The sequence below is a fragment of the Salvelinus namaycush genome, chromosome 33, assembly GCF_016432855.1.
Source record: "Salvelinus namaycush isolate Seneca chromosome 33, SaNama_1.0, whole genome shotgun sequence".
Classification (NCBI taxonomy): domain Eukaryota; kingdom Metazoa; phylum Chordata; class Actinopteri; order Salmoniformes; family Salmonidae; genus Salvelinus; species Salvelinus namaycush.
The window spans coordinates 25,468,500-25,599,923 of NC_052339.1; the positions used below are offsets into that span (position 1 = coordinate 25,468,500).

Below are 131,424 nucleotides of genomic sequence, written 5' to 3' on the forward strand. Positions count from 1 at the left end.
TTATTCCAGTGTGAAGTCATTGGTAGCTTGGTAAACTATATTTTTCTTAAGGGGAGCTTTAGGCTAGCTTAACTTCTTCCAGTGTGAAGTAATTGGTAGCTTGGTAAACTATATTTTCAGAGTAGCTTACCCAGCACTGCAAGTAACCCAATAACCAGTGTAGTTCTCAGAATCAGAATAATATTGTGTGTATTATGTAATATGCACATATGTAATAATATTGTGTTATGTACTGTATCTGAAAAATGAGTCGGGTTTGACATTAACCCATTATTACTGTAACAATATTACAATCTCACAATAACATTACATGAATATAACTACAGACTTATTCTGGTTCTGTAATTTAACTATTTGTACTCATATGAAGACAACATGAGTGTTTGGAACACAGATATTTTAATACCACAAACGACATCACTAAACACATTTTCACAGCTCATGCAATATACAGAATCTACAATCAAATATGTTTACAACTATTTCATTAACAATAATACAAACAACATCAGAACATCAAAAACGACAAATTATATATAAAAACATTTAAATTAGTACCTAGTGGGTAAAAGTGTTCCATCCCCGGAATGGTATATTGAAAAGTAACCAAAACAAACTGTACACATCAGCTTATACCTCATTTATAGAAAACTGCATTTGGTATATCGTTGAATTTTGTAAAAACAAAACATAAACAAAGAAGTAAAATGTACTGAGAGAAAGTCACTAAAGCTGAAGCTAGGTGTCCAAGGTTTGTGTGCCTAAAGCTACCACCACCATCACCTTGCAAACAATGGATGATCAGATAAAAATAGCTGTCCTTTTTCTGCCCGTTGAAAAAAATTATAATGCAGCAGTCTGACAAAAAAGCAGCAATAGCTGCATATGTCCATAGGGGAGAGAAAAATAAGGCCCCATTATAAAAAAAAAATATAAATGTCCATTCAAAATAAAGGAGGCACAAAACAACAGATATCAAAATGCGATCCATGAGGTGCAATCCAAAATGCATTAAAATAAAAAAATAACAAACAGCTACATCATCCTGGATGAAGTCCCAGAGGGAAAATGTCCCAGAGGGAAAATGTCCCAGAGGGAAAATGTCCCAGAGGGAAAATGTCCAAGGTGTTGCGTTTATCTTCGTCCCCTCTGGTTTTTGGGACACCTCCTATTTTAAAAAGGGAAAAAATGAATAAAAACAAACTCTACATTTTGACTGCCCCTCAAAGTACAGCATTCTGAACTGTAGAACTTAAAGACATATGGAATGAATTACAAAATTAGCATAGTATGTATGAATACACTTTTGTCAAGTGACACACATTTGGCGTAGCATCTTCCAAAAGACTTGCAAAATCCTGCTACTGTATGGTGTTTACGAAAATGACATAAGCAGATTACATGTTTCTGTCTTTTATAAGCCTATCAGAAATGTGCTAATAAGATCACATAGGTCACTTTGGAGAACACACCCACCTTGTGAAACACATGACAACGGCGACGATGATGGCGATCTGTACGGCTCCGATGATGGCCGCTATGAGAACGTAGTGGAGTTTCTGTCCACTGGGAACCACGTACAGGATGTTGAAGTCTTGGATCTCCTCACACTGCTGGCCAGTGTAGCCTGAATCACACCTGAGAAGTCAACCAACCAGGTAGCACTTAATTTCATGATACAGAAATTACCAGGTGTTCACTAAGAAATGACACACACACAGTAATTACGTGTGAATTAAGGAAAAAAGACACACAGAGCACATCGTTGCTGTCAGATGAAAACATCATCTTCAAAACAGAAAAAACAGTCATATTTTCCCATTAACAAACATACAATTATGAAACATAAGACACTATTTTGAATAAATGTTTACATTTGTAAAAATTTAGTTACAAGGTTTTCATTCGACAGCGACGATATGCAGGTAAGTAAAAAAAAAAAAGGACACCACATTATCTTACCGGCATGTGGGGATGCTATACTTGATTTCACATTGGCCGTGTTCACAGAAGTTGGCGTAGTCCTCTGTGCAGGGGGTGGGGATCTCTCCATAAGCTCTATCCTCCCCTATGTCTGCCGTGTCTTTAAAGGTATAAAGAAAATCGCGGTCATTGATATTGTTTATATACATTTTAATGAGTGAGCTAGGCCTTGTCATCATTTGCAAATCAAATATAACTGAAATGTATCGTCGAGCAGAAATATTATTTGTAGTGATGTAACAGCATAACATCACTATTCCCATATAGACAACATGAACCATGGTCTGAGAGATAAATCAACTACCATAACAACATTATAACAGAGTGTGGTAAATGGGAGCAACCTTACCAAAAAGATCAGTCTTGCTTTTGCTACCATCGTCTTTGTCTTTTTTCTGCCCTTTTTCTGAAAACAAGACACATATTTGTGAGTGCAACACAGACATTGCCCAGTATTGCAACAAGGCCCTTTATCTACTTCCCCTTTAAGGGATAGCAGCATTTTAAATGTGAAATAATTCATTAGGCTACCTTAAAAATAATTTTTCTACTGTAAGAAGTTGAAGAGAAATTGAATTGGAGTGACTCAGGGAATCAGTGTTCCAGCTCTATGTTCTTGGAGTTGGAGAACCGTAATCATAAGGATTATACGACTGATCATAAGAGGCCTGAAAACTGCCCCCACATTATTTTTATGGTCTCATCCCATTACTCAGTGCTGGCTTGATAGAGATAGTAATTTACATACATTTCAGCTCCACCTCAAGAATAGAATATAAATACTATTTTGACTCTAATATAGTACATGTCCAACATTTGCAGTTGCAGTAAGCTAGCATCATCATAAAAATACATTTGGTTGATCAACAAACCAGTTATATGATGTGGATTTTGTACAAGTAAGATACCTACCATTTCTATAACAAACTAATAACCTACAGTACTGTTTAGGATGCTCATTGACAATAAGACGACCATAGACACAATGTGAGGGGTATGGCGGGTTTCTATTTTGGCCAGTTGCCGTAGGAGGCTGCTGGTAACTCTGACAGACAGTTATTGTAATGCATGGAATCATTTGCAATGCTCATTTGCATTACCAAATGAAACAAATGACAGATAAGTGGTGAGTGGCTGGGTTTAACTTGAGGGGAATTTGGCCTGTTGAGATGTAGGGTGACACGGGCATGTTTCAGCTTCACTGCATTTAATGGCCTTCCTGCAACAATTGGCCAACTGCACCATCAGCAGAAATGCCTCGCAACTGATTTAAGAAGAGATAGACACGTACTGTACATAGGGGTCACATGACAAATGTTGTTAAAACACATATCAGGCTATGCACAACAATTACTATCTGGGAATGAATGTAATAACACCATGGTTGCCAATAATATCACCATGGTTGCCAATAATATCACCATGGTTGTATACAATGTGAAATCCCACTATAGGAATACTATAGGAATATTGGAACAGCCATAACTAGTTATTAGGTTTCCACGGTGGGATGCATTCTATTCAAGTTTAGATTCATTCCATATGTGGGACAAAACAGTTCATTAGATCTAGATTTTGGGACAAATTTCAAATAGGGCCATTTTTTGTTTGGTATGGCATCGCACTCAGATAAAGAACTACATTGGAAAAATGGCTTTAAACTGATTTTCTAATAAGAATGGAGAATTTTTTTTGTAGTTCTCTGACCAGCTGGTTGCCCAATGTCCCTGGGTCATAATTATGTGCCCCAAATCCCAACTGTGTGAGATTGGGGTCATGTTCGCATTGTAACATTAGTGTACAGAAGAAAGAACAATCTCAGGTCTTTTGATTTGAATCTCAAGCATTGTATAAAGCTGTTATAAGTAGGGGTGAACCTAATAGACTTAGCTATCACCATGTATAAAGCTGTTATAAGTAAGGGTGAACCTAATAGACTTAGCTATCGCCATGTATAAAGCTGTTATAAGTAGGGGTGAACCTAATAGACTTAGCTATCACCATGTATAAAGCTGGTGTAAGTAGGGGTGAACCTAATAGACTAAGTAGGGGTGAACCTAATAGACTTAGCTATCACCATGTATAAAGCTGTTATAAGTAGGGATGAACTGTCGTGTAAATTCTAATTAATGAAGAGAGACCTTGTTATTTCTTCAAACAATCAACCTTTATTTTTGTTAAGAATTGCAATAATGGAGCTGGTCGACCCTACACTCTGAGGTGGAAGGTGAGAGCTCAAATGACACAAGAAGTGCAGGAACCTTATATAATCAGGCTGTCTTATGCAAGCATATACAAAACACGTGATCTGTGTGTACATGTGTGGAGAAAAAGGAAATCACTCTAGACATAGTTCCTCATAAATAAGCCAGCAAGCACCTTTTGTTGTCTGCCCAGATGATAGATGGTTTCACACATACACACCTACACATACACAAGCATGAACCTTTCGCTCAGCAACAGGCTAATACCAGGACAACAGCTTTATCAATGGTGTGCGGGATACAACACTTTGCTCTGCTTTCAGAGATTAAGAGGAACCAGTTCATTCTCTTCTGACTAATAGGAAACCATAGGTCACGCCGGTCAGCTCTTGGCTGTGCACACAGAACGAACCATAGGGACCTACTTCCCTAGTCAGGTTCCTATACTGAACACACAAGACAGGGTGAAACAGGCCGATATTAGTGCACACACATTTCTATCTTATGTGATCAAGTTTCTTTAACAATCTCAACCTTAATGCCTTAAGCAATTCAGTTTAAGGAAAGATCTTTGAGTATACAAGCATCAGCAAGGTTTAACAGAAATTTCCCTCCCAGAACCTAATAGACTTAGCTATCCCCATGTGTAAAGCTGTTGTAAGTAGGGGTGAACCTAATAGACTTAGCTATCCCCATGTACAAAGCTGTTGTAAGTAGGGGTGAACCTAATAGACTTAGCCATCACCGTATACTGTAGTATAGCATAGTGCACGGTCATAGTGAGAATCGATCAAATAATTGGAGTGGGGATCATATTTGAATTGCCCTTCCTGTGTTCACAACAGAGGCATCAGAGTTTGACATTAACTAGCCATCATATAGTTCACTGGCTGTGTAGAGTGATGCAGGGGAAAGTCCTGACTTGGAAGGAGGGATGTTTATATTAACACAGTACGCATCAGGAATATCAGGACTGGCAACAGAAACACAGGGGAGGATATCTAGGACATTGTATTCAACATGAAGGCATTATATCATCTACACAAAAAATTGTGATTTGTTCTCTTTCCTTGAGACTGTGAAAAATAAATGAAATCCATCGAAAGCCCAATGTTTTTCCCCCCTGAAATAATCCTCTTTATAACACAATACAATATAATAATGCAATGCAATGCAGGGTAAATGCAGTATATTGGACATAAAATTACATGTTTCTAAATTATATTTTAAGATGAAAATGTGGCATTACCTGGACATCTCCCCAGATGCTTCACGTCAATCTTCACCTGCTTCAAGCACGATGCCTCTCTTACGTGACAGGGGGCACTGTAGGAGTTTCCGTCTGTTCCACACACCGGGTTGTCATTATGGCCACTGCAGTCAATGTTGCACATGCACCTGGGTGTCGAAGAAAACATTTATATAAACATCTGTTTAATGAACACTGTATGAACACTGTATTAACACTGCATTAACACTGTATCAACACTGTATCAACACTGTATCAACACTGTATCAACACTGTATCAACACTGTATCAACACTGTATCAACACTGTATTAACACTGTATCAACACTGTATTAACACTGTATCAACACTGTATCAACACTGTATCAACACTGTATCAACACTGTATCAACACTGTATCAACACTGTATTAACACTGTATCAACACTGTATCAACACTGTATTAACACTGTATCAACACTGCAACATTAAAAGCTCTAAACATACACCATCAATCAAACGGAATGGAATGTGACAACCCAGGACCCCAGTATATGGAGAAAATAACAGAAGATTTGAAAGGAGGACTAGCGGTCGCTAAGGATTCAGATAATTGGGACCCAAATAAAGAAGTCCCCCTTTCAGAAACTACTGGTTTCACAATAACATACCTTTAAAACCAATACGTTTTTCCAACAACTTTAGCATCCCACCAACTTTTTTCCACCTTTACTTTATATCTGAACAGTGTTGCCGGTATCAAAGCCAAAACTTTTATTTCCGCAAACCGACCTAGCCATGATTGCGATAATGTTCTGCCTATGGCTTAGTATGAAATGTAGCCGTAATGCTGAGGCGGCATTGGCGCGCACTATGCTCTGGTTGCTAGGCAGCGCCCGTTACTATTATCCTCCTGGCAGTTGTAAACTTTGCGAGGCATGTGACCACACACACTGTTTTCTTAACCACAACTGGATGGATCCATAAATAATTACTGTGGGAATAAATATTACTGAATGACGAAAATACTGGAATAAAGTAGGCTAATGCAATTGAAGGCATCAAATTATTGGTTACTGAAACTCCAAAAGTCATCTAATTGTTATAATACATTTGAAGCAATAGCAACTATTTCAGCAGCGTTTTGTGCTGCTTTGAGACAAGTGTGGAGATCAATCAATGTCATAATATTCTCCGTTTGGATATTAGTTAGGCAACAATTAGGCTGTGGAAATGTTAGCTGAGTTGAGGTGAGTGCTGCTCATGATCACCTTGTCTAGTTGGTTCATTCATTAGCACTGGTCAGAACATTTTGCCAGCATGTTATGTAACTTAACAAGTGGATCATTTTTCTCTTCACTCACAGTCGCTTAGTGGCCTAGGCCTTCTCCTGACCAAAATCCTGTGACTTGTCTAAATCAATCAATGTGATTTTGCTTCACTGAATATCCATCCGTCTGTATATTTGGTTAATTCTCTGGCTGGGTAGATAAGTGGAGGTGGTACAGCTCATCTATCACTGATCAGAAACATTTAGCATGCTGTAATGTAGCCTAAATCAACTGTAGGTCTATCACTGATCAGAAACACTTAGCATGCTGTAATGTAGCCTAAATCAACTGTAGGTCTATCACTGATCAGAAACACTTAGCATGCTGTAATGTAGCCTAAATCAACTGTAGGTCTATCACTGATCAGAAACATTTAGCATGCTGTAATGTAGCCTAAATCAACTGTAGGTCTATCACTGATCAGAAACATTTAGCATGCTGTAATGTAGCCTAAATCAACTGTAGGTCTATCACTGATCAGAAACATTTAGCATGCTGTAATGTAGCCTAAATCAACTGTAGGTCTATCACTGATCAGAAACATTTAGCATGCTGTAATGTAGCCTAAATCAACTGTAGGTCTATCACTGATCAGAAACACTTAGCATGCTGTAATGTAGCCTAAATCAACTGTAGGTCTATCACTGACAGAAACATTTAGCATGCTGTAATGTAGCCTAAATCAACTGTAGGTCTATCACTGATCAGAAACACTTAGCATGCTGTAATGTAGCCTAAATCAACTGTAGGTCTATCACTGATCAGAAACACTTAGCATGCTGTAATGTAGCCTAAATCAACTGTAGGTCTATCACTGATCAGAAACACTTAGCATGCTGTAATGTAGCCTAAATCAACTGTAGGTCTATCACTGACAGAAACATTTAGCATGCTGTAATGTAGCCTAAATCAACTGTAGGTCTATCACTGACAGAAACATTTAGCATGCTGTAATGTAGCCTAAATCAACTGTAGGTCTATCACTGATCAGAAACATTTAGCATGCTGTAATGTAGCCTAAATCAACTGTAGGTCTATCACTGATCAGAAACACTTAGCATGCTGTAATGTAGCCTAAATCAACTGTAGGTCTATCACTGATCAGAAACATTTAGCATGCTGTAATGTAGCCTAAATCAACTGTAGGTCTATCACTGATCAGAAACATTTAGCATGCTGTAATGTAGCCTAAATCAACTGTAGGTCTATCACTGATCAGAAACATTTAGCATGCTGTAATGTAGCCTAAATCAACTGTAGGTCTATCACTGACAGAAACACTTAGCATGCTGTAATGTAGCCTAAATCAACTGTAGGTCTATCACTGACAGAAACATTTAGCATGCTGTAATGTAGCCTAAATCAACTGTAGGTCTATCACTGATCAGAAACATTTAGCATGCTGTAATGTAGCCTAAATCAACTGTAGGTCTATCACTGATCAGAAACACTTAGCATGCTGTAATGTAGCCTAAATCAACTGTAGGTCTATCACTGATCAGAAACATTTAGCATGCTGTAATGTAGCCTAAATCAACTGTAGGTCTATCACTGATCAGAAACACTTAGCATGCTGTAATGTAGCCTAAATCAACTGTAGGTCTATCACTGATCAGAAACACTTAGCATGCTGTAATGTAGCCTAAATCAACTGTAGGTCTATCACTGATCAGAAACACTTAGCATGCTGTAATGTAGCCTAAATCAACTGTAGGTCTATCACTGATCAGAAACACTTAGCATGCTGTAATGTAGCCTAAATCAACTGTAGGTCTATCACTGATCAGAAACATTTAGCATGCTGTAATGTAGCCTAAATCAACCGTAGGTCTATCACTGATCAGAAACACTTAGCATGCTGTAATGTAGCCTAAATCAACTGTAGGTCTATCACTGATCAGAAACACTTAGCATGCTGTAATGTAGCCTAAATCAACTGTAGGTCTATCACTGATCAGAAACACTTAGCATGCTGTAATGTAGCCTAAATCAACTGTAGGTCTATTATTTTGCTCCAGCAACTCCAAAAGCCTGCAGAGTTTGTGAAATATAAACATGAAATTCACATGCTTTTGAAAATATACAATAGATAGATATTATTTTGGTATGGTGATGAAGATACTCTCAATGTAAGACACTACACCTGCTCCCTAACAAAGCGGAGTGAGGTCAGGAAAAATACAAAACGTGGATAATAAAAGCATGGGTTCAGTTTCAAAAGATCACCTTTTTTTATTTGACAGCAGTTCCACACGCTGCCGTTGTGTGATGCAAGTTGTATGGGGAAAGTATTATTTGTATTTTATTCTGTTATATTTCATTATATTCTTAGCCTACTGTAAAATATATGTGTGTTTACTGTGATCAGGGTAGTCTTGTCTGTTGACTGAACTAAATAACTTGATTTCATGTGCATGGCACAGCCATGTATCCTATAGGATGCACAGGCCAGTATTATAATTCAACTCAAAATATGCCATTCTAATCTTATAAAAATACATTTTATTAGTCTTATAATGTTTCTTAGGACCTGCCTAAAACATAATGGATTTCTTTGTGATGGTGAAAGCTTTTCCTGGAAAGGATGTGGCAAAAATGGACCTGTATGAATTAGGTTCTAAAAAACATAGCCTGATTTATTTTATAGGCAACATACCGTGAAGTCTTTCTGTAAAGGGTATAATTCCAGAAGAAAGTACTCACAAGATATCCTCAGAGTCCACATCGCATTCTGCTCCAAACTTGCAGGTGCCACATTTTGTAGGCTTTTTCCCTCTGCCTGTGCCTGATCCTTCATCATCTGTAGGAAAGGAGTATAACAAAAATGTGCTGTTAGCTGTCAACAAAGTTAATATTGTTCCATTAGTGTTTGGATTTGCAAAGCTTTTCTTTTAGCAAGCTCTTTCTGTAACATTGTAACATGGGTTGGCAAGTCCAACTTATTAAAGTGAAGCAAGACCAAGTTACAGCACTATACCTCCGTCACCCGATCCGGAACTGCCATCTGTGAGTTAGAGCATAGAAAATGAGTTAGTTTCAGCTTAATCTAAATGAGTAATAAGGCAATGACTAGGGACAGTTTAGAGAGAGGAAAAAGTGACCGGTCTGCTGCATCCTGACACTCACCTGTAGAGCAGGCCCCTTCAGAGACCTGAGATATGGACTTCTGCTGCTTGCACGCTGCTCTCCTCATGAAGCACTCATTCTGGAAGGTGTCTCCGTTGGACCCACAAACAGAGATGTACTTCTTAGAGCACTGGAACACAACGGGTAATGGTAGGATTTTAGAGTTACTGAACCATCGTAGCCTAGACCTAACCATTTCTGAGGACAGGAACCTGAAAGCGCATATAACATTATTAATGCCTATAGACTTCAGAAATAATTTATAAGCAAATGCCATGCTAACGGATGGCTAAGGGTTGTGCCACATTTGGATAAACCATTCCTGCTTGCTTTCTTGCTCATAGTGATGGCAGTCTTATTTCACAACAGAGAACATGATAACATTTTTCCCACTGTGTTACTTACATGGAACTGGCAGACACATTTCAGGTCAGCCCCGTTCTCTCGACAGGTTCCCCCGTAACGACATGTTGCAGCATCACACACTCTCAGGTCACTCTTCTTCTCAGATGCATCTGTAAAACATAAAGGTGTTCTTATCAGCAAGGCAGTGAAATACCATTGTTTTACAAAGAAATTAAGTAGAGATATATTTTCCAGTTTACAATAAAACCATCTAAATATTTTCGACAATGTATCTAGTGTAGGCTACTAGTATCCATGTGATATAGCTTTTCTATCTTTGAGAATAACATATGAATAATTGAGCCTAAGCTCTATTTTTACTAAGAGTATATGAAATAGTGTGAAACCCTGTATAGCTATGCTTGTATAATTCATGTTCCAAAACACACCCTCAACTTTCCACTCAAATTTGTACACAAACACAGTATTTTCCCTCATTTGTATCTTACCTTAAATACAGTTAGCCTGGAATCCAAATCAATATGCTTTGTTTCACCATGAAACGGAGTAAATCAGTTAGGATTCCAGGCTAAAATCCAGTATGAACCAAAGTTAATTAACTCCTGGCAACTCAAGAGTTCACGGACACTCCTTCCAGTAATGACTTTCATCACTTGTATAAGCTCCAAAGCCAATAACAAGCTTCCTCTTTAGCCAGAAATACACTTGAACATCTCTCATACTGGACAGTATTTATCAGAGGAAGAAGCAAAAATCAATGGCACTAAAAGAGCGAAGATGCGGGTCGCTAGCAGCACGTAGCCACCGGACTGCTTCACCACAACACATCAATAGTAGTAATCTCATCACTTCGTCAATGGGTCTACTAATGAGAGATCTGGTACAGAGAGAGCTTAGCTACACATTGAGAAAGACAGTGCAATGTGCATTGTGCTACTGTCTCTGCCCAGTATAACTGGACTGAGAAATTTAGCCACTAGTCATTCGGACCATTCGGCCTTCATTTACAAATGCCTTGGCATTACATGATCACGGGAGTCCAAAGCCAAGTACGATCAACAGGGACCTAGATAGTTGACCAGAAATGATTGGAGGAGAAGGCAATGTGAGAATCTTTCATCAGGAGCTGAAGCACATTATGTGTAAGAAGCATCACTGATAGGATTGATGAGGATTTCAGGTAGCCACGGTAGGCTTACCAGCACAGAGCCAGGTATGCCATCACAATGTGTACGGAATTATGTGTTATGTAATCCTGATATTTAGTGAAAACAAAGCCAGTGCTGTACAACCCGTAGGCTTTCAGTAAACTGTTTAATTCCCCCTGTTGACATGCAGTTGCAGTATATTTCGTTTTTTCCCTAGCTTTGATAACTACAGCAGGAGTGGGAAATGATTGTTGTACTAGAACAACTCTAGGTTCATGGACACCCTGAGGGAGAGTGTTTGACTCCGGAGGAAAGGTAAACACAGAGTTGTAATGGAGGAGTGAGAAGGCCTTCCCAGCCTTCCAGGCAGGTTGGACTGCAGCCATTTACATCCTCCTGGGGTCAACAGCGTTATCTCCTAGCCTTCCTATCAACTAGCAGCACATTGGAAAAAACCCTGGCCTGTGAGATTTAGAGGGTGGTGGGGGGGAGACGGAGGGAGGGAGAGAGATGCGGAGAGAGAGAGGAAGAGAAACATAGGAGAGAGGGAAAGAAAGAGAGAGAAAATGAGAGGTGATGGGAATGGAGGAATCATACTGCACTGAGGTTTGACCTGAAGTTCCCTTCTGTTCTCGTTGCCAGTCCCCATGAGAGAGAACCATTTTCAACACACATGATCTGCAATAGGAGCTTTATGTTATCTTATTCCCAAGAGTCTTATTCCCAAGACCTTCTCTGTTAGAGAAGGTCTAAAAACAGGAAGGCAATAGTATGCTGCTAATCCAATAGCTTGAGACAGGTAAACGCGCCACAGGGGCTAATAACCCAACCTTTGAACAAATGGGAGGCAAAGTAGTTCCAGGCCAAAGATTATCATCAGCCATTCCTAACAATTAGCTCCTCTTCTCAATAGACCAGTCTGTTACTGATAGGCAGTCCTGTGTAGCTCAGTTGGTAGACTATGTCACTTGCAACTACAGGGTTGTGGGGGACCAGTACAAAGAAAGTATGAAAATGTATGCTCTTACTACTAGAGGTCGATCGATTATGATTTTTTAACGCCGATACCGATACCGATTATTGGAGGACCAAAAAAAGCCGTTACCGATTAATCGGCCGATTTTTAACATTTATTTGTAATAATGACAATTACAACAATACTGAATGAACACTTATTTTAACTTAATATAATACATCAATAAAATCTATTTAGCCTCAAATAAATAATGAAACATGTTAAATTTGGTTTAAATAATGCAAAAACAAAGTGTTGGAGAAGAAAGTAAAAGTGCAATATGTGCCATGTAAGAAAGCTAACGTTTAAGTTCCTTGCTCAGAACATGAGAACATATGAAAGCTGGTGGTTCCTTTTAACACGAGTCTTCAATATTCCCAGGTAAGAAGTTTTAGGTTGTAGTTATTATAGGAATTATAGGACTATTTCTCTCTATACGATATGTATTTCATATACCTTTGACTATTAGATGTTCTTATAGGCACTTTAGTATTGCCAGTGTAACAGTATAGCTTCCGTCCCTCTCCTCGCTCCAACCTGGGCTCGAACCAGGAACACATCGACAACAGCCACCCTCGAAGCAGCGTTACCCATGCAGAGCAAGGGGAACAACTACTCCAAGTCTCAGAGCGAGTGACGTTTGAAACGCTATTAGCGTGCACCCCGCTAACTAGCTAGCCATTTCACATCAGTTACACCAGCCTAATCTCGGGAGTTGATAGGCTTGAAGTCATAAACAGCGCAATGCTTGAAGCATTGCGAAGAGCTGCTGGCAAAACGCACAAAAGTGCTGTTTGAATGAATGCTTACGATCGTGCTGGTGCCTACCAGACTGCTCTATCAAATCATAGACTTAATTATAACATAATAACACACAGAAATACGATCCATAGGTCATTAATATGGTCGAATCCGGAAACTATCATCTCGAAAACAAAACATTTATTCTTTCAGTGAAATACGGAACCGTTCCGTATTTTATCTAACGGGTGGCATCCATAAGTCTAAATATTCCTGTTACATTGCACAACCTTCAATGTTATGTCATAATTACGTTAAATTCTGGCAAATTAGTTCGCAACGAGCCAGGCGGCCCAAACTGTTGCATATACCCTGACTCTGCGTGCAATGAATGCAAGAGAAGTGACACAATTTCACCTGGTTAATATTGCCTGCTAACCTGGGTTTCTTTAGCTAAATATGCAGGTTAAAAAATATATACTTCTGTGTATTGATTTTAAGAAAGGCATTGATGTTTATGGTTAGGTACAGTCGTGCAACGATTGTGCTTTTTTCGCAAATGCGCTTTTGTTAAATCATCCCCCGTTTGGCGAAGTTGGCTGTCTTTGTTAGGAAGAAATAGTCTTCACACAGTTCGCAACGAGCCAGGCAGCCCAAACTGCTGCATATACCCTGACTCTGTTGCAAGAGAAGTGACACAATTTCCATAGTTTAAAGAAATTCATGTTAGCAGGCAATATTAACTAAATATGCAGGTTTAAAAATATATACTTGTGTATTGATTTTAAGAAAGGCATTGATGTTTATGGTTAGGTACACGTTGGAGCAACGACAGTCCTTTTTCGCGAATGCGCACCGCATCGATTATATGCAACGCAGGACACGCTAGATAAACTAGTAATATCATCAACCATGTGTAGTTAACTAGTGATTATGATTGATTGATTGATTTTTATAAGATAAGTTTAATGCTAGCTAGCAACTTACCTTGGCTTCTTACTGCATTCGCATAACAGGCAGGCTCCTCGTGGAGTGCAATGTAATCAGGTGGTTAGAGTATTGGACTAGTTAACCGTAAGGTTGCAAGATTGAATCCCCGAGCTGACAAGGTAAAAATCTGTCGTTCTGCCCCTGAACAAGGCAGTTAACCCACTGTTCCTAGGCCGTATTTGAAAATAAGAATGTGTTCTTAACTGACTTGCCTAGTTAAATAAAGGTTAAAAAACATTTTAAAAATACAAAAACAAAAATGTTGAAATCGGCCCTAATTAATCGGCCATTCCGATTAATCGGTCGACCTCTACTCACTACTGTAAAATGCTCTGGATAAGAGCGTCTGCTAAATTACTCAAATGTAAAAATGTTACTCAACCAATGGTCCCAGTCTCTGTTATAAAGGCAGCTATCCCCCATCTCAGTCACCCTGTACATAAAGGACTATTGACCAAACAGCTAATTTCCTCATTAAAGTCACGCCCTGGGGGTCCTGAAGCTAGACGCTTTAAATACGGGTCCTGACCTAAAACTCCTCTGTAATCAAGAAATAGCACCACTGTATAGGATCAGACGTCTTCAAAACACTGTAGTAGTCAGAGAGCATTTACAAGCATTTCACCACACCCGCAATAACATCTGCTACACACGTGTATGTGACCAATAACATCTTGTTTTATTTGAGCAGGACCAGGCCTAGAATTCAGTCAAACAATATTGATCCTGACCAGCACTATAGAAGAATTAGTAATGTAAGTATGGTAATTATTGCTGTTTTACCAATATTTGTTCTTCAGAGACATTTTAGTCATTTAGCAGATGCTCTTATCCAGAGCGACTTACAGTAGTGAGTGCATACCTTTTATTTTCACTGGTCCCCTGTGGGAATCAAACGGACAACCCTGCTGTTGCAAGCACCATGCTCTACCAACCCGGCTACAGCAGAGCAGCAGTGCAGGTTCACAACAACCATGCTTCCACTGAATTCAACCCAATCAATGCATGCTTTGACAAATAAAATCTGTGTTTCTCAGTGAAAGTGGGGAAATGCCACAGTATTTAAAGGGACAGTTAACTCCAAAATGTAAATTTTGCCAGATATTTTTTTAGAAGTAGTCTAATGTCAGGTCAAGCTTAATCCACGTCCCACATTATCAGTTGTGTGACCTAGATCCAGCTAAATGCCTCAACCTGAAAACCATGGAAAAGATAAACACACCGGCAGGAAATATGGTGCTTGTATTTTCCATTCAATTCTGAAAGGAATTTTACCCTTTTATATCTGGGAGATTTATGGTTGCTAAGGTCACATCTGCTATGGGGTTTTCTGAGCCTGATCAGCACCCAATTATAGGTTGTTTTCATGAGCAGTGAAGAACAACCAGTACCACGGGGAAAAGGAATGGCTCTGTTTATTGAAGGAAGTGAATCGGTGAGTAGCGAAAGTAAACAAATAGCTTAACACGAGGAAAACAACGACTATTGGTTTTATCAGGAAAGCTATGCCGACATGCTCTTCTTTATAAATCGGAATGCTTTGAAATGAAAAGTAAAACCCTAGGTTACTTAACGAATACCATACATATAGGCCTCCTTTTAAAACAGATGCTATGGGAACACTCAGGGCAATTGGGATTAGGTAGAGGGTGGAAATATATCCACATTGTGTTTCCATTCATCTCTAATGTCATCAAGCATAGGCCAAATCATAGGTCAAATCTGGTTCCTCTCTAGATTTCTTCCTAGGCCACTTTAATAAATGGAACACTAGTCACTTTAATAATGCCACTTGAATAATGTTTACATATCTTGCATTACTCATCTCATTATATACTGTATTTTGTACCATATATTGCATTTTAGCCTATGCCGCTCTGTCATTGCTCATCTATGTATTTATATATTCTTATTCCATTCCTTTACTTAGATTTGTGTGTATTAGGTATCTGTTGTGGAATTGTTAGATATTACTTGTTAGATATTGCTGCACTGTCGGAACTAGAAGCACAAGCATTTCGCTACACTCCCAATAACATGTGCTAACCATGTGTATGTGACCAATAACATTTGATTTGATTTTGATTTGATTTAGGTTCCTGGATTTTCTAGGGAGTTTTTCCTAGCCACCATGCTTCTACATCTGCATTGCTTGCTGTCTGGGGTTTTAGGCTGGGTTTCTGTATAAGCACTTTGTGACATCTGATGATGTAAAAAGAGCTTTATAAATAAATGTGATTGATTGAAAGTCACACTGAATGTTGTCTTCCATCCAGATCATCCTGATGGTGGAACCCCACCCCCCAATTTGACCAATGATGACACTGTATACAAACAAAAGTCATTACTCCTAACCAGGAAACTGAGCACTGGCAGTTTCCATTTAATAATGAAACACAACCAAAGAGAGCAGGACAATCCAGGGTGGGGTTCACAGATGGAAATTATTTCCCTGCATGCACCTCACCAGAGGGGACGGATCGAGGCATCCCCCAAATACACATAGGCCTATCCAATCTAATTTCTCAAAAAACATGCATTGATCCACAGTGATTCCGCTTATGAAGCAGGGCCACTCAGTGCCGTATTTCCGACTAATTCAGACTAAGTGAGCATGATGTTCTTTGTCTGCTGGTCAAGGATGCCCAATTACCGAGCAGCGTTAATTCAGCAAGGAGGATAACCTACCTCCAGGGTCCTATGTAGCAAAAACACAAAGTGTTTGATAAACCCAAATGATTTCCCTATAAGAACTTGCTTTGTCAAAGTGAACTGATAAAGTAAATGTGTTGATACTCACCTAGGCAGCCCTTGCCTTTTCCTGAGACACATTCGCTGCTCTGAGAGTATGAAGCTTGTGCTCCATGCAGTGTAGAGACGGCCAAAAGGCAGAGGACCAAGGAGAGAAAACGGCCTGCGGAGGGTCCGTGAGATGAGAGGGGATATCCTCTGGACATGATGCTTACAATGCTGTGTAGAATGGACACACTGTAGTTTCCTATGTGTCCTAACCTATGCTTTTTTCAAATTGCAGAAATATTCCAACGAATCCACCAGATGTGTATGGACACCCAACGAACAAAACGCGATGTTATTTGCAAACGGTTTCACCCACGGCTAAAAAAAGGTTTCATCTCCAACGCAGAAAGGGGATTTTCTCCCAGGATAGCCATAGAAGAAACACCATTATCTCGGACTTTAGCACACAAATTGCATAAACCAAATGTCGGGTTGACTCTACTGGTCGCTCGACTGACCGTCGTACAGATAGGGTGTGCGATCATGGGCTATTTTGACTATCGCCTTTACCTTTGACGTGCCTGCTTTTCTCTATTTTATCCCAGCGGAAAATATCCTTGGTTAAAATGTCCCTCCTTCATCAACACAATCCCAGCAAAGGCGAAAATATATTGTGTTGTTGTAGCAATTTACCCAGACAATGTCCTAGTGAGGTTTTGTGTATCACCATCAACAAAGGACTTCGGTGAAGCTTGGGATCACATGACGCGAGACCACCCCCATCATTGAAGCACGCTTTGCGATGGAGGGGCAATATAACCCCTTATAAATAAAATATGTGTGGGGAGGGGATTCCGATTGTACCCTGGTAGGACACGTTATAACGCGACAGTTACTAATCCTGTATAAAGCCTACCACCTATGAGACCAGGCGGAGGTTACAGCCTAAATCTAAACTGTATTTTGTAACATGGAAATTAAGACAATTAAGCCTAAAGAAATTAGAATTATTACAATTATTTTTTCTTAAAAAAAAAAAAATCTTCAGATGCAGGCCTTATGTGCTCTTTTACACAGATCAGAAAATAAGGGGTAGCCTATATCTGGCAGATGGAGAATACAGATATAGATTTTACCAATCCATGTTCAATTGATTATTTCCAAGTCATGTTATTCTTAACAAATTATATCCCAGATTCACAATTATACCATTTCTAAAAAGCTTTACATTCTAAACACTGATTATTATGACACTGTCTTTATATTCTAAACACTGATTATTATGACACTGTCTTTATATTAAAAACACTGATTATTATGGCACTGTCTTTATATTCTAAACACTGATTATTATGGTACTGTCTTTATATTAAAAACACTGATTATTATGGCACTGTCTTTATATTAAAAACACGGATTATTATGGCACTGTCTTTCAGTAGCAGTTTGCCTCAAGAGTAGCCTCACTAGAGGCTTATAACATGATTTTGATCATGGTTTATAACATGGCTTATAACATAGTTTATAACATGGCTTATAACATGGCTTATAACATGGCTTATAACATGGTTTATAACATGGCTTATAACATGGTTTATAACATGGTTATAACATGGTTTATAACATGGTTTATAACATGGCTTATAACATGGTTTATAACATGGCTTATAACATGGTTTATAACATGGTTTATAACGTGGTTTATAACATGGCTTACTTGTTCAATGGCTTATTAAATGGCTAATCTCTATGGCTCACTCAGCCCTTATACGGCACAGTATATCATGTGGTGTTGGTGAGTACCACAGTCATTATTGATCCTGATGACACAACCACTCTTTCCATTTCATGTTTGGGCTGCCCTTCAAAAGACACATTGAAGGGTAGTCTAGCCTGTATCAGAAATGTGATGTGCTTGCTGTGAATGTTCTTATTCCAAGAGCACAACACATGGTTTTGTTATAGGATTACCTAAGGCAAATCAGGACACGTTTGACTAAAATATGGATTCCTTTTTTCGGAGTGAAGAGATGTGTCTTGTCCAGCTGTTTTTCCAAACTGAGTCAGCTCACAACTGCATCAATGAGCTAGGGCATCTAGGACTGGTGCAATTTAAAGATGTGAGTAAAAACAACCACGTTTCCAGGGAAACTTATGGAAATGTGGTACATACTATAGTAACTAAACTATGTTAACGGAAAGTTCTTTACATTTGAGGCTACTCGTCTAACCCTTTTATAGTATGACTTTTTCAATATTTTTCAAGTATTGGGTATTAGTAGAAGTTAACAAAATAAACACAGACCTTTGTAGTTGAAATAGCCCGTATTAAACCGAGCACAGTATGGCTAATGATATGAAGGTCAAATCCATTTAACTGCATGCCAGTCTAATACATATTGATTCCACCATCTACACTGGCTTAATATTGACACGTTGCTGTAAGTTGACATAATATAGAGTCATTAACACTGTTAGTTGAAATAATATAGAGTCATTAACACTGTAAGTTGAAATAATATAGAGTCATTAACACTGTTAGTTGAAATAATATAGAGTCATTAACACCTGTAAGTTGACATAATATAGAGTCATTAACACTGTAAGTTGACATAATATAGAGTCATTAACACCTGTAAGTTGACATAATATAAACTCATTAACACTGTAAGTTGACATAATATAGAGTCATTAACACTGTTAGTTAACATAATATAGAGTCATTAACACTGTAAGTTGACATAATATAGAGTCATTAACACTGTAAGTGAAATAATATAGAGTCATTAACACTGTAAGTTGAAATAATAGAGTGATTAACACTGTAAGTTGACATAATATAGAGTCATTAACACTGTAAGTTGACATAATATAGAGTCATTAACACTGTAAGTTGAAATAATATAGAGTCATTAACACTGTAAGTTGTAATAATATAGAGTCATTAACACTGTAAGTTGAAATAATATTAAAGGAAATTAAAGGAAAAAGTTGAACCTATCCAAATTCTTGTGCATTCTAATGACAAATAACATGTGAAACGTGGAGATACTGTGTTTTACATGTGTAGGTCTATTGATTCCCCTCTCACATTAAGGTTAATATATTTTGCCTGTAAAAAGCCTTCCCAAAAATATTTCATTATGTTTGTGCACAAACCAACAATTACACATTCACCATGCAAAAACAAACGGTTACTTTTACGCATACTTACTTTAATGCAATTACATAACTGATCGTATTAGAACGCGATTGATAATTTATGTGGTGGGAGGGGAAGCTGAGTTTAGATCTGTAGATGAGAACTTCAACCCAGAGCAATTCAGTTTGGTTACAGTACTTAGTTCAGTGTGAGTTTTTGTTTTCTATTGAAGGTAAACACTTCACACAGAATATGAGAAAATAGTTTACACTGAAATCATTATGTGAACTGCAACCGAGGCTACTAACACCTAACACATGTCAACCAATTTAAGTATATATTTTAATATGTTTTAGCTAAATCCTGGAACAGTCGCCTTTCAGCGCAGATTTGTGAAGGAGGTGAAGAAATGTGAGGAGATGGAGAGAATTCTTCGTAAGTATGTGGTTTTTAAAGGAAGATTTAAATAGGAGTCTGGACAAATGCCCCTTCTAAATAAATACCTAGAAAATCCCCTCTCTAAACATTGGGCTCATTTCTACTAGGGTTCTTGGAAAATGAGGTTGTCAAATCAAACATCCCCATCCCAGCAGACTTTACCAGTGAGACAATACCTTTTCCACGAGATGTTCTGGATTTAGAGGTAAGACGCTTGCTCTCATAGTTGGTCGGCTTCTTTCCCAGCTGTGTCATCATTAGTTTGATGTAACTTGTTTATACCAAGTTAGGCCAATGACAACCATTTAATACAATAAACTCATTTTGCAATCCCCCTTTCTCCATGTATGTTAAAGTCTAGCTTAATTCGTGTTATGATATGGGTGGAAGGTTAGTGTTAGGACATAGACAAACACACTACCAGGATGCACTTCCACACTCCATCCCCAGGTGGCAGCAGCAACCAGGTCACGGTCTGTGCTCTACCAGGAAGCCTTGATAAGCACTACAGGTGGTGCCAATCAGGATTGATTGGCAATGCGTGACGAGAGGCCTCTCGGCTTGTTTGGAGTTGTTTTGTGTTGGTTCACCTCTTTAGTTTAGGCATGCCTCTTTGTAGTTTTCTTTTTGTATATATTTACTTTGGGTCACCACTTTGAACGGATATTAATCTGGTTGGACTGGCCAGTGATGGGAGTCATGGCTGAGCTGGCCCTGGACCTCAGGTAAGGTGACTGTCTTCTGGGCACAAGCACTGAACACCTGGTTGCGTATGCTTATGTCTCACATTTATGCACACATCAAATCAGGTTACAGACCATGTAGCTAGGCCTAAGACCCCTAGACATAATGAGTGCAGCAAACCCAGTAGGCTAGTTATGTTAATGTAACTGGTTTATACCAAGTTAGTCCAATGACTACCGTTTAATACAATAAACTCATGTTGGGATCCCCTTTTTCTCCATGTATGTTACAGTCTAGCTTTGATAAACTGGAACAGGAGCTGAAGGAGATCAACTCAAACCGAGACACCCTCAGGCAGAACTTCACTCAACTAATGGAGATCAACCATCTCCTGCAGATGACTGATGACTTTTTTGAGGAGGTAAATGACTGACTGCATTTGACTTATGTCCTCCTAACAAATACCGGGATGGAAAGAAGAATGTTATAAAGAATGATAGCATAAACAGTCCTGTTTCTTCTCATGTTGTGCCTATAGGCTGAGTCCCAGCTTTCCATCTCTGAGCTTCCTTCTGAAGACTCGGTGTACTCTTCCAGGGTGACAAGCCGACGCACCAGTTACACCAGCACCAACGGACCCCTGAAACTTGGGTGAATTCTTAGCCTAATGTTACTAGTTAGGCTAACCACAAAAAAAAACACTGGAATTGGTTTAAAGTAGGGGCCACCACCATTTTCAGGTTGCTATCAGGTTGTAGAGACATCAGATAACCAAGTAAAGTATTTGATGCCTTCCTCTTCTATCCCCATGGCAGGTTTGTTGCAGGAGTCATCAAGCATGAACGTTTCCCTGCCTTCGAAAAGATCCTGTGGCGACTGTTTCATGGAAACTTTGTCCTCCGCCATGCTGAAATCAAGCCCCATGAGGAGGAGAACATGGCTGTAAGGAAATGGTTCACTATAAAGCACATGTTCAAACATAAGGATCTCCTCTATTTAAAGGCAAACAACCATTAAACAAAAAGGTTGTTCATTAGCTTATAATTGCAGATGCGTGTTGAGTAAACAAACATTGTTTTATGCTCACAGGAGGATCCAGTGAAGAAGGATGTGTTTGTAGTATTTGTCCAAGGAGACCAGATCAGAGGAAAGATCAGAAAGCTATGTGATGGGTGAGTGAAAAGATCCCTTGAGTATGTCAAAAGCCTTGAAAATAAGTAAATTAGCAAAAAATATTAATATAATGTTCTACTTCAGGTTTCATGCCAGCATGTATCCATGTCCCAACAATGCGTACGCAAGAAAGGAAATGAGAACAAACGCCAACACACGCATTGAAGACCTTCGATTGGTAAAAGTTCATTATAGAATCCTTTGACAATGAAGCTGCTCCCGAGCGGCACAGCGGTCTAAGATATCACTACAGACCCTGGTTCGATTCCAGGCTGTATCACAACCGGCCGTGATTGGGAGTACCATAGGGCAGCACACAATTGGCCCAGCGTCGTCCGGGTTAGGGTTTGGCCGGGGTAGGCCATCATTGTAAATAAAAATGTGTTCTTAACTGACTTGCCTAGTTAAATAAAGGTATGCATGCGAATACATACAGTTGAAGTGGGAAGTTTACATACACTTAGGTTGGAGTCATTAAAACTCGCTTTTCAACCACTCCACAAATTTCTTATTAACAAACTATAGTTTTGGCAAGTCGGTTAGGACATCTACTTAGTGCATGACACAAGTAATGTTTCCAACATTTGTTTACAGACAGATTATTTCACTTAAAATTCACAGTATCACAATTCCAGTGGGTCAGGAGTTTACATACCCTAAGTTGACTGTGCCTTTGAACAGCTTGGAAAAATCCAGAAAATGACATCATGGCTTTAGAAGCTAATTGACATCATTTGAGTCAATTGGAAGTGTACCTGTGGATGTATTTCAAGGCCTACCTTCAAACTCAGTGTCTATTTGCTTGACATCATGGGAAAATCAAACCAAGACCTCAGATAAAAAATTGTAGACCTCCACAAGTCTGGTTCATCCTTGGGAGCAATTTCTAAACGCCTCAATGTACCACGTTCATCTGTACAAACAATAGTATGCAAGTATAAACACCATGGGACTACGCAGCCGTCAAAAGTTCTGTCTCCTAGAGATTAACGTACTTTGGTGCGAAAAGTGCAAATCAATCCTAGAACAACAGCAAGTACCTTGTGAAGATGCTGGAGGAAACGGGTACAAAAGTATCTATATCCACAGTAAAACAAGCCCTATATCGACATAACCTGAAAGGCCGCTCAGCAAGGAAGAAGCCACTGCTCCAAAACTGCCATTAAAAAAAGCCAGACTACAGTTTGCAACTGCACATGGGGACAACGATCATACTTTTTGGAGAAATGTCCACTGGTCTGATGAAACAAAAATAGAACTGTTTGGCCATAATGACCATCGTTATGTTTGGAGGAAAAAGGGGGAGGCTTGTGAGCTGAAGAACCCCATCCCAACCGTGAAGCACGGGCGTGGCAGCATCATGTTGTGGGGGTGCTTTTCTGCAGGAGGGACAGGTGCACTTCACAAAATAGATGGCATCATGAGAGAGGAAAATTATGAGGATATATTGAAGCAACATCTCAAGACATCAGTTAGGAAGTTAAAGCTTGGTCGCAAATGGGTCTTCCAAATGGACAATGACCCCAAGCATACTTCCAAAGTTGTGGCAAAATGGCTTAAGGGAAACAAAGTCAAGGTATTGGAGTGGCCATCACAAAGCCCTGACCTCAATCCTATGGAAAATTTGTGGGCAGAACTGAAAAAACTTGTGCGAGCAAGGAGGCCTACAAACTTGACTCAGTTACACCAGCTCTGTCCGGAGGAATGTGCCAAAATTAACCCAACTTATTGTGGAAGGCTACCCGAAACGTTTGACCCAAGTTAAACAATTTAAAGGCCAAGCTACCAAGTACTAATTGAGTGTATGTAAACTTCCACTGGGAATGTGATGAAAGAAATAAAGCTGAAATAAATCATTCTCTCTACTATTATTCTGACATTTCACATTCTTAAAATAAAGTGGTGATCCTAACTGACCTAAGACAGGGAATTTTTACACGGATTAAATGTCAGGAATTGTGGAAAAACTGAGTTTAAATGTATTTGGATAAGGTGTATGTAAACTTTCGACTTCAACTGTACATTAAATGTCAGTAATATGTCAGGACTTTCTCTATCCTGCTTTAATTAGTCCTAATGTAATGTCACAGATGGAAGTAGAACAATATTTTAAGAGGTTAGAGGGATGGAAGAAAACAAAACACTTTTCTTTCTTTCTGGTCATTAATCTTCTGTCAGGTCCTGAAGAGGACAGAGGAGTTCCGTGCGACTGTCCTGACTGCAGCAGCAGCCAACCTCCAGGAGTGGACCACTAAAGTAAAGAAGATGAAGGCCATCTATTACACATTGAACCTGTGTAACATAGACATCACACAGAAGCTGATTGTTGCTGAGATTTGGTGTCCAGTGTCTGACCTAAACTCTGTGCACACTGCACTGATACATGGATCAGTAAGTCTCCCAAACTTGCTTAAATGACTCAGCATTCAGGGTGTACATGCAGATTTTTTTAAATGAACTGTGTGTGTTTATCTTTCTGTGTGTTGGTGCTCTTTTAACATTAGGAGCAGAGCGGCTCCAGTCTTAGCCCCGTCGTGAACAGAATCCAAACCCAGCAGACACCCCCAACATTCAACAGGGTTAACTCCTTTACCTCAGGTTTCCAGAGCATCATTGATGCCTATGGGGTCGGCAACTATCAGGAAATAAACCCAGGTAACAACACCACTATCTCCTGTGTGCGCTTGATTTACATTGGAGTGTGCACTTTGGGGACTTCCATTTGATCACCCTGTTGCAGGAGAACATTCCTGCAATGCAGGAACTGTAAAACTTGTAGTGTATTTGAGGATTAAAAGGCTTCTGAAGTTTGTAATTTCCACATATAAATTTCAGACTTGATTTTCCTTCTTGAAAAATGTATCTACCTCTACAAACATTTTCATTCGTTACAATCCACATTTCCTGTTGCTGCAGGATTATTTTCCTGCTGTAGCAAACTGGTTCAAATTAAGATCCTACGTATGTATTTAGAAGTATTTTACTTTTTTTTTTAAATTAGGCAAGTCGGTTAAGAACAAATTCTTATTTACAATGACGGCCTACCCAGGCCAAACCCTCCACTAACCCGGACGACGCTGGGCGAATTGTGCGCCGCCCTATGGGACTCCCGATCACGGCCGGTTGTGATACAGCCTGGGATTGAACCCGGTCTGTAGTGATGCCTCTAGCACTGTAATACAGTGCCTTAGACCGCTGCGCCACTCAGGATCCCTTAATGACATAATGTGACTGACCCAGATCTGATTAGCCTTTGTTTGTTTCCTTTTTTAGCTGTTGGTAATATTGTAAAGAATAAGAGAAGTCCCTCCAAAGTCGTTTTGGCAGAGATCACAACTATTGAAATCCTGTTCGAATGTGATATCTTTTCAGCTCCATACACCATGGTGACCTTCCCCTTCCTGTTTGCGGTCATGTTTGGAGACTGTGGTCACGGTCTCGTCATGACTCTGCTCGCTTTATGGCTGATCCTACACCAAGAACACTTCAGGAAGCTGAAGAACGAGGTATGAAAAGCACTCTGTCAGAGGATGGTCTGAGCCCTGAGGATGAATAGTATATGTCAAGTCAATTGTGTTGTTTAAGTGCCACTAGTGAAAAGTCAATTTTTGAAGCTGTAAAAGTGATGTTGTACAAAATGTTAGTGGAAACATTTTTTTTTTTTTTTTAAATGAGGGTGTTACAACTACACTAACATTGAAAGACAATGCGGTGTATTGTTTTGACTGTAACGTTAGTTACTCGTCCCTGCAGCTGATTGACATGCTGGTGGATGGACGCTACATTATATTCCTGATGGGCCTCTTCTCCATATACACTGGCCTCATCTACAACGACTGCTTCTCCAAGTCCTTCAACGTCTTTGGATCCTCGTGGAGCGTCCGACCCATGTTCCATCCACACGGACCGTGGACGTGAGTTTCCTCCTTTATTAAAGCTGTAATAGTATTGTAACAAATGAGATGGAATAAGAATGTAAATTGTTTGTTTTGTTCTTTCTCCCCAGTAATGACACGTTGCATGACTCTGGCCATCTTCATCTGGACCCCCTGGTGTCTGGAGTCTACTCTGGCAATCCCTACCCATTTGGTGTTGACCCGGTTAGTGTGTGCAAACTCTTCTAACCCCACATAGATTTGAGGGCAAAGTGTCAAATATATTTATCTCTATTTGCAGTTGTGAAAAAAAGTGAACAGCATTGTGTTACTGTTCATATCATGTCATGAAAAGTGCTTTTCTCTGCTACTCAGTAAGGTGGGCTTTCCTTCAGTGTATTTTATTCTGGGTTTTGTTTCTTTCGTGCATTTTATTTTATTGTGTATTATAAATGCTTGAGTATTAAGTTATTAACCAGCTGGGATGCAGTTACTTAACTTTTTTAATTAAAGATGATCTTATATACAATGTAACCTGATCCAACTTTTTCTATTTCAAACTGATGTCTGATACAGATTTGGAATATTGCATCGAATAAGCTGTCGTTCCTGAACTCTTACAAGATGAAGATGTCTGTTATCATGGGTGTGGCCCACATGCTCTTTGGAGTCACTCTGAGTCTGGTGAACTACATGTAAGTAAAGTGCTTTCCAGACAGGAAGCTAAACTCCCCAAGTTCGCCAAAATAGAGCAGATTCCTATTTTCTCCGCCTTCGCCAGGTGGCTTTCACGAGCACCGCCGACTACTCCTCCTGGATATAATTCCACCCCCCGCCTAGCTCCTTATAAAGTGAATAGGAAACTCTGTCGCCGCTTCCTGTTTGGCAAGCCCTTAATACTAACACAGAGGCAGGAATATCACTGTGATAATTACATGTAAGAGTAACAGGGTAATAAAGAAAAGTACATGTATTTTTGCCAGGAGAACTACAGTACTTACAAAAACACTGTACAGCACTGTTAAAGATAAACCAGTACACTGTCACTTAAAATGTAGTGCCAACTGATTGCCTCCAACTGTATCGTTTCATTGCAGATTCTTCAGAAACTTAAAGGATGTTGCGTTGCAGTTCATTCCAGAGGTGATTTTCATGCTCTCTCTGTTTGGATACCTGATCTTCCTCATCCTCTACAAGTGGTGTGTAGTGATGAAGTCTGAATCTGCTCCTAGCATCCTGCTCCTCTTCATCAACATGATACTCTTTGACTACAGCTCTGAGGGCACTGTACTTTACAGAACACAGGTACAATGGGTTTCTTCAACCTAAAATGTCATGGGTTCTTAAAATATAATTTGCCGGTTCATTTCCCAGATTGGAACACATATACATACTCAAATGTATGCACTCACTGTGCTTTAAGACCTTTGGATAGAATACTCTGCTAAGTGACATAATGTAATCATGTTTTTCATCCAAGGAAACCACAGAAATTGTTTCAATTTAACGTATGCATTTGGACACAAAATAATGATAGATGCCCAGACGCAACATAAACCTGGCTATGCATTAAGTTCTAAGCAAAAACTGTAATTTTCTCATTTTTAAACATTTTATTATACAGAGACCTGTGCAAATATTTCTGGTGGTTGTTGCTGTGCTTATGGTGCCTTGGCTACTGTTTGCCAAGCCCCTGCTCTTGTATAGAAAACACAAGCTATCAAAGCTGGTAAGTCAACTAGATTAGAATAATGCATTTTATAAGTAGACGTTTGTGATCAAAAGTATTGGATTGACAAGGCTGTTTTTTTTATGTCAATGTGTACTCTGTAAGTGACTGTTCTTGCCTATATAACTGCATTAAAATACATATTTTTATGAAAATTAATATAATAATGATTCCAACAGAAGCCCTCAACAAACAAGCTTCCCATGCAGGTTTTTGGGATCTCCAACCAAGAGGCTTCAGATAGCAGGAAAGAGAAGGTAAGTCACTTCTAAAACAAGTGTTTATAAATAAATATACATGGTCAGAAAATATGTTCTGTAATTTATCATAGTTATGTGTTTTGCAAATGCCATTAAATGTTAAAAATATAACTTTATTGTATTAAATGGCAATAATAAGAAATATTGTAAAAAATAAATAGAAAAAGAGCCAGAATCTCAATTGGTGGGAACGAAATGGAGCAAGTCACATCCACTAGAGTTCTAAGTGATGAAAAGGTATCCTGGAAAGATCATATTCAATTTGTCTGCAGCAAAGTGATGAAAACTGTAGGTATCATCAGAAAGATTAGTGATTTGGTTAATCAGGCTTGCTTCCTAACTCTATACTATAGCTTAATTTACCCATATCTCATTTCCTGTAATATTAGGCCAGTACATATGCCTCCTACCCAGACAAATTACTCATCATGCAAAATACAAGACTAGCCGCCTCCTCTAGTTTCCTGGCTCCATCTGCACCTTTGTTAAATAAACTCGATATCGTGTCTATTTACAACATTAATGTACACCAGTTATTAACTTTCATCTACAACTACTCATACCTTCCAGACAGTTTACCTTTCAATGGATTCTTCCAGGTTCATTCTGAAATCCATCTATATAACACAAGACACTGCGATAACCTTCACCTTCCCTACTGCTACATCTCCAATAGTCAGTTATCTATCAGATACAGAGGTACCATACTCAAGCAAAGAAAGGGGGTCAGCCTGATGAACCAAACTACCCAATAATCCCCTCTGTAGCCTAACTCTCTCACTGTCTCTCTCTCTCTCTCACACACACACACACACACACACACACACACACACACACACACACGCACAGTGTTTCTTGTATACTGACTACATTATGTATAATTAATATGCTGTTTAACTAATTTCAAGAAACGTTTGTTTTTGTACTTATATTTGTGGTGTGGTTTTCATATCAGCACTTGTGGGCTTCCAACCTCACCTGCACACTATTTTTACCAGGTTTTTATCTCTACTGTTTTGTCATTCACTTTTCTTTGGTGTGAAAAAAGCCTTTTCTCATTGCAGGTCAGTATGGCTGACATTTTCGTGTACCAGGGCATCCACACCATCGAGTACTGCCTGGGCTGCATCTCCAACACAGCCTCCTACCTCCGCCTGTGGGCTCTCAGTCTAGCTCATGCTGGTAGTGTATTATTCTGCACAACACAATAAAAGCTATATCCATGTGGCTGTTATGGCTATGACCTTGCCTCCGCTTGACTTTCTGATCCCCATAGTGAAAAGGATGACATAAGATGGTGTATAGAGTAAACTTCAATAGCAATCATTCCAGGATTTAAAATAAATAAATAGTTACATTTAAGTCATTCAGCAGATGCTCTTAAGTGCCCTGCTCAAGGGCCATTAACAGGCTATTCAACTAATCGGTTCTGGGATTCAAACCAGTGACCTTTCGGTTACTGGCCCAACGCTCCGAACTGCTAGGCTACCTGCCGTCACCTGTTATGTTCAAATTCATTTAACTGTATTCTATGTTCCTGTGTAGAGCTGTCTGAGGTGCTGTGGAAGATGGTTCTGCAGGTGGCTCTGAGGGTCACCTCGGGGATGGGTTCTGTTCTGCTGGCAGTGACCTTTGCTGCCTTCGCTGTCCTCACAGTCACCATTCTCCTGGTCATGGAGGGTCTCTCTGCCTTCCTCCACGCCCTACGGCTGCACTGGTAGGGACAAGCGATACAAACACACATGCATCTGCAAGCGCAAATGCGCACAATCACACATACACACCTGATATTGCCTTTGGATTCTGCAGCACTCTATCCACGTACAGACCTTGAGCTTATTGACACAACTGAAGCAGCAATGATGTAAAGAATATAACAAGTGAATTACACGAGTGATATTTCCAAAGGTTATGTTTTTCTGTCTCATTTGTCTTTTACAGGGTTGAATTCCAAAACAAGTTCTACAAAGGATCTGGGTACAAGTTCACACCGCTTTCCTTCGACAGGATGAGAGACATGCAGTGATTTCAGATAGAGAAACGTGTTATTGCTACGAGTCCGTTCTCATATTCATTTATTGTTTATGTTGATATGTCTTTGTGTTAGTCATTGATCACATTAAGTTGTTTTCGGTATGTAGATCGTACTCTATAACTGTCGCCATGGAATGAAAAATCTGTGCAAGCAAGGTGCAGCATTTGTCACAAGATGGCAGCACACAATTATTAGTCAGTCATGGTTCTAAAAGTAGGCTACATTCAGCAACATAAGAATTGCCAAAAGAACACATACAAGGAGATTTAGATGAGCATCTACTTCCGGAAATGTCTTAAGAGTTGAATTAGATTAAAAAACAATGAACAGCATTTAGATCCAACAATAGTGTACAAAACATTAAGGACACCTTTCTAATATTGAGTTGCACCCTGCCCCTTTTCGTCGGGGCATGGACTATACAAGGCCTCAAAAGCATTCCACAGGGATGCTGGCCCATGTTGACTCCACTGCTTCCCACAGTTGTGTCAAGTTGGATGGATGTCCTCTGGGTGGTGGACCATTCTTGATACACATGGGGAAACTGATGAGTGTGAAACCCAGCAGCGTTATAGTTCTTGACACAAACCGGTGAGCCTGGCACTTACTACCATACGCCATTCAAAGGCACTTCAATATTTCTTCTTTCCCATTCACCCTCTGAATGGCACACATACACAATCCATGTCTCAATTGTCTCAAGGCTTAAAAATCATTCTTTAACCTGTCTCATCTACACTGATTAAAGTGGAATTAACAAGTGACATCAATAAGGGATCATAGCTTTCACATGGATTTACCTGGTCAGTCTATGTCATTGGAAAGAGCAGGTGTTCTTAATGTTTTGTACGCTCAGTTTATATCTGTGAAATGTCTTGGGATAGAGCAGGGAAATGTTATTCTGTTGTGATTGTCTGTAGGGATTCTTCTTGTACATGCTTAGTGCATTGAAATTCAAATCCCAAACCAATCAGTGTATCTGTTGCCTTGCAAGAGGTTTCATATTAAGAGTGTAATAATAGTGTATATCTTTGGGTTCAAGGGAAGTTGAACCCAATCCCTTCAGCTAAATAAATACTTTCTTGTATAAACTAATTGGTCCTAATAGGCCAAAGATTAAATTAGAGAGAGTAGATTTATCTATAGATTTGGTGGATAGATTAGTTAGTTGTGGATGTGCTACATTTGATCAATATCTTGTCCACCGTGCTTCTACACCTGCATTGCTTGCTGTTTGGGGTGTTAGGCTGGGTTTCTGTACAGCACTTCGAGATATTAGCTGATGTACGAAGGGCTATATAAAATAAACTTGATTTGATTTGAAGAAAGAACTGCATCATTACCTAAACATCAACATTAGAATGCTCCCTTGAAGGAACCACCATGGAATGCAGGCTAAATCTGCAGAGATATTTAGGCTAGTTGTTAAAGTAAAAACATTCAGTGTGAAAAGCAGTGTAAAAAAAACACCTTTTGCAGTGAAGAGAAACACATACGGTTTCAGCTCACTTCATTGCCTTTCAACCGCTTCAGGAAAGGCGATTCCCTGGTTACCTTGAAGAATAACAGTTGACCTACATGGCCACTGAGATTGCCAATAACAATCGTCAGCTACATAAAACATTTTAAAGAATCAAGTAGCACATTCATATTCATAGCTCAAAAAGGATGGTCACAACAAATACATTAACGACCATCTAAAGGCGGACCAAGTGCATTCAGCTATCAGTGACCAAGTCTATAACACAGCTGTGAAACCATACTGGACACAGTGGGTATCCTGGCCCTTTCCCATCCTTATGTATGCCACAGTTTATTCTAAGCATTGCAGTATATGGCTGTGTTCCTTTGTCTTTGCAAAAAAGAGGAGGGTTGTGATTATGACGGTGATCTCAGAGACTGACTGCACAAGCGCTTCAGATGTTTTAGACATTTATAAATCGTATTTTATTTCTATGGTACCAGGTGATCTTGTGCCAATACCTAGGAGTTCTGTCAACATGACTATAACACACAGCTTATTATTATTACTACACAACATTAAGTGTTGAGGTCAGTTCCATCCATTTACAAGCAATGTTCCCTCTACTTTTTTTTGGCCACTGAGCGAATGTCAGGTCTGCTGAGCGCAAACTTCAACATTGTGAAAATTCTGTGCAACTTCCGGCTCTCGTTTACTGTGAACACTGAGGCTGTAGCTGCTTTAAGTTAGTTTTACTGTGAACACTGAGGCTGTACCCGCTTTAAGTTACAGTTTTACTGTGAACACTGAGGCTGTACCCGCTTTAAGTTACAGTTTTACTGTGAACACTGAGGCTGTACCCGCTTTAAGTTACAGTTTTACTGTGAACACTGAGGCTGTAGCTGCTTTAAGTTAGTTTTACTGTGAACATTGAGGCTGTACCCGCTTTAAGTTACAGTTTTACTGTGAACACTGAGGCTGTAGCTGCTTTAAGTTAGTTTTACTGTGAACACTGAGGCTGTACCAGCTTTAAGTTACAGTTTTAAAAGTGGCCAAGTAGGCTATTTTGTCTATTTGATCATAATGCAGATCTACCAGAGTGGCCTACAATAAAAAAACAATGGAGAAAAACTAATCTCATAACATTTTAACATGGAAATAGCTGTTCTATCATTCAGCCTACAGTAGCAGCCAATGTGTGGTGTTCAATGTAGGCCTACATTCCATGAGACTTTTGAGAGAAAAAAACATGCAGGGTTTGACATGAACCTGTTTATCCACTCGTCCTTCAGACAAGGTGACTGAAAATGTTTGATGCAAGAAACCACTTTATAAAATGTATTATTATTCCCATACCATTATTACAGAGAATCAGACAAATTATGCTATGCTCTGCCTATTGGCTACTTAGCGTATTCAAGACCGTCTCAAAATACCATACTGCCCCTTTAAGACAAAAAAAGCTCTTTACCTGTAACCAGACTGGCTTTTCAAAGATGTCTAGAAATGTACATGTTTTGTAAATGGCACAGATCCATATATGGCAATGGTCTATTTGCATATAGGCCTACTGCAGCTCTGATTGGTTATGGTGCACTGGTCTGTGTAGAATATGGGACTTAAGTCGTGCCTGTCAATGCAATAGTATTCTACTTCAATGTGCTCTGCTTACAAGAAAATCTCAGCACGCAGTTTAGAGGGAACATTGTTTACAAGTATTCAATGTAATACCAATATACGTATAATATTTTGTTTTATCTTTATGGAGTATGCCATGGCCTGCCAGTTCTGGGTGTTTACTTAGCTCTGTCAAAACTGGAGAATAGATGACTGCCGGCTTTACCAACAACAACAAAAAATTGTGCATTTGCCGTAAGTGCAAGTAGTGAGATGCAGGTGAAAGCAGGTTAATTGAATTGGGCTTTACAAATAGTGTATTGAGTGTGAGAGCATGTGCCAACTCTTGGCCCTCATTCTTTATTCTCCTCCACTTTTCCCACTTACTTTTCCCACTTGTGATTCATGCATGATCAAATCTCACTGAGGGGTCTCAACTTGAATGTTTTTGCACAGGTTTGAGTGAGTGAGTGAGTGAGTGAGTGTGTGTGCGTGCGTGCATGCACACACACCAACGCCAGCGTGTCAGTACCCTTACATGTTACTCGTTATTCTTTTTTTTTAAATAAAGAGCATGTACTCAGCCCTATAAGTGTGGATCAAGCTGATGTGCCTCAGAACCAGTTTATGTACTCAGCCCTATAGGTGTGGATCAATCTGATGTGCCTCAGAACCAGTTTATGTACTCAGCCCTATAGGTGTGGATCAATCTGATGTGTCTCAGAACCAGTTTATGTACTCAGCCCTATAGGTGTGGATCAATCTGATGTGCCTCAGAACCAGTTTATGTACTCAGCCCTATAGGTGTGGATCAATCTGATGTGTCTCAGAACCAGTTTATGTACTCAGCCCTATAGGTGTGGATCAATCTGATGTGCCTCAGAACCAGTTTATGTACTCAGCCCTATAGGTGTGGATCAATCTGATGTGCCTCAGAACCAGTTTATGTACTCAGCCCTATAGGTGTGGATCAATCTGATGTGCCTCAGAACCAGTTTATATACTCAGCCCTATAGGTGTGGATCAATCTGATGTGCCTCAGAACCAGTTTATGTACTCAGCCCTATAGGTGTGGATCAATCTGATGTGCCTCAGAACCAGTTTATGTACTCAGCCCTATAAGTGTGGATCAAGCTGATGTGCCTCAGAACCAGTTTATGTACTCAGCCCTATAGGTGTGGATCAAGCTGATGTGCCTCAGAACCAGTTTATGTACTCAGCCCTATAAGTGTGGATCAATCTGATGTGCTTCAGAACCAGTTTATGTACTCAGCCCTATAGGTGTGGATCAATCTGATGTGCCTCAGAACCAGTTTATGTACTCAGCCCTATAGGTGTGGATCAAGCTGATGTGCCTCAGAACCAGTTTATGTACTCAGCCCTATAGGTGTGGATCAATCTGATGTGCCTCAGAACCAGTTTATGTACTCAGCCCTATAGGTGTGGATCAAGCTGATGTGCCTCAGAACCAGTTTATGTACTCAGCCCTATAGGTGTGGATCAATCTGATGTGCCTCAGAACCAGTTCATGTACTCAGCCCTATAGGTGTGGATCAATCTGATGTGCCTCAGAACCAGTTTATGTACTCAGCCCTATAAGTGTGGATCAAGCTGATGTGCCTCAGAACCAGTTCATGTACTCAGCCCTATAGGTGTGGATCAAGCTGATGTGCCTCAGAACCAGTTTATGTACTCAGCCGGGTTTGGGTTAATTCCACAAATTCAATTCTAATTAAATTCCCTCTCCCTGTAAATTCCATTTAATTCAATTCAAATTCCAGGTCAGTCTTTGAATTCAGAGATAATTCAACTTCTCAACTCTAATGTTAGGTAAATTCCAAGAATGTAACTCGTAATTAAATATTATCCCTTACAATTCCACAAATTCCAATTCGAATTTAACTCCCTCAGGCTTTCCGACTGATCATGTCACTGTTCAGATAGCCTAGCTACAGTATCCTGGAAATATAGAAATACAAGTTGAAATGATACTAGGTGTATTAATTCCATTAACTGAGACATTTACAATTCCAATTCCATAACTTCAAGAATGTTGAAAATAGAATGGAATTCAATGTAAATTCTCCACTTCATGAATAAATTGAAGAATTGTATTTGAAATGAATATGGAATTGACCCCCAACCCTGGCATTCAGCCCTGTAGGTGTGGATTCATCTGATGTGTGAAAGAGGTCTTGAAGACAAACTCGTCTTCCAGCATTGACCCAGTGTTTGCTCTGACTGACAGGATATTTCCAGGTGAATACCATGATTCACTCATTCCCTGAAAAAAGATTAACTGTCATTTTCTGTTGTAAAGTGTTAAGTACAGAGGCATGTTTGGGCACTGCTTTGTGAGTTTCTAAAGGAAAAAGTGTATTTAAGGACAAATGTTGTTTCGCAATGTCCATAAGAAGAAGAACTTCTGAGATGTGTTGTATGGTGTATCATATTACAGCAGGTCACATACTGCAACACATTTTGAACAAACAGGTCATCCCAACTGGTCAACTGGGGACTTTATTTTCCACTGGACTTCTCTTACCTTATCATACACTGCAGGTTGTGATTTGAACAAAACAATTGCATGAAAACATTCCGACAGAGTAGTTCATTAATTTTGCTCTTAGGCATCCCGTTGGATACTCACACTGGTTAGAACATGTGGTAAACCTGTTAGCATTATGATTCAGATGACCTTGGTTGGACAGTTTTTGTTTCTTAGCAATGTGGGATTATGTGTCCTTTACTACAGCCATTTCCCAGCAACTATAAGACAAGTAAATAAAATGTAAGACAGAGATATTTAAATAAGTTATCTGCACATTTCTTGGACATATTCTGTTTTAAATTGTCAATAAAGTGGATATTTCAGCCCAGATTTTCCGTCTGCAGGTCTTGAGTTTTTGCTTCCGCTCAGTGGTTAAGAAGGCACTTCCAAATTAATTTAATTCACTGTCACCTAAATGTACGAAAATAAGAAAGGTAACCCATTTGCCATAATGCTTTGTGTACTCAGAAATGCATAGTTCGCAAAGTAATTTGTCGCATATTGAAAGCTTTTTTAAACTCGAACAAACATAGTTTAATAATGCATTGTGCTTTGAAGGTCCAGTGAGTGCATCATGTTTACAACACAGTAGACCTCAAACTATATTTTATGTAAAGTCTGATTTATGAATAGTTTGTGATAACAGAGTGGCTTTTACATCAAATTATATTTCTCCCCACTACGTGGATGAAGAGAAATTGTGTAAGAGAAATATGAGCTTCAAGTTCCTTATCACTAAGGAATTAACATGGTCCACACACACCCGCACAGTCGTGAAAATGGCACGGCAGCGCCTCTTCTCCCTCAGGAGTCTGAAAAGATTTGGCATGGGCCCTCGGATCCTCAAAAAGTTCTCCAGCTGCACCATCAAGAGCAACTTGACTGGCTGCATCACCGCTTGGTATGGCAAATGCACCACCCTCGACCACAAAATGCTACAGAGGGTGGTGCGGACAGCCCAGTACATCACTGGGACCGAGCTCCCTGCCATCCAGGACCTCTATATCAGGCGGTGTCAGAGGAAGGCCTGAAAAATTGCCAAAGACTTCTGCTACAATCCAGCAAACAAACATACGCAAACACACACACATACTTTCATACTTATCATTGGCTGATGCTACTCGGTTCTTTATTTTACTATTATTATTATTATCTATCCTGATGCCAAATCAAGTTACCCTGCCTTTATGTACAATAATCAAAAATATAAATGCAAAATGTAAAGTGTTGGCCCCATGTTTCATGAGCTGAAATAGAAGATCCCAGAAATGTTACATAAGCACAAAACGCTGATTTATCTCAAATATTGAGCACAAATTTGTTTGATAGTGATTTCTCCTTTGACAAGATAATCCATCAACCTGACAGGTGGGGCTTGTCCTGAAGCTGATTAAACAGCCTGGTTATTACACAGGTGCGCCTTGTGCTGGAGACTGTAAAGGGCTACTCTAAAATGTGCCCCACGGTGGCAGTGGGGTTATGGTATGGGCAGGCATAAGCTACAGACAATGAACACAATTGTATTTTATCGACAGCAATTTGAATGCACAGAGATACCGTGACGAGATCCTGATGCCCATTGTCATGCCATTCATCTGCCGTCATCACCTCATGTTTCAGCATGATAATGCACGGCCCCATGCCGCAAGGATCTTCTGTACAAATTTCCTGGAAGCTGAAAATGTCCCAGTTCTTCCATGGCCTGCATACTCACCAGACATGTCACCCATTGAGCATGTTTGTGATATTCTGGATTGACTTGTAAGACAGCGTGTTCCAGTTCCCGCCAATTTGCAGCAACTTCACACGGCCATTGAAGAGGAGTGGGACAACATTCCACAGGCCACAATCAACAGCCTGATCAACTCTTGCAAAGGAGATGTATCACGCAGCATGAGGCAAATCGTGGCCACACAAGATACCGAATGGTTTTCTGATCCACACCCTTACCTTTTTTTTAAGGTATCTGTGACCAACAGATGCATATCTGTATTCCCAGTCATGTGAAATCCATAGATTAGGGCCTAATTAATTTATTTCAATGGACTGATTTCCTCATATGAACTGTAACTTTAAAATTGTTGCATTTCTATTTTTGTTCAGAATACATAGTATATTTACCTCAAATACCTGGTACCCATGGACAGAGATATGGTACTGGAACTCTGTGTATATAGCTTCATTATTGTGTATTTTATTACTCTTGCGTTATTTATATATTTGTAATAATTGTGTTATCATTGGGAAGGGCTCATAAGCAATAATTTCACAGTAAAGTCTAAACCTGTTGTATTCAGTGAATGTGACAAATAAAATATGATTTGATATGATTTCAAAAAACATAAAACACTATCAAATCTAAAATCTTGCCTTTACACAAGTTTCAAGGAAAAGTGACAAGACCGGATGTGAATCACTGCTATACTCATAAATCTTAAAGTTCTAACTGTGCTGTACAGTAACTCGATTCAACAAGGGCCCTTTACCATTGTAGCGCTAATACCTACTGGGAGGAGATTAGGTAATTTGCTTTGGCTGAGAATCACGTCCCACTTGTTTTTGTGACAACACTAAACTACAATGTGTTCAGACCTGTATAACCATAATCAAATGCATGATCGACAATAAACGTATATAATCCCCTAGTAGGGATTATGTTGCCACAATGTTATTTTTTAATTTATGTAATGTTTTTAATCACTGTGTTGCATTTAGGGCCTTGTATATACTTGCTCTGTGGTTGCACCATCAGCCTGCCATTTCCTGAATCTCAAACAAATTGTCCAGAACAAGAGAATAGTATGCCCAACTGTTTTCATAACATTTGTCATTGATGTGCAATCTGAGTACAGTATTCAATGGTATGTCTGATACATCCGATTTGTTGTGTCATCCAAATCAAGTGATCCCTTGATTGAGGAAATTGTTTCATGGAGACTGGTGCTGTGTGGGTTTATATCAAAACTGCCATTCTATTGCTCTGCCATTTAAAATCCTGGTTCACACCTACCAAGCTATGCACAGACAGTACCTGTCTGACCTCATCCTACCCTCCTGCCCCACACGCACCCATCACTCCTCCAGGTCAGTCTCCCTTCAGCAGACTCACAGCAAACTAAAAACTATGGGTGACAGGGCTTTGAGATGTGTGGCTCCTCGGCTGTGGAACGCACTTATAGCCACTGTCAGGGCTGCAGAGTCTCTGGCCTCGTTTAAGACATAAGCTAAAGACAAAGCTGTTCAGAAACGCTTTCAAGGTCCTATGTTAATTTTGTTCTCCTGTCCACCGGATCTGACAACACCTGTATATAGCTTTGATTGTTGTCTATTTACAATGTTCTGTGTTTTGGATTGTTCTTATTATTATAATTGTCTTTCTGATTTTCTTCAGAACCTTGGGTGTGAGCGAATTTCTTTACAAATGAAATGTGTTATTATTATTATTATTAGTTTAGAATAATACTTAGAGATGTATGATCTTAATTTGAACCAGTTTCCTACAGCAGGAAAATAATCCTGCAGCAACAGGAAATGTGGATTATGTGAATTATAATTAATGGACATTTTTTGTAGGGGTTGATACATTTTTTGTTAGGGCAAATCATGTCTGACATTTTAAAGTGGAAATTACAAACTGTAGATGCCTTTTTAAACCTCGTTTCCTGACGTGCAGGAAAATTCTCAGCAATTTGACAGGGAGAGTACAGATGTGCGAAGGTAGACTACAGTAGCTGAGAGGAGAATTTAAACTAATCCTACCTGCCTGGAGCAGGAGGAGGGTGGCACTTGTGGTTTATTTGAAGTTACCTGCAGCATTTGTGATTCATGATGGCTTGTCAAATCTAGAGGTCTTCACCAGGTTTGCCTTGTCAGGATCTTATTATTTTACCATATGCAAATGAACAACCTGGTCTCAGAGCATTTTGAAGGATTCTGTACGTAAATCAGAGACACTCCATTTAGTATTATATGCTACGTTTCATATGGTATGTATTCATTTGTGGATGTCCATCGCACGAATTACAATTCGTATTATATGTTACGAATTTGCCAAATGTAGAATATATTAAACATTTGCAAAAAGTACAATATGTTAAGAATTCTGCCTAGGTGGCTAACATTAGCTATGTAGCTTGCTAATGTTAGCTAGGCTAGCGGTTAAGGTTAGGGCTAAGTTTAGGAGTTAAATTGAAGGGTTAAGGGTAGGGTTTGGGTAAGGGTTAGCTAAAAAGGCTATGGTTAGGGGAAGGGTTAGCTAACATGTTAAGTAGTTGCAAAGTAGCTAAAATGTAGTAAGTAGTTGAAAAGTTGCTAAAATGCTACAGTTGTCCGTGATGAGAGTCGAACGCGCAACCTTTGGGATGCTAGATCTTCACGTTATATCCCATCACTTAAGTTACCATCTATCGTATGTAACCATACCAAACAGTATCATACTAATTTAAGTGTCCCGGATTTACATTTACTATGTTACATCTAGTCTATGAGACCAGGCTGAAATGAAATACAGAGTTCGTTGACCTGCTCAACAACAGATCCTGCCACTCACCATAGAAGGGCATGTTGTGATAGCCTGAGTCTGCATTTCACATCTGATCACCTGACGATGCACATTTTAAGGAATAAGACGGTGTTTACTGACATTCCATTGTGAGTGAGCTGAAATGTCATAATAACATAATAACAACAACAAACATCTTCAACAAACAAACTGGTGTCTTATACAATAGCTTGCATTAAAGTAGCCTGGGCATACCTAGTCTACTTTACAATACGAACATAAACAACCGAAACAACGTGTTATTTGAAGGTTTAAATATTTGAGGCAAAGCCTATGACTGTGAAAGGCAATGCTTGAAATAACTATCGACTTACCTGCATTGCTGTCGAACGATCCTCCTTCCGAATGACGTCAAAACAGTTGAAAGTTGCTCCGACTGCTATTCTAGAGAAAAAAGAGAGGACCCTTCGCCGGGAAAAGAGAGAGTGCCAGCGCAACTAAGTCCCACCCAAACAGGCTACACCTATTACCTCCCCCTGGACGTAAAACGGGGTTAGATACATCACACAAACTTAGTATTGTTCGCCCAAGACTATGGACAAGTTTCTCCTGCAATTTCATTGAATATAACACATTTTGGAAACAATGCGACCTGGAACTGGAATAGTTATTGCTGCCTTGTTCAGCCTGGGCTGCAGCATGACACTGACAGCGGACAAGAAAGGTAAGTGTGAGACCGACTTTATCACGTATATGCTTGTGGGGAATTTGGTAAAAATGGGAAATTAGTAGGGAATAGTAGGCTAGTCTAGGCTAATTACTTGAACGAAATGATGGACAACTATGAATGACAATTCTTGTGGATATAACACAGTATAACATATACATTTTTTAGGAGACATCGACAGCATGTTGCCTAATACTGAAGAAGTTTCACATGATTTCAAAAGCAACTCTCTCTATGGATCAGTAGAAAAGGGTACACAGTAGTATGTATGGCTGATACACTTAAATAAATTGCATTTAAAAAAAAACTTTTTTATATGAATAGTATAGTATTGACATATGCAAGCTATTTAGCCTACCTTTCTGAACACCTTTCAGATATTTACATAGAGCTCTACAATGTTGTTCCTGTCACTGCATTACTGTCTTAAAGTAATTGTCCAGTGTTTCCAGATTTTTATTAAATATGACCTATAATTAATAAGAATATGAGTGAAATAGTTTTCCTTCCCCAAAAATGCAATTAAGTATGTTAAAAAGCATGTTTTCTGATGTTGGAATGGTGTGGGCGTATACGTCATTAAAAATATGTATGCAAGTAGACTGCTGATTGGCCAGCTCGTCCTCCTCAGGAGGATGACATCATCCTCTATCAGGAAATAGCAAGCATTTTTAAATAGTCTGTTTGAGATACAAGTTTGAGGTGGGTTTTTTGAATGGTTTTTCTCTCCAATTTATGATGAGTCAACAACATTATTAGTTAACAAAATATGAACTTTTTAGATTTTCACTGGACAGTTAATTTAAGTCCATTTCTAAGCAAAATAATAATTGTCATTTTCTGAACAGAAACACAATAAATTAAGCAAAAGTTGCATCACACAGTGGTAAAATGCTTCACTCCTTACACGTCAAACATTACACCTCAAACTTCAAATTAAAATGCAACAGTCATCTTTATTTATTTTTTACCCAGCGGCAGATAGCCTAGCGGTTAAGAGTGTTGGGCCAGTAACCAAAAAGTAGACTTAGAGCCGACAAGGTGAAAAATCTGTCGATGAGCCCTTGAGCAAAGCACTTAACCCTATTTTCTCCTGTAAGTCGCTCTGTATAAGAGTGTCTGCTAAATGACTAAAATGTAAATGTAAAAATGGACATAAGTAACCCACAAGGAGTTGCAAAGCTGCTGTGAGACTGTCCAACCCTGCTCCTTGTCTAAACTGTCTTGGCACATTAGCCACCCCTGGGAAAGAGGAGACAAAATCTGGTACGGTGTTGTGCCAAAGTTTGTCTCCAGTCCAGATGGTGGTGATGACAGACGGCTGTCCCCTATGGAGCAGGGACTGCCCCATGTCCCCCTGGCTCCCCTGTGGACCTCCACTTGCAGTAGGAGACCCTCTAATCTGGCCATAGTGTTAGCTGTCTGTCAAAACACAGCAGATTGTTTGCTAGCAGGTTGTGGATATGTGTGATCTGGTTGGGTTTTTGTTTGGGGGTGTTGGGCAAAAGGCAGTGACACATTTCCATTCTAAACAAAATGGATGGAACATGTTAGTATATATTCTATTCTATTTTACATTTCTCGATTTAATGTGCTGTCATACAGATAGTGTTAAAAGACCACTGGTTAAAAATAGCAACATTAGACATATTTAGCAGTCATTTATAAACTGTGATATAGAAGAAAGAACATATTCTGCCGGGAAGAATTCACAGTTGTGTTTGATGGAAATGTAGGGACTTGGAAATTCTACAGTGAGCCATTATAAAGTCTGATTTATTTAATAATCTATTGAGCACCAGGGAAGAAAGATTTTCCTTTTTAGTTACTAAAATGGATGCAAATTGAGCTATACAATGCTGACATGATTTTCTTATATGTTTCTGTAATTAAAAGACCTCTCATCATGAAAGAAAATAATTGAGTTATTGTTCTTCTTTGAGTCAGAATAGCTGACTGTTCCTTTTCTTTGTCTGGCCTGACACAACAGCTTCAACAAAAGGTATATCTTGGAAGGACCCTTGCTTAATGCCCACACCCAAATTATCCTGGTTGGTTTGTTTGTGTGTGTGTGTGTGTGTGTGTGTGTGTGTGTGTGTGTGTGTGTGTGTGTGTGTGTGTGTGTGTGTGTGTGTGTGTGTGTGTGTGTGTGTGTGTGTGTGTGTGTGTGTGTGTGTGTGTGTGTGTGTATGCCAATTAGTGTTAATCTTCAGTACATTGTCTAGATTTATAAGACTGTTCCTGTGTCATAAACTTGACTCCTTAGGAATGTTCCCTCTGTTTCCACTATAACACAGACTTTTAAGAAAACATGTACAGAATTAGCATTGTTAATAATAAGGATCATTGGTACAGTATGTCAGTGTAATTGTGGTCCGTTCTCAATATCTTTTAAGAATTCAATAACTGAGTGATAATAGCAATGTAACAATGTCCTTGATAAAATGAACACAGTTATTTAATGCAAGTAAATAGATGGAAGGGAAATGTGCATAGAGTTGATTGGAAGACCCATCTCAAATTGATGTAAGAATGTCTTGTTCATATGACACTGGTTCAGTTTATACCAGAGATGCTGAAGTAACATTTGCTGTTGTTTTGATTCAATGAATGTTATTGTTCTCTAAATCTCTTGCCAGACTCTCAATGGCAGCTGTCTGCATTTAATCGTAATTTTATTGTGATAAGGGATGTCATGGGTTTTGTTTTGTTACGCCACTCCGCCTGTGGCCTCGAACAGTTTTAAATACAGTCAAAGCAGCCAGCCATACAGAGCTCATCAGACCTATACACATTAGAATTACAGTCCTGCAAAGCTGTAGGAGGTCTTTAATGAGTCACACAGTCAATGTACCAGCTTTTAATCCATTGACAGAACTTCCAAGCAGTCGCAAACATTCCAGGTCTTTAAGAACCCTGCAGAGCATATTGTAATGGTGTGGTGTTATGGCTCACCAAAGGTCTCACCTATTGTACAGGGGAAGAGTTAAAACAGCACACCAGATAGGGCACACAACTGATTTTGAATGATTTTATAGAATGAGAAGGTAAGGTGGAACTCGTTCCGACAGTTTGTGACGTCAGTAATTGGGTTTAAAATGGCCTTCAAGTGGACATCCTCTATATATCCTGTCTGTATGTCAAGTCTTTGTGTCTGGTTCGGGTGTTCATAAAAACACCTACAGTATCAAGTATCTCAGTTTGAAATGCAATGCTAAGACACTAAACTCTTGCCTTAATTGTGACCTTGCCTACTTGCGTATCAACAACACAAAGTTCTCACAAAACATTTGAACGAAAGCACTCCATTTGAGAAAAATAAACATTTCTTTCTTTCTTCCTCAAGATTAGAAAATCAGTTAAAGGAAAACTCCAAAAGATAGTTTTTGGGTGGAGTTTTCCTTTAAGTTCGTCTGCCTCACCTGTTCCAAAAACATGTGGCGTCATGTTCTGGACTGCATTTCCCTAGGCTCCATTTATGACAGTATTTCTACCCATCAAACTGTGCACTCTAACCCTACCTGGAATGCTTGTAACGCCTCTGTTTCAAATCATGAAAGTATGGGCTCTATTCAATCTGGATTGCTGAAGTGTAATAGAAATGTGAAGGTGTTTTCTGATTGAGCCGAGATGTGCGTTTACCATGAATGCAGTCTCCGCTAAAAAAAACATTGCCTTTAAATTTCAATCATGCTGTAACGTTGTACTTCAGTGATACAGACTGAATCGAGGCCTAAGTATCGAAGTACATTGAAAGGTTTGAAAGGAATTTCAATCAACTTTTGTTTTTTTAAAAGCTCGATGAGTGAAAGATTTTGATTGGTATGAATGTCATTGACATTTTCTTTTATATGTTCTTTAGACCCCTATCTAAAGGACACCTTATCAGTTCGACTGGAGGAACCTTAATGCTAGAATCCTTAAACAATAACAAAGCGCCTCTGTTAACGTAAAAAGCTGAGGGACGGGCCTGGTGAAAATGTAACCACTCTCAAATTAAGACAGAGCTATGGATGCAAGGACTGACCATCCATGATATCAAAATTATAGTTTTAACCATGTTTGGATGCTATGCAGTGTTTGTTAACATTTACATTGTTTACAACCATTGGAGTAAACAAGCTTATATTTTGAGTTCTCATGGGCTTCGACCATTGAACTAAGCAAATGAGGCATCTATAAGTTATATTCTTCAAGAATCAATAGGTATACAGTGTATAATTCATTTCCAAGACTACGAGTGGATATAGCAAGATTGTAGCTTTACACCTCCCTCCACAAAGAGTTACAGAAAGAGGTCCCAGATATACGACACTATATGACAGTAAATTGAACAGCATCCAAGCTGGTCAACAAATAACTTAAATATTAGTTTTTCTTCTTCCATGACTTGGCTTTTATTGTTTTAGTGTTGTTTAGCATCGATTTCAATAATCTGCCTAAATACTTCAGTGTCAACAGCATTAGTTCTAATCAGCTATGTCTATGGCACAACAAGGGCACTGTCCAGCATTGGCATTTGGCTCTAGGGTCTGTCAAAATACTGTCTTCTCAAGCATACGTCGGCTATTCCCAGAACTACAAGTCCTCTCCAACCCAGAAGCCAAGCTTTCTCATTGACGTTTTCACAAGACTAAATCGACCTTTTGAGATAATTCACGTAAATCACTATTTACTGGAAATTGATTAGAAATCAATCCAAACACTAACATTTAACATTTGATGCCACATACAATTTCAAGAACAATGTAAATACAGAACGTGTTAGCCATTTAGGCATCATTACATTTTACATCATTACATTTAAGTCATTTAGCAGACGCTCTTGTCCAGAGCGACTTACAAATTGGTGTATTCACCTTATGATATCCAGTGGAACAGCCACTTTACAATAGTGCATCTAAATCTTTTAAGGGGGGGGGGGGGGGGGGGTTAGAAGGATTACTTTATCCTATCCTAGGTATTCCTTAAAGAGGTGGGGTTTCAGGTGTCTCCGGAAGGTGGTGATTGACTCCGCTGACCTGGCGTCGTGAGGGAGTTTGTTCCACCATTGGGGTGCCAGAGCAGCGAACAGTTTTGACTGGGCTGAGCGGGAACTGTACTTCCTCAGAGGTAGGGAGGCGAGCAGGCCAGAGGTGGATGAACGCAGTGCCCTTGTTTGGGTGTAGGGCCTGATCAGAGCCTGAAGGTACGGATGTGCCGTTCCCCTCACAGCTCCGTAGGCAAGCACCATGGTCTTGTAGCGGATGCGAGCTTCAACTGGAAGCCAGTGGAGAGAGCGGAGGAGCGGGGTGACGTGAGAGAACTTGGGAAGGTTGAACACCAGACGGGCTGCGGCGTTCTGGATGAGTTGTAGGGGTTTAATGGCACAGGCAGGGAGCCCAGCCAACAGCGAGTTGCAGTAATCCAGACGGGAGATGACAAGTGCCTGGATTAGGACCTGCGCCGCTTCCTGTGTGAGGCAGGGTCGTACTCTGCGAATGTTGTAGAGCATGAACCTACAGGAACGGGCCACCGCCTTGATGTTAGTTGAGAACGACAGGGTGTTGTCCAGGATCACGCCAAGGTTCTTAGCGCTCTGGGAGGAGGACACAATGGAGTTGTCAACCGTGATGGCGAGATCATGGAACGGGCAGTCCTTCCCCGGGAGGAAGAGCAGCTCCGTCTTGCCGAGGTTCAGCTTGAGGTGGTGATCCGTCATCCACACTGATATGTCTGCCAGACATGCAGAGATGCGATTCGCCACCTGGTTATCAGAAGGGGGAAAGGAGAAGATTCATTGTGTGTCGTCTGCATAGCAATGATAGGAGAGACCATGTGAGGTTATGACAGAGCCAAGTGACTTGGTGTATAGCGAGAATAGGAGAGGGCCTAGAACAGAGCCCTGGGGGACACCAGTGGTGAGAGCACGTGGTGAGGAGACAGATTCTCGCCACGCCACCTGGTAGGAGCGACCTGTCAGGTAGGACGCAATCCAAGCGTGGGCCGCGCCGGAGATGCCCAACTCGGAGAGGGTGGAGAGGAGGATCTGATGGTTCACAGTATCAAAGGCAGCCGATAGGTCTAGAAGGATGAGAGCAGAGGAGAGAGAGTTAGCTTTAGCAGTGCGGAGCGCCTCCGTGACACAGAGAAGAGCAGTCTCAGTTGAATGACTAGTCTTGAAACCTGACTGATTTGGATCAAGAAGGTCATTCTGAGAGAGATAGCAGGAGAGCTGGCCAAGGACGGCACGTTCAAGAGTTTTGGAGAGAAAAGAAAGAAGGGATACTGGTCTGTAGTTGTTGACATCGGAGGGATCGAGTGTAGGTTTTTTCAGAAGGGGTGCAACTCTCGCTCTCTTGAAGACGGAAGGGACGTAGCCAGCGGTCAAGGATGAGTTGATGAGCGAGGTGAGGTAAGGGAGAAGGTCTCCGGAAATGGTCTGGAGAAGAGAGGAGGGGATAGGGTCAAGCGGGCAGGTTGTTGGGCGGCCGGCCGTCACAAGACGCGAGATTTCATCTGGGGAGAGAGGGGAGAAAGAGGTCAAAGCACAGGGTAGGGCAGTGTGAGCAGAACCAGCGGTGTCGTTTGACTTAGCAAACGAGGATCGGATGTCGTCAACCTTCTTTTCAAAATGGTTGACGAAGTCATCCGCAGAGAGGGAGGAGGGGGGGGGGGGGGGGAGGAGGATTCAGGAGGGAGGAGAAGGTGGCAAAGAGCTTCCTAGGGTTAGAGGCAGATGCTTGGAATTTAGAGTGGTAGAAAGTGGCTTTAGCAGCAGAGACAGAAGAGGAAAATGTAGAGAGGAGGGAGTGAAAGGATGCCAGGTCCGCAGGGAGGCGAGTTCTCCTCCATTTCCGCTCGGCTGCCCGGAGCCCTGTTCTGTGAGCTCGCAATGAGTCGTCGAGCCACGGAGCAGGAGGGGAGGACCGAGCCGGCCTGGAGGATAGGGGACATAGAGAGTCAAAGGATGCAGAAAGGGAGGAGAGGAGGGTTGAGGAGGCAGAATCAGGAGATAGGTTGGAGAAGGTTTGAGCAGAGGGAAGAGATGATAGGATGGAAGAGGAGAGAGTAGCGGGGGAGAGAGAGCGAAGGTTGGGACGGCGCGATACCATCCGAGTAGGGGCAGAGTGGGAAGTGTTGGATGAGAGCGAGAGGGAAAAGGATACAAGGTAGTGGTCGGAGACTTGGAGGGGAGTTGCAATGAGATTAGTGGAAGAACAGCATCTAGTAAAGATGAGGTCAAGCGTATTGCCTGCCTTGTGAGTAGGGGGGGAAGGTGAGAGGGTGAGGTCAAAAGAGGAGAGGAGTGGAAAGAGGGAGGCAGAGAGGAATGAGTCAAAGGTAGACGTGGGGAGGTTAAAGTCACCCAGAACTGTGAGAGGTGAGCCATCCTCAGGGAAGGAACTTATCAAGGCGTCAAGCTCATTGATGAACTCTCCAAGGGAACCTGGAGGGCGATAAATGATAAGGATGTTAAGCTTGAAAGGGCTGGTAACTGTGACAGCATGGAATTCAAAGGAGGCGATAGACAGATGGGTCAGGGGAGAAAGAGAGAATGTCCACTTGGGAGAGATGAGGATCCCAGTGCCACCACCCCGCTGACCAGAAGCTCTCGGGGTGTGCGAGAACACGTGGGCAGATGAGGAGAGAGCAGTAGGAGTAGCAGTGTTATCTGTGGTAATCCATGTTTCCGTCAGTGCCAAGAAGTCGAGGGACTGGAGGGAAGCATAGGCTGAGATGAACTCTGCCTTGTTGGCCGCAGATCGGCAGTTCCAGAGGCTGCCGGAGACCTGGAACTCCACGTGGGTCGTGCGCGCTGGGACCACCAGGTTAGGGTGGCAGCGGCCACGCGGTGTGAAGCGTTTGTATGGTCTGTGCAGAGAGGAGAGAACAGGGATAGACAGACACATAGTTGACAGGCTACAGAAGAGGCTACGCTAATGCAAAGGAGATTGGAATGACAAGTGGACTACACGTCTCGAATGTTCAGAAAGTGAAGCTTACGTTGCAAAAATCTTATTGACTAAAATGATTAAAATGATGCAGTACTGCTGGCTGGTGAAGTAGGCTAGCTAGCAGTGGCTGCGTTGTTGACTTTGTTTGAAAGTGTTGCTAGGTAGCCTCGATAACTGGCTAGGTAACCTCGATAACTGGCTAGATAATTACTCTAAACTACACAATTATCTTAGATACAAAGACAGCAAAGACAACTATGTAGCTAGCTAACACTACACTAATCAAATCGTTCCGTTGTACTGTTTCGGTAGAAGTTGGCTAGCTGGCTAGCTAGCAGTGTTGACAACGTTAGGACAGCTAAAATAGCTGGCTAGCTGACTTTGTTTGAAAGTGGAGCTGGCTAGGTAACCTCGATAACTGGCTAGATAATTACTCTAAACTACACAATTATCTTAGATACAAAGACAGCAAAGACAACTATGTAGCTAGCTTACACTAATCAAATCGTTCCGTTGTAATGATTCGGTAGAAGTTGGCTAGCTGGCTAGCTAGCAGTGTTGACAACGTTAGAAGATTCGATAATTCGATAATAATCTAAACTACACAATTATCTTTGATACAAAGACGGCTATGTAGCTAGCTAAGAAAAAAGTGCTAAGATCAAACAAATCTGTCATCTGTTATTGAGTGTGTGGAGAGTGAACAATGTTCCATTGATTTCAAGCCTGATTATCCAAATGTATCACCCAGGGGGAAGTCACTTGGGAGTTTGTAAATGAGGGAAATTAATCAGAGAATTTAAAAAAAAGTTGTACATTCAGATCAGAACAAAATTATACAATAAAGATGAAATTATGTTTACTGTAAAATTAAGAGTTTTATCATTTAGATTTTTTTTAAATGTGTTTTATACCCAACTGAAGAAAAAAAACAAGTGCGAACTCTGCACCTGGTGCAAACACTTCTAGATATAGGTCTATCTATTTGTACATTAGCAGACATACATTTTTGTGTTGTCCCCTGTGCTTGATCTCATTATTTTAATTTGGCACATCATCAGAAAAGTAATTTATGGGACAGATCATGCTGCATTAGTTTTGTTTGGGAAAATACCACCCATTTCCCAGGAGAAGTACCGTATCCATTAATAAACCAATGTCTCTGTTTAAAAAGATCATGGTCAGGCTAATATTTAACACGTTTGTTGATGTTGTACTTATGTCCAGAAATAACTACAGACATTGGTGTGTTAAAGTAGAACAGGAGTGTTCAACCCTCCTCCTGGAGAGCTGCTGGGTCTGCAGGCTTTTCCCCCAGTCCTGCTTTACACTCAGGAAAGGCTTTTTCCCCAGTCCTGCTTTACACTCTGGAAAGGCTTTTTCCCCAGTCCTGCTTTACACTCAGGAAAGGCTTTTTCCCCAGTCCTGCTTTACACTCTGGAAAGGCTTTTTCCCCAGTCCTGCTTTACACTCAGGAAAGGCTTTTTCCCCAGTCCTGCTTTACACTCAGGAAAGGCTTTTCCCCCAGTCCTGCTTTACACTCTGGAAAGGCTTTTTCCCCAGTCCTGCTTTACACTCAGGAAAGGCTTTTTCCCCAGTCCTGCTTTATACTCAGGAAAGGCTTTTTCCCCAGTCCTGCTTTATACTCAGGAAAGGCTTTTTCCCCAGTCCTGCTTTATACTCAGGAAAGGCTTTTTCCCCAGTCCTGCTTTACACTCAGGAAAGGCTTTTTCCCCAGTCCTGCTTTATACTCAGGAAAGGCTTTTTCCCCAGTCCTGCTTTACACTCTGGAAAGGCTTTTCCCCCAGTAATGCTTTACACTCTGGAATTTTACTAATCAAGATACGAAGCTGATACTGGTGTGTTAGGACAGGGCTGGAGCAAAAACCTGCCTATCCAGTAGTTCTCCAGGAAGAGTGTTGGCCGCCCCTGGAGTAGAGATTCTCACTTGGCTTGAGTTTCAAGTATACTGTCATAACTTTGGTGTTATATAGTTGTTTTCTTCAAATTGTCTGAATCCTGTCAGTATCAAAACAGGTTTAACTAAAATATACACCGTGTACACTGTGAATGTATGGTCCTTTTTGAGATGTAATATGAATTTTAGAAAACACTTCTGTAGTAACAAATAAACCATTATGCTATCTTATTTAATCTGAAAGGTGTTTCTGTACATGTATGTTCCACCTCCTTGTTAACTGCACTATTTAATTTAAAGCAGTCTTAATGTCATTTTCAAAGAAAAAGAATATAAAGCTGCAGGTACACCTTTCTGTCTCTGTTGGCAACATTTACTTAAAGGGGAACTTCTTTGTACTTAAAGTGGAACTGCTCAGTGAATAATATTCTTGTCTCTCGCTACGTACTCTGTGAGAGACAGGGAGACATCTAAAGCCTGATCTCAAAATCTCGAGTCCAAAGTGTTGTGAAATACTGGCTTGCGGGGGGAAAACAAAAATCCTGTCGCTGGGTTGATTCTTCTTATGTGGTGTTGTTTTCATATGTAAATTATTCAGACCAGTCAGTCATGGTGATTAAATGTGAGACATTCACCCAGGAGAGAACAGATTTTGTGTTCCTATTGAGATAAGAAGCTACAAAGCCCTTCTATTCGTTAAGAGAGTGACATACCCCTCTTGCTGTTTCAGCACAGGTGTCAGAAAGCAGATTACAGGTTTTTTTGTGAAAGACTCAATTTAGACCCAATTCTTAGAATGAATCTGGATCTAAGATTACTATTGCGTAGTGAAACACACCTTATTTTTCACAAAAGACAGGAAATTAATCCAAAATAAAGTCAGAAGGGAGACAGCATGGATTATATGACAGTGAGTCTGTGAAGGAGTGAATGCATTTGTGACTTACTGGATGTGTGACAGAGTAAGCTAATATGTTTGAAGATCTAATTAATTATGTTTCCTCAAACCAATTCCCTGCCATTTTACTCGTATGTTTGTTTCCTCCCATTTAAATCTTCCTTCCTGCTTTGACAAACAAGGCCTGTTTTTTTAATCCTCGTTGTCATGCCATGTTGAAACATCAGGGTCACCTGCCTCTGCCTCAGTTCAGTGTTGACTTTGACAGATTTCACCTTCCAGTCTTCACTGAGGTAATTTCCAGCAAAACCCAAATCAAACATCCCTGAACTGCCATAGCACGGGTGGGTCAAAGAACATGTACTGTACATAACAAGTGATAGATGGGTCACTTGACTCCTGTGCTTGATGTGGGAGGAGGAGAAAAACACTTTAGAATTTCTGCTCTGCTCTAGATCAGAATCAATAACGTTCTTGTGATGCTAAGTGGTAGGCTTCAATGTAAATTGTAAATAACATACTGTAAATCGTATTGATTTGTCCCCCCCCCCCCCCCCCCCCAAAGGGTTTGTTTGACCGATGTTGGACTTCACGAAAGTAATGTTCTGTATTTTAAAGTGATTTGCCAGGTTGCTAATATACATGTGTCATCAATTGTAGGGTCTGACTAGGGCATAGACACCAGACTGCAGCTTTGTTATTTTTACACTGATCCGAATGGTTGTGAATTGATGACCCACACTTGAGGTGAGGGATGTGCCAACAAGTGAAAAGTTGCCTTTTCTTGCAGGAAACGACCGATTCATTTGTGTTTATGTATGCATTGTGCATTGGTACAATAGTCATGCAACTTTACAGCATCAGTATTTCGACGTTCATTCCCGTTACAGAGATAATCTGGAATTGGTACATCCATTTCTGGCTTTAGGGGAATGCAGTTAAATGGTAGAGGAACAGGTTATAGATTATGCCTTAAAACTGATTATTGTAATCAAGTCAAATTAGCGTCACAGGAAAATGATTTCTCCTGATTATTTAATTTAGAGCAATAGTAGCGTGCTATGTAGGCCTATGCATACTAACATGTTAACTTTGGTATTACTTGGATGCTTGCCAGGCACTAGCCAGGGCACTTGACTCTTTCTGCATTCAACAAAGTTAGCCATATCAATGCCTTGCCAATGCAAGACAACAACTAGTTAGCTAAAGCCAAAACAGACTGGCACCCAAGCTAGCCAAACACACCCCTATAATTCAACAGATGGTAAAAAACTCTAAAAAGACATTCGGAATTGGTACCACCCTCTATTCTTGCTGATACCACGTTCCCATAATAGACACAGAGAGAGTGATATATAAAGACCATGGTGAAAGAAAAAGAGTGTTAAAGATAAAACCAAGGATTGAACGGCCAAACACAGAAAACGGGGTCGACAGCCTTTTGAATGAGGGTAAACAACAGAAAGTCCAAGTTCTCTGGCCTTGACAGGAGAACACAGGGGATAAATCTGTTGGCCAATTAACTGAGCCGTGTGCTGCTACTTCAAATGCAGTCCACTGCCTGCCACTGAGATTTACACGCTTTTCATCTGCGGGCTTTAGGGGAGAAAGAGTTCGATTTTAATCAGTCCACAGCATATTTATATTAGTGCCTCGTGGGATTGTTTATGCAAAATAAAAAAATAAACAGATCCTTTCAACACCTTTCATGCACTGTCAACACAGCACCGGACCTGGGTTCTAGTAGTGTAAAAAATATTTAAATACTTTTAGCTGTGCTTGACTGAGCATACCTGGCACAACTGAACCAATGGAATAGCCCCAAAAGTGCCAACACAACCCATCATGCTCTCAAGGCAGGTTCAAGCAAACACTCAAAAGATTTGAAAGATTTTAAGCACTATTTGAATCCAGGTCTGTTGTGCATACTCACTCAGCACGGTGGTTTCCCATAACGTTATTATACCAGAGATAGGCAGGCTATCGGCCCATTCTCCTTAGAAGACCCACCGATTAAACTACAGTAAAAATAGCACTTGAGGAGTGATTAAATTGTGTTCAGCTGTTGAATGCGGAATGAGGCAGCCGTCAGTTTGTTGTTTTATAAAGTTTTGAAAGTGTCTGAAAAAGTGTTGTATTGTAAAAGTTTGGTTACTAGCTAGCTACCTTTTGATTTGGATCCCGTGACGCGGTTGGCATCAGTTGCTGGGACTGCTGCTATCTGTCCAGGGATCCTGCTGACCGAGGGTCTTTTGATGAGCTGCTATCAAGCTAGCGGGGTTTCCTTGAGGGCTTGAACGCAGCCCGCGATGTGGTTAGCCCTTGTGGCTGGAACCGTGGATTGTCCTGTGCTTGGGGCTGTCTACATCCCTACAGTTTGTTGCTGTTTCCATCTTCCCTGTGACCTGCCCTGTCCGGAATTGCGGGGAGTAACAGCATAGCCTACGTTGCTACCATTATAAAAAACAAATCCAGTGGGAGTATCGTTGAGGACAGTGGGGTCTCTCTATCACAGGTGAAAGATCTTTTAAACAAACTAAAAGAGTTCTACAAGCAGTTGTTACAGCAATAAGAAAATAGCTTGTTGTGTTGTGTCCAAATACTGGTAGAGTCAACTAATAAAAGGATGGACGACCTGACCAGAGAGGTCCAGGACCTGAAGAACAGTTTGCAGTTCTCCCAGGGTCAGCTCCATGAGTTTAAACAGGAGAACGAAGTTGACAGCAATCTGTAAGTCATTGAGTGAGGAGATTAGTTCTGTATGTGAATTCACGATATAGTTTCATATAAATTCCAAATAGTTTGCATAGTCAACTTACGCACAGCTCTAACACACACACTTACCCCACCAGACATGCCACCAGGGGTCTTTTCATAGTCCCCAAATCCAGAACAAATTCAAGAAAGCGTACAGTATTATATAGAGACATTATTGCATGGAACTCCATTCCATCTCATATTGCTCAAATGAACAGCAAACCTGGTTTAAAAAATAGATAAAGCAACACCTCTCCCCTATTTGACCTAGATATTTTGAGTGTATGTATCCTTTATCTAACTAGGCAAGTCAGTTAAGAACAAATTATTATTTACAATGACAGCCTACCCCAGACAACACTGGGCCAATTGTGCACTGCCCTATGGGACTCCAAGTCACAGCCAGATGTGATACAGCCTGGACTTGAACCAAGGACGGTAGTGACACCTCTTTCACTGAGATGCAGTGCCTTTAGACCACTGCACCACTCAGGAGCCTGAGTGATATGTAGGCTATGTGTACCGTTTTTAAATGTATATAGTTCTGCCCTTGAGCTGTTCTTGTCTATAAATGCTCTGTATTATGTAATGTTTCATGTTCTGTGGCTTTCACAAAAGCTAATGGGGATCCTAATAAAATACCCCAAAAAACGGTCACGGTCAGTAACACCCCAAGGACCGGGTGTTACTATAACAGGGTTAAAAACAAGAATTTTGCAGGAATTGAATGCACCGTAACTGTATTATTGAGTCAATGAGGGGTGGCTAATGGCTTTCATGCACTTTCCTTCGAATAAATGTATAACACCAATAGAATGGATTCACCTCAATACCACATACATTTGCATCAGCAATTGCTCCATAACCAGTCATCCAGGTTCACAGTGGAAGTGATCAAGAGTCTTTTAAATCTCTCTGTAACCAACCTTGGGAAGGTAAACGCTGATTATGGTGAGCACGTCATGTATCTGCCCCATTTCTAATGCCCACTCTGTTAAGTCAACATAGCGTTTATTTACTCAGATTGCCCTAGACCTAAACACTGATTTTATGGTCTGCATGATGTGAAATGATGCAACATCTAGTCATCTATAACTGTAAAAGTGAATGTAGAAACCCATGCCTCTAAAGAATGTGAGGGAAACCGCAGGGGAAGCGGCTTGTTCAGTCAGATCCCGCTGCTCAGGTATCATTTTTGTAGGTTCAAACATTCAGATAGGCAAGTACATGCACTCAGGCCAGGGTGGAGCAGGCTTTTGCTCCAACCAAACAGTCACACAGCTGATTCAGCTAATTCACTTTCTTTCACTAACTATTTAACAGATTTGTTGTATCAGGTGTGTTACTGCTTTGACTAGAGCGAAAGCCTGCAGCCATACCGGCCCTCTGCGGATAAGAGTTTTGGGACTATTCCATTGGTTCCATTGCGCCAGGCAAGCTCAATCAAGCTCAGCTAAAGTATTTGAAAGATTTGCTTGATTTGAACCCAGGTCGAAATTAAATTAACTCGACACAGATTAGGCCATTAGTATTAACGTAATTCGGTGGATGCCGATAAGACCTTCACTAGTGCTGTAAGTCAGTAGGTGCAAATTCTAGACTCTTAATGTAATTCTTAAGGCAGGCTGTCCAGAGTCGCAGCAGGGCAATTGAGGCTATTTTTATTAGATTACGTTAGGGGGATACTGTGGCAGGAGATGGGGTCAAGCATTCGCTATTATTAAATGAGATAGTTTGGTGCAGTAAGGCAGCCCCAGCCAACTGGGGTGGCAGGTAGCCTAGTGGTTGGAGTGTTGGGCCAGTAACCGAAAGGTTACTGGATCGAATCCCGAGCTGACAAAGTAATAATCTGTTGCTCTGCCCCTGAACAAGGCAGTTAACCCACTGTTCCCCGGTAGACCGTCATTGGAAATAATAATTTGTTCTTAACTGACTTGCCAAGTTAAAAAAAAAAAAATTATTAAAAGCTGGAGGATATGAGAATAGACTTAACACCATGGAGCTGAAGGGCAGACTGTATCATACACTATGACCACTGTTACTGTAATATACAGCCTACTTGCATCTTTAACTTAGGACCACCAAAGCTATCCAACCACCAGGTTCATGGTACAACACAAGAAGAAGTGTTATCGTCAATGTCCTACTGTCATTCTCTTAGGGCCCGATTCAGAGTTGCAATATACATGTGCAACTCAGACTTATTGTCAATTGGAAGACATAATTTAAGATGCCCTTAGATTGATACATGCCACACGTGTGGGCATGTTGTGGTATGTATCAAGTATGGTGGTTGTGTTGTTTTTGTGGTGTGTCTGTTTATTTCACTTTCATTTCTGCTTTGTTGTTTGTACTTACATAAAAGATTAAAATAGAGATGTTCAAGATGCCCTTAGCCATTTAGACAGCAGGACTGAGGGAAATTCAGCAAGATAGGACATTTTCAGCAGGAGCAATGAATGAAACAGGAAGGGACATTACTTTCCTTCTTTCTCCTCCCTCCTTCAGCCAGCAGTCTGAGAGACTGTTTAAAGAGACATCAGTGGTGAGTGGGCAGGCCAACCCATTTTATGTGTGAATTGAATGACTACGTGTTTCTGCAAGAGAGAGTGTCCATCAGTGTCCTCTCACTCCTCGTTCCCCCCATCCCTCCCGCTCTACCATTGCGCAGAGGATACATGGCACAGACTCAGGAAATTCCACACTTCTCTGTGAGGAGGGAGGGGAGAGGCAGGAGCACAGGAGTGGGCAGAGGAGAACTCTGGAGGAGGAGAGAGGTCATCTGTGGACTGTATACGAATGGAAAGTATGACTTATAGTTTGTCTTGGTTCCCACTCTGCTACCCATAGTAGCACAGAACTTGTATGACAGTCACGTGTTGCTCAGATTTCTATTGAGGCTATTCAAGTAGAAATATATAGACAAATATTTTGTTTCAAATGTTTTGCAGCCTTACATTGCAACACATATTCTCACACAGAGGACTTCTTCCGGCAGTGAATATACAGTCTACAGTCTACACCCCCCACCCCCCACCCCTCACATTGTATAGTGTTACAAAGTGGGATTCAAACTTTTTTTGTCAACGATCTACACAAAATACCTCGGTCAAAGTGGAAGAAAAAGTATATATATATTTTTTAAAGATAATACACCTAATATACCTTGTTAAGATAAGTATTCACCCCCCTGAATCAATACATGTTAGAATCACCTTTGGCAGCGATTACAGCTGTGAGTCTTCTTGGCTACATCTCATAAGAGCTTTGCCCACCTGTATTGTGCAATATTTGCCCATTATTCTTTTTAAAAATCTTCAAGCTCTTTCAAGGTGTTGGGGATCATGCCTAGACAACAATTTTCAGGTCTTGCCATAGATTTTCACGCAGACTTAAACTGCCTTGTTGCGTACTGTACATATGCATATTTTGGAATATTTTGTTGATCCATCCTCAGCTTTCTTTGCACTTAGTGAGACTCTCATCTGTTTTTCAACAGGACAATGACCCAAAACACACTTCCAGGCTGTGTAAGGAGAGTGATGGAGTGCTGCATCAGATGACCTGGCCTCCACAATCACCCGACCTCAACCCAATTGAGATGGTTTGGGATGAGTTGGACCGCAAAGTGAAGAAAAAGCAGCCAAAAAGTGCTCAACATGTGGGAACTCCTTCAAGACTGTTGGAAAAGCATTCCTCATGAAGCTGGTTGAGAGATTGCTAAGAGTGTGCAAAGCTGTCATCAAGGCAAAGGGTGGCTACTTTGAAGAACGGAAAATATAAAATATATTTTGATTTGTTTACTTTTTTGGTGACTACATGATTCCATATGTGTTTTTTCATATTGTTGATGTCTTCACTATAATTATACAATGTGGAAAATAGTAAAAAAATAAAGAAAATCCCTTGAATGAGTAGGTGTGTCCAAACTTTTGACTGGTACTGTATACACTTTTACAGTATTTTGTGTAGATCAATGACCAAAAATTACAATTAAATCTATTTCAATCCCACTTTTTAATGCACCAAAATGTTAAAACAGTTCAAGGGGGTGTAGACATTCTATAGGCACTGTATGTGATGGGTCCCATAGCACTTGAACAGAAGGAAACTTGCTCACTCTCGAAACTATTCTAGTGTCTCATTTGGCCTTTCAGAGTCATCCAGCTGCAGCCTGTAACATATCATATTTGGAAATTGAATATAAACTCTAGTTCTATATTTCCAGCTAAGACAAATTAACTGCAATGCCTCATACAGCAAACATTGAACTTGCAATGTCAGCTAAATGAACTCATACGGTGGGTGTACAGAAGAAATAAAACGATTGAGATTGCAAAATCTCTCTCATATAGACCCCACCCAGTACAACACACACAGGAACTTCTTCCTATGCAGTCTGGCATGGCCTTGCAGTGGAGGCTTTCCAAGTCAAACAATCAACTAAAACCTGTTCTTCAGAAACAAAGCAGGAGGATCATAGAGAGCTAAACCAGAGAGGATAGCACGCTTTACATCACTGGAATCCAAAGTAATATTAGCAGTCTAATTTATCTTCTCATGCCCCATCTCTTTCACTTAAGGTTTTTAACTAATTGCTCTAATAGTCAACTGTGAACTACAGTCATTGAAAAAAATAGCCCTTGCACACCTACTTTGTGTATGTTTGAAAAAGAAGAAACCAGCATACTGGTGTTCTTGAATACTTCACAATTTTATTCAAATTGGAGCATATAAGATGGCCAGTGTGCTACGAGCAGCAGCAGAGTGCAGGGGAGAGTTTTTGAGGAAGGGAGGATGAGTTCAACACACTGGTGTGATTGAAGGAGTGGGAAGGGAGGATGAGTTCAGTGGTGTAAACTACTTAAGTAAAAATACTTTAAAGTACTACTTAAGTAGTTTTTTGGGGTGTCTGTACTTTACCTTACTATTTATATTTTACTTCACTACATTCCTAAAGAAAATAATGTACTTTTTACTCCATACATTTTCCCTGACACCCAAAAATACTCGTTACATTTTGAATGCTTAACAGGACAGGAAAATGGTCCAATTCACACACTTATCAAGAGGACATCCCTGTCATCTCTATTACCTCTGATCTGGTGGACTCACTAAACACAAATGCTTTGTTTGTAAATTATGTCTGAGTGTCTAAGACTATCAGTAAAATAAATAAAAAATGAAAATAGTGCCATCTGCTTTGCCTAATTCAAGGAATTTGAAAGGATTTATATGTTTACTTTTGATACTTAAGTATATTTTTGAAATTACATTTACTTTTGATCCTTAAGTATATTTAAAATCAAATACTTTTAGACTTTTAGTCAAGTAGTATATTACTGGGTGACTTTCACTTTTACAGGAGGGAGGGTACTGGAACAGGAGGGAGGGTACTGGAACGGGGCGGTGGGTACTGGAACAGGAGAGGGGGGGATACAGAGCAGGAGGGGGTGAGATACTGGAACAGGAGGGGGGGTACTGGAAACGGAGAGGGGGGATACAGAACAGGAGGGGGTGAGATACTGGAACAGGAGGGAGGGTACTGGAACGGGAGAGGGGGGATACAGAACAGGAGGGGGTGAGATACTGGAACAGAGGGGGAACTGGAAAGGGGGTGATACTGGAACAGGAGAGGGGGGATACGGAACAGGAGGGGGGGAAACTGGAAGGGGGGGAGGTACTGGAACAGGAGGGGGGGCATGGAACAGGAGGGGAGGTACTGAAACAGGAATGGGGGGTACTGGAACAGGAATGGGGGGTACTGGAAAAGGAATGGGGGGGGGGGGGGTACGGAACGGTAGAGGGGAGGTACTCGAACAGGAGGTGGGGTACGGAACATGAGAGGGTGGGTACTGGAACAGGAGGGGGGAGGTACTGGAACAGGAGGGGGGGTACTGGAACAGGAGGGGGGGTACGGAACAGGAGGGAGGGTACTGGAACAGGAGAGGGGGGTTTCGGAACAGGAGAGCGGGGGGGGTACTGGAACAGGAGAGCGGGGATACGGAACAGGAGGGGGGGTACTGGAACAGGAGGGGGGATACTGGAACAGGAAGGGGGATATTGGAACGGGAGGGGGGATACTGGAAGAGAAGGAGGGGATACAGGAACAGGAGAGGGGGGATACGGAACAGGAGGGGGGATACGGAACAGGGGGGTACGGACCAGGAGGGGGGGTACGGAACAGGGGGGGGGGATACTGGAACAGGAGGGGGAGATATACTGGAACAGTAGGGGTGAGGCTATACTGGAACAGTAGGGGGATGGATACTGGAACAGTAGGGGGATGGATACTGGAACAGGAGGGCGGGGTACTGGAACAGTAGGGGGATGGATACTGGAACAGGAGGGGAGGTACTGGAACAGGAGGGGGGGTACTGGAACAGGAGGGGATACTGAAACAGGAGGGGGAGATATACTAGAACAGTAGGGGGAGGGATACTGGACCAGTAGGGGTGAGGGATACTAGACCAGTAGGAGTGAGGGATATTGGAACAGTAGGAGTGAGGGATACTAGACCAGTAGGAGTGAGGGATACTGGACCAGTAGGGGTGAGGTATACTAGACCAGTAGGAGTGAGGGATACTGGAACAGTAGGAGTGAGGGATACTGGAACAGTAGGGGGATGGATACTGGAACAGTAGGGGGAGGGATACTGGACCAGTAGGCGGAGGGATACTGGAACAGTAGGGGGAGGGATACTGGAACAGTAGGGGGAGGGATACTGGACCAGTAGGGGGAGGGATACTGGAACAGTAGGGGGAGGGATACTGGAACAGTAGGGGGAGGGATACTGGAACAGTAGGAGGAGGGATACTGGAACAGGAAGGGGAGGGTACTGGAACAGAAAGGGGGATGGATACTGGACCAGTAGGGGGAGGGATACTGGAACAGTAGGGGGAGGGATACTGGAACAGTAGGGGGAGGGATACTGGACCAGTAGGGGGAGGGATACTGGAACAGTAGGGGGAGGGATACTGGAACAGTAGGGGGAGGGATACTAGACCAGTAGGAGTGAGGGATACTGGAACAGTAGGAGTGAGGGATACTAGACCAGTAGGAGTGAGGGATACTGGACCAGTAGGGGTGAGGTATACTAGACCAGTAGGAGTGAGGGATACTGGAACAGTAGGAGTGAGGGATACTGGAACAGTAGGGGGAGGGATACTGGAACAGTAGGCGGAGGGATACTGGACCAGTAGGCGGAGGGATACTGGAACAGTAGGGGGAGGGATACTGGAACAGTAGGGGGAGGGATACTGGACCAGTAGGGGGAGGGATACTGGAACAGTAGGGGGAGGGATACTGGAACAGTAGGAGGAGGGATACTGGAACAGGAAGGGGAGGGTACTGTAACAGAAAGGGGGATGGATACTGGACCAGTAGGGGGACGATACTGGAACAGTAGGGGGAGGGATACTGGAACAGTAGGGGGAGGGATACTGGACCAGTAGGGGGAGGGATACTGGAACAATAGGGGGAGGGATACTGGAACAGTAGGGGGAGGGATACTGGAACAGTAGGGGGAGGGATACTGGAACAGGAAGGGGAGGGTACTGTAACAGAAAGGGGGGGTGTACTGTAACAGTAGGGGGGTACTGGAACAGTAGGGGGGTACTTAGTGGTTAGGGTGAGGGAGCCATACATACACACTCGTATGTTGATTTAGTCAAGAAGCGAGGATGGTCTACGATTTTACTTATAATGTTATAATGTTTGTTCTAAGCCTAGGGGCTTGTAATTTTTTTAAGTTAAAAGCAGTTTCTTGAAGAAGAACTTGCCTGTCTACCGCAAACCACAGCATGACTCACTGAAAAGCTTTCTCACAAGCTGCGTAAACAGCTAATATGAACCACAAGTATATCAGACTTATTAAATGATTTGTTTGGCTACATCCCCATGATCATGCTGTGAGCCCTGTTGTCTTATCCCAAGATAAATTACACAGGAACTGGCTATTCCCTAACCTGCTGCTTCACCTCCCACTGACGACAGCATCTGTCTCTAAAACTGTGCGTGTGTGTATCTGTGTGTGTCTGTGTATGTGCGTGTGTGTCTTCATTCAACTCATGATATCCTAGTACATGCTGCCTAACTCTACGTACCAGCGACAACCACTCCCCAAAGCACACACTACTATCTGAGAGACCTATGGATTGGTGAACATTTCCCCTTGGTTGTTGTGTAGCCTGCAGCTGTGTAAAGGTTAATGATGTGTCAACCTTTCATCTCTTCAGAACCTGTCCAACCTGTTGTGGAGATGTTCATATCTCACTTACACTGAGCGTACAAAACATTAATGACACCTGCTCTTTCCATGACATAAACTGACCAGGTGAATCCAGGTGAAAACTATGATCGGTTATTGATGTCACTTGTTAAATCCACTTCAATCAGTGTAGATGAAGGGCAGGAGACAGGTTAAAGAAGGATTTACAAGCCTTGAGACAATTGAGACATGGATTGTGTATGTGTGCCATGCAGAGGGTGAATGGGAAAGACAAAAGATTTAAGTGCCTTTGAACAGGGTATGGTAGTAAGTGCCAGGTGCAACGGTTTGTGTCAAGAACTGTAACGCTGATGTGTTTTTTACGCTCAGCAGTTTCCCGTGTGTATCAAGAATGGTCCATCACCCAAAGGACATCCATCCAACTTGACACAAATGTGGGAAGCATTGGAGTCAACATGGGCCAGCAGTCCTGTGGAACGCTTTCAACACCTTGTAGATGAATGTTTGTACACTCAGTGTATATCAGAGCTGACAGTCAGTCACCTGCACCTCAACACGATTAACTATGCCCACAGTAGGTTGGGTTTCCATGTTAATGTTCAGTGGGAACCTGTTTGGAATGTACGGTTCCCACTGAATGATGTCTCTCGTCCAGAAGTGAAACTCTGTTTCGTTCATTATGTAAATGACTCACTCATACAGCCAACATTCAAGCCAAAATTGGACGTAAACGATGAGCAACTAAACTTTCATAGTGAAATACATTTTCCCTTTAGCTGTGTCGTCCTGTGGTTTCAGTGTGTCAGGGGATCAGCAACAGGTTGACGCTGCTGGGGACTGTAGACGACCACTACAACAACCTGGTGAGGATGTACAGCAACTGTACCGTGGTCCTGGAGAACCTAGAGCTCACCTACATCCAGGACTACCACGACCTGTCCTTCCTCAAGGTGAGGAGATGGAGGGTTCAATTATAACACATTGTTTGCAGTGGCTTCCTATCCACCATTCTTATGTCCTAGCTCCTCTCCCCCTCGCAGATCTAAAATGATGAGAGAAAATTGTGCATCAGCCATTTCAGTCCCTTTCTTGCTGTGGCATCTAGCTCCTAGTTGAATGCACTGGCTGTAAATAACTCCGGATAAGAGTCTGCTAAATGACTACAATGTCAATGTAATGGTCCGAATAAAGCTTTTCTCTCATTTGTGCCTTTACTAACACCAACTGAACAATGATGGTATTGCAAACCTGGCATTACCTTCAGGGGCAACATGTATTCTGGAGATGGCTGCACTACTACTAGACCAAACTTTAACATCCTGTTAGCAATTATTTTCATTATTTCTATGGTGTTTTGCCCTCCAGTCCATTCAGGAGGTTGGGGGCTATGTTCTGATCGCCGTCAACAAGGCAGCCATCATCCCACTGGAGAACCTGCGTCTGATCCGAGGACACTCCCTCTACGACAACAAGTATGCCCTGGCTGTCATGTCCAACTACGAGAAGAACCACTCCTCTGTGACCCTTAACTACACACGGGGCCTGAGGGAGCTGATGCTGAGAGGACTGACAGGTTAGTGGGTGACTAGGGGGTCCACTTCAGTGACTGTATCCAGGATTCTGTCCACATCTGAGTGGGTCAAATACATTATATCATGTTATTTAAAGTACTTTGAAGTATTTGAGGTGCGCGTGATTTAGTGTGGAGTTAGAACTTTTGGGTCTATCCCATTGGTTCCATTGCACAGGCCAGAAAAATATAGCTCCAGTGCCTTTAGAAATTATTCACAGTCATGACTTTTTCTACATTTTGCTGTGTAACAGCCTGAATTTAAAATATATTTTTTGTCACTGGCAAAAAAATGAAAAGCTGAAATGTCTTGAGTCAATAAGTATTCAACACCTTTGTTATGACAAACCTAAATAAGTCCAGGAGTAGAAATGTGCTTAACATGTCATATAATAAGTTGCATTTAACATGATTTTTGAATGACAACCTCATCTCTGTACTCCACACATACAATTATTGGTAACACTTTACTTGACAACCAGTATCATAACACGTTACCCCACACATCAAGCAGTCCTAAAGTCGAGCAGTAAATTTCAACCACAGATTCAACCACAAAGACCAGGGATGTTGTTCAATGCCTCACAAAGAAGGGCACCTATTGGTAGATGAGTAAAAATAAAAGCAGACATTGAATATCCCTTTGACCATGGTGGTTATTAATGACATTTTGGATGGTGTATCAATACATCCAGTAACTACAAAGATACAAGCGTCTTTCCTCTTCTAAGTTGCTAGAGAGGAAGGAAACTGCTCAGGGATTTCACCATGAGGCCAATGATGACTTTAAAACAGTTACAGAGTTTCATGTGATAGGAGAAAACTGATGATGGATCAACAACATTGTAGTTACTTCACAATACTAACCTAATTGACAGGATGAAAAGGAAGCCTGTACAGAATAAAAATATTCCAAAACATACATCCTGTTTGCAACAAGGCACTAAAGTAACACTGCAAAAAAAAAAAAAAATGTTTTTGTCCTAAATACAAAGTGTTATGTTTGGGGCAAATCCAATACAACACATTACTGAGTACCACTTTCCATATTTTCAAGAATAGTGCTGGCTGCATCATGTTTATGGGTATGCTTGTAATCGTTAAGGACTACGGAGTTTTCAGGATAAAAAAAAAACAAATGGAGCAAAGCACAGGCAAAATCCTAGAGGAAAACTTTCCACCAGACACTGGGTGACAAATTAACCTTTCATCAGGACCATAACCTAAACCACAAGGCCAAATCTACATTTGGGTTGCTTACCAAGAAGGCAGTGGATGTTCCTGAGAGGCCGAGTTAAAATACTGACTTAAATCTACTTCAAAATCTATGGCAAGACCTGAAAATTGTTGTGTAGCAATGATCAACAACCAATTTGACAGAGCTTGAAGAATCTTTTAAAGAATAATGGCCAAAAGTTGCACAATCCAGATGTGGAAAGCTCTTAGAGTCTTGCCCAGAAAGACTCACAGCTGTAATCGCTGCCAAAGGTGTTTCTACAAAGTATTAATTCAGGGGTGTGAATACTTATTCAAATTAGATATTTCTGTATTTCATTTGAAATAAATTGAAGAAAAAAATCTAAAAACATGTTTTCACTTTGTTGTTATGGGGTATTGTGTGTAGATGGGTGAGACAAAAAAAATCTGTTTTAAATTCAGGCTGTAACACAACAAAATGTGGAATAAATCAAAGGTTATGAATACTTTCTGAAGGCACCGGATCTGTCCTTCTATTTTGCACAGACATTCTCAAGGGAGGGGTGAAAATTGCCCACAATCCTTTGCTGTGTAATGTGGAGACCATCCAATGGTGGGACATGGTAAACAAGGCCGGCAACCCCAGTATGGAGTTCAAACTGGAGAGCTATGGCCGTTACTGTAAGTATGCTAGCTTAATATAAAAACAGAAACACTGTAAAGTAATGAATCCTTTTCTCAGTTGTGTTCAGTGGAATAATTTAGGGTTGTTGTTTTTCATTTGAAGCTTCTGTAATATGGATGTACAGTATGTTGCACAACTACTATGATTATTCCATATGATACAGATTTCGGGTTTGCATGGACAGGTTTTGCCATGTGTTACACTTGAGCAATAAGGCCCAATGGGGTGTGGTATATGGCCAATATACCACGGCTAAGTGATGTTCTTAGCCACGATGCAACGTGGAGTGCCTGGACACAGCCCTTAGCCGTGGTATATTGACCATATATCACAACCCCGAGGTGCCTTATTGCTATTATAAACTGGTTACCAACATAAATAGAACAGTAAACAAGTGTTTGTGCATCATACCCGTGGTATATTGTCTGATATACACACGGCTGAAATGCCGTTTCATTCAATCAGCTTCCAGGATCCAAACTACCTGGTTAATAATAGTTTTCTATGAATGAGATCATTCAGAAGTTAAGCAGTGTTTTTCCCACCTGACAGGTGGCAAGTGTGACCCTGGATGCTACAATGGATCATGCTGGACACCAGGACCAGAGAACTGTCAAACATGTAAGAATACACTCTTCTCTACCTGAAATTAGCATGAGAGTAGTCACACAAAAACCTCACATGCTATTTCTCAACATTTTGTTGATGTTGAAAGTATTTTGTTGGTTGCTCATTTTCTCCCACAGACCCTTGCTCTCAGTGAAGGGTGTGTTCTGTTGACTGACTGGTCCTTATCTCTCTGTCTTCATCTCTCTGTCTATCCTCAGTTACCAAGCTGAAGTGTGCAGAGCAGTGCTCTGGAAGGTGTAGGGGTCCTAAACCAAGTGACTGCTGTAACGAACACTGTGCTGCAGGCTGCACCGGCCCTAGGCCTACAGAGTGCCTGGTGAGGGACACTTCTGACTCCAATTAATTGATCCTTTGCAAAAGTTATAATCACATAGGAAACACATCTAAAAGACAACAGGCAGACGACCCACTCCTGGGCTGCTCCACATTAGAAAACAGATATGGTTGACAATATTGCACACTTATTGTGATCCTAGTCTTTCATTCTTGTATTCAAAGGCCTGCAGAGACTTCCAGGATGATGGCACATGTAAGGATGCCTGCCCTCCTACCATGATCTACAATCCCAACACCCACCAGCTGGCTTCCAACCCTAACGCCAAGTACACGTTCGGGGCCACTTGTGTGAAGACCTGCCCACGTAAGGCCAATAGTGTCCATCTGTATGATCCATTATTAATACAGATGCACTCAGGGGTCTGCTCAGAAAGGTGCAATGTTACTGATCGCCCAGATAGAAATGTAAAGAACAGATGCTTGTCTGTCAGGTAGAATTGGAAATTGTGCTAGATTTGTTACTTTCCTTTCTGCAATTTTCAGAACGTTTCACCTCACTTAATACAGCCCAGTTATCTAGACAACTCCACTGTACCTACATAGTGAAGAGACTTTTGCCTATAATTGGTTGGAGTGGTGAAGGTGTCTTTGGGTGACCCCTGACCTGTCCTGTGATTGGTTGTCTCTTGCAGATAACTATGTGGTGACGGACCACGGGGCATGTGTCCGAACATGCAGTGGCAACACACACGAGGTGGAGGAGAATGGTGTCAGGAGGTGCAAGAAGTGTGACGGAATCTGTCCAAAAGGTGAAGGGGGAGTGGTGACCAGTCAAACTGGGCAGTTTTGAGGCCCACCTGTTTAGCTAAAACCAAATTTTTTGTTGTTGCCTGTTTTGCATGTTATTTTGGCATTAATACGTGTCAAATATCAGTTTGCAAACATTGTAAAAACAAAACAAACAAAAAACACAATTGAGTTAATAAAGCCGCATACAAACTTGGTCTCTTTTTTGCTTTCTTGAGTAAGGCAGCTTCAAAATGCAGGTGTTTCAGCCTAGCTCAATGCTTTGTCTGTGGTGGTGGGGCAGCCAGCGGAAAATACGGAGCATAGGTGTTGGTAATGCTCTTTAGTTGCGTCGTGATTGGCTGTGTTCTGTCACTCATGGGGACACTACGTCCCTGCGAAATCTACGGCTTGAGCTTGAAAATTCAAGCCCCTTGGGTGCTACAATAGAATTACATTAGAAGTGCTCATCCAAGAAGGCTCAAGGTCATTGGCCACAGATAAAATGACGTCAAATCACGTTGTATCTACAGTAGCTTTGATTGGATCTTAGGTAGCAAGCTAGCAGTCATCATCATGAATCAAGTCGACAATCTACTGGCAAATTATTTTCAAGCCTTGTGATATGAAGAGAAATAATGAAGAGAAATTATAGATAAAACGTATCGGTGCTCATTAGCCATTGGACATAAACATTACACAGCAAGTTGGAAATCTCAAATTTAACAACGAGTGGTTTGAAAGGAATCAGTGGCTAGCTGCAAGCATTGCAAAGCAATCACTAGCCTGCTATTCAGTGGAGTGGGTGTGTGGTCCAAGTCTGGGTTTAAGGGTCTCTTTTCCAAGCTTAAAAGGATAAACATTCAACATTAGCCATGTTGTCAATCCAGCATGACTTCTGCCGCGCTCAAAACAACTGGAAACTCGGAACTGGGAAATCTCAGACTTCAGTGAGTTCAAGACAACTGGGAACTCGGAAAAAAATTTGCTCCGACTGGGATTTTTTTTTTTGAACGGTCATCCAACTCAGAATTGCAAGTCGGGAACTCTGACCTCTTTCTAGAGCTCCAACCTGAAGATCACTGACATCATCATGATTCGACCTTGTTTTTTTCCCGAGGCTCCAGTTGTCTTGAAAGCACTATAAATCCAGAGAATGCCAGACTTCGATGACAAAGTTTGATGACAAAATTTGTCCAGGAAGGACGGCCGCGCTACCTGCCTGTTCAAGTGAGCACAAGGTGAGTCCAAAAATGTTGTGTATGCTGCTGCATAAATTATGTAATATGCCAGGAAGATATGTATACTGTAGCTAAGAAAGTAAAACTAAGTGTATGTTATGTAGTAAGCTGTTAGTAGCCCATGTGCCTCACCCTACTAATTTGGTCAATTTTTCCCCTCATAATTTAGCCTACTGTTCTGACTTGGTGGTGCACATGTAGCCTATAGCCTGTTTTAGAGAAATGTCATCATCGAATATTGTAAGAGCTTTCATTGTCTGCTTATATGCCCCCTTTATTTATCTGACTTGCTGTATAGGGAGAATACTGTAAGAATGGCTCATGTTCTGAATTCTGTCGCTGTACATTTCAAAGTGCTGAACAAATAGTTATACTGACTACGTCCGTCCTAGCTCACGCATTAATGTCTTAATCGAAATTACGGATTGCATATTATCCGCTCGTCGTTCCCTTATGCCATAGTTTGCACATCTCAATTGTCAGTAGAAACCACATTTGTTTAAGCAAGTCAGCCATATCAGCTATGTTTTTTTAAAGGCAGTAAATGAGGCTGAATGAACTGTTTCGCTGCCAGGCAAGGCTCCGCTGATAGCCAGGTGTAGTAGTGGTAAGGTGTTGGGACTGCTGTTGGGACTCTGTTGTTGGGACAGCTTTATGTAGGCCCTAACAGTTTGTGGGCACCGTTTGTCACTGTTATAGTGCAATCAATGTATTGTTTAGAGTTGTGTTGTGTAGTGGCTTTGCTAGCATGCATTAAAAAAAATGGTGGGAAGTTTGCTCCACCAAGATTTACATGCTAAAATTGCCCCTGTAAAGGGGTCTGAATATTGCAAATGTAACTCTTTGTCCGTGGTAAGCTGGACAACATAATTGTACATTCTTTTCAACTTTGCTAGCCGTGTGGTTTTTAAACCTCATAATGTTGCATTAGATCGTCAATGATTTTAATGTTTTGGTGTTCTTCTCGTCTAGTGTGCAATGGACTTGGAATGGGGCCGCTTACTGCCGTCTTGTCAATCAACGCCTCTAACATTGATTCTTTCAAAAACTGCACCAAAATCAATGGCGATGTTTCAATAATTGGAACCTCTTTGAATGGGTAAGGAATAACAATAGCATTGTACAGCGTCCATGGGCTGTCCTAATATGGACACTGTAGCACTGAAACAAAATGCAATTTGCCATGTGTTCATTCAAATTAATTCAACTTTAAATTAGTGTTTGAACTACTTGTCTAAGATATGTGTCTTTGTAATTGCTTCTCTCAGTGATAGGTACACATCAACACCAAAAATGGACCCTGCCAAACTGGATTATTTCAGAACTGTGAAGGAAATTTCAGGTAGAACAAAGTTTAACTTATCTTCAATTGCTATGTAATTCAGCTGAGGGTAACCAAAGCAAAGATAATGCTTGATTAAATGTATTTTTGTTACTTCCCTAAAGGGTTTCTGCTCATACAAGCTTGGCCAAAGCACCTTGATTCTCTCAGTGCATTTGAAAACCTGGAGATTATCAGGGGAAGGACCAAACAGTTGTAAGTGTATCTCTGTCTAACGCTCTGCTATTGTAATGACTATGAAACATGGTTTTTGGTGTGTTTTGTCAGTGGAGTACCGTTCATGACAGAAAGTAAATACTCAATAACCTAGGAGGTCAACCCTGGGCTGGGTTGAGAAACTCTGCTGTATGATATTATAGCAATGTCACAGAAACATTGTTCAATGTTACGTATGGGCTAGCTACAGTAGCAGTAAGCTAACATTACCTTCCCTCTTCCCATAGTGGTCAGGTGAGTTTTGCTGCCCTCAACGTGGCCCATCTGAAGTATCTAGGCCTCCGCTCCCTACGAGAGATCAGCGATGGCAACATTGTGGTGAAGAACAACCCCCACCTCTGCTACACCAACGGAGGCCACTGGAATGGCCTGTTCAGACTGGACAAACAGTTCGCAAGGGTGGACAACAACGCCAACATCAGCACATGTGGTAAGCAAGGACAAGCATCAAGTATAAACTCTGATCAACGCCTTTGCAAACACTGCTTTTCAATGGCCAAATGCTAACATTCATCCCAACAGCCATATACACATAGGCCACAGGTAGTTGCAGTTAGCTTAGCTACCTAACATTGCCATTATTGGATATAAGCAATGTGGTTGTGGCTCTACTTCCACCCTCTGGTAGGTTAGATAGATTTTGAGCACTACAGCTTAGACCTATCATATCCATTCAGATTTAACCTAGCCTAGTGGGTTGGGTCTAGGACAGGACTGTTTAATTCCGGTCCTGGAGGGCCAAAGCGAAACACTTCAGTTTTTTGTTTCTACCTGGCAGTTAATTGCACTCACCTGATGTCCCAGGTCTGGAGAGGATATAAACCAGAAGTGTTTCGTCCCTCGAGGACCGACATTGAACAGTCCTGGTCTAGGAGTTGTTTCTGGATGGAGCCTATAGTCTTCCCCTCTCTTCCCTACAGCCCAGCTGAACAGTACCTGTGATGACATGTGCACTAAGGAGGGCTGCTGGGGGCCCGGTCCAACCATGTGTTTAACCTGCCTGTACTACGCCCGTAGGGGCCGCTGTGTGGGGGCCTGTCACGTACTGGAGGGGTGAGTTAACCCAACGACACCAAGGGCAATACTACTGATACTGCTCATATGTTGACTATATCTACTCGAGATGGAGGGTTGTGCTGTGTCAATGTTTTGATCGTTTTTCCTCGCCTTTCTCTTGCCTTTTCAGGGCGCCAAGAGAGTATGTGTTGAACAACATGTGCCTAGAGTGTGACCGAGAGTGTATGGTGAAGAATGGAACCGGAAGCTGCTTTGGATCTGTATGCTCCTTTAACTTTATATTCATCTGAATTGTCTCATCTAATTTAATTATTTTGACATTCAGGTGTGATAGCTATTGAGTTGTGTAACAAATTCTGAAAATTTGATGAGAATTCTGTGTGATTTGGCAAATATTGCAAAGTCAGCTGTATTTTCACTCAAGACAACAATTAGATCAACAATTCTAACCTCTGACCCTCCACTCTGAAGGGCCCTGACAAGTGTGTGGAGTGCACCCACGTCAAAGATGGCCCCCACTGTGTCTATCGGTGCCCACGTGGCGTTCTCGGGGACGTGGACAGGCCCATCTGGAAATACGCTGACAAGAACAGAGAATGTCAGCTCTGCCATGAGAACTGCACCGACGGGTAAGGCACAGTCTACACAGCGATCTCTAACTCCTCGTTGTAAAGGCAATGTCAGCCCTTTTTGAATGATTGTCTATTCAGAAACTATGATGAGTGTTTACCATGGTCAGGATTGTGTGAAGTAGTCACTCTGAGAATAGTATTCCCTCCTTTCTTTCTATAGATGCTCTGGACCTGGACTGAATGGCTGCAATGCCAGAGGGTGAGCGAGATCTTTCAAATAAAACAACATGAAACCAGTTCGATTACAGATCTGTTTGTGCTGTTTGGTGTGACAATGACTATAGTAATAAACACAAACACATCTGGGATCAGGTTAACGCCGAAACCATATCATAGTGAAAGATCAAGATAGATCAAGTGCTAAGTGATCTAGGTTGATGTAACCTTATATAAGTCCAGTATAGGCAACAGAAGAAAGATCAATCAATCAACCAATCAAATGTATTTTATGAAGCCTTTTATACATCAGCAGTTGTCACAAAGTGTTTGATATCAGATGTTTTTATTAAGAAGCTAGCAGGAAACTCACCTCTTGTGTTGTTGCTGCTTTCCCAGTGGTCCCGTGCCGTCGGCGGTGGCTGCCAGTGTGGTGGGAGGCCTCCTGGTGTTTGTGGTCCTGGCCTTGGGTGTGTTCGTGCTAGTCCGCAGACGTCACATCGTCAGGAAGAGGACGCTGCGCCGCCTGCTGCAGGAAAGAGAGGTAACAGACAGAGACCACACTGCCAGAGGGAGGACACAAACTGTACTGTTCACAAACTGTATACTTGGGCATGCATCAGACATGGACACATATAGACTCAGTCACAGACGTGACACGCTCATGTTGATCATTCAACAAGAGGGGCCAACATACACGTTAACACCTTTACAGGGCCGCAATGACGTACAGTAGGTAGATAATTACACTTGCTTGTTGTTGGTCCCATAGTTGGTTGAACCCCTGACCCCAAGTGGAGAGGCACCCAACCAGGCCCTGCTCCGCATTCTGAAGGAGACCGAGTTTAAGAAGATCAAAGTGTTGGGATCAGGGGCCTTTGGAACTGTCTTTAAGGTAAGCAGAGTGATCAATGCTTTTTTAATGGAGGTGGTTCAGACCGTGAATGAGTAATCTTACATGAGACCTGAAGACTTGCATTCGCTCTCAACATGGTTGGGCTCAATTCAGAATTGAATTGAGAATGCCTCATAATTTCCAATTCAGTTCTTGAACTTGAATTGAAGTAGTAAACAGGATACAGAATTGTAATTCAAATTTGTATTAAAGGAAATATAATTTAATTCAGTGAATTTAAATTAAATGTAAATGCCTCTTCTATTCTATATGATGTGTAGTCTATACAAATATACAAACAATTGTATATAAAACATCAAATGTCATTATACACAGTACCAGTCAAAAGTTTGGACACACCTACTCATTCAAGGGTTTTTCTTTATTTTTACTATTTTCTTCATTGTAGAATAACTAAAAAAAAGTGTTAACAAAATCAAAATATATTTTATATTTGAGATTATTCAAAGTAGCCACCCTTTGCCTTGACGACAGCTTTGCACACGCTTGGCATTCTCTCAACCAGCTTCATAAGGTAGTCAACTGGAATTTATTTCAATTAACAGGTGTGCCTTGTTAAAAGTTAATTTGTGGAGTTTAATTCCATCTTAATGCGTTTGAGCCAATCAGTTGTGTTGTGACAAGGTAGGGGTGGTATACAGAAGATAGCCATATTTGATAAAAGACCAAGTCCATATTATGGCAAGAACAGCTCAAATAAGCAAAAAGAAATGACAGTCCATCATTACTTTACGACATGAAGGTCAGTCAATCCAAAAATTTCAAGAACTTTTAAAGTTTCTTTAAGTGCAGTTGCAAAAACCATCAAGCGCTATGATAAAACTGGCTCTCATGAGGACCACCACAGGAAAGGAAGACCCAGAGTTACCTCTGCTGCAGAGGATAAGTTCATTAAAGGTAACTGCACCTCAGATTGCAGACCAAATAAATGCTTCACAGAGTTCAAGTAACAGACACATCTCAAAATCAACTGTTCAGAGGAGACTGCGTGAATCAGGTCTTCATGGTTGAATTGCTGCAAAGAAACCACTACTAAAGGACACCAGTAATAAGAAGATACTTGCTTGGGCCAAGAAACACAAGCAATGGACATTAGAACGGTTGAAATCTGTCCTTTGGTCTGATGAGTGGAAATTTGAGATTTGTGGTTCCTCTGTGGAGATGGAAGAACATTCAAGAAGGACAATCATCTCTGCAGCACTCCACCAATCAGGCCTTTATAGTAGAGTGGCCAGATGGAAGCCATTCCTCATTAGGCACATGACAGCCCGCTTGGAGTTTGCCAAAAGGCACCTAAAGACTCTCAAACCATGAGAAACAAGATTCTCTGGTCTGATGAAACCAAGACTGAACTCTTTGGCCTGAATTCCAAGCATCACGTCTGAAGGAAACCTGGCCCCATCCCTACGGTGAAGCATGGTGGTGGCAGCATGTGGGGATGTTTTTCAGAGGCAGGGACTGGGAGACTAGTCAGGATCGAGGGAAAGATGAACAGAGCAAAGTACAGAGATATCCTTGATGAACACCTGCTCCAGAGCGCTCAGGACCTCAGGCTGGGGTGAAGATTCACCTTCCAACAGGACAACGACCCTAAGCACAAAGCCAATACAATGCAGGAGTGGCTTCGATTCAAGTCTCTGAACGTCCTTGAGTGGCCCAGTCAGAGCCCGGACTTGAACCCAATCGAACATCTCTGGAAAGACCTGAAAATAGCTGTGTAGCGACACTTCATCCTACCTGACAAAGCTTGAGAGGATCTGCAGGAAATAATTGGAGAAATTCTCCAAATACAGGTGTGCCAAGCTTGTAGCATCCTACCCAAGAAGACTCGAGGCTGTAATCGCTGCCAAAGATGCTTCAACAAAGTACTGAGTAAACGGTCAGAATACTTATGTAAATGTAATATTTCAGTTTTTTATTTGTATAAATTAGCAAAATGTCTAAACCTGTTTTTGCTTTGTCATTATGGGGTATTGTGTATAGATTGATGAAGATTATTATTATTTTTAGAATAAGGCTGGAACGTTACAAAATGTGGAAAAAGGGGACTGAATACTTTCCGAATGCACTGTACATATAAAATATTGTTGAAACCATTTATTTACAGGAAAAACTCTTCAATGAATGATCAAGGAAAACAAAACCTGGATGTGAATATTCTACGTTATTATATTTCATTAATCACTTAAAATTGGTTAAATATTGGGAAAATACAACATTCCCAGAATGCATTAGTTTAATCCTCAAATTGATCCAGAGGCTTAGAAAAGGAGCCAAACAAATGAAATGGTTCGTGGAAATATAATTGGCTATTCTATACGCTAAGGTTAAAAGAGTATACTGTATATGAACATTGTTTCCAGAGAAAAGTATCGCGATACTCATTAGTATCGTGGCAAGGAAACAAAACATGAAGTGGATTTAACTTCTTTAGGAGAACAGCCCTAATTATTATTAAACCTTTATTTCAACAAGGACCAGGAACAAGGAACAGACCAAGGTCTCTTTTACAGCTGGGCCCTGCGTATACATGTTTACACATACACTTTAGGTACAATGATTAAAAAACTACACAAGTCAAACAAAACGATCACAGATAACACAAAAAAATACAGCAACAGATTACATTTACACATAGGTTATTAATGTTGGAAACAAACATCATTATGTTGTCATCCAGAGTCACATTTCTTTTCCAAGCTAGAGCACACAATATTTTCCATACAGCAGATTCTTAAAGGAACAAAGAGTTTGGTCTGCTTTGTGATTACATTTTTGGCATGGAAAAAATATTGCGCTACTGGTATCGTTCCAGACCTAATAAACGTGTGTTTTTTTCTCCCCAGGGCGTGTGGATTCCTGAGGGAGAAAACGTGAAGATCCCTGTTGCCATTAAGGTTTTGAGAGAGGCCACATCTCCCAAAGCCAACAAGGAGATTCTAGACGTGAGTCAATTGTTTGTATAGTAGATATCCTGAATGAAGCCCAAGCGGTCAATGTTCCCTTTTAACTGCAGTTGGGCTGCGCTTTTCAGCAGATTGCCATATCATATTAATGTGGTTCCTTCCTGAGATGTTAAACACTTCTTCAGGCGTTGTGAGATCTGAAGATGACCCCCCTTCCCCATGTTTTCTGTCTTCAGGAGGCCTATGTGATGGCCAGTGTGGAGCACCCCCACGTATGTCGTCTGCTGGGCATCTGCCTGACGTCCACGGTGCAGCTCATCACCCAGATCATGCCCTATGGCTGCCTGCTGGACTATGTCAAGGAGAACAAGGACCTCATCGGCTCCCAGTGCCTACTCAACTGGTGTGTACAGATCGCAAAGGTGAGCAAACAGGAAATAACTGCTGTGTTAACTTACATTTGTGTCTTATTTCTGTATACAAGTATACTGTACCCATTACTTCTGGGGAAACAGAACCTTCTAACAAATCATTAGCAAGCCTCTGTCAAAGATGTAGCTACATTGTCAGTCAGTCTGGATCTGACTAACGCGACAAGTTGTTTGTAACTTTTTTTTTAACATATTTTGTACATAATGTTGCTGCTACCGTCTCTTATGATCGAAAATAACTCCTGGACATCAGAACTGGGATTATTCACCACGGACTGGAAGAAGCTTTTTCCTTTAACGAGTCCGACAAGAAAGATATACTGCTCTCCCAGGAACAGACCCAGATCCCCGTCACTAGGCTACCTGGAGCGGCAGATTATTATATATATACAGTATATATATATTTATTTTTTACCTTGTCAGCTCAGGGATTCGATCTTGCAGCCTTTCGGTTACTAGTCCAACGCTCTAACCACTAGGCTACCTGGGGCTGCAGGTAGCTAGTAACTGGAAGGTTGCAAGATCGAATCCCCGAGCTGACGAGGTTTAAAAAATAATAATTTAAATAAAAAATAATCTCTCATCTTTTTATTTTTTTATTTTTAATAATTTTTATCCCATTTTCTCCCCAATTTTCGTGGTATCCAATCGCTAGTAATTACTATCTTGTCTCATCGCTACAACTCCCGCACGGGCTCGGGAGAGACGAAGGTTGAAAGCCATGCGTCCTCCGAAGCACAACCCAACCAAGCCGCACTGCTTCTTAACACAGCGCGCCTCCAACCCGGAAGCCAGCCGCACCAATGTGTCGGAGGAAACACCGTGTACCTGGCCCCCTTGGTTAGCGCGCACTGCGCCCGGCCCGCCACAGGAGTCGCTGGAGCGCGATGAGACAAGGATATCCCTACCGGCCAAACCCTCCCTAACCCGGACGACGCTATGCCAATTGTGCGTCGCCCCACGGACCTCCCGGTCGCGGCCGGCTGCGACAGAGCCTGGGCGCGAACCCAGAGACTCTGGTGGCGCAGTTAGCACTGCGATGCAGTGCCCTAGACCACTGCGCCACCCGGGAGGCCCTTCTCTCATCTTTTTAAGTGGGAGAACTTGCACAATTGGTGGCTGACTAAATACTTTTTTGCCCCACTGTATATAATAATAATCTGTCTTTCTGCCCCTGAACAAGGCAGTTAACCTACTGTTCCTAGGCCATCATTGAAAATAAGAATTTGTTCATAACTGACTTGCCTAGTTAAATAAAGGTTAAAAAAAATGTATTGCATGAAGAAAAGACGGAGGAAAAGAGGACGCAGATCAGGCTGCCTTTTGAGAATCCATAGGCGAGCGTGTAAACTCTCATTGCCATCAATTCTACTTGCTAACATGCAATAATTGGAAAATAAAATGGAAGACCTACGATTACGATTATCCTACCAACGGGACATTAAGAACTGTAATATCCTATGTTTCACCGAGTTGTGGCTGAACGACGACACGGACAATATAGAGCTGGAGGGATTTTCATTGCACCGGCAGAACAGAGAAGCTACGTCTGGTAAGACGAGGGGTGGGGGTGTGTGTCTTTTTGTCAGTAACAGCTGGTGCGCGATGTCTAATATTAAAGAAGTCTCGAGGTATTTCTCGCCTGAGGTAGAGTACCTTATGATAAGCTGTAGACCACACTATCTACCAAGAGTTCTCATCTATATTATTTACCACCACAGACCGATGCTGGCACTAAGAGCGCACTCAATCAACTCTATAAGGCCATAAGCAAACAAGAAAATGGGCTCCTAGTGGCCGGGGACTTTAAAACAAGCAAACTTAAATACGTTTGACCAAATATGTGCAACCAGAGGGAAAAAGAACTCTAGACCGCCTTTACTCCACACAAAGAGATGCATACAAAGCTCTCCCCCGCCCTCCATTTGGCAAATCCAACCATAATTCTATCCTCCTGATTCCTGCTTACAAGCAAAAACTAAAGCAGGAAGTACCAGTGATTCGCTTAATACGGAAGTGGTCAGATGGCGCGGATGCTACGCTACAGGACTGTTTTGCTAGCACAGACTGGGATATGTTCCGGGATTCATCCAATGGCTTTGAGGAGTATACCACCTCAGTCATCGGCTTCATCAATAAGTGCATCAACGACGTCATCCCCACAGTGACCGTACGTACATATCCCAACCAGAAGCCATGGATTACAGGCAACATCCACATCGAGCTAAAGGCTAGAGCTGCCGCTTTCAAGGAGCAGGACACTAATCCGGACGCCTATAAGAAATCCCGCTATGCCCTCAGACAAACCATCAAACAAGCAAAGCATCAATACAGGATTAAGATTGAATCCTACTACACCGGCTCTGACACTCATCGGATGTGGCAGGGCTTGAAAACTATTACGGACTACAAAGGGAAACCCAGACGCAAGCTGCCCAGTGACGCGAGACTACCAAACGAGCTAAATGCCTTTTATGCTCGCTTCGAGGCAAGCAACACTGAAGCATGCACAAGAGCACCAGCTCTGGATGACTGTGTGATAACGCTCTCCGCAGCCGATGTGAGCAAGACCTTTAAATAGGTCAACATTCACAAAGCTGCGGGGCCAGATGGATTACCAGGACGTGTACTCAAAGCATGTGTGGACCAACTGGCAAATCTCTTCACTGACATTTTCAACATGTCCCTGACTGAGTCTTTAATACCTACATGTTTCAAGCAGACCACCATAGTCCCTGTGCCCAAAGAAGCGAAGGTAACCTGCCTAAATGATTACCGCCCCGCAGCACTCACGTCGGTAGCGATGAAGTGCTTTGAAAGGCTGGTCATGGCTCACATTAACAGCATCCTCCCGGATACCCTAGACCCACTCCAATTCGCATACCGCCCCCAACAGATCCACAGATGACGCAATCTCAATCACACTCCATACTGCCCTTTCCCACCTGGACAAAAGGAACACCTATGTTCAACACCATAGTGCCCACGAAGCTCATCACTAAGCTAAGGACACTGTGACTAAACACCTCCCTCTGCAACTGGATCCTGGACTTACTGACGGGCTGCCCCCAGGTGGTAAGGTTAGGCAACAACACGTCTGCCACACTGATCCTCAACACTGGGGCCCCTCATGGGTGTGTACTTAGTCCCCTCCTGTACTCCCTGTTCACCCACGACTGCGTGGCCAAACACAACTCCAACACCATCATTAAGTTTGCTGACGACACAACAGTGGTAGGCCTGATCACCGACAACGATGAGACAGCCTATAGGGAGGAGGTCAGAGAACTGGCAGTGTGGTGCCAGGACAACAAACTCCCTCAATGTGAGCAAGACAAAGGAGCTGTTCGTGGACTACAGGAAAAGGAGGGCCGAACAGGTCCCCATTAACATCAACAGGGCTGTAGTGGAGCGGTTCGAGAGTTTCAAGTTCCATGATATTCACATCACCAACAATCTATCATGGTCCAAACACACCAAGACAGTCATGAAGAGGGCATGACAAAACCCTTTCCCCCTCAAGAGACTGAAAAGATTTGGCATTGGTTCGCAGATCCTCAAAAAGTTCTACAGCTGCACCATCGAGAGCATCCTGACCGGTAGCATCACTGCCTGGTATGGCAACTGCTCGGCATCTGACCGTAAGGCGCTACAGAGGGTAGTGCGTACGGCCCAGCACATCACTGGGGCCAAGCTGCCTGCAATCCAGGACCTATATAATAGGTGGTGTCAGAGGAAAGCCCATAGAATTGTCAGAAACTCCAGACACTCAAGTCTTAGACCCCCCCCTCCCAATTTGTTTTGTACACTGCTGCTATTCGCTGTTTATTATCTATGCATAGTCACTTCATACCTACCTACATGTACAAATTACCTGAAATTGCAAAATCTGGACCCCTACAAATCAGCCGGGCAAGACAATCTGGACCCTCTCTTTCTAAAATTATCTGCTGAAATTGTTGCAACCCCTATTACTAGCCTGTTCAACCTCTTTTTCGTATCATCTGAGATTCCCAAAGATTGGAAAGCTGCCGCGGTCAACCCCCTCCTCAAAGGGGGAGACACTCTAGACCCAAACTGCTTCTCTGATAGAGTTCAGTGTGTCAAATCGGGGGGGGGGGGGGGGTGGCCTGTTGTCCGGACCTCTGGCAGTCTCTATGGGGGTGCCACAGGGTTCAATTCTCGGGCCGACTCACTTCTCTGTATACATCAATGATGTCGCTCTTGCTGCTGGTGATTCTCTGATCCACCTCTATGCAGACGACACCATTCTGTATACTTCTGGCCCTTCTTTGGACACTAACCTCCAGACGAGCTTCAATGCCATTCAACTCTCCTTCCGGGGCCTCCAACTGCTCTTAAATGCAAGTAAAACTAAATGCAACCGAACCGAACTTCAACCGATCGCTGCCCGCACCTGCCCGCCCGTCCGTCCAGCATCCCTACTATGGCCGGTTCTGACTAAGAATATGTGGACAACTACAAATACCTAGGTGTCTGGTTAGATTGTAAACTCTCCTTCCAGACCCACATTAAGCATCTCCAATCCAAAATTAAATCTAGAATCGGCTTCCTATTTCGCAACAAAGCATCCTTCACTCATGCTGCCAAACATACCCTCGTAAAACTGACCATCCTACCGATCCTCGACGATGTCATTTACAAAATAGCCTCCAACACTCTACTCAACAAATTGGATGCAGTCTATCACAGTGCCATCCATTTTGTCACCAAAGCCCGCTTCATACTCATCGCCATACCCACTGGCTCCAGGTAATCTACAAGTCTCTGCTAGGTAAAACCCGCCTTATCTCAGCTCACTGGTCACCATAGCAGCATCCACCCGTAGCACACGCTCCAGCAGGTATATCTCACTGGTCACTCCCAAAGCCAATTCTTCATTTGGCCGCCTTTCCTTCCAGTTCTCTGCTGCCAATGACTGGAACGAACTGCAAAAATCACTGAAGCTGGAGACTCAAATCTCCCTCACTAGCTTTAAGCACCAGCTGTCAGAGCAGCTCACAGATCACTGCACCTGTGCATAGCCCATCTGTAAATAGCCCATCCAACTACCTCATCCCCATACTGTATTTATTTTTTTATCTTGCTCCTTTGCACCCCAGTATCTCTACTTGCACATTGATCTTCTGCACATCTACCATTCCAGTGTTTAATTGCTATATTGTAATTACTTTGCCACCATGGCCTATTTATTGCCTTACATCCCTTATCCTACCTCATTTTCACACACTGTATACAGACTTTTTCTTTTTCTACTGTATTATTGACGGTATGTTTGTTTATTCCATGTGTAACTGTGTTGTTGTATGTGTCGAACTGCTTTGCTTCATCTGGTCAGGTCGCAGTTGTAAATGAGAACTTGTTCTCAACTATCCTACCTGGTTAAATAAAGGTGAAATAAAAAAATAAATATAAAAACCTCTAACCTGTACACCCCGCACACTGACTCGGTACCGGTACCCTCTGTAAATAGCCTCATTATTGTTATTTTATTGTGTTACTTTTTATTATTTTTTACTTTAGTTTATTTGGTAAATATTTTCTTAACTCTTCTGGAACTGCACTGTTGGTTAAGGGCTTGTAAGTAAGCATTTCACGGTAAGGTCTGCCCTTGTTGTATTCGGCACATGTGACAAATAAAGTTTGATTTGATTTGATAGATTATTACAAATGGGAGCAAACTTTGCTTTCTTTGATACTCGCTCTGCCTTCCCACTATTTCAGGTGTAGTTAGGAATGGATGTTTAATCTGAAAGATTAGCTTAACCTCCCCCCACACACACACCCATCAACCTCCCAGGCCTGAGCAGCAGTCTCTTCCCAGCCTTAGTTGGGACCTTGCCTCTAGCTATACTTAGTCTATTTGTACAGTAAGCCTGCTGAGGGCTAATTATTGAATACACAGAGGTGTCTATCTGTTCACAGCTTGTCTTATTGATTCTATGGAAATATGGCTCAAAGCAGGCATAAAAAGCTATAAAGGCTGTATTTGATAAATATTAGTGAATTAGGCATCTGAAGCTGTTTATTCCCCCCTCAAAGTAGACCTCCATGGAAGGTTACGTGTTGGGAGGTTATATGTTAAAGTTCCTGGTCAAAAGGGCTTTGTTTGTACAAATGCTTACCTCTGGATAAAAACTAATTTGCCTCATTTTGATAATGATAACCAGCGGTGGAATTTGGGGTGAAATACACTATATATACAAAAGTATGTGAACACCCCTTCAAATTAATGGATTTGGCTATTTCAGCCAAACCCGTTGCTGACAGGTATATAAAATCAAGCATACAGCCATGCAATCTCCATAAACAAACATTGGCAGTAGAATGGCCTTACTGAAGAGCTCAGTGACTTTCAACGTGGCACTGTCATAGGATGCCACCTTTCCAACAAGTCAGTTCGTCAAATTTCTGCCCTGCTAGAGCTTCCCTGGTCAACTGAAAGTGCTGTTATTGTGAATGGTGAAACGTCTAGGAGCAACAATGGCTCAGTCGCAAAATGGTACACGACACAGGCTCACAGAATGGGACCGCTGAGTGCTGAAGCGCTTAGCACGTAAAAATAATTTGTCCTCGGTTGCAACACTCACTACAGAGTTCCAAACTGCCTCTGGAAGCAACGTCAGCACAAGAACGGTTCGTCGGGAGCTTCATGAAATGGCTTTTGCATGGCCGAGCAGCCGCACATAAGCCTAAGAACACCATGTGCAATGCCAAGCGTTGGCTGGAGTGGTGTAAAGCTGGCCGCCATTGGACTCTGGAGCAGTGGAAACGCATTCTCTGTTGTGATGAATCACTCTTCCCCATCTGGCAGTCCGACGGACAAATCTGGGTTTGGCGGATGGCAGGAGAATGGTACCTGCCCCAATTCATAGTGCCAACTGAAAAGTTTGAAGGAGGAATAATGGCCTGGGGCCCTTAGTTCCAGAGAAGGAAAATCTTAACGCTACAGCATACAATGACATTCTGTGCTTCCAACTTTGTGGCAACAGTTTGGGGAAGGCCCTTTCCTGTTTCAGCATGACAATGCCCCCATGCACAAATCGAGGTCCACACAGAAATGCTTTGTTCGAGATCGGTGTGGAAGAACTTGACTGGCCTGCACAGAGCCCTGACCTCAACCCCATTGAACACCTTTGGGATGAATTGGAATGGCGATTGAGAGTCAGGCCTAATCGTCAAACATCAGTGCTATTGTGGCTGAATGGCAGCAAGACCCCGCAGCAATGTTCCAATATCTAGTGGAATCCCTTACCAGAAGAGTGGAGGCTGTTATAGCAGCAATCGGGGGACTAACTCCATATTAATACCCATGATTCGGCGAGCAGGTGTCCACATATTTTTGGTCATGTAGTGTATCTGTGAATTCACCACTGTAAAATCAATAGGAATTCAGATCAAAAAAACATTTTATATGGCAAAATGATTTTCTCTTTGCACCTACATATCACCCCCAATTCTACTACTGATAATAATAATGGGTTGAATTTATACAATGCTTTACATTGTATGGAGGGAAATAAATGACCTCATCTACTACCACTGTGTATGTAGTGTCCATATCAGGACAGCCTCAGAGTCACAAGGAGTCTTTTGGATGTTGTCTGCAGGGTATGAACTACCTGGAGGAGCGTCACCTGGTGCACCGTGACCTGGCGGCCAGGAACGTTCTGGTGAAGACGCCTCACCATGTGAAGATCACAGACTTTGGACTGGCCAAGCTGCTCACCGCCGACGAGAAGGAGTACCACGCTGATGGGGGAAAGGTTGGAGCAGCCGACACCGCTCACCATTCCAATAGTCACATATATTTTTGTACAACACATTTAATTTCCCTACTGGAACAATAAACATTGAATTCAGTTAAACTTGTACTGGATGTTCAATGGATTTAACTGTGTGAATAAAGTGAGTGAAAATACTCACTCAACCATGGCTGACCAATAATCTTTACTGCTAGGTGCCCATAAAGTGGATGGCACTGGAGTCCATCCTTCACTGGACCTATACCCATCAGAGCGATGTGTGGAGCTACGGTAAGTCCAACTGGACAAACAGTACAGCACGTATTTGAGGAAATAGTCAAATAAACTGAACTTCTGAACAACTGCAGCTTCTGAAAGGTTTCCTGATGATGTTCCTGTAATGACAAACAAGGTGTGACATTGTGGGAGCTGATGACATTTGGGTCGAAGCCCTACGATGGCATCCCGGCCAGGGAGATCGCTGGAGTCCTGGAGAAAGGAGAGCGCCTACCTCAGCCCCCCATCTGTACCATAGACGTCTACATGATCATGGTCAAATGTGAGTGATGTGCGCCATAGATATATATGTATTGCGCACACACACAAGGGGTTTGATGCCAGTCTTATTTTCCTTCAGGCTGGATGATCGATGCAGACAGCAGACCACGGTTCAGGGAGCTCATCTCGGAGTTCTCCAAAATGGCCCGGGATCCATCTCGCTATCTGGTCATTCAGGTAATTGAAAATATTATTATTATTATTATTATTATTCTATTAGATAGTTGCATCAACTCTTATTTCTTTGATGGGACATTACAGACGAGGTATTTGAACCCATGATTGTGACTAATTCACTTTCTGATAAAGGCAGTTGATGGCCGAAACGTTTTTACATAAGCAAAAATAAAATAAAGCTTTTAATTGAGAATGGCATCTATTTTATATCTAATTCACTTTAAATGTACATTTCAGGGAGATGATTGCATGTACCTGCCCAGTCCCACGGACTCTAAGTTCTACCGTAGCCTGATCAGTACATCAGAGGACATGGAGGATGTGGTAGATGCCGAGGAGTATCTTCTCCCCGACAAGACCACCCAGCACCACAACTCAGGGGTAAACACACACGTGCAAACAGACACACACACACACACACACACACACACACACACACACACACACACACACACACACACACGGCTGATGTTTGAATTTTCGATCTGCTCACCACAGAATGGCCATCTGATGAGAGAGAACAGTGTGATCCTTCGCTACATCACAGACCCCACCCTCAGTGGTTCTCTAGAGAAAGACATCACAGACCCCACCCACGGTGGTTCTCTAAAGAAGGACATCACAGTCCCCACCCACGGTGGTTCTCTAGAGCAAGATCTCTCTGCTCTTCCAGGTACAGTACAAACTGTATCCATGGCGAGTTATTGACTTAACGTTCAACTTACAGTAACACAAATGCATTGAGAGCGTAACAGTTCAGCAGCATGCATCATCACTGCTCTCTACTGTAAGCCTGGGTATTAACTTTTTTCTTACCGTATTCTAGAGTACATGAACCAGAACACCAAGCTCTCTGATGTCTTCAACCCCAACTATGAGGACCCCAGCGAGCCAGCCTGGGCTACTCGGACCTCCTCTGGGTACGACCCAGACAACAAGTTCTTCAACTCCCTGCCGCGCGTGCCGGAGGGACCCGAGTATCTCAACATGGCCCGCAGTACCCTCCCTCGCTCTGTATGTGAGAGCATGGACAACCCAGACTACCAGGAGGACTTCCTGCCTCAAGCCACCCCCACCAGTAGTCACTTCCTGCCTGCAGCAGAGAACCTGGAGTACCTTGGATTGAGCGCTGCTGTACACACCCCTGTACGCTAGAGGACTCCCCCACAGAACACAGGGGACAGTGAGGAACAATGGGACCTGAGGAAACTTGGATGGAGACAGATGTGGGACATCAGTGAGGTTTTGGAGGAATTTCTCATGTGGTTGTCCCTTTATTTCTGGAGGGAATAGGCTTCATGGAGATGTCAGCCATGAACTGATGCTCCTGGAAAATATGTTCTCTATTTCAAATCCACGGATCAACCATCCATTTAGATGACTTTGAGTGACTTTCCGATCAGAAGAATGAGCCAAAGCCTTGACATAACAATTATGTCATGCAAATAAATTTGACAGTCCGGGTCGAGTGTGTGGAACAGTTTTTTATTTTATTTGTCTTGCCATGAAATGTGAAGAGGACGGGGTAGACACAGACCGCTAAGGCTGGACACTGATGGACCGTGTGCTTACATTGTATTGTGGACATCATTCTTTACAGCTCTGTTCTCTGGTTGTACACACTTGAATGCCAAGACTCAATTTGGTGTAACAAGCTACCGGTAACTAACAGGGTCAATCCAAAGGCTTTTAGAAAATTACACAGATGTATAGATTGTGTAGATCAATGCGTCTCGCACAAGACCCAGAAGACAGTAAATAACTATTTATTCTAGGTTATTTGGGTTTCACACTGTCTTGGAAAGATAAGACTTACCTCTTACTAGTATTAATCATTTAAATTAGGCCGTAGTAACCATAAAGACATACATTTATGGCTCAATTCAATCTGGATCGCTGAAGCGTTACTGATTGCGGAATAGAAATGTAAAGGTCATTTCAAATCAAGCTGACATCTGCAGTGTTTACTGTGAATGCAGGGGACATTGCCTTTAAAATGTCAAATCACCCAATAAACGCTGAACTCCAGCGATGCAGATTGAATAGAGCCCAACATATGTGATAGTAACTTTGTTTTCTGATGAGAATCGTCATTGCCGTGGTGACAATATAAAGTAATACAATACTGAACAGGTACTTCACTGGAAGAGTACAAATATATACTATAAAGTACCATAACTACACAAATGTACAGCCAATGTTAACATATTGAATCTCTTTCGGGTTAAGGTGTTGATGCTGTATCTAGAGGTTATATTCTGCTACCATCAGTGTTCTCTCTTCACTTTCCTTAGATACTGAGGCTGATGGGGAAAGAAGCTCACCAAACAGTGTATGGTATTGAATGGTTGTTGCAGACGTTTAAGCTGAATTTAAATTGTTGTCTATACCCGTTTATTACTATTGAAATGTTGGTGTCAGTCACAAGCCTGGGCTGACAATTCAATTTTGATTGTCATTCTTGGACTTGCAATAATTGGGTCAGATATTCAAAAGAGCAATGTAATTAAATGTTTACACATAGTGACCTAGTAAAATGCCCTTTCCAGATTTTAAGCACAAATCATTGTCAACGTATTCTCCACTTAAAATAGCGTTGAATAGGTGTTAAATAATGTATATGTACTTTTGAATGTGCACTAGTTTACTTCCATCATTGTCAATAATGGATAAAACCTACTACTGTGAACTAAAGTATGTTAAGTGTTGGTTTTAGATTCACAATAGCTCACTGGCAATGAAGATACATAATTTTGGGAAAAATATTACTTATGCGGATTGTTTGAAAGGGAACATTGAACCCTAAAAATGTACAAATGCTAGAAATGTTTACAATACATAAAGCATACAGCATTGTTCATTGTAAGGGTCTAGTTGAGGACGAGAACGTCAAGTGTGTCATATAGACTCTTCGCTCTTGTTAACAATAGATGTAGTCACATTGTTTGTGAAATTCCTTAATGACTAACAAAACCAAAATGTGATACATTGGTGGTTGTTTTAACAACCTATGATTCTGTCGATCTCTGAATTGCACATCCACATGCAAATTCAATTTCTGTTCATATGGTATGAAGGTACAATACCAATTCAAATGTATTTCACTAGAAGTTAGTCTTAAGCAATGTTAGGTTAGATACTTGTACGTAAATGAGCATTTCCTGGAAATCCCTTCACCGTGACTCTTTCCATTGCCTTTTTTGAACCAATAACAGAGGCGGCTCATGCCCTGTTTTTGTGATTGTGTATGATAGTGGTTAGAAGGCTAATGCATGCAAGTAGAAGAAAGTTGGCAATTCAACTCAATCAAGCAGTTGGTAATTGTGAGACTACTACACTCTCTTTGAGCCAAAAGTGTTTGACACGTTACCATGACATTCTTCCTGTGTTTGTATACTGTATCTAGTAGTATTGTGTTTAGGAGATCACTTTCAATTGTGCACTTCACACATTAAAAAAATGACACCGTTCCACTATGTCCTAGATGCTACGATGCTGTAAAATAAAGTTTAATCTACACTGTATGGGTTATTTATCAGGTTTTCCATCTGTAATAGAAGCTGACATGATCATTTTTCAAACCATAAGCCAAGTTTGTGTTGATTAGGCAGAGGGACTACCTTGACTTGTCCAATAAGAAACACTCCTTTTCGTTTTCCGTTGCGTGTCCTTCTGACCCAGGGCTAGTCAGAAGGACATTTTGTCAAGCAGAATAAAGCATGACATTTAATACAAAATTGATTGTTAGAGTATGTACAAATTACTTTATTAGCATGATTTCAACAATTTACAATAAGTTAAACGGGCTGTGGGATAAGATGAAATGTCACAGCTCAAACTGTTGCTTGCTTCATGAGTGCTTGCTCCCCGAAAACTTGCTTGAAGTATACCACGTGTTCCTCACAGTGCTCACCTAAAGGCCAATCAAAACAGAGTATTGGGTCAAAGGTCAGTCAATACACACCAGTGGCAGTTGAGTGGGAAGTGATTTATTAGCAGTTCATTCAATAATTTGTTATTTATTCCAAGTTTTACTTATTACCTACATGTTGTTTGTGTTTTTATCATTGGTACCGATTGGGTCCTTATTCATTTATACTTTTTAAAATGTATTTTTATTGGATATTTAGACAGGTCTATGCTTTGCTCTGTCATGGATTTCAGTTTGCGTTGATAATGTTGGCGTCTATCAAAACCTGAAACCTATAGGAAACAGGTTCACAATCATTGATACTCTCCTACGTTGCAAAGAAACCATGCAACTAGGATAAATGTATTCATATGGATAAAAAAAGCAATAGGAGCACACAACAGCAGGCGAAGCCAAATAAACTGCTTCAGCACATGCCTGTTGTTCCTGGCTTAATAGAGTTATTATTTGGGTCAAGGTAATCTAATAGAAAAATCACACAGAGGTTACACATTCATTATTGAAAACTATGGCGTTATCAACATTTCTACAACATTCTAGAGTCAATGTGTGAATTCTTTCTACGGTCATTACAAAGGAGTTAGTCAGACCAGAGCCATGGAAATACAGGAATTTAGTGTCACCCTACGCAGAGCCATTCCTTCCACCTATCGGTGCAGACAAGTCACGCTATTGGTCAAGCCACCAGACCTAAGACAATGTGGCTCTTGAGTAAGTGATCTCCATGGTGATAAGTAGCACACTACATAGGGAATAGGGAGCCATTTCAGCTGAAGCCCTAGTGTAGAGGTGTCACCTCACCTGGGTTGAAGCTGGGGCTGCCCCTCAGGCGCAGGTTCCTCTGCTCAAAGAACCGGAAGATGGTGTAGAAGAGCATCTGGTCGGCCGTCTGGAGCGCCGCGTCCAGAAACTTGCGAGCGGAGATGTTGTCGTTGCCTCCCACGCTGCGGATGAAGCGCAGAGCACCCAGCACCTGCTGTTTGGACAGGAGTACTTCCACAATCTCATCGTTGGCCGTGGACAGTCTCTGTCACACACACAGATAGATGTAGGACGTTACAGATCAGCATGTTAAACATGTCTATATGAGTACCAGGATTTATTGTTATAAGTTAGCCATGAATGAAGTTCACATGAAGGCTCCTTTCTTTCTATAATTAGTTGACAGGATTCTCTGTAAAAACAACCAATTCTACAAAGGACTTTGGGGATGTCCTGTGTGATAACCGATAGCTGTTTAAAATAGTCTGCATGTGTGTGTGACGCGTGCATGTTAGCGTGTGTGTGCATCATACCTTTAACATGTCCAGGGAGAGCTGGTGTGCAGCGGGGTAAGTGCCTTCTAGAGACAGCAGCAAACAGGCCTTAAGACAATACAGACACTACAGATGTTAATTTCACAACCAATCAAAATAAAGATCATACAGTAGAACTGATCCAAGGTCTGCTCAACCAATGTAACAGAGAGTAAATAATCAACCAGCGCTACAGTAGCCTGGTGCCTTTTACTTCCAACAAACAGTTAGCTGGTGAGAAATGGGATCACAGGAAGGAGGTTCCCACGCATTATGTTGGATTAAATATTACATAGGAATTAACTTTCAAAGACCGGGGTAAAACGCATATGTCAAAAGGATTTTATATTGTTTCCATTGGAACAGGCAAATCTTATGACGTGCAGCTGAAGATAAGTATTTGACCTAGATATTTTCTGAAGCATTGCATCTTTAGAAGTAACAGCCTGCTAGCCCTTTGTATTAAGAACTTTACCCCCAACTCCTCTGAATACCCAAAACCTACAGGATCAAACTACCATGAAATAGTTGCGCTTTGTTTATAATAATTGAGGACTCACCAGAGGTTTAGAGTCACTGAGGACGTGGTACTGGAGGAACTGATGAAGCATGTAGAAGAGGCTGTGATGAACCAATGTCTTAATGACCAGCTCATACAGGTAATGCTGGAGGAGAAACAGAGGAGAGGAAAGTGGACCTTATATTTCAGACAACTCAACATCACAGTTCCCAATTGAAAGGTAATTTGATGACAATATGGCACAATAAATATGCAGAATCTACAGGAACACAAAGCATACTAATGTAGCACTGACAACATGTTACAAGATGAAACAGTGTCATCCCACCATTATGCATAAAACAACACAAAACTCTGTTCTGATAGAGTCTCCCGAAAATACTTTTCTGCAAAGAGTACCTACCTGCACAGTGATCTGGACCTGGTTGAGTGAGCGGATGTACTCCATCAGCACAGCAATGATGAATTTGTGAGATACGTCCTGTTGGAGGGGTGAAACAATATAGTGTTCAGTCATCTAACAGGCAATTCAGAAAAAATTACTTTCAATTCAAATAAGGCACCAGCACTACAGTAGCCTTGTACCTTTCACTTCCAACAAACAGTTAGCTGGTGAGAAATGGGATCACAGGAAGGAGGTTGCGTCACCTTTTTCTCTGTGAAGGAGGACAGGACGTGTGTGTACATGTCGGACTGGTCGATAACCGCCTGCGTCCGGACAGGCCTCTCCCGAGCAGCGCTGCCTCGGCTGGGACCAGACTCCATAGCCTGAAAAAGATCAACAGGTAACAACTAGGGCTGTGGCGGTCACAACATTTTGTCAGCCTATGATTATCAAGCCAATAACTCTGGTCTCATGGTAATTAACAGATTTAGCATCTCCTGGCTCCCACACGTAGCCTACAAGCCACTGATGCAGACCTTTGTAACATAAATCCATGTAATATTGCCTACACATTCACAATAAATCGTATTTATTTTAGACAGGTCTAAAACATGAAGAAAATGTAGTCTATTTCAGAAGAACAGAACAGCATACTCTGAGTTGTCCTTAGATCTGGCTAAGTCATATGGCTGTGGGCTACACTAGTTCATTTAGTAGACAAGATTTGCTTATATTTCTGTGGCATTATTTTATAGTATGAAGAATACAATTGAACAAAGCTGAATAAAATAGAAAGGATATTTTCTTCAAATTATTTGAGTGCACACATGCGAATATTCTGTGTTGAGCGGTTAACAAGGAAACATGTACTCCTATATGCTAAATTGAGTTATTTATGTAACTTTAGTTGTTCTACAAACGTTGGGCTATATGTTTTGATTTTTAATACATTGAAGGCTGCATGATACGACTAATGATGATTTGAAAAAAAGTCACTTGAAAAGGCATGAGCTCCGCTTTGTTTTTTTTTGTGCAGGCTGTACACACTTCATCAGTTTCTCATTCACAATTTGACATGCACTTGAATTTCCCGGCGGCATCCCCTTTGTGTGTCCGTAATGCCCCCTAAAAAAAATCCATGCCTTTTGCAGCCAGTTGCCGTTGTGCCCTTGGGGTAAATATAATAATTATAATTCCCTTCTCCCGGAGTGCTGGGGGCTCAAAAGCACCTCTCACTCACATGGCTCTCCATCATGTGATCGGGTCTTTCTCACAGGCTAAAAGTGAGGACAGACGCTTTGGGGACGCAACTGTGCGCGTCATTATCCAATTCCGAGGTGCATATTTAAGATATTGGAAGAAATGTCCGCATTTACTTTTCGTCAGCCAACAAGATGAGTAGGCCTAACGAACAGCAAAAGCACTAGCCTATGTCAATCTACTATCTCCCATAGTACAAAAGTTGACCTATTATATTCTGTGCGAGAAATAAATATTCCAAACATAGTCTGGAACAGTTGTGGGATGCAATAGATCCCAAATTAATACAACCACTAGTATCAAAAACCTTTTTTACGCAATGTGGCTCACGTAACAGATTAGAACATTTAGCTTAAAATTGAATAAACTATTAGGCTATTTCTTCACATTATAAGTGCAGAAATGCGTACACGGCAGTAGGGTATAAGCGCGAATGTTCCATTAGCGGGAAAACACCATTATCAAAAGTGACCGCAAATGCGATTATGCATGTAATGCTTTAATTATAAAGGTACATTTTTATGGGGAAAACTATCTTCCCCAAACTTGAAACTCACACGATGCTTATATATGCCAGTTAAGCTCTACAGCCCTTGTAAAAGAGGATCAAATGTGCTTAATTTTAAGATGTTATTTGGCCACTTATTTGTGATACAAACCTTATCAAAACATATAGGCCTATGGGCTAGGCTACATGAGGTGTGCGACTATGATTAGAAAAAGTCGGGGGGGAAAAAAGCTTTGTTTCTTGCCTTACGCTGGGAATCATTCACAAGTCATAATATATAATTCACAAGCTATATGCTAATATTGTCACCAATCAGACTATTCTTGATTTAATCTCGTCTTTACATATACTAAATAATATATATGTTTTAAATTTGTTTTGATTTAGAATGGACCATTATCATGCACCTGTCTCAAAACAGGGGCAGTGGAAAAAAATACATGTCATCTATGCACTTAAATAACGAATGGAGGTCGCTTTTCCTGTGGTTCATTTTCATACCAGCCAGGTAGGCTATACTCCTGTTGTAAAGAGAAGCAATGTGCTTAATATAAGGAAAGTTGAGAAATAAATATACTAGGTCTAGCCTATAGAAAGCTGATGGCCTCTATTAAAAAGAGGAGGATCCCATCACTCTGTTTTCTTCTGCAATTGCACAGCCTATAGAAATGTTGTGCAACATAAGCTCCTGGGCTCTCATGAAGTGTTTGATTAGATTTTCGATCAGAGTGATTAGAGGGACAATAGAGTGCTGAGTACCAGAGAGTTAGCAAGTTTGGTAGGCTACTAATGACCATCAGCAGCAGAGCTTGGAGAAGCCTAATTACCGTGACTAAACTTAGTCACATGGAATTTGACTGCCGGTGTGGCGATAATAGGGTCACCATAACAGCCCTAGTAACAACAAAGTCAAGTAACTGCAACAGACAGTGTATGGGCTACTGTCCTGATAATCCGTAATATGGACAACTCAAATCTATTCAGTTGATTATATCCTCTTCATCCTTTTTGTTATTCAAGTTACAAGATCAAAGTGGTTAGACGGATCTACTAGTAAGATACCACTACTGTCCTAAATAACTTTTCACTTGTGTCACTTGACTTTGTTTCCAACATTAGGGCTGTTTTCCTAAAGAAGTCCTAAAGTGTTTGTTTTGTTTCCTCGATACTGGTATGGTCCTGACCCTAGTAGGCAGTACTCACCACAGTGTAGGTCTGCTCTGCCTCCAGGTACTCTTTGAAGACTTGGTTGAGTTTGTCGAACACTGTGGCCACCACTGGTAAGCTCCCCTTGTCTTCCCCGTTGAGCACTGAAACACACAGAGAAAGAGAGGCCTTGAGTGAACATGTTCACTATGGTTCAGGCTTCTCTAATCGTCTATTCTACAACCTTGTTATATTAGTGTGTTTCTGTTTCACAAGGCAGTCTTACTTTGTGAGCACACGGACAGGATGACCATCTTGCAGTCTCGTCTGCGCAGGAGGAAGTCGATCAGCTTGCCCTTGTCCTGCAGGAGGTTGACGGTGGGCGGCAGCTTCACCTGCAGATACCACTGATATCCTGAAACAGGGGGAACACACAGAACAGGTCAGACACCCTTAAACAGAGGGGGAACACACAGAACAGGACAGACACCCTGAAACAGAGGGGGAACACACAGAACAGGACAGACAACCATGCAAGAACATGAGCACCATCCGGAACAATGAAACAATGTTTCTGGTCCAGATGATAACAGACAGTAAGCCGGGACATAGCCGTCTATGGTTAGATGTTTCTGGTCCAGATAACAGACAGTAAGCCGGGACATATCCGTCTATGGTTAGATGTTTCTGGTCCAGATAACAGACAGTAAGCCGGGACATATCCGTCTATGGTTAGATGTTTCTGGTCCAGATAACAGACAGTAAGCCGGGACATAGCCGTCTATGGTTAGATGTTTCCGGTCCAGATGATTACAGACAGTAAGCCGGGACATATCCGTCTATGGTTAGATGTTTCCGGTCCAGATGATAACAGACAGTAAGCCGGGACATATCCGTCTATGGTTAGATGTTTCCGGTCCAGATGATAACAGACAGTAAGCCGGGACATAGCCGTCTATGGTTAGATGTTTCTGGTCCAGATGATAACAGACAGTAAGCCGGGACATAGCCGTCTATGGTTAGATGTTTCTGGTCCAGATGATAACAGACAGTAAGCCGGGACATAGCCGTCTATGGTTAGATGTTTCTGGTCCAAATAACAGACAGTAAGCCGGGACATATCCGTCTATGGTTAGATGTTTCTGGTCCAGATGATAACAGACAGTAAGCCGGGACATAGCCGTCTATGGTTAGATGTTTCTGGTCCAGATGATAACAGACAGTAAGCCGGGACATAGCCGTCTATGGTTAGATGTTTCTGGTCCAGATAACAGACAGTAAGCCGGGACATAGCCGTCTATGGTTAGATGTTTCTGGTCCAGATGATAACAGACAGTAAGCCGGGACATAGCCGTCTATGGTTAGATGTTTCTGGTCCAGATGATAACAGACAGTAAGCCGGGACATATCCGTCTATGGTTAGATGTTTCTGGTCCAGATGATAACAGACAGTAAGCCGGGACATATCCGTCTATGGTTAGATGTTTCTGGTCCAGATGATAACAGACAGTAAGCCGGGACATATCCGTCTATGGTTAGATGTTTCTGGTCCAGATGATAACAGACAGTAAGCCGGGACATAGCCGTCTATGGTTAGATGTTTCTGGTCCAGATGATAACAGACAGTAAGCCGGGACATAGCCGTCTATGGTTAGATGTTTCTGGTCCAGATAACAGACAGTAAGCCGGGACATAGCCGTCTATGGTTAGATGTTTCTGGTCCAGATAACAGACAGTAAGCCGGGACATAGCCGTCTATGGTTAGATGTTTCTGGTCCAGATGATAACAGACAGTAAGCCGGGACATAGCCGTCTATGGTTAGATGTTTCTGGTCCAGATGATAACAGACAGTAAGCAGGGACATAGCCGTCTATGGTTAGATGTTTCTGGTCCAGATGATAACAGACAGTAAGCCGGGACATAGCCGTCTATGGTTAGATGTTTCTGGTCCAGATGATAACAGACAGTAAGCCGGGACATAGCCGTCTATGGTTAGATGTTTCTGGTCCAGATGATAACAGACAGTAAGCAGGGACATAGCCGTCTATGGTTAGATGTTTCTGGTCCAGATGATAACAGACAGTAAGCCGGGACATATCCGTCTATGGTTAGATGTTTCTGGTCCAGATGATAACAGACAGTAAGCCGGGACATATCCGTCTATGGTTAGATGTTTCTGGTCCAGATGATAACAGACAGTAAGCCGGGACATAGCCGTCTATGGTTAGATGTTTCTGGTCCAGATAACAGACAGTAAGCCGGGACATATCCGTCTATGGTTAGATGTTTCTGGTCCAGATAACAGACAGTAAGCCGGGACATAGCCGTCTATGGTTAGATGTTTCTGGTCCAGATGATTACAGACAGTAAGCCGGGACATAGCCGTCTATGGTTAGATGTTTCTGGTCCAGATGATTACAGACAGTAAGCCGGGACATAGCCGTCTATGGTTAGATGTTTCTGGTCCAGATGATAACAGACAGTAAGCCGGGACATAGCCGTCTATGGTTAGATGTTTCTGGTCCAGATGATTACAGACAGTAAGCAGGGACATAGCCGTCTATGGTTAGATGTTTCTGGTCCAGATGATAACAGACAGTAAGCCGGGACATAGCCGTCTATGGTTAGATGTTTCTGGTCCAGATGATAACAGACAGTAAGCCGGGACATAGCCGTCTATGGTTAGATGTTTCTGGTCCAGATAACAGACAGTAAGCCGGGACATAGCCGTCTATGGTTAGATGTTTCTGGTCCAGATAACAGACAGTAAGCCGGGACATAGCCGTCTATGGTTAGATGTTTCTGGTCCAGATGATAAGACAGTAAGCCGGGACATATCCGTCTATGGTTAGATGTTTCTGGTCCAGATGATAACAGACAGTAAGCCGGGACATATCCGTCTATGGTTAGATGTTTCTGGTCCAGATAAGACAGTAAGCCGGGACATAGCCGTCTATGGTTAGATGTTTCTGGTCCAGATAACAGACAGTAAGCCGGGACATAGCCGTCTATGGTTAGATGTTTCTGGTCCAGATGATAACAGACAGTAAGCCGGGACATAGCCGTCTATGGTTAGATGTTTCTGGTCCAGATGATAACAGACAGTAAGCCGGGACATAGCCGTCTATGGTTAGATGTTTCTGGTCCAGATGATAACAGACAGTAAGCCGGGACATAGCCGTCTATGGTTAGATGTTTCTGGTCCAGATGATAACAGACAGTAAGCCGGGACATAGCCGTCTATGGTTAGATGTTTCTGGTCCAGATGATAACAGACAGTAAGCCGGGACATAGCCGTCTATGGTTAGATGTTTCTGGTCCAGATAACAGACAGTAAGCCGGGACATAGCCGTCTATGGTTAGATGTTTCTGGTCCAGATAACAGACAGTAAGCCGGGACATAGCATAGCCGTCTATGGTTAGATGTTTCTGGTCCAGATAACAGACAGTAAGCCGGGACATAGCCGTCTATGGTTAGATGTTTCTGGTCCAGATGATAACAGACAGTAAGCCGGGACATATCCGTCTATGGTTAGATGTTTCTGGTCCAGATAACAGACAGTAAGCCGGGACATAGCCGTCTATGGTTAGATGTTTCTGGTCCAGATGATAACAGACAGTAAGCAGGGACATAGCCGTCTATGGTTAGATGTTTCTGGTCCAGATGATAACAGACAGTAAGCCGGGACATAGCCGTCTATGGTTAGATGTTTCTGGTCCAGATAACAGACAGTAAGCCGGGACATAGCCGTCTATGGTTAGATGTTTCTGGTCCAGATGATTACAGACAGTAAGCAGGGACATAGCCGTCTATGGTTAGATGTTTCCGGTCCAGATGATAACAGACAGTAAGCCGGGACATATCCGTCTATGGTTAGATGTTTCTGGTCCAGATGATAACAGACAGTAAGCCGGGACATAGCCGTCTATGGTTAGATGTTTCTGGTCCAGATAACAGACAGTAAGCCGGGACATAGCCGTCTATGGTTAGATGTTTCTGGTCCAGATGATTACAGACAGTAAGCCGGGACATAGCCGTCTATGGTTAGATGTTTCTGGTCCAGATAACAGACAGTAAGCCGGGACATAGCCGTCTATGGTTAGATGTTTCTGGTCCAGATAACAGACAGTAAGCCGGGACATAGCCGTCTATGGTTAGATGTTTCTGGTCCAGATGATAACAGACAGTAAGCCGGGACATAGCCGTCTATGGTTAGATGTTTCTGGTCCAAATAACAGACAGTAAGCCGGGACATAGCCGTCTATGGTTAGATGTTTCCGGTCCAGATAACAGACAGTAAGCCGGGACATAGCCGTCTATGGTTAGATGTGTGGGTGTTCTCACTCACCTTCGCTTGCACTGATTATGATGTCGGGTTGAAAGACGCTCCAAGATGAGGAGTCTGAAGGTCAAGGGAAGCATCCATGATCATCAGTAATACCACCACCTACCATTTCCCTGCTAGCTGTTCCAATTGTCATTGACACCGTTTCATTGACAAGTGCCCGCCGCAGCTCATCTAGCTACTTGCGTTTCATAAAGGATACAGAGCTCACAAGGCACTGGAGGCTGGCTGGGTACAGCAGAAGGACCTATGGAGAAGTGAAGTTAGTTTCTGTCAGGGCTTTAAGAGACATAAGGAAGGGACGGAAAGAGAGTATTCTAAAAGCGACAGATGGGAGTGAAGTGTGTGAGGGATGAATCAGAATTAGTTGGGTAACATAGATAATTAAGATGTTTTATTTGCATAATATGCTTATGTGAGATACTTGTCATTAGAATATATCCTTTTGGACTATAGTGTTGGCAGTTGCACTTTTCCCTAAGCTGGGGCTCAGTCACTTGGGGCCCAGAGAGGGGAGAGGTCAGGCTTGTCTTTCACATGTCCCTGGTGCTATGCAGAATATCAGAAAGGGAAGAGGACAGAATGGAACATTGTCTTCATATGTGAATGTGTCTTTACCTATTCTTAAACCATGTGAAGGGATGGCGTGATTAATGGGGAACCAATTACTTGTCTCCACAATGTCTGTGCGCCAGTCACTCCCTCCTTCTCCCATTGGGGGGAGGTGTATGGCAGTGTCTGGAAACATTGTATGTCCTCTCTGATCTTACACTTATCCTTGGATAGTGTATGACCTAGAGGCTCACTCCCCTCAGTGAGCTTGTCCAGGAGTGGGGTCAAGAGGGGGTTTACTTGAGATGGGAGTATCTAGAGTTGATAATTGATATATGCCATTGGATGAGTTGGTGTTTTTGTACTATGAAGTACCAGGAACGAGATTAGAGCCTCGTCTGAGGGACCAAACTCAACGATAATTAATAGCGAATGTTATCTGGCTAAGGGATACTCCTTTCTCAAGAAAAAGTCTTTCTTTGTGAACAGTTCCTAAGATCTGTGATTCGTCATGTAAGTTGAGAGGGGTGTATCTTGGCTATAAAAGATCTTTACTTTTCTGTTGGTACTTCTCAACGGTTCTTTAGAAATAGTGAATTGTTGAAAGTCAAATACTATTGCTTATTATTATTAAAGATGTAGTTTAAGTGTTACTCTGACTGGTGTGTAGTTTGTAACTCTCCTCATTTGGTAAAGCAGAAATATGCCACCACAAGTGACAGAAAGATACGTCATGTCTCAGACAGACAGAATGACACATGGGTAGAAAGAGACACCTCTGTCACACAAGAGAGTGATACAATTACAACTGGAGTGACTGACAGGCAGACAAGACAGGCAAAGACACACATACAGTCAGCCAGTCAGTGACCAAAACAGCCAAGCAGTTGGTAAAGTCTGGCCTGTCCATACACACTCAGTGGCCAGTTTATAAGAACACCACTCCGTTCACGGAAATGATGAGTCACGTAGCCGTGGCTTGCTATATAAAGCAGGCAGAAAGGCATCCAGTTACTGTTCGATTTAACGTTCCAGTGGGCAAAACCAGTGACCTAAGCGACCGGTTCAGAAACGGCCGGTGTCCCAGACTTTTCACGCACGACAGTGTCTAGGTTTTACCGAGAAAGGATGCTTTTTGTTTGTCTCACCAGTCAGTGGCAGTCCTGTACGTGAAAACACAGCTAGTTGAGAGGTGGAAGGAGAATGAATCGTGCACGCTAACAGGCGGGCCACAAACAGGCAAATAACAGTGCAGTACAACAGTGGTGTGCAGAACGGCATCTCAGAACGCACAACTCGTCAGTCCTTGTCACGGATGGGCTATTGCAGCAGACGACCACACCGGGTTACACTCCTATCAGCTAAAAACAAAAAAAAAGCTGCTCCAGTGGGCAGGCGAATACCAACACTGGACAATTGAGGAGTGGAAAAACATTGCCTGGTCTGATGAATCCTGGATCCTGTTGCGTCATGGCAGTCAGGAATTGGCGTAAGCAGCATGAGTCCATGGCCCCATGCTGCCTGGTGTCAACAGTACAGGCTGATGGTGTAATGGTGTGGGGAATGTTTTCCTGGCACACGTTAGGTCTCTTGACACCAATTGAGCAACGTTTCCATGCCCCAAAGAAATCAGGCTGCTCTGAACACACAAGGGTATCAGATCCAGTACTAGATGGGTGTATCTAATAAACTGGCCAATGAGTGTACATACATAGAGTAAATCCAAGTAGCCTATACCTGTGAGGGGAATCCTGTAGGGGTGTATGGAGCGAGGAGGCAGCACAGGCTGGTGGACGTTCAGGGCACAGTCGGGCTCCCGCAGCTTGATGTCAAATATGATGGAGGTCTGAAATAAGACATTATCTACATCATGCCAGACTTAATGGGTTTGGACCCTGGATATGAAACAACACAACCGTAGTAGTAGTTTGCCTGTCTAACCTCAAGCAGGGATCTGCCTTAATTTTTTTAAACAAGGTGGTCCCCCTTTGGACTCAAGAGATTTAGCATTTATGAACACCTGTAAAAAGTATTTTTCTGGAATCTAGAAAAACATACATACATAAACATAGTGGCACAGCACCCCTCTTACATTCTTTGGTGAGAACCCTGCTCAAAAGGCTCCAATTGTCATTTCTTGCCAAAAGAACTCACCTGAGTGCTCTGATGATGCACTACCACCAGGTTATCCACCACGTTGAGGGCAAACTTCCCTGTGGTGTTGAGATTTAACACGTTGGTCTTCTTACAGGATCCCTCCCTGGGAACAACATGTCATTAGGCCAGACATAATTTACCAATTTAGCCCTTCAGGTATTCCCTATGTATAAATTACACCATGGATATTTCATTTCAAGATTGATCCAGTAAATATCTATGAGTAGCTTCTTACTCTAGCTAGTCCTTGTTTCTCTAGTTACACAAGAAACTCTGAATATAAGGACGATATGATTGCTGCATGACCATGTTAAGTTAGGAGGAATTTCAGCATGTTTAGAGGAATGCCCATTAGGAATATGCTAAATAAGATGTACCTGGGTAGCTGATAGAGGACCACCTCAGCACAGGGACTGTCGGTAGTTCTGGAGTGATGCTTCAGATACATTACATACAGCTGACCGTAACTACCATTAGAAACAAAGTGAACAACTCATTCAGCGTTCATACTGCTTCATACAGCCCAAAGGGCTTTTGCTTTTTGTTTGAAATTGTTACTTGAAAATCGAGCCAAAATGTGAAATATCAATTCAAAACAGTTACAAACTCACATGTTGGCCACAGCAATGTCCCTCTCTGATAGATTGAGCTTGGCTGGCTTGGGAACCACCGGAAGCTCGATCTCAAACTTGGACATTTTAGACATGGTCCCACTCTGGTGGGACAAAAAAAACAATAGGTTTGATGATTATATTTCCAACGACTTTAGGATGCTAATGCTTGCTCGAACATGAGCTTTTGGTGGTATATATCGTGTCTTACTGTATCAGCAGGTGGACATCAGTTGTGACCACTTACTTTGAAGGCAAACGGCTGCAGCACATTGCCCTGGAAGGTGGTAGAGAGTAGAATGACTGCAGTCTCAGGACAGTACATGTACCAGTTCACATTGATGCTCTGACTCTTCAGCAGCTTCAGGCTACGCTTGTCAGGAAGCACCTAAACACAGAGAGGATCTCATTGACAACTTCAACTCAAATGAAAAACTGGCACAAGACACCTTTTTGTAGAACATTTTGAGCCTAACAGGCATCCCTGTTCAAATTGCAGTCTTCCTCTTTTCGTATTCCAGTTTAAAGAGGTAACGTTACCAGTCAACCTAATACTGTGTAGTACTGCAAAATCTGACAACTTTATTTCTCAGTCAGTGGTACATTAAGACATCTAGTGGTTGTAGTTTGAATTGAGTTGAGTCACGCGACAATGTTTTAGTATAAGAAAGAGCAATACAGGGCAAACTCAATTGATAGTGCTGCGATCCAATAACCTATGAAACAAATCTAGGAGTGTGCAGCTTTCCTGGTAGTGCATTCCTATCCTAAATCACAAAAACGACTGGCTTTATTACATATCACAAGAAATTTGATTAATGTGAAACATAGTTACCTGGTAGAACTCAATTCCCTGGTCAGTGATGAAAACGATTTCATTCCAGTTAGTCCAACAGAAGCCCAAAATACTGGCATTCTTCATCTGTCAATCAAAAAGGAGAACATAAAACAAATCACACCTATAGAAGATTGACTCATGCTTAGTTACAACATGAAGGAATTACAGTTATTTTGAACTTCAAACATTTGACACTGGATATGCTTGCATACCTTACATTCCTGTGAGAATTCCAAATGTGGATAATCCGGTATGAAGTTTATGAAATCCTACGAGAAAAAAAACTGAGGCTTTTGGTCAGGCCATCAGCATGGATAGAAAATACAATAATTTAATAACATTGAGTTGAGAATGATTGCTGTAATGCTTACCACAGATTTTGGTGTTCTCTGAACTGCCAAAATCTTATTTCCGATCGAAAACTTGATGCACTTCACCTCTCCTTTGTCATCCATTCTGTGAAGAAAATGTATATACTGCATTAGAGACCATTATCCAAGCTTATGATCATCATCGTCGCAATATATGCATCATCTCGTTACCTGAAGGCAACTGAGCTTTTGTCCTCTGGTCCTTTAACCACAACCCCAGTGGCACCCCCCGATCGCACCGCAAACACCTGAAGGAGCAAACAGGGTAAATAGAGAACAATCAATATATAAAAGGATTTGGAGCCTGGTATACATTACATTAGGAGGACAGTGTAACTTCTGCCTGAAGCAATAGAATGAGGGTTACTGCTCATCTAATCTGCCTTGTTTAGCTGGTGAATGTACTGCCAGAGACATGCGTTAAATGTTGACTTAAGTTCACTAATTCGTCTACCTCCTTAATACCTACCATATTAATTAGCCATACTGTATGGCTACACTTTAGGACCTTCGCCATGCTGCGACATGGGAATCAACAGTTTGACAGCCACCCTCATCAAAGCTAGTTATATGTACTTGCGTTCACATAAACCAGCATATTGAAGTACCTTGCTGAATGTAAAATCAAGATAAAATATGATTTATTTAGCTAGCTATAATCGCGCTAACTAAGCATCTAGCTAGCTGTATCTGGAGTAACCACCATAGCTGAGCATATCCTTCTAGCTAGCCTTGGCTACTAACGTTAGTAACGTTACTGTACCTGTTTGTTTGCTTCGTCAAAAAACACATTGTTGACGCTTGAGGCATTTTCAAATTGCACAGGATTATCACAAAGTTCTAGGTAGTAGTGTTCATCACTCATTATGAACCTTTAGCTTTGCTGACTATTATGTCTTGCAGTTAGTTGTCAGTGTTTGCTCTGCATTTCATAAATTAATTGTCCAAAGCCTCTCTACGGCAAGTTCCGGTTTCAAAATCATGTGACAGTCACGTGAATCCCACAAGATATTAATGCCACACAGAACAATGACAGATATTTCACCGGATGTATAAATCTGAACGCTTGACGTGTCCACTCACTACAGCCCAGTGGCCGGCAGCGGGAGAAGATGGATTTTGGCCGACATTTTCTCATCGACAAAACATTTGATCTCAATACAGTTTTCGTTTTCTAAAACGAAAATATGTTATGAACTGAGTGGAATAAGTTTTGTAGACTTTACCCTTTGCCAAAACACTTTTTATATCGCGTTATTTAGGAGTGCAAAGGCGAATTGAGTTATTGCACACGCGCACTTCACAAAGTAGGCGTTCCCTAACGGAAATATACAGATGCCTCCTTCTTGTTCTGTCCAAAATGACACATTTGTTCCCATAGGAAACGACACTGTGGTCTCTTGGTTTAGTTATAAAAGTCTTTGGTAACGCAGTCTGTGGTATTGCTGCGTTCATGTCATGTCGAAAACTAGGGACCTCCGAGTTAAAAATGTAATTTGCGTAAAGCTTCCTATTTGTTGATTCTGGTACCTCCCTGGTGGGAAACTCCGGATCCGACTCTTCCGCCTAGGTTAGCAAGTCAGACATTTCCGAGTTTCCAACATGACATGAATGCGGCTAAACGCTACATTCAAAATAAAAGTCGATTGTCAAACTGAAATCAAACACTCAAATAAGATATAGGTGGTTTCTGCAGGCTTTTATACAAGTTGGACTGGCTGACTGAGTAATATTGACATGTTATAGTTACATATAGATTGCTTGTTGTATGTATGGTTTTATAACTCTTAGTTTAAGAGCAGTTTGGTGTCTCCTGTCAAGCTGCTGCTGCTCGATTTGTCCAGAGCAAAGTAAAATTATTGACAAAGCATAACTAAAATTTATGCCATTTATTTCCACCATTATATTGAAGATCACAGAAAACACAGTTCCCTTGTACAATCAATGGACCTCAATGCATCTCGGAACCAATGACAAACAATTCATTGTGTCTTCATTCATGACTGCACCTTTCATGATTAATATATTAATTGACACGTACTAGGGCTCTTCACCAAATGTTGGATTGCAATTTGTTCCATTCATATAACGCAAAGCTCTTTTCATTCGAGCTCAGTTCACCTGTAAAGATAAATTAATGTCATGAATGCTGAATACCATCTAATTTTTTAAAAAGCAATAATTGTGTACGCATATAGATGCATCCGTCATGTCCCCCCTTAGACGTCCCCATCCATTCCATCTACAATCGTAGTAATGGAATGAGATGTTGACATTTCATGGAGGTGTATGGGAGGCTTTTCAGCCCACTGCCCCCAGTGCAGCATCTTGGGATGCAGTGACCTTTCGACCTTGTGTCCCTCATTGTGATGAAAGACCTTTGGGGGGGTTTACTCGCCCATTCTCTCAAACAGAATCAACTGAACAGGATCCATGGAGCTAATCATGGTGTCTAACATCTCATCGTTAATCATCCTCGTGGTGTAATAGTGGAGGCCCCCCGTCGCTGGTGCTGGAGGAGTAGGTTCTCTTGCCCCTTCTCTGCACGTGGTCTTCATTCATCTTCTCCAGTGCCTCGATCTATAAAACGACAAGTGAGGACAGTGTTAATACAAAAATCACAAAGACGTAGAGGAAAGTAACCCATCAACTTAATTATGTGCATACAGGTAGTCTACAAACTGTATGAAAGTAAATACTATAATCCCCGGTTTCTGGTAAGCACTTTGACAAAAAGCACTATATCTATACAATTTGATTTGATGGAATAGGGTCAAATTGTACATTGAACAAAAATAAGCGCAACATGTAAAGTGTTGGCCCCATGTTTCATGAGCTGAAATAAAATATCCCAGAAATGTTCAATACGCACAAAAAGTTACTTTCTAACAAATTGTGCACATCCCTGTTAGTATGCATTTCTCATTTGCTAAGATAATCCATCCACCTGACAGGTGTGGCATATCAAGAAGCTGATTAAACAGCATGATCATTACACAGGTGCACCTTGTGCTGGGGACAATAAATGGCCACTAAAATGTGCAGATGTGTCACAACACAATGCCACAGATGTCTCAAATTGAGGGGCCGTGCAATTGGCATGCTGTTACGGGATTTTTGTGTTTAATGACTAAAATATGTATACATTTGACTTAGAATTTTAACTAAGCAGAATACTACTATGTTACTGTGAGAATGAATCTTATTATAATCGTAATGTTGAATGTTATGTGTTCCTTGTTAGAATGGGCTTATCTTCAGACAGGCTTGAATGATGCATCTACCCAGGGAGGGGAAAGACCGTGGGTTGGTTGCAGATAGTTTAACAGGTGGCAGACAGTAATGAGAACTCTAACTATACTGCCATTGTATCCGAGAGGATGGACATTAAAACCTATGACATCTTTATTATATAACCTGATGTAAAATGTATTATGATCAGTACTCTCGAGAACAAACGCTATTGATTGATTGATTTTAAGACTGGTTTCTGTCCATTTAATGCTGATAATTATCTTACAAATTCTTATGTATGGGCAGTGTTTTAATTTAATTGGTTGATAAACATAGGAATTAAATTCCTTTAACACATGCTGACTGCAGGAATGTCCACCAGAGCTGATGCCAGAAGTTAATGTTAATTTCTCTACCATAAGCCGCCTCCAACGTTGTTTTAAAGAATTTGGCAGTGCGTCCAACCGGCCTCACAACCGCAGACCCCCTGTAACCATGCCAGCCCAGGACCTCCACATCCGGCTTCTTATGCGGGACCATCTGAGACCAGCCACCCAGACAGCTGATGAAACTGTGGGTTTGCACAACTGAAGAATTTCTGCACAAACTGTTAGAAACCACTTCAGGGTAGCTAATCTGGTGATCGTCATCCTCGCCAGGGTCTTGACCTGACTGCAGTTCAACGTCATAACCGACTTCAGTGGGCAAATGCTCACCTTCGATGGCCACTGGCACGCTGGAGGTGTGCTCTTCACAGATGAATCACAATTTCAACTGTACCGGACAGATGGCAGAGAGAGTGTTTGGCATCATGTGGGCAAGTGGTTTGCTGATGTCAACGGTGTGAACAGAGTGCCCCATGGTGGCGGTGGGGTTATGGTATGGGCAGGCATAAGCTACAGACAAACAATTGCATTTTATCGATGGCAATTTTAATGCTCAAAGATACCGTGATGAGATCCTGAGGCCCATTGTCGTGCCATTCATCCATCGCCATCACCTCATGTTTCAGCATAATGCAGGGCCACATATCGCAAGGATCTGTACACAATTCCTGGAAGCTGAAAATGTCCCAGTTCTTCCATGGCCTGTATACTCACCAGACATGTTACCCACTGAGCATGTTTGGGATGCTCTGGATCGACATGTACAACAGCATGTTCCAGTTCCCTCCAATATCCAGCAACTTTGCACAGCCATTGAAGAAGAGTGGGTCAACATTCCACAATCAACAGCCTGATTAACTCTATGCGTATGAGATGTCGTGCAGCATAAGGCAAATAGTGGTCACACCAGATACTGACTGGTTTTCTGATCTTCTCCTACCTTTTAAAAATAAAAAGTATCTGTGACCAACAGATGCATATCTGTATTCCCAGTCATGTGAAATCCATATATCGGGTTCTAATGAATTTATTTCAATGGACTGTTTTCATTATATGCACTGTAAGTCAAATCTTTGAAATTGTTGCATGTTGTGTTTATATTTTTGTTCAGTGTAGTATAAACATTTCCCACCCCAAAAGGACACTTCAGTGCATGATAGATTTTGCTGTGTGTGGGACTCTAGATAAGACAAGAGCCCACTTTAAACTGCCTGTAAAAGTTAGTTCTGTAAATTCAACGCAACTACATGAATCTTCAACAGAGAAATAATACCCTCATAGGGGCCTCAATGTTTTCTGACCTGGGCAAGGAAGTCAGCCTCGCTGTCACCGCTGAGCTGCAGCCCAGACACAACATTGAAGAGCTCGTACACGTTCATGGCTTCCGACACCCCGCCCTTCTGGAAGAACTGCAGAGATGAGATAAAAACTATATCTTGTTATTAAAACCACCAGCGTGTCACTGATACAAAACCGGATGTAAGAATAGTGGACATATTTTGTTTTGACTGTCGCTCAGTTTCCAACACTTATCGTATGTTTTGAGGTGTGGCAGCTAAATATACAGGACCACATCCATTCAAATGTACCTGAACCCTTCCCTTAACCATTCAGAATGATTGACTAAACTCAACCCTTAACCATTCAGAATGATTGACTAAACTCAAGCCTTAACGTTTGAAGAAATGGAAACGAGACAGCAGCAGGAGCAACGAAAACACTTTGAAATTTGACATTTGGAGAACGTGGAAGCACATGAATTCTGCAGTGAGACAGAGCTTGTTGTGCAAATCAGGACTTTAGTCAGTATTTACTATGAGCTGTAAGTAACAGGCAATTTAAACCTACAGTACTTGCATCACTGTGAGCCAACTTACCGTAGCCACGTTCCTGCAGTCCCTGAACAGGAACTCAAGGCCGTGAGGGTGATTGGGCTCAATGGACTGACTTACATCAATCAACCAAACCTACATAAAACAAGATGATTAAATCACTCATGCTGAATGAAGGTAAAATCTCATGCCAGAATTTCCAGTTAAAATTAACCATGAGGAATCAGGTATAAAAATAAGGTGTAGATTGACCCACCTGGATAAATAAAGGTTAGACAAACATGATAAATAGCCTACCTTCCCCTGATGCCACAGCATGTTGTATTCGCTCAGGTCGGCGTGAACGAGGTTACACTCCTGATACAACTGCTGCATCATCTACAAAGACAGACACACCCAGGGGTCATAATCCAGAATTATACTTCTCAGTCAGGGCGTGTTCTGAGGATACTCATCTCTTTGAAACTAGTACACACAACCAGATATTACTATGACGTACGTAAATACACAACATAAGTAAGTAACGTCTACATTAGTGCATGGCGGCACAGCAGCTGCACTCACATGAAGCACTTGGTAGTAGGCCCTGTTCATGTCCTCAGAGCCCAACATGGCTTCTTTAAGTTTGGGAGCCGGCACATGGTCCTTGCCAATGAACGACATCACCAGGATGTGCTTCTTCAGAACCACCACCTCGGGGCATGGGATGTCAGCCTTTTTCATACTGATGGAGTGGGGAAGAGAGAGTGAGCCGTAACACAGTTGGAGCATTGGAATCTGATATAAAAAATAAAATAAAAAGTTATTTGAACTGAGTTTTTAGATAAATGAGGTGAATTGGTGTTGGTCCATTTAAGTGACGTCACCACCACCCACCGAGCCAGGTTGTGCATCTCTTTCTCAGCCCAGAGGTGGATGATCTTGCGGGGATTCAGCTTGCTGAAGCGTTCCTTGAAGCGGTAGTCATCCTTGATGTACTTGTCGCGGTTCTTGAACTCATTGAGTGTGGTCTTGAAGACCTTGAGTACACACTCATCTGGGACAGCCTTCTCCTCCATGCTGGGGGAAAAAACAACAGTATTGGAAAACCTTAGAAACCAACTACAACTTAATTAACAGAGACATTTAGGGGGGCAGTTCTACACAAACTTTTAAACAAATACTACAACTATGGCAAATCAATCTAGTGCTATAGTGTCTCTGTCAATCATGACAATGTAAATGTCATGACATAACTTCAGGCAATGAAAGTTCCTGATCTGACTCATCAGGCCAGGTGATAATCGCCTTGGGTCAGTCAATTCAAGGTGTGGGTTCTTGCGACACAACTTGTCATGATGTCACCCTCACCTTCCCCCATCTGCGTGGAACACCACAGACTCCTTTCCAGTGCTGATGCAGCCGTTGATGTTCTCCAGAACGCCTGCGTTCACCATTTTGTACATGAGCAGACGGGTCCTTGGGTCCACTGCTTGTTCCTGTGAATGAAAAAAGGGAGAAAAGGACAGAAAAGAAAGCAGAAGTGGGTAATCATGATGGAATTAAAATATATTAAAATACTATACAGATCTGAACATGGCATGAGGCCATTTTGTTGTCATTTTCAAGTTATTTTTTGTATTGTCAATTCCTCCTTTTGCATAGACTCACAGCAGTGGAGTGCTCCTTTTTGTCATGCAGTCGGGCACTGCGACGCTGCTCAGAGTAGCAGTGTTGCTTCAGGGAGTTGTACACCTGGTTAGAGAGCTTCAGGTCCATGCCAAGCCCATCTCCCACATTGATCTCTGGGGCAAACTGGGAGGACAAGACAGAGAGGGAGATTTACAAAAAGGCTGACAGTTTGGGATATGTTCACATTAGTGTGTACACAAATTAAGCCACACATTTCAAAGCTAAATGGAGACAAATACTAATGATGCTAATTACTACTCATACAATTTCCCCCATGTGTCTATCTATAGAATAACGCTGAACCAAGGCAAAAGGTGAACATGTTATCGCTCTTACATTGTCCATGCGTGCAGTATTCTTCCTGCCACACACAACCTCATCGTGCTTAGTAGTGATGTTCTTGCCTTTCCCAGTAAAGCCTTTTCTTGGAGTTGTCGTGGGCTTATCTGGAACACATTTAGAAAAAAGAAAAAAAAGGTTGATGTAGTAAGTTTGACTATTGCTTTAACATAAAACAACCACCAATCAACAGCAACCAATATTTTATGCAGCAAGATGTTGACCTGTTACAAGTATAAAGTAGATGTATTGGGCCTAGCATCAATACTGATATAGGGGTAAATTTATAAAGGGATGGACGTTACCGGCTTTGTAGGGGTCGTGGCGAGTGTCTTGCCAATCAACTTCATCCTCGGAGCTGTCGCTGTCCTCGTAAGGGTGCACCATGCGATAGTTCTCAAAGGAGATGGACACTGCAACAGTAAAGACCAATTATCTCTCAAATTCTTCATAATTCCACTACAGTTCATTCTTTTTTATTATTACACATTCTAGAAACCTGGTCATGTTTACTAGGGTACAAAACACTTGAAAATGTTTTGATACGGAAAACTAAAATGAGCGGTCCAGGTGTTCTCTCCCCGTTTCAGTCTGTTATAATAACGTTCAGTATCTAATGAAAACAACCCTTGTATTGTTCCAATACCAGACTTGTTCATAGGCTTACGTTTGCTATCCCCATTTAATTTTTTTTCTTCCGTGCGCAGCTGGGTGTCAAACTCCTTGTCAAACTGCATCTGCAGCATCTGAGCCAGCATCAGATCACAGTCCGTTTCTGGCTCCTCACCGGCATCCAGAGCAGCATTGGCACTAGAACACATAGGATATTGGACATGAACATGTCGTCCTACACCCCCACAATAACCTAATGTGAGTGTGGTGCTAGTTTCAATTGACACTGAAGTGCCTACACCAGTGCCTACGCTAGACAAGAGGGTGAACATGCCCTTTCAAGTTTTTATTTTATTTCACCTTTATTTAACCTGGTAGGTCAGTTGAGAACAAGTTCTCATTTACAACTGCGACCTGGCCAAGATAAAGCAAAGCAGTGAGACAAAAACAACAGTTAAACAAACATACAGTCAATAACACAATTGAAAAATCTATGTACAGTGTGGGCAAATGTAGAAGAGTAGGGAGGTAGGCAATAAATAGGCCAGAGGCGAAATAATTACAATTTAGCATTAACACTGGAGTGATAGATGTGCAAGTAGAGAGGGTAAGTAATAATATGGGGATGAGGTCGTTGGGTGTGCTATTTACAGATTGGTTAAAGTGAATCGACAACACAGACCGGTGGTGTAAGGGATAGGGATATTGATGGTATTATTATTATGGCACTTACTCTGGGGAATCGGGGAAAGCACTGCTTTCCTCGTCCAGTTGCTTGGCCAGCTGCTCGCTCATGACGTCAGCGAGGGAGCAGGGTGACACCACCTTGGTAGTGGTGGCGCCCCATGGACTCTGAAGGACCATACATTCAAATTAGCAAACAGAAATACAGTCCAACATGATGCTTCCCTTTGCTAACATATCGATGTACTCGTTATGTGCTTGAATAACTATTTGAATAAAGCAGTAGTTAACCAATTAGTTGACATTCTAAGCTAACTATACACACGTTAGCCATCCTGTCAATCAAAAAAGCCAGGCCAGGGACATGCCGCGACTTGTCTAACATTAATATAGCTTGCTAGCTAATACGTTAGTTACTTATTCAGAATTAGCCAACGTTTGAAGCACGTCAGCCTGTTGATAGCGACTAACAGTTAGCCAGAGTTGGCTGTTGATGGATACAAATGTGAATTAGCGCTACAGTAGATCGATTAATGTATGTCTGTAACGTTATTTAAAACTAATTTAGGTCACGTTAATCTGTCCTCCCCAAGACGAGCCTTTTAAGGCTCGGTTTTCGCCACGACCAGGGCCATATTACATGTCAAGAATGTCGGACTGATTAGCTAAATTAGCAAACCAACTCACCTTTGGTCCTTCTGCAGTGATCCCTATTTGATCCATGACAGCAGCCCAGAGTTTGTCTTTGACAGCAGCAGTAATTCAGACAGTCTGATGTCGGACTTGACGAGCAATAATCTTAGCTAGCAACACGTTTACGACGACAAACAGTCTCCTTTTTTCGTTTCCTGAATTAGACACGATAATGAAACCGTTAAGATGTGTTATCTTAAGCCAAATAAAAGTTAATGTCACCAATGAACAGATTTCTTGCTAAATGACAAGGATTTTACGAGAGCTGTGGAGCAAATTCTGCTTTGCGTTGTTCCAGAGATATTAGAAAAGGAGGAGAGAAGAAACTCAGCCGGGAATGAATAGAGCAACGTATAACGCTCCGCCCAGCAGACTGTTGACCAATCGCGTTCAGGTTGTTCTACTGCGTCACGCATTTGCTACACTATTCGTCAAAAAATCCCTTCTAAAAGTCAAGAGTTTGAGTCGAGAAACTTGCTTATTTTCTTCAAAATAACGTAATTTCAAAGCTACACGATATTATAGAGAACAAGTTAATTATCTCATATCTCGAAAAAATATTTGTAATCTTGTACCTGTTGCTCACGCAATTCATGCTAATTCATGCTTTTTTGAACTAGCGCCCAATTAAGTCCCATTTACTCCGTGAAGGAGCGGTATCGCCCAGAATGCACCGCGCGGTTAATCGATTTCAATAGAATTTCTCATCTCCTCAAAATTATCTCTGGTTCTTCATCCTGAATAAGGAAATGACGTTTCGATCCTTCTTCGGGGAAAAAAGGAAACCAGCAGGTTAAACCAGGCGCATTGCTGTCATCTACAGTTCAATGTGTTTACCTGCTCCTACCATATACGGTATATGGCTCTTACCCTGCTCCTGAACAAAACTCGCCTCCTTTAAGTATAAAAAAAATGCCTCCAGTCTTGCAATTTTGTTTTTAAAATGTATGTTATTCTTTCACAAGCATTTTTAACAATATCATCCTAAAAAGCAAACACGTTATCTCTGAAGTAAATTAGTAGGCCAGACACCTATACAGGTCACCATTAATCAAGGTATACTACACAATATTGGCATTCAATAAGTTTCATTCAGAATACATGTAATTGTTCAAAGTGTGTGCGTGCAGGGGCAGACTGGGACCAAATCAAATCAAAGTGTATTTGTCACGTGCTCCGAATACAACAGGTGTAGTTGACCTTACAGTGAAATGCTTACTTACAGGCTCTAACCAATGGTGCGGGGAAAAAAGGTATTTGTGTGTGTGTAGGTAAGTAAAGAAATAAAACAACAGTAAAAAGACATTTGAAAAAAGAGTAGCAAGGCTATATACAGACACCTGTTAGTCAGGCTTATTGAGGTAGTATGTACATGTAGGTATCGTTAAAGTGACTATGCATATATGATGAACAGAGAGTAGCAGAAGCGTAAAAAGAGGGGTTGGTGGGTGGTGGGACACAATGCAGATAGCCCGGTTAGCTAATGTGCGGGACCACTGGTTGGTCGGGCCAATTTAGGTAGTATGTACATGAATGTATAGTTTAAGTGACTATGCATATAAGATAAACAAAGAGTAGCAGCAGCGTAAAAGAGGGGTGGGGGGGGGGGGGGGGGGGGGCACACACAATGCAAATAGTCCGAGAAGCCATTTGATTACCTGTTCAGGAGTCTTATGGCTTGGGGGTAAAAACTGTTGAGAAGCCTTTTTGTCCTAGACCTGGCACTCCGGTACCACTTGCCATGCGGTAGTAGAGAGAACAGTCTGTGACTGGGGTGGCTGGGGTCTTTGACAATTTTTAGGGCCTTCCTCTGACACTGCCTGGTGTAGAGGTCTTGGATGGCAGGCAGCTTTGCCCCAGTGATGTACTGGGCCGTACGAACTACCCTCTGTAGTGCCTTGCGGTCGGAGGCCGTGCAATTGCCATACCAGGCAGTGATGCAACCAGTCAGGATGCTCTCGATGTTGCAGCTGTAGAACCTTTTGAGGATCTCAGGACCCATGCCAAATCTTTTTAGTTTCCTGAAGGGGAATAGGCTTTGTCGTGCCCTCTTCCCGACTGTATTGGTGTGTTTGGACCAATCTAGTTTGTTGTTGATGTGGACACCAAGGAATTTGAAGCTCTCAACCTGCTCCACTATAGCCCCGTCGTTGAGAATGGGGACGTGCTCGGTGCTCCTTTTCCTGTAGTCCACAATCATCTCCTTAGTCTTGGTTACGTTGAGGGATAGGTTGTTATTCTGGCACCACCCAGCCAGGTCTCTGACCTCCTCCCTATAGGCTGTCTCGTCGTTGTCGGTGATCAGGCCTACCACTGTTGTGTCGTCAGCAAACTTAATGATGGTGTTGGAGTTGTGCCTGGCCATGCAGTCGTGGGTGAACAGGGAGTACAGGAGAGGACTGAGCACACACCCCTGGGGAGCTCCAGTGTTGAGGATCAGCGTGGCAGATGTGTTGCTACCTACCCTCACCACCTGGGGGCGGCCCGTCAGGAAGTCCAGGATCCAGTTGAAGAGGGAGGTGTTTAGTCCCAGGGTCCTTAGCTTAGTGATGAACTTTGAGGGCACTATGGTGTTGAACGCTGAGCTGTAGTCAATGAATAGCATTCTGACATACCTGTAGGTGTTTCTTTTGTCCAGGTGGGAAAGGGCAGTGTGGAGCGCAATAGAGATTGCATCATCTGTGGATCTGTTTGGGCGGTATGCAAATTGGAGTGGGTCTAGGGTTTCTGGGATAATGGTGTTGATGTGAGCCATTACCAGCTTTTCAAAGCACTTCATGGCTACGGACGTGAGTGCTACGGGTCTGTAGTCATTTAGGCAGGTTGCCTTTGTGTTCTTGGGCACAGGGACTATGGTGGTCTGCTTGAAGCATGTTGGTATTACAGACTCAATCAGGGACATGTTGAAAATGTCAGTGAAGACACCTGCCAGTTGGTCAGCACATGCCCGGAGCACACATCCTGGTAATCCGTCTGGCCCCGCAGCCTTATGTATGTTGACCTGTTTAAAGGTCTTACTCACGTCGGCTACGGAGAGGGTGATCACACAGTCGTCCGGCGCTGGCATTTCTAACCCACCGGCCCATTTTCTTCCTTGAGGACCCCATTATTAGCCAGATAATGACAGGCCCACAATGCAAAATATGGACCAGGCCATCTGGAATTTGCCAGAAATGTCAAATGGCCAGTCTGCCCCTGCGCAACTTGTCAGTTCTCACTGATCACACACATTCAATGTCCAATCAGCCTGTCTTATATTATGCTCAGTTGAGCAGCCGTTCCTCTTATTTTATGACAAAAAAACAGCATCCCCCTCTGGAACTCATATGCCACTGCATCATCATTTAACACTACCTTACTACTATCTCACACACACACACACACACACACACACACACACACACACACACACACACACACACACACACACACACACACACACACACACACACACACACACACACACACACACACACACACACACACACACACACACACACACACACACACACACACACACTCAGTGTCGGTCTGTGGTTGTGATATTGAGGCTGTGATAGATGTTGTCATAAGGTGTGATGTCTTGATAGACAGACTCCTGTTGGGCGTCGTCATCATCATCATCATAAGGTTGGGAGGAGTATTGGTTCTTACAGGAAGCCAGTTTCACATTCACACACACAGCTTCTGTATTCTCATAAACATCCTAAAGAGAGGGAAAGGGGAAACAAAGTCACACGGGCATATCTACTCAAAAGACTGAATCTAGGGACTGTGGTTAGTGTGTCAACCTTTGGAGCAGATAGTAATCAGATCAAGGTAGTGGACAGAGCAGCATGTATAGAGTGGACAGAGTAGAGAAAAGGCCCTCACCTCATACACCGACTCAGACAGCCCTGTTTCTCTGTGTGGTTCTGCAGACCCTGTGGAACACATAACATGTCATACACACTCAGAGAGAGAGAGAAAGAGAGTGAGAGAGAAGGGGAGAGAGAGACAGAGAAAAAAGAGAGACAGAGAGAGCGAGAAGAGACAGAGAGAGCGAGAAGAGAGAGAGAGAAAAAAGAGAGAGAGAGAGAAAAGAGAGCGAGAGAAAAGACAGAGAGCAGGACAGAGAGAGAAAAGAGAAATAGAGAGACAGAGAGAGAGAGAGAGAAAACAGAGAGAGAGAAGAGAGAGAGAGATAAAAAAAAAGAGACCGAGAAAGAGAGATTGTTACTCACCCTGGATCCTCTTGCATCTGTATATTATGATGAGTGCCAACATCAACACAAACAGACTCACAGAAAAAGTCATCACAGTGAACGTAATAAACACATAGGTCCCTAGAACACAGGGAACCAACAAGCACAGATACCATCAATTAACAGGTAACACATCAACACAAATTATAACCACTAGTGTTCTAATGGAATAGTGTCTGAATGATGTAGTGTTACTGTACTGTTGGTGAAGCCTGCTGATGACGGGGGCATTAGTGATGATGATGTTGATGCTGATGATAATGATGATGTAGAGGTCACTGAGGTCACGGTGGTGACTAGGGTCATCGGAGATGGAGACATTGTTGTTTCTGTTGGATAAATCAGAATGAGATCAGAAAATATCTCACATGAATTCAGTCAATATGAGTACATCAGTGGAGGCTGCTGAGGGGAGGACGGCTCATAATAATGTCTGGAACGGAGCTTCAAGCACATGGAAACCATCTATTTGAAACCCTTCCAATGAATCTGCTCCAGTCATTACCACGAGCCCGTCCTCCCCAATTAAGGTGCCACCAACCTCCCGTAGAGTACATACATGGCTAGTGAAACATTCCACACTGAACAAAAATAAAAATGCAACACGCAACAATTTTAAAGGTTTTACTGAGTTACAGTTCATATAAGAAAATCAGTCAATTGAAATAAATAAATTAGGCCCTAATCTATGAATTTCACATGACTGGGAATACAGATATGAATCTGTTGGTCACAGATAGCTTAAAAAAGGTAGGGGCGTGGATCAGAAAACCAGTCAGTATCTGGTGTGGCCACAATTCATGCAGCACGACATCTCATTCACAGAGTTGATCATTGACTGTTGGTTGTGGCCTGTGGAATGTTGTCCCACTCATCTTCAATGGCTGTGCCAAGTTGCTGGAACACACTGTTGTACACGTCAATCCAGAGCATACAAACATGCTCAATGGGCGACATGTCTGGTGAGTATGCAGGACATTTTCAGCTTCCAGGAATTGTGTACAGATCTTAACTACATGGGACCGTCTATCATCATGCAGAAACATGAGGTGATGGCGGCGGATGAATGGCACGACAATGGGCCTCAGGATCTCGTCACGGTAACTCTGTGCATTCAAATTGCCATTGATAAAATGTAATTGTGTTTGTTGTCCGTAGCTTATGCCTGCCCATACCATAACCCCAGCGCCACCATGGGGCACTCTGTTCACAACGGTAATATCAGCAAACCGCTCACCCACACGACTCCATACACGCTGTCTGCCATCTGCCTGGTACAGTTGAAATCGGGATTCATCCGTGAAGAGCACACCTCAAGCGTGCCAGTGGCCCTCGAAGGTGAGCATTTTCCCACTGAAGTCAGTTTTGACACCGAACTGCAATCAGGTCAAGACGCAGGTGAGGATGACAAACACATTTCTGACAGTTTGTGCAGAAATTCTTTGGTTGTGCGAACCCACACTTTCATCAGCTGTCCGGGTGGCTGGTGTCAGACGATCGAGCAGGTGAAAAAGACGGATGTGGAGGTCCTGGGCTGGCGTGGTTACACATGGTCTACGGTTGTTAGGCCTGTTGAACGTACTGCCAAATTCTCTAAAATGACGTTGGCTTATGGTAGCGAAGTTAACATTAAATTCTCTGGCAACAGCTAAGGTGGACATTCCTGCAGTCAGCATGGCAATTGCACACTCCCTCAAAACTTGAGACATCTGTAGCATTGTGTTGTGTGAAAAAACGGCACATTTTAGAGAGACCATTTATTGTCCCCAGCACAAGGTGCACCTGTGTAATGATCATGCTGTTTAATCAGCTTCTTGATATACCACATCTGTCAGGTGGATGAATTATCTTGGCAAATGAGAAATGCTCACTAACAGGGATGTTAGGCTCACTAACAGGGATGTTAGGCAACATGCCTAAATGACTACAGACCCGTAGCACTCACGTCCGTAGCCATGAAGTGCTTTGAAAGGCTGGTAATGGCTCACATCAACACCATTATCCCAGAAACCCTAGACCCACTCCAATTTGCATACCACCCAAACAAATCCACAGATGATGGAATCTCTATTGCACTCCACACTGCCCTTTCCCACCTGGACAAAAGGAACACCTAAGTGAGAATGCTATTCATTGACTACAGCTCAGCGTTCAATACCATAGTGCCCTCAAAGCTCATCACTAAGCTACGGATCCTGGGACTAAACACCTCCCTCTGCAACTGGATCCTGGACTTCCTGACGGGCCGCCCCCAGGTGGTGAGGGTAGGTAGCAACACATCTGCCACCCTGATCCTCAACACTGGAGCCCCTCAGGAGTGTGTGCTCAGTCCCCTCCTGTACTCCCTGTTCAGCCACGTCTGCGTGGCCAGGCACGACTCCAACACTATCATTAAGTTTGCTGATGACACAACAGTGGTAGGCCTGATCACCGACAACGACGAGACAGCCTATAGGGAGGAGGTCAGAGACCTGGCCGGACGGTGCCAGAATAACAACCTCTCCCTCAACGTAATCAAGACAAAGGAGATGATTGTGGACTACAGGAAAAGGAGGACCGAGCACGCCCCCATTCTCATCGACGGGGCTGTAGTGGAGCAGGTTGAGAGCTTCAAGTTCCTTGGTGTCCACATCACCAACAAACTAGAATGGTCCAAACACACCAAGACAGCTGTAAAGAGGGCACGACAAATCCTATTCCCCCTCAGGAAACTAAAAATATTTTGCATGGGTCCTCAGATCCTCAAAAGGTTCTACAGCTGCAACATCGAGAGCATCCTGACTGGTTGCATCACTGCCTGGTACGGCAATTGCACGGCCTCCGACCCCAAGGCACTACAGAGGGTAGTTCGTACGGCCCAGTACATCACTGGGGCAAAGCTGCCTGCCATCCAGGACCTCTACACCAGGCGGTGTCAGAGGAAGGCCCTAAAAATTGTCAAAGACCCCAGCCACCCCAGTCATAGACTGTTCTCTCTACTACCGCATGGCAAGTGGTACCGGAGTGCCAAGTCTAGGACAAAAAGGCTTCTCAACAGTTTTTACCCCCAAGACATAAGACTCCTGAACAGGTAATCAAATGGCTTCTCGGACTATTTGCATTGTGTGCCCCCCCCCCCACCCCTCTTTTACGCTGCTGCTACTATCTGTTTATCATGTTTGCATAGTCACTTTAACCATATCTACATGTACATACTACCTCAATCAGCCCGACTAACCGGTGCCTGTATATAGCCACGCTACTGTATATAGCATCGTTACTGTTATTTTTCACTGTCTTTTTACTGTTGTTTTTATTTCTTTACTTACCTATTGTTCACCAAATACCTTTTTTGCACTGTTGGTTAGAGCCTGTAAATAAGCATTTCACTGTAAGGTCAACTACACCTGTTGTATTCGGCGCACGTGACAAATAAACTTTGATTTGTGTGCAAAATTTGTGAGAAATAAGCTATTTGTGCGTATGAGAAATTTCTGGGATCATTTATTTCAGCTCATGAAACATGGGACCACACTTTAGATGTTGTATTTATATTTTTGTTCAGTGTAGTTAATTAAAGGGGTAGTTTCGATAATCTATCCCAGTCATTTGATATTGATACATGCAGATTTCTCTCTAATGCATACATATAGCATAAAATTACAGATTAGATTAGATTTTTGGATAAAATATACAGTACCTTCAAATCAAATCTTTAAGAGCTACACATTCTCATGCTATGAAACAGGTAGTGGGTACAGCAGAGAGGAATAAGCGAAGTGAGAGGGTTTACAGTTAGCCTAGTGGTTAGAGCATTGGGCCAGTAACCGAAAGGTTGCTGGATTGAATCCCTGAGCTGACAAGGTACAAATCTGTCATCCTGCCCTTGAACAAGGCACTGTTCCCCAATAGGCTGTCATTGTAAATACGAATTTGCTCTTAACTCTTAACTGACTTGCCTGGTAAAAGAAATAAAAATATTCCGCCTAAAATACGTCCACAAAAATACGAATTTTTGTTCGGAAGTCAATGAGAGTGTCGAATTTGGTTAACATATTTTTTTATTTCAAATTTGCTACGTGAGGCTTATTTGATAGAACATAAGTTTTGTAATGTAAGGTTGTTGTGCTGATCTAAGTGGACTTTATATCAGAAACAAACTAACAGACTTTATATCAGAGTTGATCCAGTTGTTCACAAGGGGATCTGCTCTCTCATTGGCTAGAATGGTCCCACCGGATTCTCGCCTCCTCCCGCCTGCCTTTCATCTTTGAGGACATGTGTTTCCATTGTTAGAGCTGTCACTAAACTACCTTGTCAAATATTATAGATCATCTTTGAGTGCAGGTAGGGGTGGGGTCACATGACTGAAAGGTTAGAGAAAAAACTTTTCACCTTTGACCTTAGATGAACCACAGAGTAGACATCCAAACCTCGATCGACACGGACGCCACACATATACATCCCAGAATCCTCTTGGGTCAGCCCAGTGATTGTCACGGTGAACACGTTCCAAAACCACATGGTTTCACATGTGAAATATAATGTTACGTGCAAAACGCGGAAATTTCATGTGAAATCATTCTGTAAGGGATGTGCTGGACAAAGCGATTTTAGATACATTACATACAAATACACAGGAAACGTTAGTAAATTGTCATGAGTTTAGTCAATGCCATCTGTATCTAACTGTCTTTAGAGTTTCTTTGAAATTGTTAAATGTGCCTGTGTCATTTTTGTGTTGATGTTCGTGTAAAATTATGAAAAAAAATACATGTATAAAAAAGGTAACTTACCTTTAACTACTCGCAGTCTGACTTCTGTATAGATGTCTTTCCCATATCTGCTCACCGCGCACCAGTATATCCCAGCATGCTGTAGGGTCAGTTTAGTGACATTCACAGTGAAGACTCTTCTCTTTATGTCATCATGCAGAGAAAAGCTGCCTTTCTTAGTGTGGTGAACTCCCAATTGAGTTTCAATGACAATATCAGAGTTGTCACAGCCCCTATTACAGAGGTACTTATTGTAATTCTCATACCCATGGCCATAGGAGCAACTGATCTCTGCTTCTCCTCCCTCATATCCTGATACTACGATCCCATCTGCAATAGATACACTCCACAGAGCAGCTGGTGAGAGACAACAAGTTCACATCAGACACAGATATGCCCTTTAGTTACTAGCTGCTTAGCAACTGCGACAATGTCCAGTGTTCTTCAAATAAGCTTTATGTTATGTTCTGTAGATATGATGATGAACTCACCAGAGAGGCTAAAGAACACTCTTCGAAGACTTGTCATGATGAACTGTTGCCCTCAATTTGTCTATACTGACTTTATTAAGCTGCTGTCTCCTGTCTCTCACCTTCAGATTACTCCTACTTCCTCCTAGTGAGGGTAGGTTAGCTAGTCTCTCTCTCTCTCTGTGTCTGTGTGTGTGTGTTATTCTATTCTCTCCGCTTCAGTGTTTCCTGTGTGTGTCAACTTCTTTCTGATGGGGGACACCAGCCCTGCAGAACACACATCGTTGTTCACAATCATATAATGTGCATGTGTGTGTGTGTGTGTTATTTGTATACAAAGCCATTTATTGGTTCAAGAGTCAACTATTGAACAGCTAGGTACCCATTGTTTTACATTCAGCAGAAACAGATTTTTTGAAAGAGTCGCCAGTTCTGTACATAGGGAACCCATAAAAATGGACAACAATATATTTTTGTCTCCACCTGGGATTTTGTCAAATCAATCATTTAGATTTGTTTTAATCATGAAAATGTCTAATGTTGTAAAAAACTAAATCACATGGTAGGGTACTAGGGGGTAACTAGATTTCACCAAACTATTTCCCCAACACTTTCCCTGGTGCTCAACAAAAAATGTCCTCAGTGTCTTCATAACTTTTGGAGATATTTAAACAAAACGATTTGGTGGTAAGTTTGTCTTTTTTTATTTTTGTTCTAGATATATTCCAATGAAGTTAGATCTATAATTGTTCTTTAAATATATAAGTAGGAAAGCCTTAAGATAAAAAATCCACTTGTTTAGAGAAAAAAATGTAGATAATTTTTGAGTAAAGTAGTAATATGTTGGATGAGTTTGTTGGGGGCAACTCGGCCCCCCCTACTATGGGGTAACTGGCCCCTAGGAGCTAGTTAGCCCTTTATGGTTATGAATGTGTTTCTATCTGTCAGACAATGACTAGCCCAGTTAGCGCTAGTTTATGCTAACTTGCTAGCTAGTAACTTCACTAGTGGTAAATGCTAGCCAGCTTGCTAGGAGTGCTAGCTAGAAACCTTAGTACCAGATCGTCTGAGGTAAAATACATTAAAAAGAAACGTAATTTAATTGCAGTTGTAAATGTTTCCACTGGTGACTGATAGCTTTACAGTTAATGTTACTTTATAGCCCTTTAGCTAGTTTCCACAGCATTTTATGTCATATAGCTAGATAGCTAACTTGGTTTTTAAGAGAGCTTTCTTTAAGAGAGAGCATCTCTCCCCGTTTTCAGTCACAGATGGGGACTAGATTAGGTGTGAGCAGTGCAGGATGTGGGCTCATGAGTTGTGCTACAATAGCTGTGACCTATGTACAAATTAGAATGTGCAATGGCAGAGAATAAGAGAGTTGCCACATCAACGTTACACTGAATGATTTAAGAAAACTTGCTGTCCTTTTTGTGGTTTTACAGAGGTGCTTAATAACGTTTCATGTACACACTTTATTAGAATACATATGAAATGCACATTGTTATATTTGGTAACACATGGTTATTTTCCTTCGACTCCATCCCCATTCGATGTATTGAACGGATGAGTGTGGAGCAATGTCTACATAACGGTGCCAATTAAAAGCTCACAAAAGCTCTGACGAAGGATTTGAGGCCGATACGTAAAGCTTAATAAAGCGCAGTGATACTAGCAAGAGCCGTGCGCGCACTGTAAAAAATGACCCACCGGCTTAGTAAATATTGCAAAAGAAAATCTATGATTTTTACTTAAAATAATAGGTTTTTGGTTTTACTTACATTTTGGAATATAATGCTTAATTTATGTGTTGAAAAAGACTGGCATTTGTAAATAAAAATCCAAGGTAATATGCTGCTAAATTAGAACTAATATTTCTAAGTAACAACCAACAACTTAAAAATATATTATTCAAAGTATCATTATTATGTTGGACTGACATGCTAAATCTAGTTCTGTATGTCAATTGTGCTTGGAACATTTCAACGGACTTTGTCTTGATCTTTCTCCTCTGGAATGGTCATGTGGCAGGTAACTTAAGGATCTAATTTTAACTTGGAATGTAGTTTGGATCTCTTTACATATATTTTCGACAATTTCGAAAATATTTGTGGAAAACGTTAGATAATATTCTTCAAGTACGAAAAGCCTTTAGCTAGCTATATTGCCATAGCATGTTATATTTGCACGTTGATAAGCTAGCTAGTTAACGGCCGTGATGTCTATATAGTTAGCTAGTGGTGGGCATGCTACTAGCTAGTAAGTTAGCAGTGCATTTAATCGCCTTTGCGCTGTTTCTAACCTTTGCCATTTTTGTGTACGTTTTATATTAACCAAAATAGCTATGTAACATATTACCTACCTAGCTTACCAAAAAATGCATCGTCAGCAAACATTACAGTAGAACGGAACACATGGTGCCCTTGCAATTTAATATTTGCCTGCTAGGCAAGCTAGCCAGGCAGAGACAGGAACAAACCATACGTACAGTGGGGCAAAAAAGTATTTAGTCAGCCACCAATTGTGCAAGTTCTCCCACTTAAAAAGATGAGAGAGGCCTGTAATTTTCATCATAGGTACACTTCAACTATGACAGACAAAATGAGAGAAAAAAATCCAGAAAATCACATTGTAGGATTTTTAATTAATTTATTTGCAAATTATGGTAGAAAATAAGAAAATTCAAACTAATCCAGAAATGTAAACAGAATACATGGTACCCCTCGGACAGGATACGCAGGATATTTTTATTACAGTAACCCAACCGTGTGAATAATAGGTATTACATATATACATTTTTTTTTTTTTAAATCAACCAAATGGATTGAACAAGTTAGGCAACAAAAAGTTAACACGGAATTTCGGAAAATAAAACAGCAAAAGTTGTCGCCCAGGAAGGTATTGACAATGTGTGTCTTCCTTATTTTAGAATGAGATAGCATATGGGATGTGTTAGTAATAATGTTTTAAGCTTATATATACACACAAAAATGATTGATTTTATCTTAATTCCGTAGGGATCAGGCGGCACATGCAATGTAAGATATGCAGTTTTTCTGCATTCTAACAAACATAACTTTTGAAGCACTATAGACTGAGGCATGGACATAATCAACCACTGCCCTGCCTCCACCCAGATTGTGTCTGTTCCTTCAAAACATGGGGTTCCTTTAATTAAGGTACATTTGTTGATGCAACATGCAACTGACAAGTCAGTAAGGCCAAGAGAGGTCTTTCCTTTTAAATGTGAAATTTGCAGAGCTTGCAGTTTCTGTTTCTGTAATCTTGGAGCCCACTCTATTGGTGGATTTGTAGAAAGTTTTAGTGCAACACATGTCTGCAGGTTCTGTTTGGCTGATCTATCTGAGATCCAGATAAAAGAAGTGAGAACTGGGGCATTCCAACCCAGAACAAAGCAGCAACATTCTGAACAAATACACAGAGTTTTAGAAAATCCCACCGTAATACATTGCTATGGTGTGAAAAAGCAGTGTGCTTTGACTGAAACACGGACACATTTTGAGGTGCTGTCTGGCTATCCACCAGATGTGCTGCATGACTTTTCACTGTTGTTTTATTTCTTTACTTACCTATTGTTCACCTAATACATTTTTTGCACTATTGGTTAGAGCCTGTAAGCATTTCGTATTCGGCGCACGTGACAAATAAACTTTGATTTGATTTGATTTTGCATGTTTATTATTACGAGATCTAGTAAGCAGCACTTGATATCGATTTCATGGGATACCCATGTTTGACATCATCCCGATTTGATAACATTTATGCATTTTTTCTTGACAGGATCACTATCGCTACAACCGAACAGAAATGTCTGCCAGGCTACGGGTCCTATTGGAAGGCCCTGATATCCGTAAGCTTACATTGCCTTCTGGAATCCCTGCTACTGTGGCTGAGCTTGGCACAATTGTGCAAGAGACATTTCAGCTTAAAAAATCATTTGTTCTACAGTACATGGACAGTGAATTTGGAGATCAGTTATTTTCTTTGCTTGATACTGAAGACCCTTTAGGATGAAGACACCATCAAAGTGGTTGACCTTGATCCCCCCTCTTATTACTTTACATGTACAAGAACTCAATAACATCTCCACAGAGACATGGGATGAGGGGCTCCCGTGGATCACGTGATACTGTGATATTGTCCTCTCCAGAAAGTACCTCTTCCTAACGCTCCAGTCTGTGGCCATCTGAGTTTGAAGTTCCTCGCTTTGCTTATGATACAGAGCTCATTCTTGAGGCAGCTAATGAAGCACACATGAAGGATGGAACACTATTCAACAATCTGTCTGTGAAATCAGACATCCTGGAAAAACAAAGGATCTTCCAGTTAACAGCCTATCCTTCAAGTCTACAAATTTGGCAGGTTGCAGAAGCTTTGGTAAAAAAGTAGCCATGCCTTAAAGAGCCTGGGTCCTTCTCAGGCCTGTACGGATGGCAAACCAGTCTGAAGTACAAGATGGGCAATTACAGATCGAAACTGAGAGGAATTGGTTGCCCAGAACTGGAAGTGAACTCTGTCAAGAGAAAGTCACCAGAGGACAGGCCCGTTGCCAAGAACATAAAAAAAAAACAATGAAGTCGGAGGCAAATTACCTCCCACACCATCCTGCTAGAGAAACAGATGAGACCCTGGAGAGAGAGCGAGTGGAGCTACTGGGAGAAGTACAAATACGTGACAACCACAACCTTGTGAGTGCCAAAATGGCAAAGACCTTCTCATATTGAAGACAAGATGTCATTCAGGCCCTTCCTGTGAAGGACTTCAAAGAAAGATGGCCAGGCCTGTTTGAGCCCACTCAGGTACAAAATACAGCTGAATGAAAATAGTCAATGTAAGTTTAAAAAAAAGTATATTGATTGAAATATTTTGTGTTGTCTTGACCTAATATTCTAAATCTACAATTAAATATGTATTAAAAGATTAGTCTGAACATTCTCACTATGCACGTGCTTTGGGAGGGGTTTCCCAATAGTATTCTGGCTCTCAGATCATCTTTTGTCCTTATCTGATCAGAATTCACGCTCTCTCTCTCTCTCATATATATTTATATATTAAGGAAGAATTACAACTATTGCTCTTGAGTCCACCTTTATCCAGAAGCTGGACGAATTTACACCAAAACTATTTTTTTTTGTTGCCTGTATTAAATGCAATTATTTGTTTAACATCATATTACAGTGCAACACCATCCAGGAAAGAAGAGACAGTGTGATCCGTGGCTTGATCATATACCTCTGCAAGAGGGTTGAAGACCTTATCACAGAATGGGATATTTTTGTATCCTTATTTATCTCTAAATCAGGTATCTTCCTTTCTTTCCCTCTCGCTCCTCTCAAGTTGCACAGCTAATCTAGTAGCCTAGTCTGTTATTTCTTTATTTTTTCACTCAGGATGCTGACGACACCATGATCCGAGAGGCCACTCACAAACTGTAGTCTAAACCCTACTCAGTAAACAGAGTTGCTAGGTGGTATAGTTGCTAGGTGGTATAGGAGCTCTTTGTAAGGTGAAGTCATAAGAGACATTGTCAATTCCTGTTTTTTTTAAAAACGCTTTGTTTTAAAACTTACTCCATATGCACTAGTGGATATCTGAGATTAATTGTCTGGTGTAAGCTATCTGGATGTAACCTAAGGAGGCAAGGTGGAGTTATACCCAGAATGCTTATACCTGTCAAAATAATATGTCCATACAGGCTTTACTTGTGCATATGGAGTCAGGTTTAAGGGACAATTTGACATATTGTGTAACAATATGTGCAATGTATGTTTTGAAAACCGATGTTTTCATTAATCTAAAACAGTTTGAATGAGGTTGTATTTGAGCTAAAGTTCATATTGTGCTTTGTGTAAAGTCTATTAAGACAAATCGTTAATTCACGTTTCTGTTAAAATATTGCTTTGTTGTTAAGGGGCACACAGACCACCAGAAATGTCTTGCCAAACTGTACAAGATGTGAGGTCAAAATGCTAATCCCAAACTATCACCTAAACTTTATGCAGTTGTGAAGATCTAAAAGTATTTGTAGTCAGGTGCAAGCTATCTGGATGTAACTATACCTAAGGAGGCAAGGTGTAGTTATACCCAGAATGCTTACAGATTACAAAATACGATTGCCTAAGGAGTAGGGTTTAAGGGACAATTTGAGATTGAAGTTTAAAAATAAAGGTGTGGAAGTTTGAAGTTGAACACTGTTGTTTTTTGCATTTTCCCTTGTATAGAAATAATATTTTTTTGTAAATTATCCCAAGTATATTGAGGTAACTATTTGCATCAGCTTTTGAGTATATATTTCAGTAGTAGGAACCCAATTTAAATACATTTTACTAACATGTACCATAAGTAACTGAGCAAAAAACATAGAATATCAATTACCATACTGAGTAAATTCAGCAAATTAAACGTACAATATTAGTTCTGTAACTGATTACATTAAGTATATCAAACCTATAACATTAGTTCTGGGACTTGAAAGATTTAAGCAGGTCAACTATTTTTTTTTGTTCTGAACCTAATAAAATTAAGTTGAATTTAAGAAAGTTTTGAGACCCAGTTAGTTGTTTGCACTTCATATATTTGAGTTTATAATACACTAAAAGCGAAGTATATTATACAAAAGGTCCTCCTTGTTGGATTTACTTAAAACGCTGATGCAAATAGTTACCTACGTTTTTTTTAAGTAAAAGGGGCACAATATTTTTTACGGTGCGGGTTTATTCTGGTTTTCTTTCAAATCAAATTCAAGAAAGAAAATCATTTTTGAAAAATGTCACTTGTAGTCTAGTTGGAATTGACTGAATTGAAATGGAATTGACCCCGTGAGTAGCCTAACCCATCCTATATACAGTACTTTAATAAATTATATATTATGCTTATTCTGGCATTGTGCAATAGGCTATAATAAATTACATTAGGCCTAGTGAAAAGGCAAAAACTAGGCTTACTTGTCAAATGGGTGGGGGGGGGGGGGGGGGGGGGGACTAGGGTGAACAGGACAAGGATGTGATGCGCGCGTCCTTCAGAACCCATATTCTAACCAACTAGGCACAATTGCGGCAAACGGAATTGATAGAAACTGCGTAATTTTTTTTATTGGAGGTTTGAAAATACCATTGGGATGAGAATAGCTTATGGTTTATGTCGTGATACTTTGCAGCACACGGCATTGAGCACCGCGGGGTGATTCGCCTCCTCTGTGGGTCTCTATCAATATGTTCTCAGTTTGTGTCCTCTTGGTCCGCCTCCAGGCAGAGCGCGTACAACCCTCATCGAAGCAGCTACAGCCGCGCATGGTCGCCAATCTGTCTCGTTTATGGGTCACAGCATCATTTTAGGCAGCCTTCACCGGAGGATAGCCAACATTTGGACAAAGCAGGCCCTTACAGGATTTCAAAGAACATTTTACCGGGTATTCTTTCAAAGAATTATTCTCTTTTTCCTTATTTAGGCCAACGTTTCCTTGCCAACTGGATATTTTGTCTTTCTTGAAACCCCTATGGCCAGTCTTTATCAATGAAATGATACGTCTGCTGTGCGGTCCTGCGCGTCATCGGACACCTGGCTGGTTTTACAGGGCGTGGTGTTCATGTAAGTATTTCATTTATCTTAATGTGGATTTATAAAATGTGTATAGAAAAATGATTTATCAATATGTGGCATGTTTTTACGGGTACATGGCAGGTCGTCCCGATTCACATTGTGGTGGGTGCAGAACGTCATGTGACACAATTAATCCCTGAACGGCAGATGGATGGAATAGGTATTTTTATTATTGAGCACTGGCATAATATTTGTCGCAGCGTTTGCCCCATCAATTGGTGAGCATCACAGTCATCGATAACCTGCTTGTGTACCAGCTTGCTATACGTCAGTCTTGCTAATGATCCTTATTAGTAACATGTACAAAAATAATACAATACGGTTTATGATAATAGCCTAATAATTATTATTAGTGTTATTACATAACATTCATAAACTCTTTTGTTAATCATATTTGAGTTTATCATATAAAATGCATATATGATTTGCCTACATTTTGGCACGCTTCATTTTAATGAATGCAAATGCGTGCCTGTTATAATTGAACTCTGATCTGATGACTATGCACAACAAAATATAGCTCATGGGTTTCTCCATGAAGTCAGCAATACCCGCCGGTGTCTGTGTATGTCATTGAAATGGTCAGCCCTTATGCATGTCCCAAACCTGGGCACTGTTGGAATATTTTTTAAATTTTTAAAGGGATTTTTCCTTCCTCCCTTTTCCGTGGAATATCTACTGATCTGACATGATTTGATCTGTAATAGATACCGTGCTTGATTTGGGCAGGAGCTCAACGGAACTGAGTACCCACACCTCAACATTTCTACTGCTTGAGCTCCTGCATTATAGAATATTAGCTCAAAAGTCTTGTGGAGCTCCTGCACCTTAATATAACCAGTGCAGGCACCCAAAATGAGTACCTGAACCTACTTCAGTCCAAGTCAGCACTGAATAGATATGAGGTGGAAACACTACTTTCTCCTATCTATACTGAACAAAAATATAAACTCAACATGTAAAGTGTTGGTCCCATGCTTAATGAGCTGAAATAAAATATCACAGAAATTTTCCATATGCACAAAAAGCTTATTTCTCTCAAATGTTGTGCACAAATTTGTTTACATCCCTGTTAGTGAGCATTTATCATTTGCCAAGATAATCCATCCACCTGACAGATGTGGCATTTCAAGTTGCAGATTAAACAGCATTAGTTACACAGGTGCACCTTGTGCTGGGGTGCACTTGTGTAAGGCCACTCTAAAATGTGCAGTTTTGTCACACAACACAATGCCACAGATGTCTCAAGCCTTGAGGGAGCATGCAATTGGCATGCTGACTGCAGGAATGTCCAACAGAGCTGTTGCCAGATAATTTTAATGTTAGTTTCTCTACCATAAGCCTCCAACCTCGTTTTAGAGAATTTGGCAGTATGTCCAACCGACCTCACATCCGCAGAGAACGTGTAACCACGCCAGCCCAGGATCTCCACATCTGGCTGACGAAACTGAGGAGTATTTCTGTCTGTAATAAAGCCCTTTTGTGGGGAAAAACTAATTCTGATTGGCTGGGCCTGGCTCCCCAGTGAGTGGGCTGGCCCAACCATGGCTGCGCCCCTGCCAAGTCATATGAAATCCATAGATTAGGGCCTAATTTATTTTATTTTATTTTATTTATTTAAAATGACTGATTTCTTTATATGAACTGTAACTCAGTA

At 41.7% G+C, this 131,424-nt stretch overlaps 5 protein-coding genes across 7 annotated transcripts; 2 read left to right on the forward strand and 3 right to left on the reverse strand.

The window, feature by feature from the left end:
• Positions 1-398: 398 nt before the first annotated feature.
• LOC120028142 (tomoregulin-1-like) lies at positions 399-17,600 on the reverse strand. Its single transcript, XM_038973343.1, has 10 exons — positions 16,933-17,600; positions 10,278-10,387; positions 9,873-10,002; positions 9,724-9,750; positions 9,450-9,546; positions 5,437-5,585; positions 2,333-2,389; positions 1,963-2,083; positions 1,477-1,638; positions 399-1,168 (listed from the first exon to the last, which is right to left on the reverse strand). The coding sequence occupies exons 1-10, from the start codon at positions 17,087-17,089 to the stop codon at positions 1,135-1,137; spliced, it is 1,044 nt and encodes a 347-aa protein (XP_038829271.1). The 5' UTR covers positions 17,090-17,600; the 3' UTR covers positions 399-1,134.
• Positions 17,601-18,874: 1,274 nt separating this feature from the next.
• si:ch73-173p19.2 (V-type proton ATPase 116 kDa subunit a1) lies at positions 18,875-30,198 on the forward strand. Its single transcript, XM_038972984.1, has 19 exons — positions 18,875-18,991; positions 20,370-20,448; positions 20,559-20,656; positions 21,428-21,556; positions 21,674-21,786; positions 21,951-22,077; positions 22,225-22,307; positions 22,393-22,486; positions 24,487-24,699; positions 24,813-24,963; positions 25,681-25,814; positions 26,062-26,222; positions 26,315-26,408; positions 26,760-26,878; positions 27,281-27,488; positions 27,808-27,912; positions 29,237-29,354; positions 29,718-29,889; positions 30,114-30,198. The coding sequence occupies exons 1-19, from the start codon at positions 18,875-18,877 to the stop codon at positions 30,196-30,198; spliced, it is 2,400 nt and encodes a 799-aa protein (XP_038828912.1).
• A 10,286-nt stretch (positions 30,199-40,484) lies between these two features.
• On the forward strand, positions 40,485-88,831 carry LOC120028154 (melanoma receptor tyrosine-protein kinase-like). The gene is made up of 27 exons (XM_038973356.1): positions 40,485-41,062; positions 63,604-63,755; positions 64,171-64,378; positions 66,119-66,253; positions 66,810-66,878; positions 67,085-67,203; positions 67,386-67,527; positions 67,856-67,972; positions 70,163-70,289; positions 70,459-70,532; positions 70,637-70,727; positions 70,976-71,178; positions 71,669-71,801; positions 71,935-72,025; positions 72,237-72,394; positions 72,558-72,596; positions 72,953-73,097; positions 73,326-73,448; positions 76,316-76,414; positions 76,612-76,797; positions 84,438-84,593; positions 84,788-84,863; positions 84,985-85,131; positions 85,210-85,307; positions 85,545-85,688; positions 85,806-85,980; positions 86,134-88,831. The coding sequence occupies exons 1-27, from the start codon at positions 40,984-40,986 to the stop codon at positions 86,460-86,462; spliced, it is 3,615 nt and encodes a 1,204-aa protein (XP_038829284.1). The 5' UTR covers positions 40,485-40,983; the 3' UTR covers positions 86,463-88,831.
• On the reverse strand, positions 88,789-104,230 carry rmc1 (regulator of MON1-CCZ1). Of its 2 annotated transcripts, XM_038973354.1 has the most exons (20): positions 103,992-104,229; positions 103,400-103,476; positions 103,229-103,313; positions 103,070-103,126; positions 102,855-102,941; positions 102,267-102,407; positions 102,020-102,123; positions 101,786-101,875; positions 101,406-101,511; positions 100,989-101,097; positions 98,902-98,946; positions 98,703-98,756; positions 94,639-94,767; positions 94,410-94,516; positions 91,702-91,821; positions 91,457-91,534; positions 91,094-91,198; positions 90,534-90,602; positions 90,040-90,265; positions 88,789-89,220 (listed from the first exon to the last, which is right to left on the reverse strand). In XM_038973354.1, the coding sequence occupies exons 1-20, from the start codon at positions 104,091-104,093 to the stop codon at positions 89,141-89,143; spliced, it is 1,971 nt and encodes a 656-aa protein (XP_038829282.1). In that variant the 5' UTR covers positions 104,094-104,229; the 3' UTR covers positions 88,789-89,140. The 2 variants fall into 2 exon arrangements, with proteins under 2 accessions (XP_038829282.1, XP_038829283.1); XM_038973355.1 differs by lacking the exons at positions 98,703-98,756; positions 98,902-98,946 and having other exon boundaries at positions 103,992-104,230.
• Positions 104,231-105,102: 872 nt separating this feature from the next.
• On the reverse strand, positions 105,103-113,015 carry LOC120027838 (serine/threonine-protein kinase RIO3-like). 2 transcript variants are annotated; one of them, XM_038972897.1, is made up of 13 exons: positions 112,674-113,015; positions 112,036-112,154; positions 111,358-111,500; positions 110,996-111,103; positions 110,688-110,797; positions 110,331-110,474; positions 110,031-110,158; positions 109,557-109,739; positions 109,245-109,404; positions 108,978-109,058; positions 108,726-108,815; positions 108,150-108,257; positions 105,103-105,808 (listed from the first exon to the last, which is right to left on the reverse strand). In XM_038972897.1, exons 1-13 carry the CDS (start codon positions 112,707-112,709, stop codon positions 105,695-105,697), a joined length of 1,524 nt encoding a protein of 507 aa, XP_038828825.1. In that variant the 5' UTR covers positions 112,710-113,015; the 3' UTR covers positions 105,103-105,694. The 2 variants fall into 2 exon arrangements, 1 of the variants encoding a protein (XP_038828825.1); XR_005473347.1 differs by having other exon boundaries at positions 105,694-105,808; positions 108,150-108,277.
• Positions 113,016-131,424: the final 18,409 nt, after the last annotated feature.

Coding starts and splice junctions, on each gene's coding strand:
- LOC120028142 (XM_038973343.1), bottom strand. CDS start 17,089: ATGTCCAGAGGATATCCCCTCTCATCTCACGGACCCTCCGCAGGCCGT. Junction 5,586..9,449: donor GTGGACTCTGAGGATATCTT/GTGAGTACTTTC, acceptor TTCGACACCCAG/GTGCATGTGCAACATTGACT. Junction 2,390..5,436: donor GCATCTGGGGAGATGTCCAG/GTAATGCCACAT, acceptor TCTTGTTTTCAG/AAAAAGGGCAGAAAAAAGAC.
- si:ch73-173p19.2 (XM_038972984.1), top strand. CDS start 18,875: ATGGATTCCTTTTTTCGGAGTGAAGAGATGTGTCTTGTCCAGCTGTTT. Junction 21,557..21,673: donor CTGATGACTTTTTTGAGGAG/GTAAATGACTGA, acceptor TTGTGCCTATAG/GCTGAGTCCCAGCTTTCCAT. Junction 22,078..22,224: donor ATGAGGAGGAGAACATGGCT/GTAAGGAAATGG, acceptor TTATGCTCACAG/GAGGATCCAGTGAAGAAGGA.
- LOC120028154 (XM_038973356.1), top strand. CDS start 40,984: ATGCGACCTGGAACTGGAATAGTTATTGCTGCCTTGTTCAGCCTGGGC. Junction 66,254..66,809: donor GGAGAGCTATGGCCGTTACT/GTAAGTATGCTA, acceptor CCCACCTGACAG/GTGGCAAGTGTGACCCTGGA. Junction 67,528..67,855: donor TTGTGTGAAGACCTGCCCAC/GTAAGGCCAATA, acceptor TGTCTCTTGCAG/ATAACTATGTGGTGACGGAC.
- rmc1 (XM_038973354.1), bottom strand. CDS start 104,093: ATGAGTGATGAACACTACTACCTAGAACTTTGTGATAATCCTGTGCAA. Junction 101,098..101,405: donor TGCATCATCAGAGCACTCAG/GTGAGTTCTTTT, acceptor GTCTTATTTCAG/ACCTCCATCATATTTGACAT. Junction 94,768..98,702: donor CATAATCAGTGCAAGCGAAG/GTGAGTGAGAAC, acceptor CCCCTGTTTCAG/GATATCAGTGGTATCTGCAG.
- LOC120027838 (XM_038972897.1), bottom strand. CDS start 112,709: ATGGATCAAATAGGGATCACTGCAGAAGGACCAAAG. Junction 111,501..112,035: donor GCTTTCCCCGATTCCCCAGA/GTAAGTGCCATA, acceptor TATGTGTTCTAG/TGCCAATGCTGCTCTGGATG. Junction 111,104..111,357: donor ATTAAATGGGGATAGCAAAC/GTAAGCCTATGA, acceptor TTACTGTTGCAG/TGTCCATCTCCTTTGAGAAC.